This window comes from Cornus florida, unplaced genomic scaffold (genome assembly GCF_030987335.1).
Source record: "Cornus florida cultivar Cherokee Brave unplaced genomic scaffold, ASM3098733v1 CherokeeBrave_3.0.0_Hap2_Chr02, whole genome shotgun sequence".
Classification (NCBI taxonomy): Eukaryota; Viridiplantae; Streptophyta; class Magnoliopsida; order Cornales; family Cornaceae; genus Cornus; species Cornus florida.
In genome coordinates this window covers 111,120,847-111,254,687 of record NW_026775572.1, presented here as the reverse complement: position 1 = coordinate 111,254,687, position 133,841 = coordinate 111,120,847, and the positions used below count along the sequence as shown (strand labels likewise).

The window sequence follows — 133,841 nt, the reverse complement described above, 5'->3', positions numbered from 1 at the left end:
TTATTGGTCCATTACTACTACCCAAATCCATCCTTTTAAACTAAAATAAAATAAATAAAATAAAATACACATTTTATCATTTAACAAATAATTTCATACAAAAATTAATTTAAATAAACCACTTAAGCACACACTTACAATTAAACAATTAATTTATTTAAACATAAAATGAGAAGCCACATAAACACATAGCCACATAATCCATTAAAAATGCATAAGAAATAAAAAATTAAATTCCAATTATATCCTTTTGAAAACTAGGGGTATTATAGAGTTTGAGTGAGCAAAAAGAGTTTGGAGAAAATAGTATTTATTTTCTCATTTATGAGCCTTTTGTAACCCTTTGGGTTTTGATATTAGTACAATGATCTTGAGCTCCCGTGGACGTAGGCACATTACCGAACCACGTAAATCTTTGTCTTCCTTTTGTGTGTGTGTTTTCTCCTATTTATTATTTTGTGAGTGCATTCTTCTTGTATGTGTGATCACAACCACCATTATTTATTTATTAAGCCCACGCTTCCGCACAACAAATTGGTATCAGAGCACCACGGTTCCGTTCTTTTGGGTGATTGTGATCGTTGAAAAAGAAGATGGCAACCGTAAAATTTGATATTGAAAATTTTGATGGGCGCAACAACTTCAGCATGTGGCAATGCAAAGTTATGGATGTTCTGACTCAACAAGAGTTAGACACTACTCTAGGGAAAGAGAAACCAGAAGAAATGAAGGAAGAATATTGAAAAAAGATCAATCGTAAGGCTTGTGGTCAAATTCGGATTTATCTCTGAAAGGATCAGAAATATCCTTTTATGTATGAAGTTTCAGCAAACAAGCTTTGGACGCAACTAGAGGAGAAGTATATGACAAAAAGCATTAAAAATCGGCTCTATTTAAAGAAGAAGCTCTTTTGGTTTGATTATAAAGAAGGTATGTCTATGTCCAAGCATCTGGATAATTTTAACAAAATTCTTACTGATGTGCAAAATTTGGATGTTAAAATTGATGATGAAGATAAAGCATTATTATTGTTGAACTCTCTGTCTGATTCATATGAACATTTGATTACCACACTACTGTTTAGAAAAAAAAGAAAATAAATATGTTGATGTCTCTAATACCTTCATGAATAATAAGCTTCGCAAGAAGGATAAGGAGGTTAATAAAGACTCAACAGCTGAAGCTCTAATAGTACGTGGTAGAACAGATCAGAAAAACTCTGGTAGTTGTGGAAGATCTCAATCTAGATCAAGAGGAGCATCAACTTCGGGCAGGAAAAATCTTGCCAAAGATGAATGTGCCTTTTGTCATAATAAAGGGCATTAGAAGAAGGATTGTCCTAAATTGAAAAATAGGGATGACAAGAAGATTGCCGCCAACATTGTTAGCAGTGACGATGAAGCTACAGAGTTTGTTTTGACTGTATTATTTGGATTCAATTCTCATGATGCATGGATCTTGGATTCGGGTTATTCCTATCACATGTGTCCCAACCGGGAGTGGTTCTCCAGTTTCCAGGAGCTGGACAGTGGAGCAGTTTTCATGGGTAATGATCATTCCTGTCAAACAAGGGGGATAGGAAAGATCCGTTTGAAGTTGCACAATGGAACAATCAGAGTTCTCGAAGATGTCCGGTATATACCGAATTTGAAGAAAAATCTCATCTCACTTGGATCATTGGCAGCAAAAGGCTATGAGATTACGTTGAAAGGCGATGGTTTAAAGGTGACCTATGGAGCTCTAGTTGTGATGAAGGGTACGAAGAAGAGTAGTTTATATTTTCTCCTTGGAAATACAGTTACAGGTGCAGCAGCTGTTGCAGACAGTTCAAAGGGAGATGCATCAGATGCTACCAGATTGTGGCATGTACGCTTGGGACATACAAGTAAGAAGGCTTTGCAGGGACTAGTGAAGTAGGATCTATTGAAAGGTGCCAAGACCTGCAAGCTTGGATTTTGTGAACATTGTGTTCTGGGCAAGCAGACAAGAGTCAAGTTTGGCACAGCAGTACACTACACGAAGGGAATACATGACTATGTTCACACAGATGTTTGGGGACCTACCAGAGTTGTATCTTTGGGAGGTAAGCATTGGTTTGTCTCATTTGTTAATGACTTCTCTAGACGAGTATGGGTGTACACCGTGAAATATAAAGATGAAGTCTTAAAAGTGTTCTTGAAATGGAAGAAGATGATGGAGACCTAGGCTAGCAGAAAAATCAAAAGACTCAGATCCGATAATGGCAGTGAATAGACATCGGACCCATTCTTGCAAGTATGCCAGGACGAGGGTATTATTTGACACTTTACAATCAGAGACACACCACAACAGAATGGGGTGGCAGAACGCATGAATCGAACCTTATTAGAAAAGGTTAGATGTATGTTGTCTAATACTAGATTGGGTAAAGCATTTTGGGCTGAGGCTGTGACATACACATGACATCTCATTAACAGGTTACCTGTAGATGCGAATAAGGGCAAAATACCCATGGAGGTATGGTTTGGGAAACCTGCTACAGATTATAATTTTCTGCGAATATTTAGTTGTACTGCCTACTTTCAGGTTAAAGAGAGTAAGTTAGATCCTAGAGCCAAGAAAGTTATAATATTGGGTTATAATGAAGGCATAAAGGGGTATAGACTTTGGTGCCCTGAGTTGAAGAAAATCGTTAATAGTAGGGATGTTATATTCGATGAGTCTTCTATGTTGAAAAGTTCTTCTACAGAGAACATGACCAAAGAAGTTTCGCAGCAGGTGGAGCTTGAGGCTTCAATTGTTCCAACTAGACCTGTTAGTAACTCAAATGATGAGGAAACAGGTACAAATGAGGAGGAGGCTCCTACCCAAGAGTCTCCACAGCAACCGTATTCTATTGCAATTGGTAAATCAAAAAGAGAAATAAAGAAACCTACACGGTTTATTGATATGGTGGCATACGCACTACCCATAGTTGATGATGACATCCCATCTACCTATAGAGAAGCTGCCAGAAGTTCAGAAAGTGTGGATTGGAAGAAAGTAATGGACGAGGAGATGCAGTCTCTTCATATGAATCAGACTTGGAAGTTAGTACAGCTTCCAAAGAAAAAGAAGGCTATAGGGTGCAAGTGGGTATACACCAAGAAGGAAGGCTCTTCAGGGCAAGACAATGTGAGATTCAAAGCTAGATTGGTGGCGAAAGGCTACGCGCAAAGGGAAGGGATTGATTATAATGAGGTATTTTCACCTGTTGTAAAACACTCTTCTATTTGGATTTTACTAGTTTTGATTGCACAGTTTGACCTCGAGTTAGCTCAACTCAACATCAAAACTGCATTCTTACACGGAGATTTGGAGGAGGAGATCTATATATCTCAACCAGACGGATTCAAGGTTACTGGTAAGGAAAATTGGGTTTGCAAACTGAAGAAGTTGCTATATGGGTTGAAACAAAGTCCAAGGTAGTGGCAACAGTACACAAGAAGCCATTTTGATCATTGTGTGTATTTTCGTAAGCTTTGTGATGGATCATTTGTATATTGCTCTTATATGTTGATTGTATCTAAGAGCAAAGTTGAAATTGATAAGTTAAAGATTCAGTTGAGTACTGAGTTTGAGATAAAGGATCTTGGTGAAGCTAAGAAGATACTTGGAATGGAGATTAGCAGAGATAGAATGAAGGGCACTGTTTATTTGTCTCAGAAGCAATATTTGAAGAAGGTGCTTCATCGGTTTGGTATTGACTCGAATACTAAACCTATAAGTACCCCTTTGGCCCCTTATTTCAATATTAGTGCTTCATTATCTCCACGCACAGATGAAAAGCGTGCGCAAATGGCTCATGTTCCGTATGTAAGCGCAGTTGGAAGTTTGATGTATGCAATGGTGTGTACGAGACCCGATATTTCACATGCCGTTAGTATGGTGAGCAGGTATATGCATAACCCAGGAAAAGGTCATTGGCAAGCAATGATATAGATTCTATGGTACATCCATGGTACTGTGGTGTTGGTTTGAAATTTGAGCGGGATGATAGACTTGGTCAGCATTTGGTTAGATATGTGGATTCGGACTACGCTAGTGATTTGGATAAACGTCGGTCAACTACAAGTTCTGTGTTCACACTTGCTGGAGGACGGGTGAGTTGGAGGTCAATATTACAGCCTACAATTGCTTTGTTTACAACAGAGGCAGAGTACATGGCAGTAACAGAGGCTATTAAGGAAGCCGTATAGCTACATGGGTTGATTGAGGACTTAGGGATTATTCAGGAGCATGTTGATGTCTACTGTGACAGTCAAAGTGCTATCTATTTGGCAAAGAACCAGGTTCATCATTCACATACAAAACACATCAATGTCCATTTCCATTTTGTTCGTGAAATTTTGAATGAAGGCAATAATCTCCTTCAGAAGATTGGGACTGCAGATAATCCTACAGATATGCTGACAAAGGTTGTAACGAAGGTCAAGTTTGAGCATTGCTTACACTTGATTAACATTTTGCAAGTATGAGCGCCTTTAGACGCAATTGGAGGCAGTTCAAGATCATGTTTGAAAAGATGTACAGAAATTTTTTCGCCAAGGTGGAGATTGTTAACAAATTTGGAGTTGCAAAATTGGAATTGAAATTGGCTCAAAATATGTCATCGCTTACATCATTAGGCTTTGTATATGTCATCGCTTACATCATCAGGCTTTACATCTGTCATTGCTTACATCAGTCTTTACTTACATCATCGCTTACATCATCAGGCTTTGCTTACATCATCGCTTACATCTACAAAGAGAGATTTGTTGGCTATAAATAGCCCTTGTATCTCACAGTTTCAAATCATTTGAAAATCATCCAAGAGTATTTAAGTGAGGATCGATTCGGATCAAGAAGAAAGAGTTTGAGTGAGCAAAGAGAGTTTGGAGAAAATAGTATTTATTTTTTCATTTGTGAGCTTTTTGTAACCTTTTGGGTTTTGATATTAGTATATTGATCTTGAGCTCCCGTGGACGTAGGCACATTGCCGAACCACGTAAATCTTCGTCTTCCTTTTGTGTGTGTGTTTTCTACTATTTATTATTTTGTGAGTGCCTTCTTCTTGTGTGTGTGATCACAACTACCATTATTTATTTGTTGGGGCCACGCTTCCGCACAACAGGCATGACTTCTTTGTTCATTACTTTTGATAGTTATCTTATGTAATGTGTCACACTTTGGCTAGCTAGCTTTTATCTTTGTTGAATCTAGTTTTTATAAACTTATTATAAATTTATCCCTCTCCGTCTCTCTTTGCACATGACACACACATACACAAATATGTACACACACAATTTTTTATGCTACATCATAGTGAAATTAAGGCTCTGTTTGTTTCGACGTAAAATATTATTTTTGGAAAATATATTTTTTTTAAGTAAAATATTTTTTTATTTTTACTTTGTCGGTGTTTGGCAAAGGTTTACATCGAGATTGAGGTCGAATCCATCCGGCGAGGCATGTAAAATAACTTGCCAAAAATTGATGGATAAGTTATTTTTGTTAAATTTTAATATTTTTTTTCGTAAATAGTTTACGACAACCAAACATTAAAAAATAAAAAAATATTTCCTGAAAAATATTTTTCGTCCAAACAAATGGGACCTAAGTGTTTCTGCACATGTATAGATATACAAATCATGTAAACATTTGATTGCAAAATAACCAAAACACAATACTCAATTATATTATATTTCTGAAATAATTATAGATACACAATGTACTATTAATTTGAACGATCACACTCGTTAATTAGTCATCAAAAATTGCCATCCCAATCCTATTTTACTGACAGAAAAGAAATTGCCAAAAGTCATGTAACGTAGTTGGATATTAATTGCTTTATGTTGCCTTTTAACCTATTGTAAAATGATGCAAAAACAATGAATTAACTGAGTGGTCCAAATTTTCATCCAGAATGGTAATAGCTGTCATATATTCCCTTATGCTTTTAAAGAAAAATCTAATGTTTTTCAAATCCCAAAATGAAATTTCTTTTGCCAAATAGGCAACCTAAATCAATTAAATTAGTCCAAATCTCACCTGTTATTGAATTAATCCTTTTATTTAAAATGCCATTATAGGTGATTAAAATTAACATGCATCATCTGGTATAAATTAACAAATCAATTTAAAACGGGCATTATTTTCTTTCTACACATCAATCAACTTAAATTTCATAGGTTTGTTTGTTTGCTTCCCTATATATATATATATATATATATATATATAGATGTAGACACATTTTACATATGCATGTATATATGTATCAAAGATTATTAGGGGCTCTTCATTTCTGTTTTGACCAAACATTGTGATCTAAGGATTTGCTACGATGGCTGCTTTTATTCTTCCCCCTCCCCTCTGCCATCCACCCTTAACCATACCAGTTTCCTCACCTTCATCTTCCAAAACCCAGCACAAAGTGCCTCATCTGACCAAAACCAGCTTTGGTTCTCCCCACTCAGCAACGAAGCCACCCATCCATCCATCCACTAAGTTCTCTCGTCTAGCAAAATCGTCTAAAAACCACAATACGCCTCTCAAGCCCAGCAAACCCATCACGCCTGCAAACCTCTCATCCACATCACCTTCCAAGCCGCCTTCTTGCTCGGATAGAAATGACTATGATGGACGTAAGCCCAGACCACCATCTGTCACCCACTATACCATTGACAAGATCAAAAAGGTCCTGCAAAATGATAGGATTCTTAATCCTGGGAACCAAACCATTGATGATATCTGCTACCTTCCAGAAGGAGTTGATGCTGCTATTATGGACGCGTCTAAGGCTGAGCTCATCGACGAAGTGGCAAGATTAAAGAGGCGCTTGAAGGAGGTAGAGGAAGAGCTTGATAGGATGAGAGCTTCATCCGCTTCCACATTGGGATTACAGATAAGGTTCCAGATCTGTCTCAATCTCTTATTAATGACATGGCGGTGCTTCTGGGAAAAGCCAATAGCACGCATGATCATTTGCTTTCCATTATCAATGATTTTCATCATTTGGCTGAACGGAATAGTGGTCGCCGAAAATCTGATCCTCAGCTATAGTCTGTTACAAATTTGAATTCAAATTCAGTGATGGCTGTTGCTGATGTGGGCCACATTTCAAATGAGCCTTTCCCCCCAACTGTTGCATGCTCTGATTCAGCAGTTGTCAACTGTCAGACTAGAGATAGTGACCTTTCACACCCTACTGGTCCTGTCGTACCTCCACAGCCAAGTCAAACTACCTACAGTGTATTTCCCAATGCTAATGTCAGTCACCAACCCAATAGACCTGTTGGGCAAATTTTCACTACCACCGACTCTCCCAACCTACCATCCACATAACAGCAGAAATCTTGGGCTGAGATTGTCTCCCAACCACCAGTAAATACTTTAGTACAGAAAATGGTCCTTGAATACATTGAACCATCCAAGACTGACTCGGGGTTGGTTGTGATTCCACCCTTAGAGATTGAATATGAGGGGAGATCTTCTTGGACAGGCTTACTTATTGGACATTTTGCTTACAAGAAACCATCATTCAGTGTTGTTTGTGAGGCTACAGAGAAGCTGTGGAAGCACAAGGGTTTGCAGCATGTTTATTGTGATGGGAGTGGATGCTTCTACTTCAGATTGGTGGATGAGCATTCTATGAATTCTATTCTTTCTTCAGGCCCCTATTCCCTTGCAGGAAGATCTCTACAACTTCAGAAATAGAATTCTAACTTCTCCTTCGAGAAACAGAATAATCATTTGGTTCAAACCTAGGTGAAGTTCTTCAACATTCCGCTGCAGTATTGGACTGCTAAGGGACTGAGCCATGTTGCCAGTGCTATTGGGCGACCACTGCATGCTGATCAAACCACTGAGGGAAAGGAAAAATTGAAATTTGCCAAAATCTCTATGGAAATTGATTTGAATATGCCTCTGGTACGCTCTTTTCCTTTGATCACCGGTGATGGAAGAACCTATGACATCTCGGTGGAATACCAAAGTCTCCCAAAGTACTGCACGTCTTGCAAGAAGGTTGGACATCCATCTTCCATATGCCCACGCATAAAGACCCCCCTTGCCAAGGTCAGCTCTAAACAACCAGCTACTAAGTGGGCTGTTGTTCCTTCTCGAAGACAAAGATCAAGCTCTCCCCAGCACTCAGGCACCAATCATGATAAGGAGCAAATGTTTGAGATTCCTCATCACAGTGGCATTTTAGAGTAGGCAACCCTCCCAGGCATTCTCCCTGGATCTATAACAGCTGTTACAGCTCCTCAGTCTCCTCTCTTGGATTATCCCTCCTCTTCAAAAAACCTCTCCCTTATCCAAGCTAAGAAGAGGGCAAGAGCCAGCTCTGGACAAAACCTCAACACTGTTGATCCACAAAACTCAAGCAATCTGCTATGCACACCGCCTGTGTCTTTGGTGAACAGATTTCAACCCATTGCTAATGATAAGCCTGTTACTCATGATGGTTCTCCTCAGGATGTGTCTGAGCAAGCTTTGGCCACATCCTCTTCCTCATCTCACAATCAGACCTGCTCTGTCAGCTCAAAAGGGAGAAAACACAATGTCAAAAAGCTGAAGGGGGTAAGTAATTTATCGTTGCATGTCTTTCCTTTCAAATGAATTAGGCATCTGAAGGGTGTTCCTAAATCCCTTCCTCGTGGTTAATCTTGCTGCATGGAACATAAGAGGCTTGAATAGCCTCTCAAAGCTGCTTCAGCTGCATGATATTATTAAATCTCAGAACTTGGATCTTCTTGCTGTAATGGAGACAAGGGTTTCGTTACAAAATTTGAGGTCTATACACAGAAAGATTGCTCCTAAGTGGTCCATAGTACACAACTATGATCACTCTGTCCTTGGAAAAATTTGGGTCCTATGGAATCCTAACAAAGTGACTGTGTCTGTCCTTTTTGCTAATTCACAGATGATTCACTGTTCTATATTACTACCCAACAATTCTCAATTTTTCATCTCCTTTGTGTATGGAGCAAACACTTACACTCTTAGAAGGGAACTATGGTCTGCTATCAAACATCACTCAGGCCTTATTAATGGTGCTCCCTGGCTACTACTTGGTGATTTTAATGTTATCTCTAGCTGTCAGGAGAAATTTGGAGGGGCCAGAGGGTCGATTGCTATTAATGATTTCAATGATTGTTTAATGGACTCTGGTTTAGATGACCTAAGATACTCTGGCATTCAGTTCACTTGGAATAATAAAAGTGGAGGGTGTGCCAATGTTGCTAAGAAACTGGATAGAGCTCTTATTAATGAGGATTGGTCTACTGCATTTCCCATGTCAGATTGCAAGTTTCTCCCTCCTGGCATATCTGATCATAGCCCTATTCTTGTTAGACTTGGGCTCCCTTAACAGAGCTTAAAAATACCTTTTAGGTATTTTAATGCTTGGGCTGATATTCCTCAGTTTCTCCCTATTGTTGAAGAGGTCTGGACCACCCCTATTGAAGGTTCTACCATGTTCCAGATTGTTTAAAAGCTAAAGGCACTTAAGGGGCTTCTTAGGCAAAGGTGCAAAATGGAGATCTCACAAGCTTTTGAATTGGTCAACCAGGCTAAGCTTGCACTTTCTACTTGTCAGGAGCAATTTGATTCTAACCCTATGGATGAGCACTTAAAGTTGGTGGAGAAAGACCTTATGGAAAAGTATTCATCTCTGGCTCTTGCTGAGGAGCACTTTATCAGGCAGAAATCCAGAGTTAGATGGTTGAAGGCAGGGGATAGCAACACTTCTTATTTTTTCAAAATCTTCAATTCATCAATTAACAGGAAAAAGATCACCTGCTTATCTACTGGAGATGGGAATTTCATTAATCAGGGTTCACTTATTAATAAAGAGATTGTCTCTCACTATCATGCACTTTTGGGGTCAAACCCACTCCCTTACCCTGGGATTGCTCACCTTCAACCTCTTTTACTAAATTACTGCCCCAACATTATTTGGAGGATCTTGTCTCTATTCCGTCAAATGCTGAAATCCAAGCTTGCTTTCTTGCTCTCAATAAAGAAAAATCCCCTGGGCCGAATGGTTATAATGCCCATTTTTTCCATAGGGCCTGGCCTATTGTTGGAAATGACATTATTGCAAGCATCAAGTCCTTTTTTCACAATGGGCATCTCCTTAGGGAAGTCAATAATTCTTATATTGCTCTGGTTCCCAAAGTCCCTAACCCTTCCTCACTTAATGATTTTCATCCTATCTCATGTTGCAACACTATCTACAAGTGCATTGCTAGACTTATTGCTAACAGACTCAAGAAAGTCCTACTTTCTATTATTGATCCCTGCCAGAATGCATTTGTGAAGGGTAGACGCATTGGGGATAGCGTGCTCCTTGCCCAGGAATTGTTCCATGGGTATCACAGGCATCTCGTACCTCCAAGATGTGCCATTAAAGTTGATCTAAGGAAGGCATTTGATTCAGTTGGATGGGATTTTATGCTGGACTCCCTCACTTTCTTTGGCTTCCCAAGTATCTTTGTAAAGTGGGCGAAAGCATACATTACCTCACCCTCCTTTACCATCTCCATTAATGGTGAGTTCCATGGCCATTTTCCAGGGGTGAAGGGGCTGAGACAAGGGGACCCAATCTCACCACTTCTTTTTGTTGTTGCCATGGAAGTGTTAACATCTATTACTAATAGGTTTATTGCAGACAGTCCATCCTTTAAGTTTCATTCAAGATGCAGGAATTTGGCTATCTCTCAGCTCATTTTCGTGGATGACTTGCTTCTTTTTTCCTATGGGGACTTGGCATCAATTGGTACACTAAAAAGGGCGCTTGATCACTTTACTATGCTTTCTGGCCTTACTATAAACTTCTCTAAAAGCAACTTCTTTGTGTCTGGTGTCACTCCTGAACTCACTACTGAAATTAAAGCTTTACTTGGAATTTCATGTGGGGAACTGCCTATGAAATATCTTGGGGTACCCCTAATTTCTACATCACTCAAGGCTACTAACTGTTCTCCCTTGGTGGAAAAGGTTACGAGAAGAATCACTCACTGGTCATCAAGTTTTCTCTCATACGCGGGCAGGATTCAACTTATCCATTCTGTGCTTTACAGCATGGTTAATTACTGGCTAAGCATTTTCATCTTGCTTAAGCCAGTTATCTCTAAGATTAATAGTCTGCTAAGGAACTTCTTATGGAAGGGGAATGAATTCTCATTCAGGGGGGCTAAGATTGCATGGCAGGCTGTATGCCAACCTAAGAAATGTGGAGGTTTGGGGTTTCGAAATCTTGAAGTCTCAAATACTGCTGCTTACCTTAAGTTACTATGGAATGTTGTGTCAGAGCGCCGGGACAACCTTTGGGCCCAATGGATTAGGACACAGCTCATCTGTTGAAGATGTCTTTGGACTATGAATATTCCACATTCATGCTCAAACAACTGGAAGAAGCTTATGCAACTTAGAGGTGTGGTGCGCTCTATGATTAGAATGCAAGTGGGTAACGGAAACAGAACCTACTTCTGGGAAGACAATTGGCTCCCTATTGGCCCACTCAACTTCCAAGCTACACCAGATCTAATGTAAAACATGCCTATATTGCCTGGACAACGTCTCTCTTCACTCAGTGGGAATGAGGGCTGGAACTTCCCGCAAATACTTACAGTGCAATTTCAAGATCTCCTTCTGATCAGTCCTCCATCTGCAGCAATGGATACCCCTATATGGATCCCTTCACCCTCAGGCAACGTCTCTATTAGACACACCATAGATTGGCTTGCGCCTCACCATCAACCAAAGCATTGGCAGCACCAAGTCTGGCACTCATTCTCCATTCCTCGCTGCAAATTTACACTGTGGTTGGCTCTACAAAATCGGCTTTCGACGTATGATACCAAATGTATGCAATCTTTCACTGGGTCTAGATGCTGCCTCTTTTGCCACTCGGTTGACGAATCCCACGAGCACATCTTCTTTTCTTGCTCCTTCATCAACCCAATCTGGAGTTTCCTACAATCAAAGTGTAAGTTCCGTGATTCACCCTCTTCTTGGAGCGATTTCATCATTTGGGCTTCGCATAGATGGAGACGCCGGAACCTGCAGAATTCAATCAATAAACTTGTCCTTTCCACGACGATCAACCAGATCTGGATGGAGCGCAATGAAAGGGCCTTCTCAAACAAAAGGAGATCACAAACGAGGGTGTTGAATCGCACCATGGATTTGGTGAAAAACAGGTTATCGTCCTTCACTATAAAGGATTCACACTCTGCAAGGAGGCTTTTACTTGAATGGGATCTGCCTCAATCCTTCATAAGGCCGCCGCCGGAACCGAATTGATCATCAGAGGCTCTGCCTCATCTCACGTCGCTCACCGGATGTATTGTTGTTCTAGACATATCTATTCTAGGGCTCTTAGAATATTAATGTCTTCATCAACTGCTGAATGGGCCACTGTTGGTTCATCTGTTTGTTGGCTGTTTGAGCCTTGTCATTTGGGCTTTATTGTACATTTCTTCTTATTAATATAATCATTTACTTTCCAAAAAAAAAAAAAAGATTATTAGGGAGTATTTATTGCAATAGTAGACAACTTTACTGATCTCACCTGCTTGGCATAAATGCATGCACTTCATTTAGATTCCTTTTTCAACAATCTCACCCCCAAAAGATCAATGGGACATCCTACTTGGACAGTTCTATGTTAAAGTCCACTTTCACATGGCATGGTATAATATAGTCACAAAATGGACCTGATTGGTACTTGTATGATTCATAGTGCATTATGATTTATATTATCATTTCAACCATTTTCTGTGAATTCCAGATTTTAAGTGAATCCTCTTAACTAACTTTTGTTTGATGAAGAAAAGTGAGTGATAGATTTTTAGGGGTTTTTTTTTTATTTTTACAAAAAGTTAATTGGTTACTTTTATTTTTCTTTTAGCTCCTAATTGGTTTCTTTCAATGGCTTAAACCAATAATTCAAGTCGCACTTATATATTTTGATTGATATATTGCCCATTAGGAGGACCCTAACGTACTGCTTATTAGATAATAGAATGTTATCGTTCACTGATGTGTGATATTTCTACCAATAATAAACCATTCGCAATAAAATGAATCATTATATAAAATATGGTTATATATAGGGTGTCGACTTCAAGTACCGTGTTAAAATTGTTAAGTATAAAATAATTTATGAATTTGATTCAAGAGAATATTTGGTTTGTTTGTTTTCTATTTCTATTTGCAACGAATGTAAAAACTGAAATTAAACTAAATTACGAGAGAATATGTATCAAGAGAAGGGGAATTTAGTGCATTATGATTTATATCACCATCTCAACCATATATTTTTCTGTGAATTCCAGATTTCAAATGTAATGTAGATGGCTCATTCGGCTGCTGTCTTTGTTTCTCTTTAATAGCTTTGGTATATGCTTCTTGTTTGAAAAAAAAAAAAAAAAAAAAAAACATGTATATAAATGCATGTTCCATATGTTTTTGATAGTATTATTTTGTTATTTATTTATTTATTTGGGTGTGTGTATGTGTGTGTTTCCAACTCATGTTAGTTGTTAAGAATTCTTTATTTATAAATATAATTGATCCAAAGTTGTATCCCAAGGGTGGTTAAATGAGTTTTTGATTTGAGAATATATTTTGGTCAACAGGATGAAAAATGCTATGTTCAAGTAATGTACTAAAATATGATTGGTGCCTGACATGAATTTAATCCTCATTGAAACCTTGAACACTAGTGCAAGTTTAAATCTTATGTTGATCATTGGGGAAAAAAAACACAATAATAATCTCATCTACATCAAGTCCATAACTATCCAAGCATGTCAACAAATAGTTGCAGTTGTCAACAAATACTTGTAGTTGTTTATTTTTGACTTACAGAAAACACCAAACTAAGTCAATAGTTGAAAAAAAAAAAAAAAAAAAAAAAAAAAAAAAAAAAAAAAAAAACATGGGTGGTTTGTGCACTTTCAGGATGGACCCCTTAGGAGTTGACCTGAAATGGAAGTCACCTATGCCAATGTACTTAGCACTCCAAAAGCAGAAGTTTATCTGATCTTATATCATTTGCTTCCCATTGGAGCTGATCTGAAATGGCCACTAGAGATTCATGGGTGGTGTTCAGTTTTCTAGGTTTCTGCTTTCTTGTACAATTTACAAGTTCTTTCAATCCACCATGCAATTATGATGACTTAAGAGCATTGCGCGGTTTCTTGGATGGCTTGGAATCACAGATTGATGGTTGGGGCAGCAAATCTTCCAACTGTTGCGCTTGGGAAGGAGTCATTTGTGAGTCATTTGATTTGCCTGTGAATGATTCTAATGCGTCGCTGAGGATAGTGACTATCCTCAATCGTGGACCTTCACTTAATCGTGGACCTTCACTTAGATTCCTTGATATATCAAAAAACTCGTTAGTTGGTACAATCAATGAGGATATTTGTAAATCAGCAAAAGGACTGCAAGTTCTTGATCTCTCCTTGAACATCTGTCTTTAAGTTCAAACTGTCTTATAGGAAGCTTGACAGAAGATCTCATGCGTCTACCAAAGTTGAGTTTAATACATCTTCAGGATAACAAGCTTTCTGGAAGTTTGAGTTCTGGTTTTGGAAACCTCTCAAATCTTGTTAAATTGGATATCTCTTCCAATGGGTTTTCAGGAACTATCCCAAATGCTTTCCAGAACCTTGTAAATCTGAAACAATTCTCTGCCATGTCCAATGGATTTATCGGTCATCTACCACCCTCGTTAACCCATTCTCCCAGCATTTCATCACTTAATCTTAACAATAATTCTCTCACTGGTCCAATTGCTCTAAACTGCTCTGCTATGGTTGGTCTGACCTCGCTTGGTCTTAGCGTTAATCAATTCGAGGGCCCTATTCCTGATAATCTCCCTTCCTGTCCACGATTGAGTGTTTTGAATCTTTCCCAAAACAAACTTAAAAGCCAGATACCTGACAGTTTCAAGAACTTCAAGTCCCTCCCTGGCTTATCACTTTTTAAAACTGGCGTTTACAATATATCAGTAGCTCTATCGATTCTACAACATTGCAGAAGCTTGACCACTTTAGTTCTTACCTATAACTTCCATCATGAAGTAATGCCTGCTGATTTTGACCCACGATTCATCAACCTGAAGACTCTTGTTATTGCAAATTGTCAGCTCACTGGCTTGGTTCCAACCTGGTTGAGTGGCTGCACCAAGCTGCGGCTCTTGGATCTGTCGTGGAACAGTTTGAGTGGAAAAATTCCACCTTGGTTCGGAGAGTTGAAATTTCTTTTTTACTTGGATTTGTCAAACAACACACTTTCCGGAGACATCCCAAGAAGCTTGACTAAGCTACAAGGCCTCATCAACTGGAATTTCTTATTAGAAGATCCTTCACAAGAACTCATATTTTTCCTCAAAAAGAACCAAACTCTACATGGGCTGCAGTACAATCAACTTCGGAGCTTCCCACCATCTTTGGACCTCGGCTACAACATGCTTACCGGACCAATCTGGCCAGAGTTGGGGATCTGAAAATAGTCCATGTGTTGGATCTGAAAAACAACAATCTATCAGGACACATTCCCAGTTCTTTATCCGACATGACGAACTTGGAGGCTTTGGATATGTCCTATAACAATCTCTCAGGAACCATACCGTCTTCACTGGTGAATCTCAGCTCTCTTTCAAAATTTAGCGTTGCTTATAATCAACTCACTGGAATAGTCCCTTCTGGAGGTCAATTTGATACATTTCCTGATTCAAGTTTTGAGGGGAATAACGGTCTGTGTAGATCATTCTCTTCTTCTTGTTCCACGGAGAGCCCAAGTGGTCCTGGAAAAACTGCAGTTGAATCATTAAAAGAAGCAAAAGAGTCTATTATAGGACTGCCATTTGGATTTGGACTTGTTGCAGCCTTTGCTATCACCGTCGCCATCTGCTTTATGTCTGGTTGGGTATTTCCCAAGCCAAAGATGAGAAATGGCAGAAGATCTATTAAGCAATGGAGGTAACAAGCAATTGTTTTCTTATTGAAAGTGATGGGAAAGCACATTTGCATCCAAACCTAACTTCACCCGTTAAATATATGTCTTTCTATGTATTTGTAGGAAGCATATTCCTCTTTCTTTATCTTTTTTTCCCCTCTTTTTGTGTACTATATGAAGCATATTCCTCAACATAATTTCTGCTTAATTTTCTTGTCCTGTTTGTATAAAATTTGGTTAGGGTGATAGTCAGAGAATGAAATTTAGACAAGACGAATGCTGCAACTAGGATACAGACACAAGATGTTGTCATAAGATGAGGCAGAGATGATGATGTTAGAACCTCTTTCAAAACGTGACACTGCAAATTGCACAGTTGGTGCCACTCAATGTCAATCTCATCGTTGCACAATGAACATAAGAAGGGCATACTTTAAAATGAAATATAGTATTCATACAACAGTAAAAAAATTAATAATAATAAAATTGTTGATCAATAAAGTTGAGCTTGGACCAAACTGCAAGCCAAATGTAGCACATTAGTATCCAAGCCTAATATCACCCCTTAAATATATGTTACTAGAACTGTACAAATGTTCTTTTATGCATTTTCAAGAAGCATATTCTTCTTTCTTGCTTTCCTCTCTTGCTGTATTATATGAAACATATTCCTAAAGGTAATTTCTTCTCAATTTTCTAGTCCTATTTGCATATAATTTGATCATGATGATAGTCAGAGAATGAATGTTAGACAAGATAAATGCTGCAACTTAGGACACAGCCACACTAACCCTTTTTCGGAAAATAATAATAATAATAATAAATAAATAATAAAAAGATAGGACACAGCCACAAGATGTTGTCATGATAATATATGTTTGCTTAATTACTCAGTGTGTATATAAGATGAGGCGGAGACAATATGGGATCCAGATGGAAAGTGAAAGGGGGGCATAAATGGGTGGGTATGCAGCACTTGTTAGAAATTAAACTTTATTTTATTTTTAAAATGTCTTTGAAGGTCATGCGTGTTTTTTATTTGGTATTTTATGTGAATTTTTTTATTGGAGTTAGTGGGGGACATGAGAGTTATAACTAGTAAATGGTCATGTTCGTGGATTAGTGGGAGTTTTGCCTACTAAATGGTCATGTTAGTGGGTTAGTGGGAGTTTTGCCTACTAAATGAAATGTTAGTGGGGTGTTAATTTTCATTTGCATTTATGTTTTGAAGCCTATATAAACCCATGCATTGTACTCATTTTCAATCAAGTGAAATAAAAAGTGTTTTCCTCCATTTTTATTCTCTTCCAAATAGTATAGTGTTGTGTGTGTAACTAGGCCACTATTTCCAACAAAGTGGTATCAGAGCTAGTTTGTGAGAGAGAGAAGAAATGGCAAACAATTTGGTTCCATTTCAAATTCCTCAATTCACCAAAGATAACTATGAAAATTGGTGTATCCGTATGAAGGCAATTTTGGGAGCACGAGATGTGTGGGTAGTTGTTTCCAAAGGTTATGATGAGCCAGAAGATGAGACAACTTTGTCTCAAGCCGAAAAAGATGTTTTACAAGCCATGAGAAAGAAGGACCAAAAGGCGGTGATGACCATCCATCAATGTTTGGATGATGGAATGCTACAAAGAGTTACTAGTGCAGAAAATGCAAAGCAACTACGGGAGATTCTTCAAAATTTCTTCCAAGGAGTTGATAAAGTGAAGAAGGTTTACCTCCAAACGTTACGGGGTGAATTTGAAACATTGCATATGAAGGAATCTGAATCAATTTCAGATTATTTTTCGAGGGTTCTGGCTATTGTAAATCAATTAAAGAGATATGGCGAAACCACCATGACTGATACAAGGGTCGTTGAAAAGATCCTTCGGTCGTTGGATTCCAAATTCAACTACATTGTTGTAGTCATTGAAGAGTCAAAGGATTTGGATTCCATGACTGTTGATCAACTCATGGGTTCGTTACAAGCTCATGAAGAAAAGGTGGTGAAGAAACAAGAAGCTTTGGAGCAAGTGCTACAAACAAAGTTTTCGTTGAACAAAAAAAACGAAAAACATGGAGGAAATCAAAGGGGCCGAGGATGTGGAAATGCATGTGGCCGAGGAAGAGGAAGAGGCCGTGGAAAAGGAGAAAGAAGCGGTCAACACACAACCAATAATGAAGAAAAAGTCCATGACTCACAACAAATAAGAGGTTGTGGTAGAGGAAATTACTCAAGGTCATATGGAAGGAGGTATGATAAGTCTCAAATTAAATGTTACAATTGTCAAAAGTATGGTCATTATGCTTCGGAATGTAGAAATGTTACTAACGATGTTGAAGAAAAGGCTAATTATGTTGATGAAGAGGTGAAGCCTACTTTGTTGTTGGCATACAAAGGTGAAAGGAGTGATCAAGAAGATGTGTGGTATCTTGACACCGGTGCTAGCAACCATATATGTGATAGCAAAGAGAAGTTCGTTGATATTGATGAATCAATAAATGGCAAGGTGACATTTGGAGACTTATCACAAATTCCGGTAAGAGGGAAAGGTAAAATATTGATTCGTTTGAGGAATGGGCATCATCAATTTATCTCTAATGTTTATTATGTGCCTAATATGAAGAATAATATTTTGAGTTTGGGACAACTCTTAGAAAAGGGCTACAATATTTCCATGAAGGATTGTAGTCTTTCGATAAGAAACCCATTGGATAATTTGATTACCAAGGTTCCAATGACAAAGAACCGGATGTTTATGCTAAATATTCAAGCCGACAAGGCTAAATGTTTGAAGGCTTATGTTAATGATTTAACTTGGCTTTGGCACTTGAGACTTGGACACTTGAATTTTGGAGGATTAAAGTTGTTGGTTAAAAAGAAGATGGTGAAGGGATTGCCTTTCATTAGCAATCCAAATCAATTATGTGAAGGATGTCTCGTTGGAAAGCAATCGAGGAAAAGTTTTCCTAAAGAAGCTACCACAAGAGTTACGGCGCCACTACAACTTATCCATTCGGATGTTTGTGGTCCAATTTCTTCATCATCATTTGCTAAGAATAATTATTTTTTATTATTCATTGATGTTTTTAGCCGAAAAACATAGGTGTATTTTCTTAAACAAAAATCGGAGGTGTATGGAATTTTTAAGAAATTTAAAGCACTTGTTGAAAAATAAAGTGGCTATGATGTAAAGGCTCTTCGATCCGATAAAGTGGTGAATTCACATCAAATAATTTCAAAAAATATTGTGAAGAAAATGGAATTCATCATCCTTTAACGGTTCCAAGATCGCCCCAACAAAATGGAGTTTCAGAAAGGAAGAACAGAACCATTCTCAAAATGGCTCGACGCATGTTGAAAAGCAAGGAAATGCCTAAAGAATTTTGGGCTGAAGCGGTTGATTTTGCAGTGTACTTGTCCAACCGGTGTCCTACTAGAAGTGTGCAAAACAAAACACCACAAGAAACATGGAGTGGAAGAAAGCCAAGTGTCTCTCATTTGCTGGTTTTTGGGAGCATTGCCCATGTGCACGTACCAGATGAAAGGAGGACCAAGTTAGACAACAAAAGTGAAAAAATGGTGTTCATTGGCTATGATGCAAGTTCCAAAGGTTACAAGTTATACAATCCAAGCAATGGGAAAATTGTCATTAGTATAGATGTTGAATTCGAAGAGGAAACTACATGGGATTGGAACACTCCAAATGAAGATTATAATATTTTTCCAATTTCTGATGAAGAGCAAGAAAATGAAGACATGGTGTAGCCCATTTCTCCACCAACATCACCTCCACTACCATCATTTTAAGATCAATCAACTCCATCATCATCAAGTTCAAGTGACACACCACCACTTCGCATAAGGAGTCTTCGTGACATATATGACGAAACAGATGAGGTAACGGAAAGGTTAGGTAATCTAACACTTTTTTGTCTCTTTGCGGATTATGAACCCGTAGGATTTTAAGAGGTGGCACAAGACAAAAAATGGAGAAATGCTATGGATGAAGAAATTAAATCCATAGAGAAGAATGACACATAGGAGCTTGTTACACTTCCAAAAGAGAAAAAGGCAATTGGTGTCAAATGGGTGTATAAAGCAAAGAAGAATGCAAACGGTAAAGTTGAAAAATATAAAGCAAGATTGGTCGCCAAGCGGTACAACCAAAAGCCCGGGATTGACTATGATGAGGTATTTGCACCCGTAGCTCGTTTGGAAACAATTAGATTGTTAATTTCTTTGGCAACCCAAAACAATTAGAGAATCCACCAAATGGATGTGAAATCGGCTTTCTTGAATGGGTTTCTTGAAGAAGAGGTATATATTCAACAACCCATGGGCTATGTTGTAAAGGGGTAAGAAAACAAAGTCTTGAAATTGAAGAAGGCTTTATATGGCTTGAAGCAAGCACCAAGGGCGTGGAATAAGCGGATTGACAAATATTTTCAGGACAATAATTTTTCGAAGTGCCCATATGAACATGCTCTTTACTCCAAAGTAAGTGAGAATGGAGATGTATTTTTTGTTTGCTTGTATGTTGATGATTTAATCTTCACAGGTAGCAATCCAAAAATGTTTGAAGATTTCAAGAAGGTTATGGCTTGAGAGTTCGAGATGACAGATATTGGCATCATGGCTTATTATCTTGGCATTGAGGTCAAGCAAATAAATGATGAAATTTTCATTCACCAAGAAGGCTATGCTAAGGAAATTCTCAAGAAATTCAAGATGGAAGATTGTAAATTGGTGAACACGCCCATGGAAGTTGGAATTAAATTGTCAAGAGATGAAGATGGAGAGACGGTGGATCCAACATTTTTCAAAAGTCTTGTTGGAAGCTTGAGATACTTAACATGCACAAGACCGGACATATTATTTGCAGTTGGGCTTGTTAATCGGTTTATGAAAAGACCCACCATAACTCATTTCAAGGCGGCTAAGAGGATTCTTCGTTACATCAAAGGTACCCTTGATTTTGGGTTATTCTATTCATTTACTAATGATTTCAAGCTTGTGGGTTATTCTGATAGTGATTGGGCCGGAGATTTGGATGATAGAAAAAGTACTTCTGGCTATTGCTTTTTCATGGGAAATGTTGATTTTACATGGTGTTCAAAGAAGTAACCCATTGTCACTCTCTCAACTTGTGAAGCAGAATATGTTGCAGCCACTTCATGTGTTTATGAAGCAATTTGGTTGAGGAATTTGTTGAAGGAATTACACACGCTACAAGAAGAGTCAACGGAGATTTTTGTGGACAACAAATCAACAATTGCTTTGGCTAAGAATCCGGTGTTTTATGAACGAAGCAAGCATATTGATACGAGATTTCATTTCATTAGAGAATGCATAACCAAGAAGGAGGTGGAGCTCAAGTTCATCAAGTCACGAGATCAAGTTGCGGATATTTTCACCAAGCCCCTTAAGTTTGCAGATTTTCACAAGTTAAGGAGTTTGCTTGGAGTTGAGAAAAATCAAGTTTAGGGGGGGGGGGTGTTAGAAATTAAACTTTATTTTATTTTTAAAATGTCTTTGAATGTCATGGATGTTTTTATTTGGTATTTTATATTTATGTGAGTTTTTTTATTGGAGTTAGTGGGGGGCATGAGAGTTACAACTAGTAAATGGTCATGTTAGTGGGTTAGTGGGAGTTTTGCCTACTAAATGATATGTTAGTGGGGTGTTAATTTTCATTTACATTTATGTTTTGAAGCCTATATAAACCCATGCATTGTACTCTCTTTCAATCAAGTGAAATAAAAAGTGTTTTCCTCCATTTTTATTCTCTTCCAAATAAAAAGTGTAACTAGGCCACTATTTCCAACAGTACTGCCCAACAGCTTAAGCTTGGATATATGGGCAAGCGCCCACCCGTTACAACAAACTTCTAGCTAGTTACTACTGTTAACATAATTAGATTATGGCCGTTGTATAGATTGTTACCATAGTTAGATTATACCATAGCCGTTGTATAGATTATTGCCATGATTATTGTATAGTCGTTGGCGATCTCTCACTTATTTATACCTCTCCTTGTACATAATTCATATATACTGGAATATACAAAACATATTTAACATATATCTCTGTATCTCTCTTATATTCAAGATATATATGTCACTTTCTTATATTCAACACAGTATCAGAGCCATGGATTGATGACCTGTACTGAACAGCTTATATGCTTCCTCACCATTCTATCTTTGATCTGTTTTTCACCACAATCTGCACCATTATATATATATATATATATGGGAAAATTACATATAAATGGAGTTAAAGTTCCATATTTACTTAGAGGCTGAGTCAAAATTTCATATTTCTCTAAAATGGATTGCTGAGGTGGCACATGGTTTTTTACTGTTTAGAAATTGTGATGCCTAAAATACCCTTCCGCGAAGGTACTACTTTTTCTTCGAAGGTACTACTTTTTTGAACTAAAGGTACTACTTTTTGGCGTCCAAGTACCATGTTTTTTAAACACTCGCGAAGGTACTACTTTTTCTCCGAAGGTACTACTTTTTTGAACTGAAGATACTACTTTTTTGAACTGAAGGTACTACTTTTTTATTAGGGAAGGGCATTTTAGGCACCACAATTTTTTAAACAGTAAAAAATCATGTGCCACCTCAGCAATCCATTTTAGATAAATATGAAATTTTGACTCAATCTCTAAGTAAATATGAAACTTTGACTCTATTTATATGTAATTTTTCCTATATATATTTTTTTTTCTTATTCTTTTTCTTTTTTTTTCTCTCAATTATTACAGATTATTATTATTATTTTTTTCTTTTTCATCACATATTGCTTTTTGAAGTCAACGTCACTACAGTGGACTCAATACAGATTCCTGTTTTTTTTAAGATACAAATTGCTTTTTTGAAGATAGCTTTTTGAAGTCAACATCAATTCACAGCCATCCACGACACCGACAAAATCAACAGTGACCCATTACCACCATCACTCTCTCTGTTCAATACCAACAGAGCCACCGGCAATTGATTTTTCATCGGGCTCTATCTCTCAATAATCAACGAAGCCATCGGCATTGATTTTGTCGCCGGCCTGGTAAAGTCAGAATTTAGTCTCTGTATTGATCGTCGTTATCAGAATTTCTTCAGTCACTTCCATCCCATCTTAAAACCAATCAACGCTGTCCTCGTTGAATCGCTCCTCTACAACGCCGACACCGACTGCCCTCTGCCACTGCTCTCTCCCGTCCGCCGTAGATCCGTCCACTCGTTTAAATCCCGGCGACCAGTTCGTTCTCTCTGTAGATCTCTGTTCAGTTCTTCTCCGGTGACCTGTCCTTCTCTCTGCCGGATCTTGTCTCAGTTGAGTCTCACACCCTCACCGGAGTTCTGTTCCCCTTGGCCGACAATATCATCTTGGTCTCTGTATTGGGTCTCTACACAATATTTTGTATCTGTCTGGCAGATTATTTTTTGAGAAAGAAAAGATAAGGAGCGTGCTTGATTAATCACAAGGAATGTGGGACCCCACTCTTTTTTCAGGACTAGTTTAGACCTGTTATTTGCATGCCTTGACGTGTGCTCTCTCCAGTTTTTTGTGTGTTGTTTTGCGTGACTTATATAGCTCCTCGTTGTGGATCGATTCGAAATTTCTCATTTATTCTCTGGACCCAATCTATGACCAGCTTTCTCAAAGGTAAGAAACTATGGCACATTGTCGCTGGTGATATCCTTGAGCCCGTGCGAGAAGAAACCGAAACAAAAGAAAAATATGGTGATCGTCTTGAAGAATGGGACAGCAAAAATCATCAGATTATCACTTGGTTTCGCAATTCTTCAAGTTTATCCATTATTATAGAATTTGGTCGTTTTGATTCTGCAAAATCTATCTGGGATTTTTTGAAGCATCGTTACACCACTACTGATCCGCTCATCAATATCAACTTCAGACGAATCTTTATAGCAAAACTCAACAGCCTGGTCAATCTATCAGTACTTTTGTCTCTGAAATGCATGCTTTTTGGAATCAACTATCTCTATCTGAACCTACTTGGTCCCGTGCTTTTAATTCTACAAAATTTACTACCTATCGAGATCGGCAACGTGTCATCATGTTTCTTATGGCTCTTCAGCCCTCCTTTGAACCTATTCGAGCCTCTCTCCTTCATCGGCATCCTCTGCCTACTTTAGAAGAGGCTAACACCAAACTTATTTCAGAAGAAACTCAACTGAGTACATCCCTACCTCAGGCTACAAATGCCGTTCTTGCTACTCATTATCCTAGAAAGAACTTGACGTCATCTTTTTCCTCTCCAAGGGAGTGTAACTACTATCACAAAACAGATCATGTTGTATTAACTTGTCCCATCAGAGTTTGCAAGTTTTGTCACAAGAAAGGCCCGATTACTACCAGAGTAACTGTCCCAAAAGCTGGCAATCTCGCACCAATTCTTCTAAAGGTTCTTCATCTAGACACAATCATCCATCCTCCTCCATCACTGCTGCCACCGCTTAGGGATATTGTCCTCCTACTTCTACAATCGCAACGATGTCCACCAACGATATCGAGGCCCTTCTTAAACAAATTATCTCTAATAATGGTACTCCTCCTTCCACTGCCATGTCAGTTACCTCAGGTAATTCTTGGTTTTTTTATTCTGGCTACTGTAATCACATGACCTCTGATTCTATAATGTTTTTTAAACATCATCCTGCCATCAATGCACCTACAATTCATACAGCTGATGGATCTCATTTACATGTCAATCACATCGGTCAAATTTCCACCCCCAATGTCTCATTCTCAAATAACTTTCATATACCACAACTTACAATCAATCTTATCTCTGTTGGTCAAATATGTGAACTTGGACTTAATGTTATTTTTTCTTCTTCCGGTTATCATATACAGGATCCACAAACGGGGCAGACCTTTGGGATAGGCCGTAAAGTGGGACGTCTCTTTGAGCTCATCCATCTCCGCATTCTTTCTCACCAGTTCTCTACAGCTTCCACTGTTGCTTCAGCAACCTCTACTCCCTCACTTAGCCTTTGGCATTCTCGATTAGGTCATGTGTCTGTTAGGCGTTTACGCTCCTTAATGTCAACTGGTCAATTAGGTTCCGTTAAAAATGATGATGTAACTTGTTTACCTTGTCAAATTGCAAAACAACCTGCTTTACCTTTCAATAAAAGCACATCTATTACTTCTGCTCCTTTTGACCAAGTTCACTCTGATGTATGGGGACCTTCTCCTCACACTACAATGGGAGAATCCAAATACTTTGTTATTTTCATTGATGATTACTCACGACTTAACTACCCCAACTTTACTAATGATTTTGCAAACATAGTCAAAACCTAGTTTTCCCGATCCATCAAGATTTTTCGCACTGATAATGCAATGGAGTATAATAAAACAAATTTTCTAAAATTTCTTTGCCAACATGGCATGATCTCTCATTCTTCTTGTCCTGGCACATCCCAACAAAATGGGCGAGCTGAACGTAAACATAGGCATATCTTAGACACTGTTCGTTCTCTCCTCATATCCAGTTCTTGTCCTGAGCATTTTTGGGGGGAAGCAGCTCTCACTGCTGTATACACCATTAACTGTGTTCCAATGCCTATTATTGGCAATCAATCTCCATATGAACGCTTATATAGGATCCTTCCGGCTTATAATCTACTCAAAGCCTCGAGCTCATAAATATACCAAATTAGAGCCTCGAGCTCGACTATGCTGTTTTTTAGGTTACGGAATTAAACACAAAGGATACAGATGTTGGGATCCCATTTCCAAACATCTTCGTATCTCTCGTCATGTTATCTTTTGGGAACACAAAATGTTCTCTTCTCTATCGAAATTCCATCTATCTTCATCTTCTACTCCCTTTTTCGTTACCGATTCTTCAGTTGAACTCTTCCCAGACGACATAGATACAATATCCTTATCTGAGCTTTCAAACACTATCTCATCTACTCCAGAAATAACATCTCCATTTGAACTCCCGTAAATGGCCTTACCTGATGAATCTGCTTCATCTGATGGTCTTGTCATTGAATCTCCATCTGAGCTCCCATAAATAGCCTTACCTGACGAATCTGCTTCATCTGATGGTCCTACTACTGAATCTACTTCATCAGATATCATTACTACTACTAAACCTCCTCGCATCTGATCAGGTAAGAAAACCTTCTAGTCATTTACACGATTTTCAGTGTTTCTCTACTATCATGTCTCATCATGAGCCTCAATCCTATCGTGAGGCTAGTTCTAACCCCTTTTGGCAGCAAGCTATGGCAGAAGAATTACAGGCTCTCGCACAAGCTCAGACCTGGGACATGGTTGCTCTTCCCTCTGACAAAACTGTTGTTGGTTGTAAATGGGTTTACAAAATCAAAACTCGTTCTGACGGTTCTGTGGAACGATACAAAGCTCGTCTTGTTGCAAAGGGCTTTACCCAAGAATATAGCATTGACTATGAAGAAACATTTGCCCCAGTTGCTCGATTTACTTTTATCCGTGGCCTACTGGCTGTTGCAGTAGCCCGCAAATGGACATTGTTTCAAATGGATGGGAAAAATGTCTTTCTCAATGGCGATCTCAATGAAAAAGTATATATGAAACCCCATCCAGGATATGACCATTCTCTACACCAAGTCTATAAACTCCGTTGAGCACTATATGGCCTTAAACAAGCTCCAATGGCGTGGTTTGCAAAATTCAGTACTACAATTGGAGATTTTGGATTTACTTCAAGCTCATATGATTCCAGTCTTTTTATCCGCAAGACTGACTCTGGTATTACTCTTCTTTTGCTTTATGTTGATGACATGATAATCACTGGAAATGATCTTGCAGGTATCTCTGCACTCAAAAATTTTCTTTGTCATCACTTTGATATGAAGGATCTTGGGCGCCTCAGTTATTACCTAGGCTTAGAGATTCTCTTTGATTCAGATGGCTATTATCTCTCCCAAGCCAAGTATTGCTCAGACATTCTTGCTCGTGCTAGACTTACAGATTGCAAGACAGCTCCCACTCCCATTGAAACCAGTGTCAAGCTCACTCCTCTAGATGGTGCACTCCTCAATGATGCTACATTGTATCGACAGTTGGTTGGCAGTTAGGTATATCTTTCTATTACTCGACCTGACATCACTTATGCCGTGCATCTTGTCAACCAGTTCTTATCTGCACCTCGATTTACCCACTATACTGTTGTACCACGCATCATTCGATACATTAAAAGGACTATGTTTCAGGGCCTTCACTTTTCTTCTCACTCTTCACTTGAGTTACGTGCCTACTCTAATGCTGATTGGGCAGGTGATCTGACTGACCGACGTTCCACTATTGGCTACTGCTTCTTCCTTGGGAACTTTCTCATTTCTTGGTGCAGCAAAAAGCAATCTGTCTTCTCCTGGTCCAGTACAGAGGCTGAATATCGTGCCCTTGCTGATTCCACATAAGAACTTATTTGGCTTCGATGGCTCTTAACAGATATGGGTATTTCTCACTCCACTGGCACAGTTCTCTATTGTGATATTCGGAGTGCTATTTACATTGCTCATAATGATGTCTTCCATGAACGCACCAAATATATTGAAATTGATTGTCATAGTGTGCGTCAACATGTTGCTCGGGGTACTGTACGTCTTTATTCTATAACTTCCGCTGATCAGACCGCTGACATTTTTACCAAAGCTCATCCGCTAAGCAGATTTCGGGAATTAGTTTCCAAACTCAAGTTGGTTTCTACTCTACCACCTTGAGTTTGAGGGGGGATGTTAACATAATTAGATTATAGCCGTTGTATAGATTGTTACCATAGTTAGATTATACTATAGCCGTTGTATAGATTGTTGCCATGATTATTGTATAGCAGTTGGTGATCTCTCACCTATTTGGACCTCTCCTTGTACATGATTCATATACATTGGAATATACAAAACATATTCAACATCTATCTCTGTGTCTCTCTGTATCTCTCTTATATTCAAGATATATATCTGTCACTTTCTTATGTTTAACAACTACTATTACTCTTAAGCACAAATGACAAATTTATTAGCTTCTGTATCTTCGATATCATTCATGAAGATTTGAAAATTTAGTTTTCATGACAACAGTTAAAAAATTTCGTTGAGGAATAAAGTTACTGTACATAAATTTCATGAATTTTCAAAAAATCATTTAAATTCTAGTCAATTATCTAATGCTTATCGACAAACAATAGAAACCAATTAAAATATCCAAACCAAATTTAAATCAATTGAGATATTAAACTCTGAAACTGCAATTAGTTCTCAAATTATTTTCTTGTAGGAGTCCTTTGATCCAGAATTTAAGTTAGCAAAATTTCTTGAGAAATTTTTGTTGGGATTTATATGCCCTGGCATAACAAATTCCTGTTTGGATTAAAGTGACATATGTTCCTGACGTTTCTGAAATATTTATGTTTTATACAATTGGTGAATTTAATGTATTATATTTCGATTCATTATAGAATTGATAGTGTCCATTTGATTACAAGAGATATTTATATATATGTATGTGATGGTAATCAATGCATGATATATAAATAGTAATCATAAATGGTTCATAGTCGGTAATTATGGATGGACTCATAATTAATTAAGATTTGAACTGGATCTGCGTTAGGTTGAGATATATTGCGAGAGCCGTCGTATGCAATTGCTCCCTATCACCGTCATGGCATTTGACTCTTAAGCATGAGAAAATTATAAACTCTTTTATTAATTAATAATTACTTTGATTTGTTCGGCGGATTCTTCGGGATCCTTAAACCGACACTTTGGGTAGTTATGTAATTAATAGTTAGAAGGTTATATTTTCAATATTTGCATCATTGTTACTTGTATTTATTTTGTATTGATTATGATTGATCACAAAGTAAATTCGAAGGCCTTCGTGTGTTTTTAGACAAAATGATTTATTATATATTTATTTATTTAAATTATTATTTTTGTCAAACAAATGTTTTATTGTGATCGAGCCAGAAATAATCAAAGGTATCAAAATAAATATATTAATTAAGTAGTTGGATTGATGGCTTTATTTATCCGATAACTAATTATGCATAGAGGGGTCAAAGTGCAATATTGACTTAGAGGTTATTTATTATTTAATTGGAGTTCAATTAATTTCTTTTAGTGGAGTAGAAATTAATTTATGAATTAATTGAATTGAGTTCATGGACCGGGCCAATTATTAATTCATTGTAGCCAATAAAATAATAGGCCCAATGGATTCTCACTCATAGCCCAACTTGATATTGGAATCATATTAGATTTGAGACATGTGAATTAGAGATTGAGAAGGATTTGTTGTTTCATTTTCTTTATCTTTATGTTGCCTATAAATATACATGGTCTATGTATATTTTTGGGATGATTTTTAGAAGAAGGAAAAAAAAAGGAATAAATTTTCTCTCTCTAGAAAATTAGGGTTAGTGTTCTCATCTAATGGAGGCTCCCACAAGCCTTGTTTTCCAAGGTCATTCATGGAGGCTTATGAGTGATTCCTAAAGACAAAATAATTACCAAGAAGATGGAGATTTAAGGAGAAGGCATCTTGCTAAGGGATCTACAATAAGTGAGAACATTCACTTTAGAGGAAAGTTTTAAAGGTTTACTCAGACCTTTGATGTAAGTATTCAATCTATTAATTGAATGATACATCATATTTTTATTTTTGCATAAAACTTGTCTCTATGTGATGAATCAAGATCTATGAATCAAAATCCCTCGAAAAGTTTTTAAAACTTGCACGTTTCCCAACAGTGGTATCAGAGCATGGTTTGATTCATTACTAGAGATCATGTTTTTATCAAAATTAATCATTCATGGATCCAATTTTGATATGCATATATATTTATTTATTAATGTATGTTAATGTATGAATTAATATATTGATATATAATGATGTATGTATAATTGTGAATGGATGATGATGTGTATTTGGGCCATGGATGAAGCTTATAGAATAATTGAATATAATTTTATCTTTGGATGAATGTAATTAAGGCTTTGATTTAGCCGTTTGAAAATTCAATGATGTAATTTAATTTCTTTCATTGTATTTCAAATTGTAAATATTTTTAAAGTCATGTAATATTCATCAAAGGATGCTATGAAGCTTCAAGAAGATCCAAGAAGGTTAAATTAGGCTTCAGGAATTTTTTGGAATTTTTCCGGAATTTTTCTAGAATATTTTAGGCTTAATTTATATTTTCTAGAATTTTTAAAATATTTTCTGGAATTTTCGTCGATTTTCCGGCGACCGGAGCAATGCCGGCGGCAAGGGACAGCGCTGGAAGATGGACGGATGATCCGGTATGGCGCGGTACACATGCGCGTGGACTAGCTACCGTTGGATCAAAGATCAGAGGGGATTATAATCCAATGTAGCAGCACCCATGGTGCACTGAGGAGGACGCCCGTACAATACTTAGAGTAATTAAATGTTAAAAGTTGAATCCATTGGCCATTTAAATTGCTTCTATCTGTTATTTATTTATTTATCTGATGTATGAAATAATTAATTGTTTATTATTATTATTCATGCATTGGATCCATGATATTTAATTAAATGACTTGATTTATATTAATTAAATTATGAAAATTAATTGGATTTAAATATTAATTAATTTGAGGGCACTTATTGGGAAACGAAAAATCATTTTTGTAAATTATTTTTAAAGTGTGCCTCAAATTAAATAATAGTGAATCATTTAAAGTCCAAATATTTTCTAAATTTAATTGGATTAAAATCAAGACGTTTTGTATGCATCATATCATGTAAATGAATAAATTGAAAAACCCTAATTATAAATGATTAAAAAATTGAGTGGGAGCGTGGATTTTTATACATTGCCCCATGGCCTTCGTTATTAACGCCATTGTAATTAGATCTTCAAAAATAAGGCCCCACGCATAATTTGAAGAGTCTTAATATTACAAGAATGGTTATCTGATGAAAATAATAATATTAAATGTTTATTGTAATTAGATCTTTAAAAATAAGGCCCTACGCATGATTTGAAGAGTCTAGATTATAATGACAAGATATTTAATGTTTTATTTTTCATTAAAGTATTAATAACGTTATACACTCAATCTAAAATCAATAGTGTTAGCTCCCCAACGGAGTGGTCTACACTAGGTGATTTTAGAAAGGTTAAACATAATCGGGAATCATTTCATATATATAGACAAGGCATTATCTTAAGAGATATGGAGATGATGGGATTTGCCCGCCAATAGCAATAATGAACTTCGCCAACCGAATAAGTTATTGGCGTATTGGTTATCCGATTTTTCATGCAGTGGTTAAGGGACCCACATATTATTATTTTAATGGAAGTGCTCGCCTAATAGCAAATGAATCTCAATAATAGTAATAATGAACTCCTCCAACAGGATAAGTTATTGACATATTGATTGGTTGACTTATTATGCTACAGAGTTAAGGGACCCGCATTAATTAAAAGGGATTGTTCACCAATAATGATAATGATCTCTTGTTCGATTGAGATTTATTATATTATGTGGTTAACAAACTCATTTTAATTTTAAATATGCATGGCAGTATTAATAATTCACCTTGCATATTGTATGAATGCATTTATATTCAGATTAATTATGTCTAATCCAGTTTATCTGCTTGCTTACATATTTAATGTAACTGGACCTCATTAATATTGACTGGGAAAGGAACTTAGATATTTTATTTACAACGTAAGGGTACAAATGTATTTACTACTCCTAAACCTAATTCTTTTACTTTAAGATACCCAACAGAACATTAATGCTTTGAATAAGTGAAATAAGGCAAATGAGATGAATTGGTGCAATATTCTAGAGTTTACCTCGAATATGCTCCAAAGCTAACATTTACATTATTTTATTTTCTTCAAGCATCATGTTAAATGTCAATAAGATGTTTTGGTGAGATTAGATAGAGAGTATGTCAAAGTACTATATCAGACTTGAATAGCATTAAGATAGCCTAAGGAACTCCAGTATGAAATCGAATTTTGGAAAATGATTGTTTATTATTTAAAAATTAGCTGGAGATCAATAGGGCTGACTTAAGTGGTAAGTTTCAAGTTGACATGATTATTGTCTTGTTACCAAACTCGTTCGATTCTGTTAGAATGAACTAAATAAGGAATCAATTTGAGTTCACACTCGCTGATATTCTTATAGAATTGGTAACAGATGAAGGGATAATCAAGAGTATGAGCGTTCCTATCAATCTAACCTAGTCTATACCATCTTCTTCTAGGCCCAAGTGGACGAACAAAGCAAAGAAGAAGGATGATAATAGGACTAGGCTAGTACAAAACATAGGTATTCAAAAAGGTTAAAGGGAATAAGGCAGTGTATGTTGAGGGCGAAGGAAATTGTTTCTTTTGCTGCTAACTATGACACTCAAGGACGAACTGTCTAAGCAATGACGTGACATAGGAAAATATATATTTAATCATTGAGCCATGTTATGTGGTTGTATCTATTAATTCCTGATGGATATATTCTGGAGCCACTAAACATGTTTGCAATTCGTTGCAAGGATTTCAGGAATCCAGAAGCCTCGATGATATGGAATATATTTGTACTTGACCCGATGACAAGGTTGTAGCTAAGTCAGTGGGAGTATTACATCTGAAATTAGAGAGTATGAGGATATTAGTATTAGAGAACTATCTTTATGCACAGAAGTTAGACGCTATCTAATTCTTGTTTCACTTGTGGTTTATAAAAACTGTGTTGTTGTTTAGTAAAACTGGTTTTATAAAATTGAATAGATATGCGATTACTTCTGGTGCATTAAAAGATGGTTAATATACTATAATCACAAATGCTTAAAATTTGCAGGATGTAGAAACTAATGCTGCATCTTCTAGATTGAATGTTAAGAGAAAAATTGTTATTCCTGACTCATTGTATTTTTAGCATCTATTTTTGGGTTGTAATCAGTCAAAATGAGATTCAAAGATTGGTCAAAGAAGGTTAATTACCTAGTAAGGCAGAGGAGCCTAAACCAAACTTGTGAACCCTATTTTGAAGGATAGATAACTCTTAGGGCTTAATCAGCCAGATAAAATAGACATAAAGGACAATTGGAGTCGGTACACACTGACACGTGTGGTCTTATGAACATCTAAGCAAGATTACTCACGTTTTGGATAAATTTACCTGTTGCGACACAAGTCTTATACTTTTGGTATATTCCGAGAGGGTCAAGACTGATGTGGAGCACAGATTAGGTAAACTTATCAAGACACTTCGATCTGATCGAGGATATGAGTATTTCTTGGGATAGTGCAAAGACTATATGGTCAATGAGGATGTTGTGTACCAGTTTTCCACAATTGACGCTAAATGCATTTAGGTGTCAAATAGGAATAACAGAATTCCACTTAACATGGTTAGATCTATGATCAGTTATGCCACATTATCTCTTTCATTTAAGAGTTTAGCGTTAATGACATCGATGCGCATTATGAACTGCATTCCATCTTAGTCTGTCTCAAGGATACCGTTGAGCTGTGTTTTTGACTAAATCTTAGTTTGAATCACATGCACATATGGGGTAGTCTTGCACATGTGCGCTTGATATGGACAAGTAAGTTGGAAATAGATCATACGCATGATAGATTTGATAGCTACTCTAAAGGTCACTAGGATGGATTATTTTATGATCTCAATGATAAAAGTTGATTGTTTACACTCACTGTTTATCTATAGGAAAATCATATTATGAATCATATACCTAGTAGCATAGTGTTAGAGAATATGGAATGAGTACCAGATGTAATACCCCTAATTTTCAAAAGGATAGTCTCAGTATTTTGTTTAATTGCTTTCTGTTAATTAATTGTTTTTGGTTCATTAATTGTTTTGAATTCTGTTTTAATATGTTTTAATTGGGTTTTTTTTTAATTATTTGATTTCCTTGCCTTATTTGTGTTATTTGAATTAATTAGTTGGTTTATTTGTTTTCTTTGGGTTTAATTAATTTATTGGATTTATTTACATTAATGATGCGCTTAATTGTAAATGGTGTTATATTTAATTCTTTATTGTAAAGTTAAATGGGTAAGTGTCTTGATTTAATAAGTAGGGTTTTACTTTTAATCAGTTTGTAAGCCTCGTAGGTTTCTCAGTATGTTGGATGGGCCGGTTAGGTTTTCAGTTGGGGCTTAGGGTTTAGTAAAATCCTATATATATATGTTAGATGTTTGGGTAGGGTTTGAGAACCATAACAAAACCTATACGACTGTGGAGACAAAGGAAGAACAGAGAGGGTTCACGTTGGTTTTTCGTCGGACCTTTAGATACGGCGTAGAGATTTTTGGACAAAGATCTCAAAGGCAAGTTCTAACCTTACTCTCTCCCTTATACTCGTGTTCTTTGCATACTCAATGGTTCCAGGATGAATTACATGTTTAAAAATAAAAAAAAAAAAACGCTATCTGTTTCATGTTCAGAGTCTCACTGAAACGGAATTTGTTTTAAAATTGTAAACTGTTTAAACTTTGAACTTTCTTGTTAATTCTTGGTTTAATCCATATTAGTAGCATAATAAGGACTGAGTTAAGGACTGGAATCTTCTAGGATTAAGTGAAACTCTCTGAAAACCTCTACTGTGAAGTGTCGGAGGCGTAAACGGCGACCGGAGAGGAGAACACGAAGAAGAGGAGGGAGAGAGCCGGCTCCTATTGGAATGGAGCCGGCTCCCCTTGGACTGGAGGCGGCTCCAATGGTCTAGGAGCCGGCTCCAGGGCCATTGGAGGCGGCTCCAATATTCTGGAGCCGGCTCCAGGTTGTTTATTCGTGAGTTTTTGATTCTGTTGGTTGTTTTTCCAATTTTTCAGTGATTAGGCTTCCTAGTGATTGTTTTAATGTGTTTTATTGGAGAATGAATACTGTAATGGGTGGTTTAGGAGTGGTCTAGGGTAAACATAAATATGCAGAGACCAGATTAACATAGAATTGGACACAAAGCGTTAATCATTAGGATTACATGGAGTTAATTACGAATGTCTTGTAGACTGTGTGGATTTGGAGTTTCTAATTTCTTAATTATATTAGACATTTCTGTGAGAGCTTGTCCACTCGAATTATATGTTCATGGAAATAGAAATTATGCTAAAAATTTATATTTCACTGAAAATTAGTTGATGATTAAATTTAACGGTTAGTGCGTCAAGTTGTTGGACAGGAAACTATAAGTATAATAGATTACTTATATTTATTTTGCATGCTATAGATTTGAGTGGGAAAATATCTATTTAGGCTCTGTTAATTCTATGGAAATTGGGAATAGGTCATAATTACAAATAAAGCCCTGTATGATCAAATTGTGGATTCTGAATTGGCTTACTTAAGCATGTTGGTTAATCTGTTCTAACATGTTTAGTTTGGAACTGTTGGTATTGACATTTATATGGTCATTACTTTATCAACTGTGAATGTAAATAAGCATGTTGATTATCTATTTCAATATGCATAGTAAGGAGTAGTTGACATTGATATTTATATTTTCAAGGTGAATCAATTATGGGTATTTTTAAGAATGGTTGCTAATGCATTCTATTATGTTTAGTATGGAATTGTTGATATTGTTGTTATAATTATCGATGCTTTATCAACTATTGGACGGATTGGATTGGATTGGATTGTATGTACCGGTATGGGACGGTGACATACTAGGTTTGGATTAGCTCAAATTGCTAAGTCCTACCTATTTTGGAGTAAGGGCACGGGTTATAAAATACAATCCTCCTTATATATATAAGTCGGTACGGTTGAATACGCCGAGTGACTTACTGGATTTCTTGTGGATGGATAGAAACGGAGTTTAGATATATTTTTATGTTACCGTGTCATGAGCTTGAGTCTCAGTGTCGACGGTTAGGGTGCGTATATGCAGTTGGATGTGTAGCTGACTGTGAAGGTTGAGGTATACCCTGTTTAGGTTTAGGTACTCATACCCACTCAGGTGCGTATTGTGTGATGTCTTCTATCCAGGTTGAGACCCCCTTCATGGCCTAGCGAGAGTCCAGTAGTGTGGATATATTTATGTACGGATTATTAGTTATTGTTGAACTATTTAGTATGTGCGTATCGAGTCTCTGCTTGGATTGTAGCTGTGCAGAGACGATCTTCCATTCTACCGACGATGTAGGATTTCTTTCCAGATCTTGGATTTGGGTTTTATCTTTCCTTTTACTTTCATTTAGTGTGAGATTTTTATTAGGGGTCCACTAGAGATGGATTCCCGAGTTGTTCAAATTATGGATATTTGGTTTATCAACTTTAAGTATTTAATTATTTAAGGATTATCTTTTAGTTTCTTTCCAGCTTTCAACTTTCATTTCTTAATTCATTTTGTATTCCATGTTCGCTATAACATATTAATTGTTTGATATTCCCTCGGGTTTGGGCCTGGGCCTGATCAACCCGTGTCTCGGATCCGAGAGGTATCACACCAGATGTACCACATATGAACACACTTATTATAATAGAGATTGAGAATAATAAATGAATTCCCTATTAATGCGTCAGCATCATCAAGTACACAGATTCCTGCATCGGTACATTAATGTAGTGGGAGGATTATTATCCAATCCGACAGAATCATGTTTTTAGGTGAGACCATTATGGACATCCCTGTTAAACATGAGTTAGACCCAGTAAGCTACACAGAAGCGTGAACCGATATGGATACAGATCGTTTTGGCGAGTTACTATGAAATCAGAGTTGGAATCTATGTATTCTAATAAATTCTAGGATCTTGTAGAACTTTCTAGTAGGGTGATACCTATGGAAGGCAAGTTAATCTATAAAAAGATACCAGAAGATTTCTTAGTGAATAAATCATGAGTGTACAAGGGAATGTTATTATTTTTCTTAATTCTATATATTGATGACATCCTACTCATTTATAATGATGTGGAAGTTTTGTCATCAATAAAAAGGTAGTTGTTCAATTACTTTTAAATGAAGGATTTTTAGGATGTAAGCTATATTCCTAAGATCAAGCTTTTGCAAAATCAAGTTAAAAGGAAAATAGGCTTATCTTAATAATTCTACATTGATAAAGTTTTGACCAGGTTTGGTATGCATAACTCAAAGAATGAGTTCTTGCTTTATTGATATGGATTGCTCTCTCTAGTAAGTAGTTTTTCAAGACTATCAAACGAGATTGAGCAAATGAGACTGGAACAATATGCTTCGGCATATGAGAGTCTCATATATGCCATGGTCTATACCAAATAGGACATCCGCTGCATTGTAGGGATAGTCAGATGATATCAGTCCAATCCTGAACTTGATAAATGGTCTGTTGTGAAAAATATCATTAAGTATCTAAGGAGGACCGAGGATATCATACTCATTTATGGATGTGATGATATGGTCCTAGTCAGGTATGCTAGTTTTGATTTTCAATCAGAAGTAGATAGTAAGAGGTTCATGACTTAGTGTATGTTCACTTAATGAAAGGGAAATCAGTTGGTAGATTGTTAAGCAGATTTCAACTGCTGACTCAAACCTGCAGGTGGAATATATTGCAGCCTTAAAGGCGGCAAAGGAAGCCTATTGGTTTGATCTCACTGATTTAGAGGTTGTTGAGTATACTAGCCTGCCTATTGAGCTATGTTGTGACAATAGTGCAAAAGTAGTCCAAACTAATAACCCAAGGTTCTATAGAGGAACAAGATACACTGAGAGGAAGTATCATGTTCTACATGATATTGTCCGGCAAGAAAATATACTTGTAGCTAGAACATTGCATTGAAACATAACTTTGTTGATCCATTATCAAAGGTGTCATTGATTAATAATTTTGATCATCATCTGGATAACATTGGAGTTAAGTGCAATTTGAATTGGCTATGAGGGCAAGTGGGAGCTGTTGGGATTTATATGTCCTGGCATAGCAAATTTCTGTTTGGATTAAAGTAACATATGTTCCTGACGTTTCTGAAATATTTATGTTTTATACAATTGGTGAATTCAATGTATTATATTTCGATTCATTATAGAATTGATAGTGTCCATTTGATTACAAGAGATATTTATATATATGTATGTGATGGCAATCAATGCATGATATATAAATAGTAATCATAAATGGTTCATAATCGGTAATTATGGATGGACTCATAATTAATTAAGATTTGAACTGGATCCGCGTTAGGTTGAGATATATTGCGAGAGCCGTCGTATGCAATTGCTCCCTATCACCGTCATGGCATTTGACTCTTAAGCATGAGAAAATTATGGACTCTTTTATTAATTAATAATTACTTTGATTTGTTCGGCGGATTCTTCGAGATTCTTAGACCGACACTTTGGGTAGTTATGTAATTAATAGTTAGAAGGTTATATTTTCAATATTTGCATCATTGCTACTTGTATTTATTTTGTATTGATTATGGTTGATCACAAAGTAAATTCGAAGGCCTTCGTGTGTTTTTAGACAAAATGATTTATTATATATTTATTTATTTAAATTATTATTTTTGTCAAACAAATGTTTTATTGTGATCGAGTCAGAAATAATCAAAGGTATCAAAATAAATATATTAATTAAGTAGTCGGATTGATGACTTTATTTATCCGATAACTAATTATGCATAGAGGGGTCAAAGTGCAATATTGACTTAGAGGTTATTTATTATTTAATTGGAGTTCAATTAATTTCTTTTAATGGAGTAGAAATTAATTTATGAATTAATTGAATTGAGTCCATGGACCAGACCAATTATTAATTCATTATAGCCAATAAAATAATAGGCCCAATGGATTCTCACTCATAGCCCAACTTGATATTGAAATCATATTAAATTTGAGACATGTGAATTAGAGATTGAGAAGGATTTGTTGTTTCCTTTTCTTTATCTTTATGTTGCCTATAAATATACATGGTCTATGTATATTTTTGGGATGATTTTTAGGAGAAGGAAAAAAAGGAATAAATTTTCTCTCTCTAGAAAATTAGGGTTAGTGTTCTCATCTAATGGAGGCTCCCACAAGCCTTGTTTTCCAAGGTCATTCATGGAGGCTTATGAGTGATTCCTAAAGGCAAAATATTTACCAAGAAGATGGAGATCCAAGGAGAAGGCATCTTGCTAAGGAATCTACAATAAGTGAGAACATTCACTTTAGAGGAAAGTTTTAAAGGTTTACTCAGACCTTTGATGTAAGTATTCAATCTATTAATTGAATGATACATCATATTTTTATTTTTGCATAAAACTTGTCTCTATGTGATGAATCAAGATCTATGAATCAAAATCCCTCGAAAAGTTTTTAAAACTTGCACGTTTCCCAACAATTTTATCATGCCTCTTTAGTTAGCTTCCTAAAAATACAGAAAATTAGATTGATTTCTATTTAGCAAGGAAACTTAAATTCTCACACTATTGTGATCGAACTGTGACGGGACATTATAGTTATAAAAGTAACTTTAGGCTAGTCTCATGAAAAATCCATTAGCATAGTTATTATTGGAGCAATTTCCATTTTGTGCTTGAGCAAACTAACTTGTTCAATATGAAAGCTCTTGAATAGAGAAACTTTCTGTTTAGACCTTATGTAAAATAAAATAGTCTTATAAATGGAAATAACTTCTTCTAGATAATTCAATCGTTTGGATTCATTTTCCTTCTCATTTAATAAAAATAATAATATTAATGAGACTCTCATTTAGAGCTACCTAATCTATTTAAAAGAAGCATAAGTTCATGGATCTTACCCTTATATCCAACTGATTTTAATGTATATGTTCACTTATTTTTAACATTTCTGGAGAAGAAGATGGCCAAAATTAGTTACAGATATATGTATGTGTAGCTTTCTAGTGCATAGTTACAGACTTAACCAAAGAGGAACTAAGGACGAAACGGAATCATTGTAAGGTTAGTTTTTCCTCTCTAACTAACCGCGTTGAAACTCTATAAGAGTCTAAGCACTTGAACAAATCGAGAAAAGATGTATAGTATTGTAATGTTTAAATTATATATATGTGTGTGTGTGTGTGTGTGTGTGTGTGTGTGTGTGTGTGTGTGTGTGTGTATATAGATGTATATTAAAGGATGGTAGAGGGACCCACAGTTTTTTTTAAAGTGGTTATAAGACCACGTTTTTTTTTTTTTTTTCTTTCTTATTCTCTGCTATCTCACTCTCTCCCCGCTGCCTGTCTTCCTCTCTGTATTTCTTTTGCAACTTCCACTCTTGATTTCTTCCTCATTTCTTGGTGTTTTTAAGAGCCGTTTACGGATATTCGAAGCCCATGACGAGATCAACACGTTGATAGGAGCAATTCCTTGATTGGTGCACTATAGGAGATTCGAAATCCTAAGGTTTGAGGCGAAGAAATTGGGGGTTTTGCTTAAAAGTGAGGTAGGGGTCTCTAATTTCTACAATCTTATTCCTTTGTGAATTAATTGTTTTTTATTAGTGTCCTAGCATGCTAAATTATGATGATTGTTCCTTTGTGAATTAATTTTTTCTTGATTAGTATCCTATTAGTATTCTAGCATTTTATGTTGTGATAATTATTCCTTAAAGTGACTTGATTGTATATATGAAACATGTGAGAAGGTGTATTTAATTGAATTATAATATATATTTAATTGAATTGTATGAAAAAAATAATAATAATAATAAAATAAAATAAAAACATGCTTAATGTGTTAGTTTTCTATGCCAATTAATTTGTCAGAAATTTATGTGAAAGCTTGTTAATTGTGTGTTAAAAATTCTCTCCATTTCCATATATGCATACAAGCATTGGGCATGAAAGAAAAGGGAAAGTGTTTTGAAATGAAATTAAAAGGGAATTTTGGGGAGAATTTGATGAAACGGTTTTTGAGAAAAACCCGGTCCGCGGAGTCACCAAAGGGCCAGTGTGTTAATATAGCCTAGAGGGAACTAGGGAGATTGCCCTAGCGTGGTTGAGCTATCTGGGCCCCAAATGACGCTGCGGAGGTACCAAAGGTCAGGGACAGTAGCCAATCCTTCTCTCGTGTCGTTGCGGAGTCACCAAATGGCGGGTTATATTAACAGTTTGTGAAGTGATGATATTTTTTGAAAATGGGGAGTGACATGCATAACATTGCATTCATGGCACGAAATTTATTTGTTTTGAACTTAGAATTGATATTGTGTTTTCCCGGCTTTGCATCACCCCAAATTCCTATTGTCCTATTCCTTGTTTGGATTCACGGGGACACAAGAGGTGTGTCTTAGGCACCACCTACTAAGCAATTTTGCTCACCCCTTTTATAACATTTTTTTCAGAAAACAGGAAAGAAGTGGCAGATGACATTCTACCACCGACTTAGTATGGATTAGGAGCTTCTTTTGTTGTTTTTGTACTTGGGTCTCACTATTTTGTAAGACTAAGCATAATGTACTTTGTACGACGACTCATGGACTTTTAATATTTTAATTATACCTATGGGCTGTAACTTTTGTATAAGCTATCTAAACGTTGTAAAACATGGACATTTGATATAAATTCTGTATTTTGGGACTGTAATTATGATACCTGGATGATGTAGTATGTGGTTGTACCACCATGGAATGTATTAGATGTTTATTGTGTTGAGACAGGTTAAAAATGTTTTTAAACAGGTTGTTGTAGGACGATTTTTAGCGGAGGTCATACCGAATTTTTTTAAAAATTTTGGCATCAGTTAGGGTCATTACAAAATTGGTATCAGAGCCTTGGTTTGAAAACCATTAGGACGACGGGTAAAGGCCTACATAGGGGTTGCATGGGAAGTCATTCGCATAGTTTATGTGATTAATTGTTAAAGTGTTTTGCTATGTGCAAAAGCATGCTTAACTGTTGACTTGTTTAAATGCTTATGTGCTTATATGCTTATATTAATGTGTTCATTGCCTAGTCTTGCATGCTAAGTGTTAGTATAACATCCTTTTATGTTGAGTTGTTCACGGTTAGACCTTAGTGTTATCGTTATTGAATCGTTTTATTTGTTTTATAGAACGATGTCACGGCGTGAGGAACCTAGGGAAGTTGGCCCTAGGCTAACAAGGGGTGATGTTGGCGAGAGCTCGAGCTCCAATTCGGTGGAGCCAGTTGATGAGGACACACTTCTTAGGGACTTGATTCTCCCAAGAGTTGTCCCCACAAGGAGGGATAATGTTAAAGCACCCGTAGAAGTGGGTGAAGGTTCTGTGGCACTGGAGTTGAATCGTTTGTTGCAAAGTGCCGTAAGGGCAACGATTGCGGCTCAGTCGCAGTCGGCACCACAACCTACAGTTCAAGTTGAGGAGACACCGGCTGAAAAGCATCTCGAGATTATTAAAGGGTTTTCTCAGTTGATGCCGGTAATGTTTGAAGGTGGTACAGATCCTATGGTAGCGGATGACTACATGGAGCAGGTTGAAACTCAATTGACTTCTATGGATGTGACGAAGGATCACTTGAAAATTATCCTAGCCACTTACAAGTTCACAAAGGATGCCAAGTTTTGGTGGAAATCAATCACAAATCAATATAAAATTGAAGAGATGAGTTGGGAAAAATTCAAGGAGTTGTTCTATGAGAAGTATTTCCCTGCCTCCAATAAGTGAGAATTAAAGAATCAGTTTATTGGCCTTATCCAAGGCAATATGTCAGTGACAGAATACGAGAACAAGTTCACCTCTCTTTCCCGCTTTGCTCCAGATATGGTAAGTAATGAAGTTGACAAGGTTCGGAAGTTTATCTCCAGACTTGACTACAAGATGAGGCCAGTTAATAGCATAGGGCTTCAAGGTTTATTCTGAGGCAGTGGAAAGGGCATTAATGTTAGAGGTGGAGGCCAAAGATAAAGAAGCAAGAAAGGAACAATGGAGACAAAAGAGAAATGTAGGACCATCTGCAGAGGGACCTTCAGGGAAAAGGAACAGTGGTGGTTCATTTCAGTTTCAGGGGCAGCAGTCTGCACAACCCGCTCCTACCACTCCTATGCCAGCTAGATCTGATAGGAGTGCAGTTATTTGCTTTCAGTGCCAGCAGCCTGGACATTACAAGTCCAATTGTCCCATGAGATCGTCTTCAGTTTCTTCAGCTCCGAGGGTTTGTTATGGGTGTAGCCAGTAGGGCCACTTGATTAGAGACTGTCCGAGTCAGGGAGCAGGCATCACTAGTGGTAGAGGTTCACGGTAAAGGCCGTCACAGTCGGCTACAGTTCAGTCAGGTTTTAGACCACTGCCACCACCACAGCCTACCATGTCTTCTTAGGGTTCACGACCGGCTAAGAGGGATACTCCTACTGTATCGGCACAGTAGTCTGGTGTTCAGATTAGTAGTTCATAGGCACAGGCACCGTAGGGACGTGTCTTTGCACTTGCACCAACTGATGCATCTCTAGGATCTTCAGTTCTCCGAGGTATATTTCTAGTGTTCGGTTCTTAGGCTCGTGTTTTGTTTGATTCTGGTGCATCTCATTCTTTCATTTCATCATCATTTGCACTTGCATCGGGGTTAGAGATCAGTTTCATAGATCGGGTGTTGTGTGTTGATACGCCAGTTGGGGTTTCAGTGTCATTGAACCGAGTTGTGCGGGATTGTTCTATTGTGATAGCCGGGCGGACTTTTATGTTTGACCTTATCTTCCTGGAGATGACTAGCTTTGATGTCATTCTCGGGATGGATTGGTTAGCTTCATTTCATGCTACAATCGACTGTTACAGAGGAAGGGTTACAGTTTGCACTCCCGAGGGAGACTGTTTCTTTTTCGTGGGAGATTAGAGCAATTCCCACATTTCATCATTTTATGGAGTTCGTGGACGGAGTCGTGGTGATTACTTCTTAGCTAGCCTTATAGCCGAAGAACATGATGTTGGGAAAGAAGATTATCCTGCGGTTGTTCGTGATTTTTTGGACATGTTTCCGGAGGATTTGATAGAGTTGCCTCCACACCGAGAAGTGAAGTTTTTTATTGATTTGATGCTAGGTACCGTGCTGATTTCTATGGCACCGTATCATATGGCACCAGTTGAATTAGAAGAATTAAAGAGGCAGATTGATGATTTAAGGATAAAAGGTTTCATCTAACTGAGTGTGTCACCGTAGGGCGCATCGGTCTTGTTTGCTAAGAAAAAAGATGGTTCTTTGAGGTTGTGCATTGATTACCGGAAGTTAAATCATGCCACCATCAAGAATAAGTATCATTTGCCAAGGATAGATGATTTGTTTGATCAGTTGAGAGGAGCCAGTTGTTTTTCAAAGATTGACTTGAGGTCAGGCTACTATCAGTTACGGGTTAGGGATGAGGATATCCCAAAGACAGCGTTTTGTACACGGTATAGACACTATGAGTTCCTTGTTATGCCTTTTAGCTTGACTAATGTGCTAGCGGCATTCATGGACTTGATGAACCGCGCCTTTCACGATTACTTGGACCAGTTTGTGATAGTTTTCGTGGATGACATTCTCGTGTATTCATGATCTCGGGGGAGCACGAGGTCCATTTGAGTATTGTTTTATAGATTTTATGGGAGCACTGATTGTATGCCAAATATGAGAAATGTAAATTTTGGCTACAGGAGCTGAAATTTTTAGGGCATGTTGTTTCAGAAGGTGGAGTGTCAGTAAATCCATCAAAGGTTGAAGCAGTTTTGAATTAGGAGCAACCCAAGAATGTTTTTGAGATCCGGAGTTTCCTTGGCCTAGCGGGTTACTATCGGAGATTTGTGAAGGATTTCTCCAGTTTGGCAGTGCCTATGACCCGTTTGACCCGGAAAGGGATCAAGTTTGTCTGGAATGAAGCCTGTGAGTCATCTTTTCAGGAGTTGAAGACAAGATTGACTACAGCTCCAGTGTTGGTAATACCTGAGCGTGGCTTGGATTATGTAATTTATTGTGATGCTTCACGTGATGGTTTGGGATGTGTGTTGATGCAGGATGGTAGAGTAGTGGCTTATGGGTCTCGACAGTTGAAGACTCACGAGCTTAACTACCCTACTCATGATTTGGAGTTAGCAGCAGTTGTATTTGCCTTAAAATGTTGGAGACATTACTTGTATGGTGAGAGATTCGAGGTGTACTCGGATCATAAAAGTCTCAAATACATTTTCTCCCAAAAGGACTTGAACAATAGACAGAGAAGATGGGTTGAGTTCTTGAGGACTACAATTTTGACTTGCAGTATCATCCGGGCAAGGCAAATGTGGTAGCAGATGCCTTAAGCCGGAAATCTCATAGGACTCTGGCCTATTTAGCTATTCGAAAGTGGAAGATGCTTAAGGATTTAGCAGAGATGGGATTGCATTGTTTTGATGACGATGTTGACAGTGAGTCAGCATTCTTGTTTAGTCTTGTGGCTCAACCTACTCTTGTTGTACGAGTGATTGAGTCACAGAGACAGGACCCAGATTTAGATGTCATTCACGCTTTGATCTCTAGTGGTGAGACAGTGAAAGATTGGGCCTTACATGCAGATGGGGGTCTACGGTTCAGGGGTTTATTGGTGGTTCCCACGGTTTGTCGTGAGGACGTCTTACGGGAGTTTCACACTTCCCGCTTTGCAGTTCATCCAGGTGGTACCAAGATGTATCACAATTTGAGACGTCAGTATTGGTGGAACGGGATGAAGAAAGATGTTGCTCATTTTGTAGCTAAGTGCCTTACCTGTCAGTAGGTGAAGGCTGAGCATCAGAGACCAGCTGGTTTGTTGCAACCATTACCTGTAGCGCAGTGGAAATAAGAACATATTGTTATGGATTTTGTGACAGGTCTTCCAAGGTTACGGAGGGGCAATGAAGTCGTATGGGTCATCATTGATAGGTTGACCAAGACGGCTCACTTTTTGCCTATTAAGGCAACAGACGATGCAGAGAAGCATGGTATACTTTATGTGAAGGAGATTGTAAGGTTGCATGGAGTTCCAGTAACCATTGTCTCAGATAGGGATGCCAAGTTCACTTCGAAGTTCTGGGAAGGACTTCAAGCAGCGTTTGGTTCATCGTTGCATCGTAGTACGGCATTCCATCCACAGACGGATGGCCAGCCGGAGTGTACTATCCAGATCTTGGAGGATATGTTTCGGGCATGTGTGCTTGACTTGGGTGGCAGTTGGGAACATCATCTACTGCTTATTGAGTTTGCCTAGAACAATAGTAATCAAGCGAGTATCCAGATGGCTCCATTTGAGGCATTGTATGGTAAACCTTGTAGGTCTCCTGTTTGTTGGATTGAGGTGGGTGAGACCACCGCCTTAGGACCCAACATAGTACTCAAGACTACCGAGAAGATTAAGCTGATCAGACAATGCGGATAAGCAGAGACGGCCGTTATCTTTTGAGGTGGGAGACCACGTTTTTCTACGGGTTTCTCCACGAAAAGGATTGATGAGATTTGGGAAAAGTGGCAAGTTGTCGCCACGATTCATTAGACCATTTGAGATTTTGGACCGAGTAGGAGAGGTTGCCTACAGACTTGCTTTGCCACCACAGTTGGACAGGGTTCACAATATCTTTCATGTATCGATGTTACAGAAGTACGAGCCGGATCCATCTCACATTTTGAGTTGGGTTGATGTGGACATTGATGAGGATGTTTCCTATGAGGAGGGACCAGTTCAGATCCTTGACACACAGCAGAAGGTGTTGAGGAATAAGATGATACCAATGGTGAAAGTACTTTGGAGACACCACGGAGTCGAAGAGGCTACTTGGGAGCTCGAACAGGAGGTTCGCTCCAAGTATCCAGCATTGTTTTTTTCTTCAGGTATGTTTTGATTTCGAGGACGAAATCTTTTAAAGTTAGGGAGAATGTAATGTTTAAATTATATATATATGTATATTAAAGGATGGTGGAGGGACCCACAATTTTTTTTAAAGTGGTTATAAGACCACGGTTTTTTTTTTCTTTCTTATTCTCTGCTACCTCACTCTCTCCCCGCTGCCTGTCTTCCTCTCTGTTTTTCTTTTTTCTTTTTCTTTTGCAACTTCCACTCTTGATTTCTTCCTCATTTCTTGGTTTTTTAAGAGCCGTTTGCGACTATTCGAAGCAACACGACGAGATCAACACGTTGATAGGAGCAATTCCTTGATTGGTGCACTATAGGAGGTTCGAAATCCTAGGGTTTAGGGTGAAGAAATTGGGGGTTTTGCTTAAAAGTGAGGTAGGGGTTTCTAATTCCTACAATCTTATTCCTTTGTGAATTAATTATTCTTGATTAGTGTCCTAGCATGCTAAATTGTGATGATTGTTCCTTTATGAATTAATTTTTTCTTGATTAGTATCCTATTAGTATTCTAGCATGCTATATTGTGATAATTGTTCCTTAAAGTGACTTGATTGTATATATGAAACATGTGAGAAGGAGTATTTAATTGAATTATAATGTGTATTTAATTGAATTGTATGAAAATAATAATAATAAAAATAAAATAAAATAAAAACATGCTTAATGTGTTAGTTTTCTATGCCAATTAATTTGTCAGAAATTTATGTGAAAGCTTGTTAATTGTGTGTTAAAAATTCTCTCCATTTCCATATATGCACACAAGCGTTGGGCATGAAAGAAAAGGGAAAGTGTTTTGAAATGAAATTAAAAGGGGATTTTGGGGAGAATTTGATGAAATGGTTTTTGAGAAAAACCAGGTCGCCGCGGAGTCACTAAAGGGCCGGTGTGTTAATATAGCCTAGAGGGAACTAGGGAGATTGCCCTAGCGTGGTTGAACTATCTAGGCCCCAAATGACACTGCGGAGGTACCAAAGGTCAGAGACAGTAGCCAATCCTTCTCTCGTGTCGCTGCGGAGTCACCAAAGAGCGGGTTATATTAACAGTTTGTGAAGTGATGATGTTTTCTGAAAATGGGGAGTGACATGCATAACATTGCATTCATGGCACGAAATTTATTTGTTTTGAACATAGAATTGATATTGTGTTTTCCCGGCTTTGCATGATCCCAAATTCCTATTGTCCTATTCCTTGTTTGGATTCATGGGGACACAAGAGGTCTTAGGCACCACCTACTGAGCAATTTTGCTCACCCCTTTTATAACATTTTTTTCAGGAAACAGGAAAGAAGTGGCAGATGACATTCTACCACCGACTTAGTATGGATTAGGAGCTTCTTTTGTTGTTTTTGTACTTGGGTCTTACTATTTTGTAAGACTAAGCATAATGTATTTTGTACGACGACTCATGTACTTTTAATATTTTAATTATACTTATGGGCTGTAACTTTTGTATGAGCTGTCTAAACGTTGTAAAACAAGGACATTTGATATAAATCCTGTATTTTGGGACTGTAATTATGATACCTGGATGATATAGTATGTGATTGTACCACCATAGAATGTATTAGATGTTTATTGTGTTGGGACAGGTTAAAAAATCTTTTAAATAGGTTGTTGTAGGACGATTTTTAACAGAGGTCATGCCGAATTTTTTTTAAAATTTTAGCATCAGTTAGGGTCGTTACAAGTTTTTATTGAGTTTTTTCACATGTTGATTTATTTTCCATTCATCATCTTTTTCGGTTGGTCACTAAATTCAAATTTCATATGCTTTCTCTCTTAATGTTTTGCTTGTTTTTCTCATTTTGGTATAGAATCTGCAAACTGGTTTTTCTATTTCTTTTTTCCATTTTGGTAGCTGTACTTGTCCCCTCTTTTCCAATCAGGGTTATCATTTTCCTTCTTGAATTTCCCTTTCCATGTGTTTCTCTCATCTGGCTGTTGAGATTGAAGCTCTGTTCACACTTTTCTATTTTATTTCCATCTAAGCTCATGTCATTGGCTTCCCTTTGGAGCTGAATAGAAATGGGCACTAGAGACTCATGGGTGGTTTTCAGTTTTCTGAGTTTCTGCTTTCTTGTAAAATTTACAAGTTCTTTCGATCAAACCTGCAATTCTGATAACTCAAGTACATTTCACGGTTTCTTGGATAGCTTGGAATCACAGATTGATGGTTGGAGCAACAATTCTTCCAATTGTTGCAATTAGGAAGGTGTCATTTGTGAGTCCATTGACTTGCCTATGAAGGAATCTAACACGTCATGGAGGATAGTGAGTAAAAAGCGTGAAAGTAAAAGATTGAAAGGTTGGCTTTCCAAAGCCTTTGCTGGTTTAATATATTTAGTTCTTACCTCTAACTTCCATGATGAAGTAATGGCTGCTGATTCTAATCTACAATTCAACAATCTGAAGACTCTTGTAATTGCAAATTGTCAGCTTACTGGAATGGTTCCAACTTGGTTGAGTGGCTGCACCAAGCTGCATCTTTTGGATCTATCATGGAACCATTTGAGTGGAAAAATTCCACCTTAGTTCGAACAGTTGAATTTTTTTTTTTTTTTTTTATTTGGATTTGTCGAACAATACACTTTCTAGAGACATCCCAAGATGCTTGACTAAGCTACAAGGCCTCATCAACTGGAATTTCTCATTAGAAAACCCTTCACAAGAATTCATATTTTCCTCAAAAATGACCAAAATCTACGTAGGCTGTAGTACAATCAAACTCGGAGCTTACCACCATCTTTGGTCCTAAGCTGCAAGCCTACAACATGCTAACTGGACCAATCTTGCCCGAATTTGGGAATTTGAAAGTACTCCTTGTGTTGGATATGAAGAACAACTATTAATCAGGACATATTCCAAGTAGTTTATCAGAGATGACAAACTTGGAGACTTTGGATTTGTCCTATAACAATCTCTTAGGAAGCATACCATCTTCACTAGTGAATCTCAGCTTTTTTTCAAATTCAGCGTTGCTCACAATCAACTCACTGGAATAGTCCTTATGGAGGTCAAAATCTTACATTTCCAGATTTAAGTTTTGAGGGGAATAACGGACTGTGTAGATCATTCTCTTCTTCTTGTTCTGTTGAGAGCCCAAAAGGTCCTGAAAAAATTGCATTTGAATCACCAGTAGAAGCAAAAGAGTCTATTATATGACTGCCATTTGGATTTTGAATTGTTGCAAGCTTTGTCATCACGGTCGCCATCTGCTTTATGTCTTTAAATGGCTGAAGAACTATTAAGCAATGGAGGTAACAAGCACTTGTGTTCTTATTCAAAGTGATAAGAAAGCACATTTGCATCCAAGCATAATTTCACCGGTTAAATATATGTCCTTCTATGTATTTGTAGGAAGCATATTCTTCTTTCTTTCTTCTTTCATTTTTTTGTACTACAAGAAGCATGTTCCTAAAGATAATTTCTGCTTAATCTATTTCCCCCCCCCCCCCCCCTCCTCTTTTTTAACTGTTTGAATTTGGATTTGCATTCTCTTTGTTTTGTTCCCATTCATGATTAAACTCACTTTGAACCGTAAAATGATTACTTTTTTATCATCTTATTATGTTTTTTTGGACTTCAGTGAAATACCTTCTATGTTGACTTTGGTTGATGGTTAATACTAATGGTGTTGTTGGTATAACATGTTCATGCCCATTTCTACTTTGGATCTCTATGTGCACATTTATCTATAAACTACATGTACCAATTCCCTTCTGTCTATGAATTACCTGTAAGTTCAGGATAAAAGTAACTTGGTAAAATTGGCGTACTCAATTTGAGAGCCTGACTATCATTATATACAAGCAGAAAAATACAAATATGGAAAAGAGAATAAAATCAAATCAAAATAAAGAAAATCAAATCAAATCAAATCAAATCAGAATAAAAATAAAATCCCTAAAAATTAGCCTATATTGAAGACCCAATAAATCTGCCATAATCGTTGAGTCAACTTATAGATAAGATTTCCAACATTCCCCCTCAAGCTGGAGCAAATATGTTGACTAAGCCCAGCTTAACGATGGAAGACTGGAGAAGAGAAGGCCCAACAGACTTTATGAACACATTTGCAGTCTGTTCTGAAGAAGGAACAAAAATAGGATTAATGATACCCGATCGAACCTTCTCTCGAATAAAGTGAATGTCTACCTCAATATGTTTCAACCTTTCATGTAAAACAGAATCAGAAGCAAGCATAATGGCTGATTTATTGTCACAAAACAGCCTTGAAGAACCTTTCTATATAAAACCCAACTCTCCCAAAATTGATTGAAGCCAAAGGAGCTCACAAGTACCTTGAGCTATAGCTCGGTATTCAGTTTCAGCAAAGGATCTAGAAACAACAGCCTGCTTTTTACTCTTCTATGATATGAGATGATTACCATAGAAAGTACAGAAGCCAGAGGTAGAACGTCTATCTGTCTTACATCCAGCATAGTCTGCATCAGTAAAGCATGAGAGTCCAGACTAATTTCCTGAGGCATAGAACAGACCAAGACCAGGGCACGACTTAAGGTACCTCAAAATATGGTAGATTGCATCCATATGAGCTGAGCAAGGGGCATGCATGAATTGACTAATCACACTGACAGCAAATGTCAAATCGGGCATTGTGTTAGTCAAGTAGATAAGACGACCTACTAAACGTTGATACACGGATGGATTTGGAAGTAATTCCCCTGACTCAACAGAGAGTTTAAGATTGGGGTCCATAGGAGTGGAAGCGGGTCGACACCCAAGCATGCCAGTATCTTGAAGAAGATCCAAAACATATTTTCTTTGAGATAAAAAAATTCCACGACGGGATCTAGCAACCTTAATTCCAAGAAAATATCGAAGAGGACCTAAGTCCTTCACATCAAAGGACTTTTGAAGATGAAGTTTCGCCTGAGCAATCCCTAAAGCATCATCACCTGTGATAATGATATCATCCACATATACCAATAACATAATGCAACGACCATCAGAGCGACATCGAATAAAACAAGTATGGTCTGAGTGGCAGCGCACAAAGCCCATGGATAAAATAACATTGCTGAAACGACTAAACCAAGCTCTATGAGATTGCTTCAGACCATAAAGAGACTTCCGTAGCCTACAGACTTTCCCAGCATATTCCCCCTCAACCCGAAATCCAAGGGGTGGATCCATATATATAGTCTCAAGTAAGTCTCCATTAAGAAATGCATTCTTGACATCTAACTGATGCAGAGGCCAAGAATGGGCAGCAGACAAGGAGACAAGCAGTCGCACAGATGTTAACTTAGCCACAAGAGCAAAGGTAGCACTAAAGTCTTTGCCCGGAATCTGAGTAAAGCCTTTTGCCACCAACCGAGCCTTATACCGATCAATAGAACCATCGGCTAAGTACTTCACATTAAAGACCCACTTGCAGCCAACCGTTTTCTCCCCAGAAGGTAAAGCAACAAGTTCCCATGTATTATTATGGTGTAAAGCATCCAATTCTGTTGTCATGGAAGACACCCAATTGGGATCCTGGAGGGCTTTTGACACAGATCGAGGAATAGAAACGGTCCCAATCTTGCCCAGGAAGGATTTATATGCACCTGAAAGACCATCATAAGAGACATACTGGGAAATAGGGTGGTTAGTGCTACTAGAAAAACCATATCAATTAGGAGGATGACGATCACGGGTAGGATAACGGGAGGTATGCTCAGGAATTGTAGGAGCAATAGGAGAAGGAGAGTTACCTGGACCTGGTTCTGAAGATGATTCTGGCAAGGGAGGTTGAGTGCGATGGCGACGAGAGTAGACCTGCAAAGGTGGAGGGGAACCCTGCATGGATGGAGAAGGAGATTCGAGGACAATGTGATTTTCAAAGAGAGAAACAGGACGGGCAATAGGAGAAATCTCCTTCTCCAGACCACAAAAGAGAGAATCCTGTACCACAGAATTAGTACTATAAAAAGGAACAGTTTCATGAAATGTCACATCAAGAGAATGATACATATGTTTGGTCACAGGATCATAACAACGATAGCCCTTTGACATAGCAGAATACCCCAAGAAAATACACCTAATAGATTTATCATCAAGTTTATGACGAGAAGGACTACGGTTATAAACAAAACAAGTACAGCCAAAAACACGAGGCAGAAGGTGAAATAATGTATAATCAGGCTGGAGAATCTGAAGTGGTGCCTTACCACCCAAAACTCGACTGGGAGTACAATTAATCAAAAAAGCAGCTGTAAGAACAGCCATATGCCAATAGAATTTAGGCACATGCATACCACTCAGAAGACATCGGACCACAGACATAAGATGACGGTTTTTGCGTTCAGCCACGCCATTTTGCTCAGGAATATAGGGGCAAGTGAGTTGATGTAAAATCCCTTTTTTATTAAGTTCAGACCGGAACTCATTTGAAACATATTCTCGTCCATTATCAGAACGAATATTACGGACAACAATGTTATACTGGGTTTTGATCATTTGAAGAAACTAGGTAAATAAAAGAAACACATCAGATTTCTTTTTCAATAAATAAACCCAAGTACAACGAGAATAATCATCAATAAATGTCACATAATATCGATGTCCAGAGAAAACAGTAACTGGGGAAGGGCCCCAGACATCAGAATGAATAAGATCAAACATACTAGGAGCACGACTCATATGAGAAATATAGCTAGTTCTAGTATGTTTAGAAAGCTCACAAACTTCACATTGAAACTTATGGTCCTTGCATGCTTTATTTAACGAAGGAAACAATAAACATAGATATTGAAAGTTTACATGCCCCAAACGTGCATGCCACAGACTAAAAGTGCGAAAAGAAACATCATAAACACTAGAAGTAGGTAGGACAGAAGCTTGAAGACTCGTTCCTGGTGGTTCCCCAAAGTAGTAAAGCCCATCACGCTGATAACCCCTGCCAAAAATCCTCTTCGAACAAAGGTCCTGCAACAAACAGTGATTTGGTAAGAATATAACTGCACATTGGAGATTTTTTGCAAGCCGGCTAATAGATAAAAGGTTAAAGGAAAATTTAGGTACATGAAGGACAGATGAAAGAATAATATCAGGAGACAGACAAACATCACCCTTACTGTGAATGTAAGATATAAAGCCATCCGCAAGATACACGGATTGGGTAACAAGTATGACATTAGAAGAAAAAACTGATAACTCACCAGTCATGTGATCATTGGCCCCTGAATCCAGAACCCAAGTGGGTTGCTTGGCCTTAACATGAAATGCAGTAGGAGTACCTGTAGCAATAGTTGCAGTGGGAGCAGTTGAAGGAACACTAACTCTAGAAGCAAGGGAGCCAAGCTGGTCTTGGATATGCCCAATCTGAGACTGAAGCTGGCTCAGTCCAGGAAATACAGTAGATCCACCTATAGTAACAGGAGTTTCTGCAACAGCCGCAGTACGAGAAGAACCAGTTCCAGATAAACGATTCCTAGAAAATTTTTGCTTCAGTTCAGGATGAAGTTTGAAGCAACGAGCCTTAACATGTTCAACCCCTCCACAATGGTGACAAATAATCTGACCTCTAGAAGCTTATGATTCAAAGTTGGCTGCAAAAGCCATACTATCCCCAGCAGGCTCAGACACGGTACAGAAACAATTGAGGGCTGAATTAAATGGTGCCTGCGTGCTTCACCATCAACAGTAGCAAAGGCTTCCAACAGCGATGGCATTGGTGATGCATTCAAGATCTGAGACTTTAGTGGTTCAAATTCTGAGCGTAATCCCATAAAAAACTGATAGGTATGCTGACGATCAAGACGTTTGACAAGAAGAGAGACTGCCTCAGAAGGAAATTCACTGAGAGGCTCATGTTGAGCTAGTTCCTCCCAATGAGATCTCAAATACCTAAAATAATCAGTTACAGACAAATTCAGGCCTTCCTGCGAGGCCTTAGCAATATCTTGATATAATTCAAAAATACGAGCATCATTCCTAGAATGAGCATACATTTGATTCAAAGCAGTCCACAAGTCATTAACAGAGTCATAAAACATGAATATATTATAAATGCGTTCCTCCATAGAATTAAACATCCATCCTAAAATGGTGCAATTGTCCATATCCCACTGAGCATATTTAGGATCTTTAATATCTGGCCTATTTTCAGTACCCAAAATCCACCCTGATTTGCCTTTTCCACCAACATTGAGGCGAAGGGAACGAGCCCAGGATGCAAAATTACGGCCATTCAACAGCACACTAGTAATTCGTTGAGCCGGTGTGTGTTGCGCCGAAAAGAGAGTTTCTTTATTATTACTTGATTCAGCCATAATATTAAATTAATCAATTCAATAGATTACCAATAATTTCAAATAAAGGAGGAATAGACCTGATTTTGATCAAACCAAGAAACCGGAGACACGGCGGTCTGATCTGAAAATGCTGCCGAATATCCCGGCAGCCCCAAAAAATTACAAACACGTCTTCTGACCCTTAGTGCATGAAAAAGACTAAGGGAATACCCCTACAGGGGTCGAACCTAGAGGAGATTGACTCCCCCTAGGACTGTCGCAACAGCGACCTGAAAAAGAGAGAAGGTCTGTGAAAAAAAAAAAATTGGGAAGGGGCTGTAACAAGATAGAGAGAGATATTAAAAGAGGCGGTGAAAGAGAGAGAGATGGGGGAGGCGTAGGTTTAAGGCTCTGATACGAAAAAGTAATTTGGTAAAATTGGCGTACTGAATTTGAGAGCCTGACTATACAAGCGAAAAATTACAAATATGGAAAAGAGAATAAAATTAAATCAAAATAAAGAGAATAAAATCAAATCAAATCAAATCAAATCAGAATAAAAATAAAATCCCTAAAAATTAGTCTATATTGAAGACCCAATAAATCTGTTATAATCGTTGAGTCAACTTATAGAAAAGATTTCCAACAAGGATCAAACTCTAAAAATGTCATTTTTATTCCTGTTTCAGTTTCTTCTGTTTTTCATTTGCATCAAGTCACATTACTCTGGTTTTATTATCTATATACGTAGAAGGCTAAAGCAAGGATGATGTGGTTGTTGGCCGTAGCCTGTTTGTCTCTAACAGCCAAAATGGAGGAACGACGTCTAAATTTAGAGGTAAGAGACAAATTTTAGTGTATCATTGTGATAAATAATTCAAGTGTCAAATCATGTCCATACCAACCATTAAAAAAATACAAGCAAGCAAGCAATAACTCAAAGCCAATGAACTTGGGGGTTTCAGTAGTTTAAACGTAATACTATGCCATTTTGCTAAATGGATAAAATGATAATTTTATATTTATACATCATTTTCTATTAATTTTAATAAGTTGAAGCAGGACATTTTTGTCATTTCATTATCCAACTAACGGCTCCGTTAACATTTGGCCTTATATGACACATTGTATTCGTTGAGAGTGGTATTTGATAGTTGAGGAGGTTATATGACCAAAATTGATAGATAAGAAGATTTCGTGAAATTAGGCCTTCAAAAAATAAAGTAAATGAAAAAATTAGACCTGCTTAATCTATTGCAAAATAAACATAAGTTCATAAATCTGACACTAGCTTAAGTTCAATTGATTTGATAATTGATATCCACGACAAACATGAGAAATATATATAATCAAACAAATGGATTGCCAAAAAGAATAATAATAAAGACAAATTTTACATAAAGTTATCATGGGTATAAGACTATTCCTACAGAAAATTAGAGTAGCTTTGACTAATAATTAAAGACAAATTTTACATTAAGTTAATGCACATATTGGTTGGTGTGATATAACCCTTTCTCATGTCATTGGCTTCTTTAATGACAGAAAAGTCATGCTAAATGGGCTTCTAATAATTGCATTATTCCACTCACTAGTGGTAAATTTGCAATTCCAGTGGCAGATGGTCCAGGAATTTCTCAATGAACAGAATGAAATTTAGGTTAACAGAATTTAATTCTCGTAACCTTGATCTCATGCCATTAGCTTCCCTTTGAGTTGATCAGAAATGAACACTAGAGACTGGGCTTATGCTTTCTTGCACAATTTAATAGTTCTCTCAATCAAACCTGCAATTCTGATGACTTAAGAGCGTTGCAAGGTTTCTTGGACGGCTTGGAATCACAGATTGATGGTTGGGGCAGCAACTCTTCCGACTGTTGCACTTGGGAAGGTGTCGTTTGTGAGTCTTTTGACTTGCCTGTGAAGGATTCTAATGCTTCGATGAGGATAGTTAGCATAGAACTTGGAAGTAAGAGATTGAAAGGTAGGCTTTCCAAAGCCTTGGCAGGTTTAATACATTTGAGAAATCTCAATCTTTCTGAGAACTTCTTTAGCGATTCTCTTCCGGTAGAACTGTTCCAACTACAGAACTTAGAGATTCTTGACTTAAGCTCTAATGGGTTCTCTGGATTCTTACCAAGGAATATTAATCTGCCTTCACTTAGATTCCTAGATATATCGAAAAATTCATTAGTTGGTACAATCAATGAGGATATTTGTAAAGCAGCAAAAGGACTGCAAGTTCTTGATCTCTCCTTGAACTATTACTATGGAGAAATTCCAGTGAATTTGGGGAATTGTAGTCACTTAGAGCATCTGTCTTTAAGTTCAAAATTTCTTATAGGAAGCTTGCCAGAAGATCTCATGCGTCTACCAAAGTTGAGTTTAATACATCTTCAGGATAACAAGCTTTCTGGAAGTTTGAGTTCTGGTTTTGGAAACCTCTCAAATCTTTTTAAATTGGATATCTCTTCCAATGGGTTTTCAGGAACTATCCCAAATGCTTTCCAGAACCTTGTAAATCTGAAACAATTCTCTGCCATGTCCAATGGATTTATCGGTCATCTACCACCCTCGTTAACCCATTCTCCCAGCATTTCATCACTTAATCTTAACAATAATTCTCTCACTGGGCCAATTGTTATCAACTGCTCAGCTATGGTTTGTTTAACCTTCCTTGATATGGGCTCTAATCAATTTGATGGACCTATTCCTGATAATCTCCATTCTTGTCAACAGTTGAGTAGTTTGAATCTTGCCCAAAATAATCTTGGCAGCCAGTTACCTGACAGCTTCAAGAAGTTCGAGTCCCTCACTGGCTTGTCACTTTCTAAAACTGGCCTTCACAATTTATCAGCAGCTCTAGCGATTCTACAACATTGCAGAAACTTGACCACTTTAGTTCTTACCTCTAACTTCCATGCCCACAATTCAACAACTTGAGGGCTCTTATAATCGCAAATTGTCAGCTCACTGGATCGGTTCCAACCTGGTTGAGTGGCTGCAACAAGCTGCAGCTCTTGGATCTGTCATGGAACCGTTTGAGTGGAACAATTTCACCTTGGTTCGGAGAGTTGAAATTTCTTTTTTACTTGGATTTGTCGAACACACTTTCCGGAGACATCCCAAGAAGCTTGACTTAGCTACAAGGCCTCATCAACTGGAATTTCTCAGCAGAAGATCCTTCAGAAGAACTCAAAACTTTTCCTCAAAAAGAACCGAACTCTAGATAGGCTGCAGTACAATCAAATTCGGAGCTTCCCACCGTCTTTGGTCCTGAGCGACAACATGTTAGCTGGACCAATCTTGCCTGAGTTTGGAAATTTGAAAGTAGTCCATGTGTTGGATCTGAAAAACAACAGTCTATCAGGACATATTCCAGCTACTTTATCAGAGATGAAAAACTTGGAGACTTTGGATTTATCCTATAACAATCTCTTAGGAAGCATACCATCTTCACTAGTGATTCTCAGCTTTCTTTCAAAATTCAGCATTGCTCACAATCAGCTCACTGGAATAGTCCCTTCTGGAGGTCAATTTCATACATTTCCAGATTCAAGTTTTGAGTCTGTGTAGATCATTCTCTTCTTCTTGTTCCGCTGAGACCCCAAAAGGTCCTCAAAAAGTTGCATCTAAAGCACCAGAAGAATCAAAAGATTCTATTATAGGACTGCCATTTGGATTTGGAATTGTTGCAGGCTTTGTCATCACAGTCGCCATCTGCTTTATGTCGATCTGGTTGGATACTTCCCAAGCAAAAGACAAGAAATGGCAGACGCAGAACTATTAAGCAGCGGAGGTAAGGAACACTTGTGTTCTTGTTTCAAGTGATGAGAAAGCACATTCGCATCCAAGCCTAATTTCACCCGTGAATAGTCATAAGACAGATTTGCTGGTATTCTTCTTACTTTAATATCAAGTTTGTTGCTGAATAAATAAAATCTTGGGTATTTTATGCTCTGTTTTTTTTCATAATTGGTATGTGTTTCTTCAGATGCTATAAAAGCAAAATTTTCTTATCATCCAAAGGTTAACAAGGCTGCTAGAAATTATAGTCTTCAAGAAACATTTCATATTTCATTTCCTCTTAGCAGCTCCTTTAAATTTTTACTAGGGAAATTCTAGTCATAAAGTTAAATTGTGGACGTAACTTAGACCCTAAAACCTCAATAATTGACTTTCTTGGCTCTAATTGTCTTCACCACCATTCTGCTTTATGTTTAGTTCCCAACCATAATAAAGCAAATGGAGGTAACCACCACTTGTATTCAGCAGACTTCTCGGACCACCAATTATTATTATTATTATTTTTTCTTTTGAAATTCTGACTTAACAACCAAAATTCATGAATTTGCTCTGTTTTCCATAATAAAGATAAAATTATGCTAATACAATTGTAATTACACACTGAAAAAAAAAAAAAAAAAAAAAAAAAAAAAAAAAAAAATAGCTGCAAAGAAGAAGAAGCAATGGCAATAAATGTAACGACCCGAACCCGAGGGTCCAAATCGCTAACTAGATCTTTACCCGAATCCGAGATCAACTAAAAACGTTACTGTCCATTCCTATATCAATACATAATATACATGTCATCCCAGGGTTTATAAATATTAATAATAATAAATATTAATAATATTAAATGAGATCATAACTACAGAATATGTCAAACAGTTCACTAACCCATCAAAACCTGTGGAGGAACGTCGTCTCCCACTTACTTCCTGTGACCAGAAAAATGTTAAAATGATGGGGTGAGTTAAACACACCTCTTATGACCCCGTGAATCCACATAAAGAATAGAAAGCAAGAGAACGGGATCATATCTCGGGAGTCAAGTAAAACCACTGTATCATCAACAAACATACATATCTCAACTATTTACCAAATGCACCACGTATGCCAATGATGTGTCATGCCATGCAATGTCATTCCCCGTTTCCAAAACTATACCGTTTCAACTTCCAAACCGTTAGTGTAATCTGACCCAAGACACCTCCAAGGCGTCACGAAAGGGGATTGGCTAACTATCCACGACCACAAGGCACCTCCAAGGCGTCGCATCAGGCCTGGTTAGCTCAACCATACTAGGGTCTCTCCCTAGTCCCCTCTCTAGACCACACTAACACCACGGACTATTAGGCGCCTCCTAGGCGTCCGGGTTTTCACAAACACTTTTCAAAAACTTTTCCCCAAAACAATTTCATTGGTTTTAAAAATATATATTTTTTCCCTTTTTCTTTCCCAATGGATGCATAAATACTTCATGATTCCAAATTCCAAATTCAACAACTATATTCCATACATTTTACCCATATCATAATTACAACTTATAAAAGAATATTTTAAATATTTATTTCTACAATTATGACATCAAATTTTCATGGCAATTGAAATACATAAAGTAAACAACTTGTCATTTCTAAGCATACTTCTTCACTACAAGGATGTAACTAAATTTACAAACTCATTTATCACATAGCATACATCCACCACTTTACATATATTCAACCACAATCACATAGTCAAAATAATTGAAATAAAACATGGTTATAAGAAGGAAAATTCACATAGAACCTAAGAAATTGTGAATTAGAGCACCCCTACCTCAAAAAGAGCCAAAATACATCCCCGGCCGGAAAAGTCAACGCCGGTCAACCCGGTCAATGCCGGTCAACAAAAATCAACACCGGTCAACGGCTGCGGAACAGAAAACTATTTGGTGGGAACGTAGCCGTCGATGAGGAGATTCTACTGTTCGAAAGGCTCAGCTCCAGAATCCGACTCTAAGTGGCCCAAAACCCCCTCTGAAGCCTTAGATTGAAAATTTTCAAAAATTCGTAAAATAATCATCACTACTCCAAAAATTAAATTCTTTCAATATGTGATAGAGAACGACGAGATGAACGTTTTCCGTCAAGGAACCAAGACCGAAAACCCGACCAATTGGCCGAAAAATGGAGGAGAAAAAAAAAATGAAGCTTAAAAACAAAGAAAAAGAAAAGTTTATAGAGAGAGAAACAAATGCTACGTGAGAGAGAGGAGATTCTAGCTGAAAATGGATAAGTGTGGTGATATATAATCACCTTTTATCCAAGCGGGTCCCACGTGTTAAAAAAAAAATCTCCTTTGTGTATTTATATCTATATATACATTATACACACTATAATTGATACAATTATACACACAACCACATAATCATATTCCAAATAATAATATACGAAGTGTAGTAGCCCCATAAAATAATTCCAGTGCACCAACAATACCGGTTATGGGTCCCGCCAGGGACCTCCCGGCCCGAAAAACTGAAAAATCCCAAAATGGCAACCGGTGCATTTCTGTAACGACCTGAACCAGTAGGTCCGAACTGTTAGCCAAGTCCTTAACCAAACCTGAGGTCAACTAGGGACAACACTATTCTTTCCTACGTTAATACATATTATACATGTCATCCCGGGTTTATAAAAAAAATAAGTAATAATAAATACATAATAATAAAATAAGATTATAACTACAAAGTATATCAAAATGGTCTACTAACCCATCAAACCCTGTGAAGGAGCGTCGTCCGCCATTTGCCATCCGTGTCCTGAAAATTGTTAAATGTAATGGGGTAAGCAAATTGCTCAGTACGTGGTGCCTAAGACCCACCTCTCGTAACCCTGTGAATCCAAACAATGAATAGGATAATAGGGAACGGGGTCATACAAAGGCGGGAAAAAATTCAATATACATTTTTAAGTCCAAAACAAAAGAATGTCGTGCCATGAATGCAATGTCATGCATGTCACTCCCCATTTTTCAGAAAACTTCCATCATATCACAAATTGTTAATATAACCCGCCCTTTGGTGACTCCTTAGCGACACGAGAGAAGGATTGGCTACTGTCCCTGACCTTTGGTACCTCCGCAGCGTCATTTGGGGCCCAGATAGCTCAACCACGCTAGGGCAATCTCCTTAGTTCCCTCTAGGCTATATTAACACACTGGCCCTTTGGTGACTCCGCAGCGACCGGGTTTTCTCAAAACCATTTTCTCAAAATTTCTCCCCAAAATTCCCTTTTCAATTTCACTTCAAAACACTTTTCCCTTTTTTTTTTTCATGCCCAATGCTTGTATGCATATCACATGTCTTTTTAATACTATGGAAATGGAGAGAATTATTATCACACAATTAACATGCTTCCATGTAAAATTTTCAACAAATTATTAAGCATCATTGGCATAGAAAATTAACACATCAAGCATACTTTCCAAGTAAATCAACAAATACACATAATTACATGGTTTATATACTCAATTAAATCATCTAAGAAACAATCAATTCAATTTAATCATGCTTGACAACAATTAAAGTAGAAAAACTCACAAAGGAACAAGAATTTGAGTATTAGAGACCCCTACCTCAATTTAAGCCAAAACCCCCAATTTGTGCTCTAGATCCCAACTCTCCTAGAGTGCACCAAACACGAAATTGCTCCAATTAACTTAAAGATCTCGTCGTGGGCTTCAATTTGCCGCAAACAGCTCTTAAAATTACCAAGGATTGAGAGAGAGATCTAGATTCAAAGTTTGGAGCAAAAGAAAAAGAGAAAAGAAAAGTGAGAGAGAGAAGATCCAGCGGGTGAGGAGAGAGAATAGAGACAAGCATGGTCTCTTTGACCCTTTTTAAGGTGGTAATGGGTCCCACTTGATTTTCTTTTATTTTCTCTTTTTCTTTTGTTTTTAATTTACACCACACATATACCTATATACATACATTAAATCATAACTATATGTAACACATTAAATAAAATAAATATGATGCCAACAGACCCAACTAAAATCCCCGGATGCAACAATTCCTGTAGCGGGTCCCACACGGGACCATCCGTCTCAAAAAAAAAATAAAAAATGCCAAAAATTATAAACATCACAATTTTCAAGAGTCTTAAACTCAATAGAATGCCCCCAACCAACTCTCGGACACACCCGGCACACCCTACGGTGTCCGGCACGTAAAACGAGAAAAGACAAAATTGCCCTCGTAAAATCAGAAAATTTTAAGAAATGAAAAATGGTAAAAATTGAAAATATTACAATCTATCCTCCTTAAAGAGATTTCGTCCTCAAAATCTACCCTCCTTAAGAAGGAGACTAACAGCCATTAATCTTCCCGAAAGGACCTCACAAAACCCCAAGATTATGAACTCACCAACCTTATTGCCTTTGACGCCGGACTTCATCAAGCAATCAGACACAACTACCACAAAACTCCAACGATCATCACCCTACGAGGTCACTCATCACTCAAAACATCGTAACGCAAAACCAAGTGGTACGCTCTGCATTATACATGGCTCAAAACGGACATTAGTCTACTCTACACAATCATGAAATGCTCCAAAGCCCGAGAAAAGAACAGTCATCAGACCACCGAAAAAGACAACATCAAAGCTCAACTCATCCTCCAAAGGACACGCAAAATCCTAGACAAGGAACCATATCCATCACACCATCAAGCTCAAACTAAATCTACACATCTCTGTCAAACTAACACTCGTCATCTATCACACAGCTACACCATCACATACTAGTACAAGCGACCACCAACTGCACCATATGACAATCATCATACTAAACAACTTCAAAAAGATAAAACAACATATTTCCCAACGACTACATAATCATGAGTCACCAGAATAATAAAACGTACTATCCTGTATCCTGGACACAAATCCTCAAAACGAGATTTTCAATAATCGATGATTGTACCACAAATCCATTATCAGACACTTAGTCCTACCTAGTATACCTTATCGCCCGAGACAAACCATCTAAATCCACTCTATCACACTAACACATCGCGTAATACTATACTCTCACTATTCCTGATTAATCGAACAATCAGTGACCTTTAACCCGACATCCTGCTAAAGAGAGGCTGATTTAGGAGAAATTGTTGGCCAAGCCATTCTCATCATCGATCCGGTCTCAACACAGATGTCGTTCTTGTCCTCAGGTCCAAACCTCATACACACTCTCACACAGTCCACAAGATAACCATGAGATTCACTCACTATCAATCCATCGTTTTACATAACCACGACCGCTAAACATTCACATACTTACTTTAAAATCCCAATAATGCTTTAATCGTACAACCCTAACAACCTAGTAATAACACAACACCAAACGTCACAATCATCAATCAGCGTAAAAACTCTCTAATGATCTCATAGCACTCATACTAGGTAGACAACTTCATAACATCATTTAATTCAATTCTTACTTCTTCAAAACACGCAATACGACCGTCTCATGCCTGAAACCTTAAAATCAAAATTAGTCATTCCCATTAATCCTCAACAGAATCCCACATTCACTTTCTTTAATCACGTAGTTCTAAGGCGACATCGACACTTGTCCTCAAGATACTGCTCAAATCAAACGCCTATTAAAACATCTGAGTACAGGACTCATATCACGTCACCTAATCATCCTCAAGCTTTCAATTCGCGACACACCCTAGCCATCACCAATAGTACTAGACGCCGGAAACGCAATCCCTATTCAGCAACTCGTGCCGTCAAAACCACTCTCAAAACAAGCACCACCTAAAACTAATGACTTTATCTCCCCCATGGGAGTGAGTCGACTAAATCAACCAACCTTTACCGATAAACTCTAATAACATAACAAACCACACACAGGTCCGTCCACCCACGGATGCGCACAACTCCTAAATGGAGAACAAGATTTACGACAATCGACGTCCTTGCCATGACTAGAACAAACGGAGAGGTAATGAACCCTGCACTCACCAAAGACTGACGACTTTCACCTGAATGCACCCGATGCCCTGTCACACACTGCTCACCAATCGTCCAAACGTAAACACCCAATCTCACATGGGAAGAACTAAACTCCATACACACAACGAGAAGAACCAACTGGAAACACACACGGGACTACGACCTCGATTCCAGGTGACCTCGCCACCAACGGACCGTCACACTCTATCAACACAGAAACCTCGCATACAATACACCATGATAACATTGCTAATCAAAACTAATCAGGTTAAAGCACTGACATTTACGGCACACCAACACTAAAAACAATCATAGCCCTTCGGACACCACGTCCCGTTCTACCTAGAATCAGTCACTCCTAACCGACAACCTCTACGCCATAAAACGACATTTTACTATCCACTTCATCTCTACCTACCCAGGTGACACTACCTCGATCATCGTGCGCACAAGACCTATGACCTCAGTCACAACAACCCACTGACTCATCAAAAGAAAAAGATGCCTACATGTCAACACCTCTCTCTAGTTCTACAGACTGAGTTGTCCACAATCGCCTCAACTGGTGTACAATCCCATCACATAACTGACAACACACAACAAACAACTCATAATCCCTAAACCACATTCGGATTATACCTTAAACCATTCTGCTCATCAGCACTAAACATCACCCTATAACGCCTCAACTACCATCATTCTCGAATGACACTCGAACCTCTCATATTTATCGGACCATCAAGCTACTACCAAACTATTCATCCTCAAACATCCTTAAGGTAACACCATGATCACTATCATAACAAGAGAATAAGCATCACTCTCGATACTCCCCTACAACAGCCATTATTTACCACTAGAAAATAACCTCTATACGGCAATGCCATGCTGATAAATCCTCAAAACAAAAATGAGCATAAAACCCAGAATACTCAACACTCAACTATCTCCTCAAACCTATCTACAATGTAATCAATTACCAACGCTTAATCGGCTACCCTAACCACTCTTTCTAAGACAATATACATGTATTAACAAGAAAGCTTCATACCTTAGGTTCAACGTCACTACTTCCCCTCTTTCCCATTCTTCAGAACCCCATTGGCCCCTACAAAAGTTAAATAGGGCTACCAACTAGACCTATGAGCCCCGTTGGCCCCTACAAAAGTTAAATGGGGCTACCAACTAGACCTATGAGATCACCCTCGTCCCAATCATTCTAATCATCAGTCAACCTTTTTGAATCCTCAAACACCAACATTATCTCCTGATACTTCAGACACAACTTGAATTACAACTCTAGCCCACAACTTTCAACTTCCAATACATAGTCCATTTGGTAGCATAGTACCTACCATCTATCACTTCATCCGCAAACAACCGAGTACTTCAACGGCCCCATACTACCTGTCTTATCGTGCAATCCTGCACAACACCATTAAAAATAACCATTATACTCCACCTCGAGACTCTCTAAACAACCGTGCCAACTAAGAACCCCGCTCATCGACCGAGCCATGCAATCGACCCACCGAGAGTCGATTACCCGTAGCACACTCCCACAACTTTTCGAAATGAAAAAATGACCCCTTAACCAACCATAACCAACACATTTTCTTAGACCGCACCAAAACACCCGCAATACACATCTACAACCCATAAATTACATTCGTGACTTAAACAACTTCTGTCACACCTACCACGACCGGTTCGAAAAGAACCTCCGCACCAAACTGTGACCCAAGTCACAAACGCTAACCTCCTAAGGTCATACCTTTCTCCCTCGAAACCCTCACTGGCACACCTGCCCCCACGGTCACAGGAACCTATTATAAAGTCGTGCCCTAAGCACCGCACAAAATGTAACAAGAAAAATCAGGATGACTACACACTGAATAGCTCAATCCACAAGCTAGAAGTCCATGCCATTTGTTCGATAAGAACTAGCACCCCAAATAACCCTGGAGCAACCGAGCTCCTCACCTACTCAGGTCAAAACCCACACAACCATCCATGTTCAACCACACACTTCTATACATGTATACATATATATATAATAACCATATCCCATACCATGATACAATCACGTACCATCATTTAATTTATTTTTTTTAAACACCTCGTCTTTCATTTTTTTTTTTTTTTTTTTTTTTTTTTAAATACTTACATAACCATGCCTAATAACCATCACAATACCATATGAGACATGCTTGCACCTACCGTGCACACTACTTGCCACATTATCATTTAAAATAAAATTACACACATACACCGTGCCTACCACTTGCCGTTACCACCTAAATCACACTTGTCATCGTATCATAATTAATATGTTTTCAATTATTTATATATTTCATCATCATGGCCATATAACACACATTTTAGCAATTAAACATTTAAGCATGTGAACACTTAGTAAATAAGTATGCCTTCTAAAACCGTAAACACATAAGCAATTAAGCAAGTAAATATGCTTCTCAGGTAACAAACACTTTAACACATAAGCACATAAATAGTGCAATCCACCTTCCACACAACTTTAGGTAGGCCTCTACCCGGCGTCCTATTGGTTTTCGAACCATTGCTCTAATACTAAATTTGTAACGACCCGAACCCGAGGGTCTGAATCTCTAATCGTGTCCTTACCCGAACCCGAGGTCAACTAAAATCATTACCGTCCTTTCCTATATCAATACATAATATACGTGTTATCCCAGGGTTTATAAATAATAATAATAATACTAAAAAAAAATGAGATCATAGTTACAAAATATGTCAAACAGTCCACTAACCCATCAAAACCTGTGGAGGAACGTCATCCGCCACTTCCTTCCCGTGACCTGAAAAATGTTAAAACGATGGAGTGAGCTAAACGCTCAGTAGGAAGTGTCCAAGACACACCTCTTATGACCCCATGAATCCACATAAAGAATAGAAAGTAAGAAAACAGGATCATATCTCGGAAGCCAAGTAAAACCACTGTATCATCAACAAACATACATATCTCAACTAATTACCAAATGCACCACGTATGCCAATGATGTGTCGTGCCATGCAATGTTACTCCCCGTTTCCGAAACTATACCGTTTCAACTTCCAAACCGTTAATGTAATCTGACCCAAGGCACCTCCAATGCGTCACAAAAGGGGGATTGACTAACCATCCACGACTACAAGGCACCTCCAAGGCGTTGCATCCGACCTGGTTAGCTCAACCACACTAGGGTCTCTCCCTAGTCCCCTTTCTAGACCATACTAACACCACGGACCACTAGGCGCCTCCTAGACGTCTGAGTTTTCGCAAACACTTTTCAAAAACTTTTCCCCAAAACAATTTCATTGGTTTTAAAAAAATATACTTTTCCCCTTTTTCTTTCCCAATGGATGCATAAATACTTCATGATTCCAAATTCTAAATTCAATCACTATATTCCATACATTTTACCCATATCATAATTACAACTTGTAAAAGAATATTTTAAATATTTATTTCTACGATTATGACATTAAATTTCCATGACAATTGAAATACATAAAGTAAACAACTTGTCATTTCTAAGCATACTTCTTCACTACAAGGATGTAACTAAATTCATAAACTCATTTATCACATAGCATACATCCACCACTTTACATATAATCAACCACAATCACATAGTCAAAATAATTGAAATAAAACATGCTTATAGTCAATTTAAGAATGAAAATTCATATAGAACCTAAGAAATTGTGAATTAGAGCACCCCTACCTCAAAAATAGCCAAAATACATCCCCGACCGGAAAAGTCAACTCCGGTCGACGCGGTCAATGCCGGTCAACAAAAGGCAACGCCGGTCAACTGCTGCGGAACAGAAAACTGTTTTGTGAGAACGTAGCCGTTGACGAAGAGATTTTACTGTTCCAAAGGCTCAGCTCCAGAATCCGACTCTAAGTGGCCTAAAACCCCCTCCGAAGCCTTAGATCGAAAATTTTGAAAAATTCGTAAAATAATCACCACTCCTCCAAAAATTAAATTCATTCCATATGTGATAGAGAACGATGGAATGAACGTTTTCTATCAAGGAACCAAGATCGAAAACCCAACCAATTGGCCGAAAAATTAAGGAGAAAAAAAAATGAAGCTTAAAAACAAAGAAAAAGAAAATCTTGTAAAGAGATAAATAAATGCTGCGTGAGAGGGAAGAGATTCTAGCTGAAAATGGATAAGTGTGGTGATATATAATCACCTTTTTAAGTGTGGTGATATATAATCACCTTTTATCCAAGTGGGTCCCACGTGCCAAAAAAAATAAAATAAAAATCTCCTTTACCTCCATATAATCTATATATACATTATACACACTATAATTGATACAATTATACACACAACCATATAATCATGTTCCAAATAATAATATATGAAGTGCAATAGCCCCGTAAAATAATTCCCGTGCACCAACAATACCTGTTGCGGGTCCCGCCCGGAACCTCCAGGCCCAAAAAATTGAAAAAAGCCTAAATGGCAACCGATGTATTTTCAAGAGTCCTAAACTCAATGGAATGCCCTAACCAACTCTCAGACACACCCGGCACACCCTACGGTGTCCGGCATGCAAAACAAGAAAAGACAAAATTGCCCTCGCAAAATCAGAAAATTTCAAGAAATGAAAAAGGGTAAAAATTGAAAATATTACAATAAATAAATACATAATCTGACGGCAATAGAAAAATCAAACTCTCACACTCCACTTTAATCAAACAAAAGGGATCAAACACTAAGATCATCTCCCTTAAAATAATTTTAAGTATTTTTCCTTATTATGCTTCACACTCATAATATTAATTTTCTTTGGTTTTAATTGAATCGGTTCGTTCTTACTCAAAATTATTCTTTTCATGCTATTATGTTTACAATATGAGATGTGTAGTTCAATGACCTTGCATTTTTAGTGCAGCATATATACATCTCACATTCACAACTTATTTTTCAATATGAATTTATATATTTCTATTTTGATAACCGAGAAGATGAGTAAAAATTTACAATAAAGGTTCAACTCATCAAATTATTGCCGGAATATGTTTCAAAATATTTTTATAATATTTTTGAAAATATATATGTATATAATTAAAATCGAATCATTTTGATTCATACCTCCCTTGAGTAATAAAATTTTAAATGTATTAGACATGCATCTTTATGCATTTTTACTTTTGATATTCTTAATGAATTGATTCATTCAGGGAATTTATGAAATGCATTTTTATTCATTGTTTTGAAATATAAATCTTCTTATGCTGCTGTTTGGAAGCGCCCAATCGATACTTTAGATTTTGGTTTGGAAGAAATTTAATTCAAATTTTTTTACTAAATTTCTTCTAAATCCAAATCTAAACCATTCAAACATGGGTTAATAATTCATTTATTTTGAGGTTTACATATATTTATGGAGATTTTTTATTTTTTTCCCTGGAAAGGTTGAGCAATTGAATAGATTGATAATTTTACAGGGTCCCAGTAAAGCCCAAGCAGCTGGACCTATATAATACCCAGCACTTAGAGTCCCAATTAAAAAGTAGGCCAGTGTGAAGTCGGCCCAAAGTAGGGTTGAATCTGCAGTTAAGGAACGACGAAACAGGAGCATACTGTACAAATCAGTTCGGGTGGCTAGGATTTGGAGCAATTGATTAATCAACCAATCAAGGGATGAATTGATGATGAAGATGAGTCCGGAGGTCTGGGCAGTGGTCGGCGACGGGGAGAGAGATTCGAATCTGAGAGAAGACCAGTGGAATCAAAAAGTTGCCAATTTTTGATGTGTGTATAGAATCTGCATCTGTTGTGAGCGTTGAGGAACAGAGGAAGGAGGTGGAGCCTTTGTCAAGTGTGGGTAGCTTTAAATGAACTGCCATCAAGAGGGTCAGTGATTGCCTTGGTATAGCTTTGGATTTCCAAATTTGGTGGGGATTGGCCAATGATGTGAGAAATGGTGTGTTTCAGTGAGTAGTTACCAGATGGGGAGGCTATCCACTGGAAGGAATCTCTGTTTTGTGGAAGTGGTGGGTGGGAGGTTGAGCAATTCTGATGCTAGGAGAGTTATGGTGTGTGGAGGCAATTTGTATTCTTCATCAGGTACAAGTGAGACCATTTAACCCATGAATCATTGTGGATGAAATGACTGACCTTGTTGTTCTGAAAGCCTGTGAGTTAATGGACCATTTGCAAGCCAGGAAGCACTCCAAAATCTTGTGGATGATCCATCACCAATAATGTGCTTGATAAAATTCTTTGCAAGTGGCCTGAGTTGCAACATTTTCCTCCTGCTCCAACACCATGACTCAGGAATTTTCAGCTCCCATAAATTGGTATTCTTCATCAGGTACAGGTGAGACCATTTACCCCATATTCTTTGTTGATCTCCACAAAATAATTCCCACATGTGTTTCATATTAATTGCTTTGTTTAAAGCTGCCAAATTTGGAAGCCCAAGCCCCACCTGCTCTTTTAGGCCTACACATCAACCTCCAAGCCACCTTTGCCTCTGATTGTTTTAGGACAGTTCCAGACCAGAAGGACCTTCTTAGGATGGAGTTGGGCTCAACGATGACCTTTTGAGGGAGGATTAAAATGTACTTGACCAATATAGGTGTATGGATATTAGGACAGACGTAATAAGCTGCAACCTGCCATCTAAGTTGGTAAATATTCTGATCGATTTGTGACACAACATTATAGTTATTAGAGTAACTTGAAGCTAGTCTCATGAAAAATCCATTAGCATAGTTATTATGAGAATTTTTCTTCCTGTTGGGAGCCCCACCAAACTTACCGTTGGTAACCCCATTCTCGGCACACAGTGTCCCTCCCAAAAGCCCTCTTTGCTTGCACAGAGAAGGGCTTTTCTATCTCCATTAATATCTTCCAATATCCAAGAACTGAAAAAAATTGTTGGAAAAATCAAAGAAAACCCAGAAATGGGTTCGAACCATAGACGTAAAACCGGGATTAATCTCCCAGCTGCAATGTTCCAGTCCTCATTATGCCTCCACCCTCTTCAGGTCCTTTGATTCAGAGCATATCAAATCTCCAATCACCCAGGACGATATAACCGCTATCTCATGTCATTGGTTTTATTGTGCAAAATTGGACCTCCATGACATTTTTCTTGAACTCTAATGGTAATTTGGGTTGGTAAAATTGAATAAAGATATTCCTAAAATCAGTGTAAATATGTCGTGTAAATAGACCACATACTGGGGTGCATCTTCTTTTGTATTTGGCTTATACAAAAGTTTAACAATGCAAATCTTTAATGACAGAAAAGTCATGCTAAATGGGCTTCTAATAATTGCATCTTTCCACTCACTAGTGAAATTTTTCAATCAATGGAATTAAATTTACAGTCAATAATGCTAAGATAGCCAAACTCCGATAACAGAATTTTGTTCTCATAATCTTGATCTCATGCATTAGCTTCCCTTTGAGTTTACCCGAAATGAACACTAGAGACTCGGTTGTTTTCAGTTTTCTGGGCTTATGCTTTCTGGCACAATTTACAAGTTCTTTCAATCCAACTTGCAATTCTGATGACTTAAGAGCCTTGCATGGTTTCTTGGACTGCTTGGAATCACAGATTGATGGTTGGGGCAGCTATTTTTCCAACTATTGCAATTGGGAAGGTGTCGTTTGTGAGTCTTTTGACTTGCCTGTGAATGATTCTAATGCGTCGCTGAGGATTGTGAGCATAGAACTTGGAAGTAAGAGATTGAAAGGTAGGCTTTCCAAAGCCTTGGCAGTTTTGATACATTTGAGAACTCTCAATCTTTCTGAAAACTTCTTTAGCTATTCTCTTCCAGTAGAATTTTTCCAACTAGAGAATTTGGAGATTCTTGACTTAAGCTGTAAAGGGATCTCTGGATTCATACCAAGGAATATTGATCTACCTTCATTGAGGTTCTTAGACATATCTAAAAATTCATTAGTTGGTACAATAAATGGGGATATCTGTAGAACAGTAAAACTACTGCAAGTTCTAGATCTTTCCCCGAACCATTTCTGCTTCTGTCTCTCAGTTCAAACTTTCTTGTAGGAAGCTTGCCAAAATATCTCATGCGTCTACCAAAATTGAGCCAACTGGATGTTCAGGATAACAAGCTTTCTGGACCTTTGAGTTCTGGTTTCGGAAACCTCTCAAATCTTGTCAAATTGGATATCTCTTTCAATGGGTTTTCAGAAACCATTCCAAATGTTTTCCAGAACCTGGAAATCTGAAACAATTTTCTGCCATGTCCAATGGATTTATCGGTTATTTACCACCCTCATTAACCAATTCACCCACCATCTCATCCCTTAATCTCAACAATAATTCTCTCAATGGAGCAATTGCTCTCAACTGCTCTGCTATGGTTTCTTTGACCTTCCTTGATATTGGCTCTAATCAATTCGATGGACCTATTCCTAATAATCTCTATTCTTGTCAACAGTTGAGTAGTTTGAATCTTGCCAAAAATATTCTTTGTAACCAATTACCTGACAGGTTCAAGAAGTTCAAGACCCTCTCTCACCTATCACTCTCAAATACCTGTCTCTAAAATCTATCTGAAGCTCTAGCTATTCTTCAGCATTGCAGGAACTTGATTACTTTAATTCTTACCTCTAACTTCCATGATGAAGTAATGGGTGCTGATTCTAATCTACAATTCAACAACCTAAAGACACTTGTAGTTGCAAATTGTCAGCTTATTGGCTTGGTTCCAACTTGGTTGAGTGGTTGCACCAACTTGCTCAGATCTATCATGGAACCGTTTGAGTGGAAAAATTCCACCATGGTTCGGAGAGTTGAAATTTCTTTTCTACTTGAATTTGTCGAACACCACACTTTTTGGAGATATCCCAAGAAGCTTGACTAAGCTACAAAACCTCATCAACTGGAATTTCTCATTAGAAGATCCTTCATAAGAACTCAAATTTTTCCTCAAATGGACCAAACTCTACAGAGCTGCAGTACAATCAAATTCGGAGCTTCCCACCATCTTTGGACCTGAGCAACAACATGCTAACTGGACCAATCTTGCCAGAGTTTGGGAATTTGAATATACTCCATGTGTTGGATCTGAGGAACAACAATCTATCAGTACATATTCCTGGTACTTCATCAGAGATGACAAACTTGGAGACTTTGGATTTATTCTATAACAATCTCTTGGGAAGCATACCATCTACACTAGTGAATCTCAGCTTTCTTTCAAAATTCAGTGTTCCTTACATTCAACTCACTGGTATAGTCCCTACTGGAGATCAATTTCATACATTTCCAGATTCATGTTTTGAGGGGAATAACGGTATGTGTAGATCATTCTCTTCTTCTTGTTCCACTGAGAGCCCAAAAGGTCCTGAAAACACTGCAATTGAATCACCAGAAGAAGCAAAAGAGTCTATTATTATAGTACTGCCATTTGGATTTGGAATGGTTGCAGGCTTTGTCATCGCCGTCGCCATCTGCTTTATGTCTGGTTGGTTACTTCCCAAGCAAAAGACAAGAATGGCAGACGCAGAAGAACTATTAAGCAGTGGAGATAAGGAACACTTGTGATGAGAAAGCACATTAGCATCCAAGTCATAACGCCAAATTTGCAACTATTCTTAGTTTAAGAGCTGAAATCTAAATATCAAGTATGTTGCTCAATAAATAAAATCTTGGGTCTTTTATGTTTTTTTTTTTTTTTTTCTTAATTGGTATGTGTTTCTTCAGATGTTATAAAAGGAAAATGTTTTTATCATCCAAAGGTTACTAAGGCTGCCGGAAATTCTAGTCTATGAGGAATGGTATGGTCTTCAAGAAATAGTGTCAATTTCCAATTCCTATTTTCATAGTAATAATGCAGTTGGTGTTTTTTGAAGGGATTTGGAAGGCTGCAAAGGATCAGGCTAGTGATGTTTTTCATTCATAGTTGGGGTTGCAGAAAGCTGAATTGTTTTTTTGCCATATCCACAAGCTAAAACAGTGAGGTGACTAAAAATATGAAATCTTTTCCTCTTACCTGCTCCTTCAATGTAACTACCCGAACCCGTGGGTCCAAACCGTTAACCGGGTCCTTAACCGAACTCGAGATCAACTAAGGACGACAACCGTCTTTTCCTATGTCAATACATGACACATGAATCAGTCCAGGGCCAAGGGTACTCTAAAGACACAGCTTTACAAAGTGGTCAAGTGTGCAGGTCAAAAGGGAAGGGTTAGCCGGATGATAACCCTTGGTCGGCCTACTGACAGGGCAGGTTCGGTCAGCTGACCTACATGGTCGGCCGGCTGAAATGATTGCCAAAATGACATGCTCTCGGGACTTTGCTACAGTGGCTTATCGGTCGGCTGATGGTAAGGTTCGGTCGGCCGAACCTGGGGTTTCGGTCGGCCGATGGTGAGATTCGGCCGACTAAAACAATGCTTCTTACAACTCAACTCTCTGGAATGGTCTCGAATGGCTCTGTCGGTTGGCTGATCGCCGGTCGACAGGCCCTGAATAGCTACTATCTGTAGCTTGAAAACTCCTCAAACTAGGCTCGTTGTGAGCCAAACCTATACTAAACCTGTTGTGCAAACAAATCCCGAATTCACTGCAATAGAACATGACATAATATAGTTGAAAGGCATCTATAATTGGTCAAAATATAACTTCATTTTCCATTCATCATGAAATACTTACATAGTCTCACTTTACTTCAAAATACTATCAAGTGTCATAGTTACAATACGTGACCATGATTTACAAAATGAATACATTTTCTATGGATTAAGACTTTACAAAAGAATGGATCAAAATATACAAAAAGGGTGGCAAAAAATGGATTTTTCCAGTCCTCTTTAAGCTTGTGGTGGGTTGGCATCCACTACTTCCTTCCCGAGCCCTGAAAAATGTTAAATATAAGGGGTGAGCAAATTGTTCAGTAGGTGGTGCCTAAGACACACCTTTTGTGACCTCGTGAATTCAAACAATGAATAGAACAATAGGAGACGGGATCATGCTATGCCGGGAAAAAATACAACAAATTACAAGACCAAAATGGACAATGTGTTGCTATGAAATGCTATGCCATGCTATGTCGCTCCCCGTTTTGAAAATCACTTCGATTCTCCACTTTTCAAACCGTTAACATAACTTGTCTCTCGGTGACTCCTTGACGACACGAGAGAAGGATTGGCTACTGTCCCTGACCCTTGGTAACCCCGCGGCATCATTTGGGGCCCAGATAGCTCAACCACGCTAGGGTGATTTCCCTAGTTCCCTTTAGGTTACATTAACACCACGGACCCTCGGTACCTCCTCGGCGTTCGGGTTTTTCACAAAAACCCTTTGTCAAATCTTTTCCTAAAAACCCCCTTTTTCATTTCTTCCAAAACATCATTCTCATTTCCTCCCAATGAAGTGCATGAATGCATCATGCCATATCAATAATCATCATTCTACAACTAATTCAAACTTAAACTACATAGCATGCTTTACAAGAAATTCCAAGGAAATTACAACATGTTTTCATTCAATTATAATCTAGCATGGTAGGCATATAAAACATGAATTTAACTCATACAAGTATGCGATTTCAAGTAGCATCAAATAGAACACATAATCACACATTTTATTTACAACAATTTAAACACTTAAAGGAAAAATCAACACAAGTAGCATGCTAGACAACAAATTATAGGAATTAATTCACAAAGGTGCAAGATAACATGAATTAGAAACCCCTACCTCAGAAGATGAGAAAATTCCCAGTTTTATGCCCTAATTTCGAAATTTCAAAGTTGGCCAAACAAGGATTTGCTTAGATCAAAACGTAGATCTTGACGAGCTCTTCAATTTGCCGCAAACGGCACCCAAAAATTCCCAACGGTTGGAGAGAAATCAAAGATTGAAGATTGAAGGAGAAAAAAGAAAAAGAAAGGAGAAAAGAGAGGGAGAGAGCCGTGAGATTAGAGAGAGAATTTAAGGCCCCAAAATGGCCTCTTGGCCTTTAAAAGATGATAATGGTGGGCACTACCAAAATTAAAATATTTTCCCTTTTTATTTTATTTCCACAACAAATATATATATTCACATAACTATATTATAACCAAATAAAACACATTAAAAAAAATGCATGAGATTCAAACGGACCCAAACAAAACACACGTATGTGACAATTCCAGTAGCGTGTCCCACACGGGACCGTCCGGCCCGAAAAACGAAAAAATGTTAAAATGGCAACCCTTGCATTTCAAAAAATCCTGAACTTAATGAAATGCCCCAACCAACTCTCAAACACACCCGGCACACCCCACGGTGTCTGGTACGCAAAACGAGAAAAGACAAAAATGTCCTTGCAAAAACAGAAAATTTTCAAAAAATGGAAAATGGTGAAAAGCAGAAATATTACATTTAATTTCTTATTGGGATGCTATTAGTCATGGGATGTTGAATCACATATTCTGGATGTAAATTAAAGCTCTATGTTGTGGAGTCACTGTGGACTATGTAACTTGTTTTATAATTAGTCAAAACAGAAAATTAATCTATATCAAGTCGAGAGAGAAACTTAGAGGCTAAAACCTCAATAATTGACTTTCTTGCTTCTTCTGTTCCATTTTTTTTTTTTTTTGTCATTGTCATTCTTGACTTTAGCTGGCTCCATCTCTCCACATGTCCAAAATCATATAATTAAATTATACTAGGGAATTTGTGTTATTAATGTATATTATTCATATTATACATGTGATGTATTTAGCTATACACACAATAGGACTAGATACATACCTTGTACTGAACTCACCTACTGCCTTCCTACCCTATATAAGGGACCTTATGTGCTATTCAGTTATTAATTCAAATCAATACATTTGTAATGCCCTAGGAAGCACGGACACTCCAAAATGGGCGAAGAATCCGTGTCCGACACGTGTCGGACACGGACACGCGTCGGACACGCCCCGACACATGTCGGACACGCAAAAAAACGTGTCTGGAATTTTTTTATTTTTTTTTATTTTCGGACACGGCTCGGACACGGCACGGACACGGCTCGGACAGCTCGGACACGGCTCAGACACGGCTTGGACACACTTTTCTGGAATTTTTTTTTTTTTTTTTAAATTTTTAATGCTGATATGTTAATTTTTTTTTTTTTTTAAAAAATTTTTTAATGCTGATATGTTCTATTTTTTGTTTTGTACTACCCTAAAGATGCTGATATATATATATACTAAACTAAAGATGCCATAATTCGCCGTGTCCGTGTCCGTGTCCTAAAGATGCTGATATATATATATACTAGCATATCAGTGATATATATATATATTCCAACCTAAACATATCAGTGTTTTTTTTTTTTAAATTATTAATGCTGATATATATATATATATATATATATATATATATATATATATATACTATTCGCCGTGTCCGTGTCCTAATTTTTTTGGATTTGCCGTGTCGCCGTGTCCGTGTCGTGTCGTATCCGTGTCCCGTATCCGTGTCCGTGCTTCTTAGGTAATGCCTTGTACCCAAAAACTAGATTGATTTCTATTTAGTAACAAAAATTAAATTCTCTTGATTTAAAACATACAAGCCATCTAGGCTGGTCTATTGTGATAAATTTGTGACAGGAAATCCATTCAATTCATTCTTGGCTAGGCTCATGAAAAATCCATTAGCATGGTTATTATAGGAGTAATTTCTATTTTGTATGTGAGCAAATTCACTCATTCAATATGAAAGCTGTTGAATAGAGGAAGTTTCTGTTTGCACCTTATGTAAAGTAAATTAGTCTTACAGCTGGAAATAACTTTTTCTAGATTTTATCTTTTGATAATTCAATCGTTTGGATCGTTTTTGTACACCTCATGTAAATCATGTGTTCAAAAAAATATAAGTAGAGACAATTAGGCCATGTTTGGTGTGGTTGAATGAAATAAAGTGGGAATGGAATGAATCATAGAATGGAATGGGAATGGAATGAAAATGAAATGACCATTCCATTCTCATGTTTGGCTGCACAGAAAAGCTTCTCTCTTGCCTTTTTTTTTTTTTTTTTTCATATATATATATATATATATATATATATATATGTATGTATGTATATAGCCAGCCACCACAACCACAACTCTCGCAGCAAAAGCTTCACCGGACAGAAGAGAAAAACAAAAAGAGGAGCAACCACCTCTGTCGCGGACTAGCGGGTCACGAAGCCACACAAATCAATCCAAATTCGTTCACAAAATTGCACAAACCCTAGGGCTTGAAATCAATGTATCATCTGGTGCCTGGATTTGCATTAGATAAGAGCCATTTTCTGAAAGCAATCTGGTTTAATGATTAGTAAGGCTGAGAAGGAGAAATCCTCAAACCCAGCTGAAAAGCTTCCAAATCTGAAACAGAAAGGATTAGATTATTGTTATTGACACCCCCTTATTGCCATGAGGCGTACCCACACTAATCTGGATTATTGTTATTGTTATTGCTTTCACCTCCTTCAAAAGAGGAAATCTCTGGTTTCTTTCTGTGCAGTGCTAGGGTAGAGTGGTTTCTCATCTTTAATTTGAGATGGCGAAACTTCGCCGCTGTGAGACCAAAAACCAGTCATGGTTCTCCAATGAAGAGAGAGATGATGACGCCAGCGGTGGGTTTGATGGAGGAGATGATGATGTTGGCGGTGGGTTTGACAGAGGAGGTGATGATGCCGGTGGTGGGTTTGATAGAGGAGATGATGATGCGTGGGTTTGTAATTTGTTAGGTTTTATTTTTTAATGGTCATTCCTTTTGTGAAAAGGTAGAATGATTTTGATGGAATGACCATACGATTCGAAGTTTAAAATTGGACACCAAACGCAAGAATGGAATAAAAACCATTCCATTCCACTTTCTTTGTATTCCATTCCACGGCACCAAACTAGGCCTTAGATTATTCAATCATTCCATGACATTATTGTTGAACTCTAATGATATTCTGGTTAGGTAAAATTGAATTAATATATTGCTACAGTCAGCGTAAACCAAATGGGCTTTTAATAATCGTACTTTTAAATTCAATAGTGGCAGATTTGCAATCTCCATGACCTGGTTTCCGCACATCCAAATGGCTTAAAAATATAATTTATTTTCATAACCTTGATCTCATGTCGTTGGCTTCCCTTTGTTGCTGACCGGAAATGGGCACTAGAGGCTCATGGGTGGTGTTCATTTTTCTTGGTTTCTGCTTTCTTGTACAGTTTACAAGTTCTTTCAATCCAACCTGCAATTATGATGACTTAAGAGCATTGCACCGTTTCTTGGATGGCTTGGAATTACAGATTGATGGTTGGAGCAGCAACTCTTCCACCTGTTGCACTTGGGAAGGTGTCATTTGTGAGTTAGTATAGAGCTTGGAAGTAAAAGATTGACAGGTATGCTTTCCAAAGCTTTGGCTGGTTTAATACATTTGAGAACTCTCAATCTTTCTGACAACTTTTTTAGCCATTAGAACTGTTCCAATTAGAGAATTTAGAGATTCTTGACTTAAGCTCTAATGGGTTCTTTGGATTCTTACCAAAGAATATTAATCTACCTTCACTTAGGTTCCTAGATATATCTAAAAATTCATTAGTTGGTACAATTAATGTGGGCTTTCTTTGCATCAATGTGGGCTTACTTTACCAAAGACTGCCATTTGGATTTTGGAATTGTTGCAGGCTTTGTCATCACCGTCGCCATCTGCTTTATGTCTTGTCAGGTACTTCCCAAGCGAAAGACAAGAAATGGCAGTAGGACAATTAAGCAATGGAGGTAACCAGCATTTGTGTTCCTGCTGAAAGTGATGGGAAAGCTTATTACCATCCCAATTGATCAACTGACCCAATTCAATTGTAACTAGAACAGGCCTAGTGCCATTTTATTTGTATGTTTCTATGAATCATATCCCTTTTCTTTTCTTTTTTTCTTTCCTCCCCTTTTGGCGCCATATGAAGCACATTCCCCATTATATGGTGTTTTTTACAGTAATTTGTGATCTTTATGCAGAACAACTTGAAGCGGCTATGTTCATAGCATGGAATTGGAATTGGTGTCAATACAGCTTAATATAATTTTTCGTAAGTTTGAAACATTGTTCCCATACTTCCATCTTTGATAGTAGTGTGTGTGCATCTGTTGTTTTTATTTATTTATTTATTTTTAAACTACAGGTTTTAGTAGTGTGTGTTTGTGTGTGTATGGTGCTTTTTGACTGTAAATCATTGTTGTTGCCAGTGTGATCAAACAAACACCAGATGGGCCATGGGAGATCCACATCTTTCTGGTTCGAGAACTGGATGAACCTTAGCCCACTTGCTGATAGATTACTTGTACCGGGTCAATTCCTTGTGCCTTTGGGTTTTTTGGTTGCTGCTTGGGCAGCTCTCTCTCTTGGGCCTATTCTCTTAGGCCCAAAAGCTTGTTTATTCTGTAATTTCCCATCTTCTTAATAATATTTGATTTACGGTTTAAAAATTAAAAAAAAAAATGTGAATAAGAAAAGGTCAAAATTCACAAATATTGTGTATATTATGATTTTGATTATACGAATAAATAATTTAGTTTTAAATCAATGAAGGGCTAAGTATATATTATTATTATATTAAATTCTAACTTGCTATGCATATTGGGGTGTATGGGGTTTTAAATCAATGAAACCCTGATGGGCCTGGGCTTGGGATGGGTTAGCCTGCAACACACTCAGGCTGGGCCGAACCCCAATGAGTGAAATGAATCTCTGTCTCCTACTACCTCCATCCCTTAATAATAGTCCAATTTCCCATTTTACACTTTTTAAGGCAACAACTTTTATTATATTTTATTGGGTTGACAAAAAATGCATTTCCAAGTTTACCCTTCCCTAAAAAGTAGAATATTAATTTTTAATGAGGTCCACTTATTTTTTATTTCTTTTAGGGGTAAATTAGGAATATAATAAAAAGTAGTGTATTGATTTTTGAAATGTGACAACTAAAATGGGACAGCAAAAAATGAGATAATGGACTATTAATATGGGACGGAGGAAGTATTTTCTTTCAAAAAAAAAAAAATTTGAAGATGTGAATCAGACATAATTCATTTCAAAAGATGGATGATTCAACCACAAAAGAAGGCTGCAATTGTCAAGATCACCCAATGTGCTCCAAAGGTACGTAATGTAGATGCCTCATTCGGCTGTTGTATTTATTTTAATTCTGTTTAATCGCCTTCATATATGTGTATATATATAAATTCTCTTCTTTAAGTGCCTTCATAATTTCATATATATATATATATATATATATATATATGCATATAAATTCTCCTCTTTAATTGCCTTCCATATGTTTGTGATAACAAATGGTGTGGTGTGATAGCCCAGTTGGTAATTGCTTTAACCTTCAAAAAAAAAAAAAAAAATGGGTGATATAGATCAAGAGGAGCTAACTAAGGTCCTGTTATGAGGATACAATGATGTTGACCAGAGTGAGGAAAGTTCATAAATTGTCTTAATCCTTGAATTCTTAATACACACAACTGACATGAATTTATTCCTTGTTGAAACCTCGAAACACTTGTTGATCAAGTCCGTAAATATCCAAGCATGTCAACAAATACTTGCAGCAGTCTAGTTCCTCCCCATTACGTGTTTTCTATATCATTTTTCAAGAATATACATAGATAGAACTCAAAATATTAACAAAAGCAATACTGTAGAGAATTATTTCAGCATTTAGTTATCGGCGGTTGTTGGGTCACAATTTCTTTTACTAATACTAAAATGGCAATATCAGAAGATGATTTGAGATAACAAATGGGAGATATATATATATATATATATATATCAAGGGGAGCTAGCTAAGGTCCTGTTCTGATGATAAGATGATGTTGACTAGAGTAGGAAAGTTCACTCAAGTGGAAATGAGAGAGAATCAGACCGAGTCAAGAAATCAAATCAGCTATAAATCTCCCCTTTCATATATTTGTTTATTACTTATAGAAGAAAGCAAACTAAGTCAATAGTTGACAGAAAATAAAAAAATTGAGAAAATGGGCATGACTTGTTTGTATTCAGATGGACCTTCTTGGAGATTAAATAGAATAAAAACAGACAGCCAACGTACTCAGCACTCCAAAAGCATAAGTTTATTGACATAACCTTGATCTCGTATCATTGGCTTCCTTTTGGAGTTGACCTGAAATGGGCACTAGAGACTCATGGGTGGTGCTCAGTTTTCTGAGTTTTTGCTTTCTTGTACAATTTACAAGTTCTTTGGATCAAACCTGCAATTCTGATGACTTAAGAGCGTTGCAAGGTTTCTTGGACGGCTTGGAATCACAGATTGATGGTTGGGGCAGCAACTCTTCCGACTGTTGCACTTGGGAAGGTGTCGTTTGTGAGTCTTTTGACTTGCCTGTGAAGGATTCTAATGCTTCGTTGAGGATAGTTAGCATAGAACTTGGAAGTAAGAGATTGAAAGGTAGGCTTTCCAAAGCCTTGGCAGGTTTAATACATTTGAGAAATCTCAATCTTTCTGAGAACTTCTTTAGCGATTCTCTTCCGGTAGAACTGTTCCAACTACAGAACTTAGAGATTCTTGACTTAAGCTCTAATGGGTTCTCTGGATTCTTACCAAGGAATATTAATCTGCCTTCACTTAGATTCCTAGATATATCGAAAAATTCATTAGTTGGTACAATCAATGAGGATATTTGCAAAGCAGCAAAAGGTCTGCAAGTTCTTGATCTCTCCTTGAACTATTACTATGGAGAAATTCCAGTGAATTTGGGGAATTGTAGTCACTTAGAGCATCTGTCTTTAAGTTCAAACTTTCTTATAGGAAGCTTGCCAGAAGATCTCATGCGTCTACCAAAGTTGAGTTTAATACATCTTCAGGATAACAAGCTTTCTGGAAGTTTGAGTTCTGGTTTTGGAAACCTCTCAAATCTTTTTAAATTGGATATCTCTTCCAATGGGTTTTCAGGAACTATCCCAAATGCTTTCCAGAACCTTGTAAATCTGAAACAATTCTCTGCCATGTCCAATGGATTTATCGGTCATCTACCGCCCTCGTTAACCCATTCTCCCAGCATTTCATCACTTAATCTTAGCAATAATTCTCTCACTGGTCCAATTGCTCTAAACTGCTCTGCTATGGTTGGTCTGACCTCGCTTGGTCTTAGCGTTAATCAATTCAAGGGCCCTATTCCTGATAATCTCCCTTCCTGTCCACGATTGAGTGTTTTGAATCTTTCCCAAAACAAACTTAAAAGCCAGATGCCTGACAGTTTCAAGAACTTCAAGTCCCTCTCCGTCTTATCACTTTTTAAAACTGGTGTTTACAATATATCACCAGCTCTATCGATTCTACAACATTGCAGGAACTTGACCACTTTAGTTCTTACCTCTAACTTCCATCATGACGTAATGCCTGCTGATTTTGACCCACGATTCATCAACCTGAAGACTCTTGTTATTGCAAATTGTCAGCTCACTGGCTTGGTTCCAACCTGGTTGAGTGGCTGAACCAAGCTGCGGCTCTTGGATCTGTCGTGGAACCATTTGAGTGGAAAAATTCCACCTTGGTTCGGAGAGTTGAAATTTCTTTTTTACTTGGACTTGTCAAACAACACACTTTCCGGAGACATCCCAAGAAGCTTGACTAAGCTACAAGGCCTCATCAACTGGAATTTCTCAGCAGAAGATCCTTCACAAGAACTCATATTTTTCCTCAAAAAGAACCAAACTCTACATGGGCTGCAGTACAATCAAATTCAGAGCTTCCCACCATCTTTGGACCTCAGCTACAACATGCTTACCGGACCAATCTGGCCAGAGTTTGGGGATCTGAAAATAGTCCATGTGTTGGATCTGAAGAACAACAATCTATCAGGACACATTCCCAGTTCTTTATCCGACATGACGAACTTGGAGGCTTTGGATATGTCCTATAACAATCTCTCAGGAACCATACCGTCTTCACTGGTGAATCTCAGCTTTCTTTCAAAATTTAGCGTTGCTTATAATCAACTCACTGGAATAGTCCCTTCTGGAGGTCAATTTGATACATTTCCTGATTCAAGTTTTGAGGGGAATAACGGTCTGTGTAGATCATTCTCTTCTTCTTGTTCCACGGAGAGCCCAAGTGGTCCGGGAAAAACTGCAGTTGAATCATCAAAAGAAGCAAAAGAGTCTATTATAGGACTGCCATTTGGATTTGGACTTGTTGCAGCCTTTGCTATCACCGTCGCCATCTGCTTTATGTCTGGTTGGGTATTTCCCAAGCCAAAGATGAGAAATGGCAGAAGATCTATTAAGCAATGGAGGTAACAAGCAATTGTGTTGTTATTGAAAGTGATGGGAAAGCACATTTGCATCCAAACCTAATTTCATCCGTTAAATATTTGTCCTTTATGTATTTGTAGGAAGCATATTCCTCTTTCTTTGTCATTTTTTCCCCTCTTTTTGTGTACTATATGAAGCATATTCCTCAACATAATTTCTGCTTAATTTTCTTGTCCTGTTTGTATAATCTTTGGTTAGGATGATAGTCAGAGAATGAAATTTAGACAAGACGAATGCTGTAACTTAGGACACAGACACAAGATGTTGTCATAAGATGAGGCAGAGACGATATCATAAAGACAAGCTACTAGCTAGCTAGTTACTACTCTTAGGCACCAATGACATATTAGTTTCTGTAAATTCAATGAAATTCATGAAGATGACACTGCAAATTGCACAGTTGGTGCCACTCAATGTCAATCTCATCGTTGCACAATGAACATAAGAAGGGCATAATTTAAAATGAAATATAGTATCCATGACAAGAGTAAAAAAATTAGTAATAATAAAATTGTTGATTAATAGAGTTGAGTTTGGACCAATCTGCAGGCCAAATGTAGCCGGAAATACTATTCTACGAGGAATGACGCCACTCAAAAGATTTCATATTTCATTTCCTCTTAGCAGCTCCTTTAAATTCTTACTAGGAATGCTACTTGTCATGGGATGTAAAGTGAAGTCTATGCTATGGAGTCACTGTGGTCTATGTAACTTGTTCTATAATTAGTCAAAACAGAGAAATAATCTATATAAGAGAAACTTAGACCCTAAAACCACAATAATTGACTTTCTGGCCTCTAATTGTCTTGACCACAATTCTCCTCCTTGAGCTCTCCTGCTTCGTTCTGTTCCATGTTTTTTCTTCTGGTTTTCATTCTTGACTGAAGTCAAGAATGGCAGCTGAAGTGAAGAAGGAAAGCTGTTGAATAGAGGAAGTTTCTGCTTACGCCTTATGTAGAGCGAATTAGTCTTAAACCTGGAAATAACTTTTTCTAGATATTATCTTTTGATAATTCAATCGTTTGGATCAATTTTTTACACTACATGTTATTATGTTAATCATGAATTTTAAAAGAAATACAAGTAAAGACATGCCATTATTAATGTTTGAATTTTAAATTGGATTTGTCAAACAATTTACTTTCTGGAGATATCCCAAGAAGCTTGACTAAGCTACAAAGCCTCATCTTCCGGAATTTCTCATTAAAAGATCCTTCACAAGAAGTCAAATTATCCCTCAAACGGGACCAAAGTGAACGTGGGTTGCAGTACAATCAGATGTGGAGCTTCCCACCATCTTTGGACCTGAGCTACAATATGATTACTGGACCAATTTGGGAATCTAAAAGCTCTTTTATGTGTTGGATCTCAAGCACAACACATAAAGAGCGTTGCTTACCGTCTCTCAGGAACCATACCGTCTTTGCTTGGTGAATCTCAGCTTTCTTTCAAAATTCAGAGTTGCTTACAATCAACTCACTGGTATACTCCCTTCTGGAGGTCAGTTTCATACATTTCCGGATTCATGCTTTGAGGGGAATAAGGGTCTCTGTAGCTTATTCTCTTCTTCTTCTTGTTCCAACCATCACGAGAGCCCAAAAGGTCCTCAAAAAAAGTTGCATTTGAATCACCACCAGAAGCAGCAAAAGAACCTATTAAAGAAAATAATTTATTCCATAATTTTTTTTTTTTTTTGTTTTTTAAAAGGATATTACTCAACAAAGTTGACTTTTTTTTGGGTCAAAGAGGTAACTTTTTTTTTTTTTTTTTTTTATAATGCGTACTATCAAAAGAAACAATTTATTACATGAAAATAATTTTTTTTATTATTTTTTATGGGTACTGTCAAAAGCAATAATTTATTACATGAAAATAATTTTTTATTTTTTATTTATTTATTTTTTATCACATGTAATATTCATATTAATTTCATCCATCATTGCTACCTATAAAGTATAAATTTGGGCTTTAAAATAATAGGGAGCAATGAATCCTCAAAATAATAGTATTGGGCAACACATTAAATTGAGGTTTAGGAGACCGAAAGCATTGAAATAACGTGGACATTTCAAAATCAATTATTGTCAACGCTATGTTATCGTATATTGTAGACACTTGATGTCTATCATATATAAATGATGATATTAGAGTCACAGTGAGTAGCAAAATTGATTTTTCAAAATATTTCTATATTTTGGCTGGCTGAAACAATTACATTCTATTGAAATTGAGTTTGAGGTAAGGGTAGGGGTTATCACGGATACCATCCCATTAGGTATTAAACCTAATTCAAACTGATCTGTGTGAATAAATGAAAATTGAATCTAATCTGATTTGTTATTTTATGAATTGGATTGAATTAGACTAAGTAATTTCATGGATCCAATCGAACTAATTCTACGAATTACATTTTTTTAGACAACAATATTTTTATTTTTTAACCATGACCAATTTTTTAAGGGAAGTAATTAATTGGCTATTGGTTGGGAAAATAGAAAAAGCCATCATTGAATCGAAGGTGACTGCATGGCCCTTAATCCTCGGGATGGTCTGGCTTTTGGTGTCACTGAAGACATTAAAGAAATCGAGCGACCCTAAGTGGGATGTATATCCTAAATAGCTTTACTGATTATGTATCTATAAATTCTCACTACTTCCAACAATTAAACGAAATAAATAAATACGGAGTATATAAAATAGTGTAATTATCTGTGCTACGTGTGATTGAAAGAGTAAAGAAATTAGAAATAATATATAGGGAAATGATATTCTCACTTTATTTTTTTCTAATTGTACTATATTTATTTTTTTTTAAAAAATAATAAGAAGGTCCTTAAATTCATAAATTTATTATCCTTTAATTTATAATGTCATAACTACCATTTATACAATTTTAATATATATATATTTTTTTACCTTCTTTACTTTATTTACTATTTTTTTTTTCCTTTCTATTTGTTTTTTTTAGAGCTTCTCTCAAAGAAAATAATTTATTTCATACTAATAATTTAATTTTTGACGGTAAAAGGAAATAATTTATTTCATAATATTTTTTTATTTTTTATTTTTTATTTTTGACAATTGAAAGGGATATTACTCAACAAAGTTAACTTTTTTTCCGTCAAAAGAAGTAACTTTTTTTTTTTGATAATTTTTTATGGGTACTGTCAAAAGAAAATAATTTTTTACATAAAAATAACTTCTTCTTTTTTTTGTCTTATCAAAAGAGATAATTTATTCAATTTAGATTAAAATATATATATATAATCCTATTCTTTTCTTTTAGGGATGTTGACAAAAAATATAATTTCTTCAATAAATAATTTTTTTCGAGGTTTTTTTTCCATGTCAAAAGAGTTAATTTTTCCAATAGTTCCTTTTTTTTTTTTTTTTTTGTCCGATCGAAAGAGTTAATTTATTCAACATAAATTTTTATTTTTTGGTCCAGTAAAAAAGAAAATTATTCATTATTCAATTAATTTTTTATGTTATCTAAAGATACGTAAAATAATAAAGAATAAAGATAAGAAGAAGAAATCTTAAAAAACAGTTTTGTTATTTAAAAAGTAACAATTATTTACTTGTAAAGTTAGAGTTAGAATTGACAAACGTTATAGTTAGAATTGACAAACGTTAAAAAATTAAAATACAAATATCGCCTCCCGTATATATTAGTGTCTCTGTTCCAACTATTTTGGAATGAAAACACTATAAACTACGAATTCTTTATTTATCTTGTGGAATCTAAAAATTCAAAAATCAATCTAATTATTTGATAATTATTTATTAACGAAAGTAAAGTGGAATCTCATTTATTTATTACACTATATGTATATATAGAGAGAGAGAGAGCGAGAGAGAGGTTATACTAATTGTTCGCGCGGTTTTTGTTCCCTACGCCGGTCGATGGACTCTTCGCGGGCGTGTCAGAATATTTGTACAAAATACCCAAAATATGTAATTGAACACCAGCCTATCCCTTTTTCCGATGGCTGACTCTCAGGCGATTGTGTGGGAGAGAGACTAGTAAGAACTCCCAGCAAAGTTCTTTTATGCCTTGTTTGTAGCAAGGACTTTTTAGAGTGTCTAAAGAAATGCAACGGCTGATGAATGTTTGAATGGATGGAATGGCCGAGTGAAGACAGGCGGCAAGAACTTAATCGATCGCCGGCCGAACGTGATGGCGAGAACTTAATCAATCGCCATCAGCCAAACACAATGGCAAGAATTTAATCGATCGCCACTGAAACGTGATAGCAAGAATTTAATCAATTGCCATCAGCCAAGTAATGACAAGAATTCAATCAATTGTCACTACGATTCAATGGCAAGAATTTAATCAATTGCCATTGAATTGAAAGCCTAACTAAAATTGCGTAATTAAAATTGGCATAATTGAAATTGAAAGAAAGTAAATGGCTGAATCGAAATAGTTGACAATGATCTAATCAATTGCCATTAAATTGAAATAAAGAAATTGATAGGAAAATGACGTAGAGTCAATTGAAAACATTTTTAGTTGAAATGCATGTTTTGTGGTGGTGCTGGACAAATTGGAAATGGAGTACAATACTTCTATTTATAGAAGTTCTATCTCAACTTATTTTCCTAATTAATTGCTAGAAAATCTCTTTTGCTTCAATCATTTTCTTTTGAAATTCAAACTGAGCTACGGCCCAACATTCCTCGCCTTCAATATCGATGCTCCAGTTTCAATGGGAAAGTCTTTACTGAAATCTCTCTTTTCCTTGATTTGCTTTACTTTGTTGCTGAAAATAGGTCGTATTCCAGTAGTCTTTCACGTCTCTTCTCCTCTTGTTTCATCTTGCTTCAAATAGAATACCTTTGTTGAAGAAAATATTGATTGCTAAGAAGTCGGTAGAAAGCTGCTGGAAGATTGCTAGTAAGTTGCTGATTTTTAGCAACTTCTTTCTTCAAGCTTGACTGAAATATTTCTCTTAAATGGCTGGAAGACCATTTATAGCCTTGACCCATACACTCACGTGGCTGCCCCTTCTTTTTGAATTTCATTTCCATAAGGATTCAATTTCCTTTCTCATAACTAAATCCCTATTTTTTAGGAACTTAATTATGTCACCTTAGCCAACCTCTCCCAATGTTCTATTTCTAATGAAATTTCCTTTTGAAATTAACACAAGTCTCGGTTGTTTAGTAACAACCCTTTTGGTGAGGTGGCTGAATATATAGATATCCTCCTAAATCTTCTCCTACTATTTCTCCATTGGCCGACCATTCTTGGACATGCTCAACACTTATCGGCTTCCCATTGGTCCACGTCGCTACTGAAGTGGCTGCCAAGTTTTGGTGCCAACAAATGCCCCCTGAATTTCAAATGCTTTTATCACTTATGATACGAAGCGTTTGGAATTTGAATCGGCCTAAAATTGTAATTCAAATTTTGGTAATAAATCCTTTTTCCAACCACCTGCTTTAATGGTTATCTTTCCCAATTAAAACGGTAACTACACTAATCCGCTATTACATCCAGCAAGTATTTAGCTTGATGCCCTCTAATCCCTAAAATCATTCTTCTTCCCTTAAACTTTTTATCTCTGAAATTCTTTCTCGGCAAAATCGTTCCTGACTTCCTCTATGGCTCCTAAGAAAACTAAATCAACTGATTCCACCTCTATCCCTCAACCTTCCGATCCTTCAACTCATGGCAACATCATAGAAAAATCCCTAAAAACTCTATCTCCTTACAAATACTGTCTCAATACCCTTATCGATCTTCGTACTGACTTCAAAGGCTTAGGTCCTGCTTTCCTTGACGAAGCTCCTTCATCAATCTCACCTTTCTATCCTTCGGCCGACGTTCTTCCATTCCTTCAAACCTTCCCTCCTAATGAAAATGGCAGTTTGCCACACTTTCATTTTAGAACATGGCATAGCCCAAATGATGCTTGGATCAATTGGGTCGACCGGGTTGGAGCTGTGAAGGGAGAAATATGGAAGGATTGTGGCATATATGATGCCATTCAGCTAAGTAAAACTAACATCGCCCAAGACAGAGCCTTGATGATAGCAGCCATGTTTAATTGGTCGACCACCACCAACTCCTTACACTTGAAGTGTGGCATGATGGCTCCAACCATTCAAGACGTGTGCTATCTAACCGGCCTCAAACCCTTTGGGATTGATGTAAGTACCTTATTAGTAGAAGAGGATTCTCCTTTCATCTTCCCTTCAAAGCAAACTGGAACCAAGTCATCTGAATCCTCTTATGGCAAATACTTAACTTCCACCATGGATCCTCGCGTCCCTGTGAATGATGCTGAACATATTGCCTTCTTGTTGGCCTGGCTGAACAAGTTTCTTTTATGCGTACTGGCCTTTCAAGTCACAAAGGATTTCATTCATGTGGCCGTTGCCCTTTCAAGAGGTAAACACCTTGCTCTTGCCCCCTTGGTGCTTTCTCATTTATATAGAGGGATTTATGACTTGCTTACCTCCAACTTCGAACACTATGGTGGTCCCCTCTGGTTATTTCAAATTTGGCTTCAAGTGTACTTTCCTGAGCTCGGACCTGTGGTGAGGCCTTCGGCCAATGACCCATTACTTTCTGTAAGTTACGCATCGGCCGTACCTAAATCCCATTCGTTTGGAGATTGCTTCAATTTCTTTTACTCCGGTTGTGAACAGAGGACTATCAGCCAATTCCTTCCATTTTCTCATTGCTCACAAGCACCTCGATGGCTGACTCCTCCTCAAGGAGTGTCTACCAAAAAATCAGCTGATAAGCGTTCGGCCATGTGGGCTAGTTTCTTACTTTCAAGAGACCTTCACTTCAACACTGGCCTTCTAGGCACAGTAAACTCAAAAGTTGGAGTTGAGTTCTACAATCCAAATCAACTTGCTAGGCAATTTGGTCTGACTCAAATGATCCCCATGCCCCCTTATTTCTCTTTCAACAAAAACTTCCATAGGCGTGTGATATTTCCAGATGACTCCTATGTAAAGAACGTGTCCTCCCGGTTCTCAAATCTGCAAGCTGGATTCCAATTCCAACCCTTCATCAAAAACCCAGCCTCAGATTCTAGTTTTGATCAATGGTGGTCTTCTTACATTACTTCTACAAGGACGGCTGATAGCCAGTCACTTGTTGTTAAAATATTGGAATCTTTTAAGTTCATATCTGTGGCCTTTGAAGGGGCATTCGTAATTTCCCGGGCCGTTACCCCAAAGAAGATGCCTCAAAAAGATCCTCCCAAAGATAAAAAACAAACGGCCAAGAAACTCCCTTTCTCTCAGCCAGCAGATGCTCCAACAAGGACCAATAAAGAGAGAAAAGCTAAGGCCAAAGCCACTGCCAACCTTCTCAAAGGTACGATTTTCCTTTACTTGTATATATATATAAAAAAAAAAAAAAACTTTTAATTGAATTTCTCTTACCCCCCCCTTTTTTTTTCGCAGATTCAGACAGTGGAACTTTATCAGCCTCGCCTAATCCAGAAGACGTTGAGCCCCAAGATGATGAAATTTCCTCCAGCCAACCTCCTCAGCCTTCAATAACTGAATCAGCAATCATCCCTGATGTTCCTCCAATTCCTCCGAAGGTAAAGGTTTTTATCTATTGACATACAAAGATAATCATATCGGCCCAATTGTTAAAATACTTAGCCAATATTGATTTCTAATTCTCGGCCACAACTATTATTGGCCGAGACAAACGTTAATAAAGCTTCCATCTCCAGGGAAAAAGAAAGAAATCAACTGCTCATGGCACTTTTAAAAAAATAAGATTGAGCAAACGTAAGAAACATGAAGTGGAAGAAAATCTAGAAAGCCCTCATCCTACAGAAGACGTGGCCGATGATCCCGTAATTAATGTGGCTGACACTCCTTCTGATCATTCCTCAGATGAAAAAGAGGTAAAGATAACTGTACTTGAAATTTCCAAACTTTTCAATCAATATGGTCCTTAATTTCTTCTCTTTTGCAGCAATCTCCTCTTCTTGACTTGGTCTATAGCCCAGTTAGAAATTTCAGCCCTCTGAAGGATTTTCATGATCCCATTGAGGTGCCCTTCAATGTTCAAGTCACTCCTGCTAAAACTTCATCCCAAGGAGATAGCACAGCGGTTCAGCCAGAATTTCCTCCTCCAGAAACTAGTCATCAGCCACTCTTAGTGACAGACATAGCCGAATCATCTAAGGTATTGACTATCTCATATCCCAAAAAAAAAAAAAAAAAAAAAAAATTTAAGATCTAATCTTTCCTCATTTTGTCAGGTTGTGTATGAGAAAACTCAAATTGTTCCTTTATTTCCTCCACAAAAAGTTCCTGCTTCATCTCTACTGGCCTTGAGCAATTTCTTTAAGGATGTGGTGGCTTCAGTGACCGAAGAGAAAGAAAGTGAATCTTCTGGAGCCACCCCAGTCACTTCAGCCAATATCCCTATACAATCCTTAGAAGAGACCAAAAAATCTTTACTTGAGATCTTGGAAAGAGATGCTGCTGATCTTCCTAATTTTGAAAGTGAGCTCACAGCAGTGCTTTCTACACTCATCCAGTACCCAGACTTTCCGGTTGATCTTCAAGCCACTATTGCTACCTTTAAAGGCCAACTACCAACTCTGACCGATGATATTTTCCAAGCCAATGAAGCAATCAACCAATTCAACAAGAGTAAAAACAAGAATGATACCCTTGCTAACCAATTGTTAATTCAAACTTCCTCCTTTGAAAGAGTGAATACAGAGTTCATCGGCCTTGAGGAAAGAGAACATGTCCTTCAGAAAGAGATCGACCAGATCCATGCTCGTAAGGCCATCTTGTCTGCTGAAGCTGCCACATTGCAGTTTGAAGCTCAAGACCTTGCTCACGAGCATGCAAATCTTCGTGGAGAATTACCTCAATTGGAAGAGTCAAAGAGGCAGGCCATGGTGGCCTTCAATCGATCCTTAGTTATTTGGGCCGATTTCAAGGAAAAATTTGCAAGCATATGAATTTTTTTTTATATTAGCTTCCTTTTGTGGCCATCTTAGTGTATGATCTTTAAATGATGTAATCTTTTACACTTCAATGAATAAATGGCCTCTTTTGTTACTCCAAACAAGTATCAACATTTTAGCGAGAAAAAATTTATTAAAATAGCCAAATCAGCCTAGAAAAATAGGCCGATTTTTATTACATAAAGGTACACATGGTCAGCCATAAGTACTGGCTAACACTAATTTTCCCTTTCAAAGATTGCCGGTACGTACCTCTTGAGGTACTTGCCATTAATGGGATAGTCATGTAATCGGCCACTGAAATACTTCAGCCTATATGCTCCTCCACTTAAGACTTGATGGACTAAGTATGGCCCTTCCCATTTTTGGGACCACTTCCCATATTTCCTATCCACTTTACCCACTGGCAAAACAACTTTCCAAACCAAATCTTCTTCAGCAAAAGACTTAGGTTTTACCCTCTTGTTGTAGATCCTCATCACCTTCTTCTTGTGAGCTATGATATAATCCAAGGCATCCCTTCTAACTTCATGCAAATCTTCCAATTCTACCAACATTGCTTGAGTATAATCAACTGGAGTTAGATTATTTTGAAAAGCAACTCTGGCTGATTTAACCTTCATCTCTATAGGCAGAACAGCATCATGACCATAAGTTAACATGTATGGTGTAACTCCTGTGCCTGTTCTTTTTGAGTTCCTATAGGCCCATAAAGCTTCATACAAAGTCTCATGCCACCTTCTTGGCTTATCTTTGATCATTTTTTCAATGATCTCTATTAAAATTTTGTTTGAAGATTCGGCCTGGCCATTTGCTTGAGCATAGTATGGCGTAGAGGCTGACATATGAATATTCATGTTGTGGCCAAATTGTAGTACATCAGTTGCCCTAAATACTGTTGCATTGTCTGAAACAAGTGTTTCTGGAATCCCAAATCTGTGAATGATGTTTTGTTCCATGAAATTAATCACTGTTTGCTGATCAACCGCTTTGCAAGCCTTGGCCTCAACCCATTTAGTAAAATAATCTGTGGCAACAATCACCCAGTGATGGCCTTCGCTTGATGGTGGATTAATTTTACCAATAAGGTCAAGGCCCCAACCTCTGAATGGCCAAAGTTTGATTATTGGCTGTAATTCTTTTGCTAGTACATTTTGAATCGGCCCGTGTCTTTGACAAGCTTGACAACCTTTTGAGTAATCTATGCAATCTTTCCTCATTGTCGGCCAATAATATCCATACCTGCGAATCAGCCATCTCATTTTAATCCCAGCTTGGTGAGCCCCACAGCTGCCCTCATGTACCTCGGCCATAACTTGAAGTGATTCCTCCTTGCTTATGCATTGTAGTAGGAGCCCATCTTCTAGCCCTTTTCTGTATAGATCCCCATCTAGAAGCACAAAATTGATCGCTTTTCTTTTAATACTTCTATCAGCCTTGATGTTTGGATTTCGAAGAAACATTATAAATGGTAACCTCCAGTCATCGTCGGCCAAATCTTCTACATCAATTGTCCAAGTATCAAACAACATAGTATTTCTCAATTCGGCCGATGGCAGAGATCTTCGTGTTATCTTTATTAACTGATCTTCTATTCCGGCTGATACTTTTATTCCAGAGGCTGCTTGGGCCATGCTGTTGGCCTCCTTATTCTGCCCTCTCGGCCAGAACTTAAGTTGAACATTATCAAATTGATTAATTAATGAAGTGGCCAGAGAATGAAACGGCCTTAATTGCCAACTTAGGCACTTAAAATCTTCAGAAATTTGGCTAAGGATTAAGTTTGAATCTCCCAAAATCTTTACATCTCTAACAGCCATTTCAATTAAAATCTCCAGGCCGATTATAAGCGCTTCATATTCGGCCTGATTATTTGAACATTTAAAATCTAAAAAGAAAGAGAATGAAGCCTTTCTGCCAGCTGGCGAAATAATAACAATACCTGCTCCTGCTCCATCAGCCGTGCTTGATCCACCAAACATCAACATCCAAGGAGTTAAGAATATAGCTGATGACTCCAATTCATCATAAACCCATGGATCAATATCAGTTGAAGGATGATCGGCCAAAAAATCAGCCAGAACCCTTCCTTTTACTGATTTTTGTGGGACGTAGATAAAATTGAATTCCATCAAAGCCAAAGCCCACTTACCTATTCGGCCAGTGATCAATGGCCTTGATAGCATATACTTGATCACGTTAGTCTGACAAAGAATATAAACATCAACAGGCCGCATGTACACTCTCAACTTCATGGCCGAATAGTACAAAGATAAACAAAGCTTCTCAATTGAGGAATATCTGCATTCTACATCAGTTAGTACTCTACTCAGGTAGTAGACAACCTGCTCCTTTCCATGTTCATTGTCTTGTGCGAGCATACTACCAATTGATTCTTCTGCGGCTGATAAATAAAGCTTTAACGGCCATTTCTTTCTTGGAGGCATTACAACCGGGGGGTTTGCCAAATACTCTTTTATTTTGTCAAAGGCCTTCTGATGGGATTCGTCCCAATGAAATTTCTCATGTGACTTTAATTTCACTAAAGTCGAAAAGACATGCACTCGGCCAGCATGGTTAGAAATAAATCTTCTAAGAAAACCTACCTGGCCGAGGAACCTTTGCACATGTTTTTTGTTAGCTGGGGCCCTAGCATTTATAATAGCTTTGACCTTGTTCTGATCAACTTCAATACCTCGTTTGTGTACCAAGAACCCCAAGAAATTCCCGGCTGAAACTCCAAATGCACACTTCAATGGGTTCATTTTCAATTTGTGGACCCTCATCCTTTCAAAGGCCCTTTTCAAGTGTTCCAAATGCTGTCTCTTGGCCGATGATTTCACAACTACATCATCTATATAAATTTCCATGAATCGGCCAATCATATCATGAAAGATAGAGTTCATTGCCCTTTGATAAGTAGCCCCAGCATTTTTTAGGCCAAATGGCATCACAATCCACTCAAAAGTACCAATTGACCCAGGACATCTAAAAGCCGTTTTATGAACATCTTCCTCGGCTAAATAGATTTGATTATAACCTGAATGGCCGTCCATAAAAGACAATATTTCATGCTTAGCGGCCGAATCAATAAGTTGATCGGCCACAGGCATTGGATATTCATCTTTTGGAGTGGCATTATTTAAATTGCGAAAATCCACACAAACTCTAAGTTTGCCATTCTTCTTCATTACCGGAACAACATTAGAGAGCCATTCAATATACCTAACTGTTCGAATAAATCCTGCCTTAAGAAGTCTCTCAATTTCTTCTTTAATTTTGAGCATTACTTCCGAAGACATCCTTCTTGGTGGTTGTTTATATGGCTGAAAATCTTTCTTGATCGGTAATCTATGTTCTACCAATTTTCTAGACAGGCCAGGCATCTCTTCATAACTCCAAGCAAAGCAATCCTTATATTCATTTAATAATTTAATCAAATCGGCCTGGAATTTAGGCTCAAGCAAAGCACTAACAAATAATGGCCGATTATCTTTTTTAGTACCAACATTTATTTCCAATAAAGGATCTTGCACCTCTGCTTTATTATCTTCCATCCTGGAAGGGGCTGACTACAAATCTTCAAGTTGGATTGCATCCAGCTTTTCGAAACCTTCTTCAATTATATCGGCCGTGCTGGCCGATACCTCTTCATATAGCTGTTCTTCTCTGGCCAGTCTCTTCTCTGCCAGATATGCTTTCAGTCTTATGCAAGCGGCCCTGAAAGCTTGCCGCTTCTTTTCTTCATTGGTTTTGTGATCCATCAGTAACATCTTCAATGTCCTTGATGGTCGACCTGAAAATATCAATTTTCGGCCGAGCTGTTTCTGACAATAATTCTTTAATTTCAGCATTAATTAAATTCTTCTTCATTGTTGCCGCTGCTGGTCGTCCCATCCTGTTAATGCCAACAAATTTGATAGGTACAACAGTTTCATCATAAAGTGCAGCCTCAGCCGAATACACCCTAGCTATAAAGGGTTTGTTATCGGCCTCAACAATTTTTACCTCATTTCCATCCCAAAAAATCAACATTTGATGCAAGGTTGATGGGATGCACATGTTAGGATGAATCCAATCTCAGCCTAAAAGGAGATTATAGGCCGCAGTTGAATCAATGATAAAGAAAGCCGTAAATGATGTCTTACCGCCAATAGTAATTTCCAAAGGTAGAATACCTTTGGTGTTACTAGATCCTCCATTAAAACCACTGATGGCCACGTCGGTTGGAACTACATCGTCCATGGTTTTACCCAATTTCTTCAAAGTAGTTGCTGGAATGACATTCACCACCGAACCATTGTCAACCAAAACCCTATTGATTGGCTGACCCTCAACCCATACTTTAACATACAACGGCCTCAACTGCTGTGTCATGGACAAAGGTGGTTTTTCAAAAATGATTTTATCGGCCTTAGATAGCTGATCCTGAGAGATCAATCCTATCCCGGCCGATGAACTTGTCGAATCGTTCTTAATTTCTGAAGATTCAGCCTTTTCTTCCTGCTTGGCTGACTCAACATCCCTGTTCATCGTTGGTTCTATCCTTGCTTCAAACACAGAAGGCAAAACAAATACCATGTTACAATTTACCTTATCCGGGAGAGAACCAAAACGAATTCTATACTTGGCCGCATGCTTTGGATCCTGGTCGGGCTGATCATCTTTTTCTTCATAAAAGCATGCCTTATTCTCAAATGATGTAGCGACCTCCATGTCCTCAGCCACCACTGGTTCAATTTTCCTTTCTAGTTGATCATGGTCGATCTTGTCTTCTTTCCTTTTGAGTTCTGCATTTTTCCTTTGCATCCTCCTTTTTTGGGTACGTGTAGGAGGCTGCTTAGGAAACTTTGGGTGACTTACTCGAGTCCATCTGCCATGGTCAACCAAAGGAGGTCTAACCGTTCTTACACGGCTAGATTCTTCTCCTTTTTGAACCTATATTTCTGACTGAATTGTTGGTTTCCTTTTGAAACTAGGATAAAAATGTTGTTCTGGCAGGACTCTATCGGCCACCGATGACCGAATGATTCTCACTGCCCTCGGCCCATTTTCTCTAAATATTGATCGATTGATTTCTTTGTGATTCTGTCTAGGCTGATGGCCTAACCTTTCATGGACACTGCGCTTTCTGGTTGATTGGAAATAGCCCCTCTTGTCTGAGTCATTCCTTTGGCCTTTGCAATTTGGACAACAACCATGGTTGATGAGGGCAATTTGAGCTTCTCTTAACTGAATTTCCAAGTCCTTAACTTTCTGCTCATCATTACTGGCCGATGAACTACCAAGAACTTTTGGTAATCTTTCCTGTCTACCATTATCAGCGACTTTTTCAGTTGCCAGGCTGATTACATTGGTACTGACAATATTAGGAAATGGATCGCCATCGACCCCCATTACATCTGGCTTCTTTTCAGGGAATTTCAATACACCTTCATCAATAGATTTCTGCAATACATTTCTAAATACATAACAATTGTTAGTAGTATGATTCCATGAATTATGAAATTTGCAGAACTCTCTTCCTTTTAAATCATTGGTCGATGGTATATTGTGTCCTTTTGGCAAAACGATTTGTTTGTCGGCCAACAAATGATCAAAAATTTGTTCTGTTTTGGCCAGATCAAACGTATAAACCTTACCAGTATCAGCCGTACCATTCCTTGCCGATGAAGTCGACGGCTGAGTACCACTGGTGGATACATTTGGTTTTGTTAAAGTGTCACATACATAAGGTTTCTTTAGAATGACTTCGGCTAAATTAGCTTCAAAATCTTCCTCTTCAACCACATCAGTTGAATAAACTTCATAGTTGGGGTCCCTATAGTACGTACCTTTAGAGGAATTTTTTCGTTCTTTCTCCTCTTTGAGAACCAACTCATACCTGGTAGCTTTCTCGGCCAGGTCATACATGTCACGAAATGGAACTCCTTCAAACCTCTTCCGAAGTTCAAAATCAAGGCCGTTCAAAGCCAAACGAATGTACTCCTGTTCTGGAAGAGGTACACGACATCTTAATCTTGCTCTCCTGAATCTTGCAATGAATGTCTCGACCGATTCACTAGGCAATTGACTTAGCCTGGATAAATCGGCCAGAGTAGGTTCTGTCTCCGTACGGTAGAACTGATTGTGGAATAATTCCTCCATCTGTGGCCAATTAAAAACAGAGTTAGGAGGTAGACGAATATACCATGAAAAAGCTGCCCCTGTCAAAGAGTTAGGAAAAAGTCTCAATTTCAACCACGGGCTAACACTGGCCTCTCCACATTGAACCGTGAATCGGCCAATGTGTTCCACGGTTGATTGATTCCCCTCTCCATTAAAGGTTACAAAGTCAGGGACTTTATATCCTCTAGGGAACTCAACTTGGTCTACCACTTCTGGATAAGGAGTTCTATAAATTGGTCGGCCGACACCTCTAAGTTCCAGGCCATATTCTTCTGTGAGTAAATCAGCTAATTGTCTTCTATCTAACATGACTTGATGTGGCTGATTTAATATTGGTGGTACCTGATTAAAAACTAGCGGCTGATTAGCCGCTGGTTGATAGCAATTCGGCCAATCATGTGGCTGATTAGCCATATTTTGCCCCCCGAGCCCTACCTGTGGCGGCACATGAGTATACAGTGGTTTCGGTGGCCTCCACCTGATCTGATTGCCCCCCGAGTTCAAAGGCATCCGAGAAGGGTTTGGTAGAATTACCTGTGGCTGCGAACCTACTACTGGTGGCTGATTAGAACCTGCCAACGTAGGCTGAGGATAGCTTTCTGCCCAGGTGAGTAGCGTATGAACCGGCTGACTTGATGTTGCAACTGGTTAAAGTGTCACTACTGGCGGCCATGGCTGTGATGTTTCAATGGCCCTCTCTGGCCGAGCAGCTTATGACAGATTCGGCTGAGAAACCGATTCCTGATTGTTGGAGCTGCTAGCTTGAGTCGGCTTGTTCAAAATAAAGGCTGAGAGTTGGGACATATTTTCATGCAAGTCGTTGTAGCGTGCTCCCATCCTTCCCATTGCATCTACCAAGGAGCTAACCTGTGCTTGAAGTACGGCTAACTCATCAGTAGGACCTGCTGCAGAGTTCTCAGCCTGTACTAGCTGATCGCCTTCCTCTAAATCTTCATCAGTAGCCACGGCCATAGAATTTTTTGTGGGCCGCGGCATATTTGCCTCTTTTATAACACTCTAGTAGTGTTCCCACCGGACGTGCCAAAACGTGTTCGCGCGATTTTTGTTCCCTACGCCGGTCGATGGACTCTTCGCGAGCGTGCCAGAATATTTGTACAAAATACCCAAAATATGTAATTGAACACCAGCCTATCCCTTTTTCCGATGGTTGGCTCTCAGGCGATTGTGTGGGAGAGAGACTAGTAAGAACTCCCAGTAAGGTTCTTTTATGCCTTGTTTGTAGCAAGGACTTTTTAGAGTGTCTAAAGAAATGCAACGGCTGATGAATGTTTGAATGGATGGAATGGCCGAGTGAAGACAGGCGGCAAGAACTTAATCGATCGCCGGCCGAACGTGATGGCGAGAACTTAATCAATCGCCATCAGCCAAACACAATGGCAAGAATTTAATCGATCGCCACTGAAACGTGATAGCAAGAATTTAATCAATTGCCATCAGCCAAGTAATGACAAGAATTCAATCAATTGTCACTACGATTCAATGGCAAGAATTTAATCAATTGCCATTGAATTGAAAGCCTAACTAAAATTGCGTAATTAAAATTGGCATAATTGAAATTGAAAGAAAGTAAATGGCTGAATAGAAATAGTTGACAATGATCTAATCAATTGCCATTAAATTGAAATAAAGAAATTTATAGGAAAATGACGTAGAGTCAATTGAAAACATTTTTAGTTGAAATGCATGTTTTGTGGTGGTGCTGGACAAATTGGAAATGGAGTACAATACTTCTATTTATAGAAGTTCTATCTCAACTTATTTTCCTAATTAATTGCTAGAAAATCTCTTTTGCTTCAATCATTTTCTTTTGAAATTCAAACTGAGCTACGGCCCAACATTCCTCGCCTTCAATATCGATGCTCCAGTTTCAATGGGAAAGTCTTTACTGAAATCTCTCTTTTCCTTGATTTGCTTTACTTTGTTGCTGAAAATAGGTCGTATTCCAGTAGTCTTTCACATCTCTTCTCCTCTTGTTTCGTCTTGCTTCAAATAGAATACCTTTGTTGAAGAAAATATTGATTGCTAAGAAGTCGGTAGAAAGCTGCTGGAAGATTGCTAGTAAGTTGCTGATTTTTAGCAATTTCTTTCTTCAAGCTTGACTGAAATATTTCTCTTAAATGGCTGGAAGACCATTTATAGCCTTGACCCATACACTCACGTGGCTACCCCTTCTTTTTGAATTTCATTTTCATAAGGATTCAATTTCCTTTCTCATAACTAAATCCCTATTTTTTAGGAACTTAATTATGTCACCTTAGCCAACCTCTCCCAATGTTCTATTTCTAATGAAATTTTCTTTTGAAATTAACACAAGTTTCGGTTGTTTAGTAACAACCCTTTTGGTGAGGTGGCTGAATATATAGATATCCTCCTAAATCTTCTCCTACTATTTCTCCATTGGCCGACCATTCTTGGACCTGCTCAACACTTATCGGTTTTCTATTGGTCCATGTCGCTGCTGAAGTGGCTGCCAAGTTTTGGTGCCAACACTAATCATGAAATAAAGATGAGCGCATGTGAGTTGGCCTTTTGGGCGTCATTAGATTTAAACTAATGATTATTCACCAGTTTCAACTTTGAACAAATACCACTTTCAACGGTCAAACAGTGGTGCTATCATGTTAATAACGTCGCTTCTTCTACCGTCACACGCAATGTCACCTTCGCAAAGTGTTGTCCCCGATCAATCCATCCATCATATAGACCAATCACATCAAAATGGTTGACTCTTAAATTTTCCAACAAAATCCTAATTTTCATTGGACAGTGATTTCATTAAATCAAAGTCCCCTGTCACTTATCACTTGTCTCACTTCCCAATCTAATAAAGTACTAATCAAACACTTTCTCATCTATTTATGTAATCAGCTTCATTCACTCATAGTATTCCACGTCGTCATACAAGATACTCCTGCGAGGAATTAGATGACGTGGCACGCTGTTATTGGATTAGCATTGTAGGTTTCAAATAGACATGAAGCACAACCGATCAACACCATAATTCCCCAGTCAATAAGTAGTCCAAAGGTAGGGCATAGCAGTTCCGTGCTATATTTGTCTGCAGAGAATCGTCTGATTTAATAAGATACAACCAATTCAGTTCACTGTGAGAGTCTGCGAGAGAGTAGAGAGAGAAACAAACCAATATAGAGAGAGAAACAAGGGAGACATACATATATATATATATATACACACACAATGTTGTACCAGTACAATATACTGTGATTGCTTGTATTGAACGAAAGAGGGCCACTCTTCAAAAATGGATTACGAGAGGATCGAAAAGAGGACTCAACAGGTAGCGCCTTACCAATTTACCATAAGTCTTGCATTCTCTTCCTTCATTTTGCTTTCTCTTGTCCCAATGTGTTTCATACAGAGACGTTTCGTTTTCATTTCACGCATTAGTTTTGTAATTTTCTCGCTTTGAGTATCAACAAATCATCGACTTTTTTTTGATCTGGCAAATCTATGCTATAGGAAACTCCCAATTTGAGCTGTGAAATGAATGATTCCATATACGTCACTTTTCTCTCATTCTTTAGAGTCTCGCAGCTTCAGAAACCCTAAAATTGGGATTTGATTTGAGAGTGATTGTATACAGAAAATTGGAGGGTTGTCTCCTGGGAAATTGAGGACTATGCTATTGGGAGTAGAGAAGAGGAGGAAAGAAGAAGAAGAAGAAGAGCAGCTGGATTCCACTTTCTCATTGAGATCTCAAGTTTCTGAGACCGATCACTCTGGTATTTATACACGCAGTACAGATTTATGTAGTAATCTATGCACACACTTCATTTCATTGCCTGTTTTTTATTTTATTATATGTTGTTCTTAACGTATATCGGAAAATGGAAACGAAACTGGAAATTTGACCATTGGATTTTTTGTTATGTGGGACCCGGGAAAGTACTCATTTGACCCAGTTGAGATGAGTTTTATTGTTTGGAAAACAAATTAACCTGAGATGAATTGCCTTTTTCCTTTTTATTTTTCTCAATTTTCTTAAGGACCAAACAGAGGAGTTGGATATGTTTGTTTTAGCGGAAAATATGGCCACGAATCTTGGGAAATTTTATTTAAATTTTAAATTAATGGCTTAAATTTATCCTTCCAACTTGGTCTACATCTGTATAAATTACATAGTTAAAACATTAAGAAAGAGTGAATATTGGATGTAATCAGGTGCTAGCTATCCTGAGAATTGCAAAGATGTAGATGTTGTGAGTGTACTCCGGGAATGCTCCACTTCTGCAACAATTGATTCGTGTACGGAGATGGTTACCGACCGTAGACTGAAAGATCAGTCTTTCATCAATTCAAGAATTAGGTCTCAAGATGAAAGTTCTTTAGATTATGATAGTGGGCATGATGGCACGAGTGTATCGTCGTCGTTATTCGAGTTTCAGAAAGCAGAACGAGGCCCGCAAAGAGTGCCACTTGCACCTTTCTCGAAGCCAGCACCATCGAAATGGGACGATGCCCAAAAGTGGATAGCAAGCCCAACATCTAACCGGCCAAAAGCTGGGCAGTCTCAGGGCCAGGGTGGGCAAGGGGTTGGATCGCGGAAAATTAGTAATTTTGGTTTTGGAAACAGACAACCGTCAACAAAGGTTCTTGTTGAAGTTCCAGATCAAAGATTGGTTGCTTTTGAAGAGCCAGATACTAAGACAATTGATTTAAGCCAAGCTAAGGAGAAAAATGGGGGTAAGAAGTTTGTTAGTTGGAAGACTGATCCGTGCCCGGTTGCTGATCTGTGTGGAAACGAGGAACTCATAATTGAGAAGTGTGTTGGAGAATCAGCAAGTAAGACTTTATCTGTGCTATTTCAATACTTTACTCTCCTTTTTTTGCAAACTAGTTTTCAACTTTTCAGCACTTCAACCACGTTCCTACTTGGCTTGAGCCATATATGTGTTTTCATAGATGTTAGTATATATAGCATCTTCCACTTTTGGTGTTACTATTGCTTGTGTATTACTTTGAGTGAGTGAGATTTTAGTTTGATAACTTGTGTTTTCGAAAAACTTTAATTAAACATGTGCCATGCTCCCTGGGAACTTAATAGAAATTTACGAATCGCCCAAGGCAAATTTCTTGGGCAATAATGAGTTAATGACATAGCCCTGGTACGTATTGTTGCTGTACTGCAAAACTTCCATCATTTTGGTGTGACGAACTACTCGATGAGGGAATCATTTGGAAGAAACTAAACCCTCCAAAGGTATGATCTAGAAAGGTGTTCACAAATCTAGGTCCACCAACTAGGTTCCGAAATGATAAAGTTTGGCTTTGGTAATATCGAATTTAAACAGAATTTGTTGTACTTACTATGAATGGAATCCAATTGGAAGCACAAGAACGGTCTGGGAAGAGATGACCCGACACCATTTACCTTAGGGTTATGGTTTTGAGAAACAGAGATAAATCAAAGCCATAAAATTTTCCTCTTTTTCTTTTTTCTTTTTGGGTATCTATCCTATTTTATTGTAATATATTAAGCTATATAAATCAAGAAGGGCTTCGATGTATTGCTCCACAGACAAATAGCAATTACTCGGTTTATTCTTCATGGTTTCACTTTAAAGAACTAATTCTTTTTCTCCTTCACAACCACCTCCTCCGTCAATCAATGGATAGGTGGGTGCCTTTGTTCACTAGCGTACTGATATGAATCTACTTTTGTTTGTGATTTATATATCTTAGCTATCCCACACACACACACACACACACACATATAGAGAGAGAGAGAGAGGAAAGAGAGAGCTTCTGAACACACACACATATATATATATAGAGAAAGAGAGGAAAGAGAGAGCTTCTGATTCTAACACGCAATATTGACAACCATGATAAATGAGTATTTTGGTTTTCAAGAATTTACACCCCACTTTTGATCAGTTTTTGGTTGCACTACTATTAAAAACCAGGGTTCCTTCAGCTCAAACCTCTAGTGGGAAATCCTGTACCGCCCCTCAACAATCGTCAAATTTTGTAATATACTTCTCAGTCCCATGTTTAATATAAGAATATTATATTACAAGACCAGCTGAGCTGTGAAGTTCTTTATTGTGGTGCCATTAAATAGGGTTGAATCCTTGTGAGTAGGTTCTTTGTTTTTTGCCAGATGGCCCAGATTTCAACAGAAATGAACAGAAGATCCAAGAATATATTTTCCTAGAACGGAAACTCTTAGTAATAGATATGCTAATAGTGATTTTTATAATGGTTTGCATTTAACAAAATATATCAAGTATAGCACCATCATCATGAGCCTAAGCAGCGTGGTTCATTGTATTTTTTATTATTGTAAACTTCATGCAAATTTATCTGTACCTGCTGAACTATGATATTTGGAACTCAAATGCTGCATACAACAATTTGCAGTTAACCTGAGCTGCCATGATTCATCTGTATCTATCCATAGCGCAACAACATTCATTCCACCACCTTCAACAGCTAGGTCAGTATCAATGAGAGATATGGGTACTGAAATGACTCCTATTGCTAGCCAAGAACCTTCCAGGACCGGAACTCCAGTGAGGTCAACCACGCCAATGCGCAGTCCAACTTCTTCTAGACCATCAACTCCTGGAAGAGCTGCACCAGATTCATATCCCACTGGTCCTTCAAATGACCATTTGGATTTGAACAAAAATGATTTGTCTGAAAAGGAATTGCAGATAAAAACTAGGAGAGAGATAATGGTTCTTGGAACTCAGCTGGGTAAGATGAATATTGCTGCCTGGGCTAGCAAAGAAGATGAGGACAAGGATGCATCAACTTCGCTGAAAACTGTAAGAGTGGAACCAACTAAAAGTGTAACTGAGAAGCGTGCGGCAGCTTGGGAGCAGACAGAGAAAGACAAGTATATGGCCCGGTAATTTAACTCCAAGCTATAATTTTTTATATTAATTCAATTTGACTCTACAGAAACTTATTCCATCCTACTTGGGTTCAGCTATACAATCATTTTTCGCCACTCAACTCTATTTAGAGCCATATCCTCTATTAGATAGGTTATTGTATCTACTTTTTGCCACCTGAACTAGTCATCTCTTTGACCTTCATGTCCTGTACAACTGATGTCCACACTTTATCATATTTTCTCTTGGTCATGGTCACTTGTGTCTAAATCTGTCACAGTTATGTAGTGTAAAATTTGTGAACTTCCAAAAGTAGAAATTTTCGTAGAGTATTTTTGTATGATTTGGAGCATTTTTTCTTCTTTGTTTTTTTGGGTCAGAAGTCAGGCATCAAACTGCATGTGATCATTTATGAACAAAACTTGGCTATAAACAATGGACTAAGTGATGTATTAGTTTAGTGTTGAACATTTTGATCTCCACGGTTGTGGAGTCGTATTAATGCAGATTTTAACATTTGTAATTATGAAATACAGTTTGAGGGTTAGTCGAAAATTTCTATCATAATGTGGTGCAGTGTCAGAATGTGAATTTTTTTGACAAGGGTAATTAACTGACGTAGAGTTTCCATGCAGTAGCTAGACTTGGCTATTTGACATTGCTACTTCCAAATGTTTGGCCAAAGATAAGGACTAACGGTTACATATTTCTCAGGTTCAAATGTGAGGAGATCAAGATAGAGGCATGGGAAAATCATCAAAAAGCAAAGACAGAAGCTGAGATGAGGAAAATTGAGGTAAGGTGAATATTTATCTATTAAGTTTTGGTTTTCATGTCCATGTTGTTTTTCTCTTTCATATGACAATACACCACAGGAAGGAGGAGGCTAGTCGTTACACCTACCACTCCCCCTTTAGCCCTACTCCCCCAACACCCAAAAAGAAAAGGAAAAAAAAAAAAAAATTGTCCCATCACAGTGATTTGCACCCTTTTGTTCCTCTAATGGAGGAGCAGAATTACCAACTGAGCTAGACAGCTGGTGGTAGCCATGCGACTGTTGCGTGTGCACCTCTACTCAATACCTTGTCATCCCTAATTAGGAATAAGATGGTTGTATTTAATCTCCTGCTGAAAGGCATCTCCCTAGAATTGCTTATGGTTTCTGATATCACTTATCAGCAAATACTCTTTGTATGTATTATGGTTGCATATGAAGCATCCTCTGATGCATACGTTTTTACTGACTCGGGTTGAAAATATGTGTTATAGGGCAGTTATAGTGTGGAGACTAGAGATTTTAAGCTATTGCAATGGGCATGAAGATCTAAGGCAATGAAATAGATTGACAAAAAATGAGTCATGAGATGTGAGGTCACTTCAGAGGTAGTGAAAGTGAAAGTGTGAAACAATATAAGATGAAAATAAGTGGCAGATAAATATAGTATTAACTCTATGAAAAGTGACTTTTTTTTTTTGTTGTTTGTTGTAATATCCTTTTGCTTTCAATAGGGTCCTAAAATGACAGAAGGGACTTCTTGCCTAAATATGTTAGCATTCCACTTTCTAATCGGGTGGTATCACATTCGTGGTTCTTTAATAATAAAGAGGAATTCAATAAATTCATTACACACTGACTTCTGATTGAACTTCCAAGTTTATTTGAGACAAAATTTAGATAGAATTATTTGGCTGGCCATAAATTTGAAAATGTTGCCTAGGATTTGAAACGCTTCTATTAGAACTCTAAAAGTCACCAATTTATATTTTTGTCAATTTGGTTATAAATTTTTAAGAATTATTGTAAGTTTTTGATGAAAAATTCAGGTGACTGAAAAAAAAAATAAGAAGAGAAGAAGTAGAGAAGAAATAAAGAAAGAAACTGTCAGAATGGTAAAATTTGGATTTTTATCTTTGACTATGAACTTAGATAATTTCGTGCCCTATAAATTATTATCATGCTGGTAGTGACTTATGGTGTATCGGAAGACATTAAGGTTAGACTTATGGTGTATCAGAAGACATTAAGGTTAGGATTAAGGAGTTCTAGCTATTTATTTGGTGAATAATATGAGATTCGTTAGTGATGTCCTGAATCAATTGATGATCTTTGTAGCGATATTAATGTGTAGATGCTCTAAGTATTATTTTGCAATAAATCATATAATTAGTAAAAATGATGATACAAATGTGTACATAAATGTCATATATATATGGTCTGAAAACTCTCCTGCTCTCAAATTTTTTTGCCTTTGATGCTTTTGTGCTCCCGCTCTTGCTTGTGCGTTTGCTCTCGCTCCCGCTCTATCTGGCTTAGGCTAAACTCCCCTCCATCAATTTCAGTATGTATATGTTGTGTCATAATTATTTGTAGGCTCTGAGCTTCGAACCTAAGACCTGGCTACTGTGATAACTTTTTTTTTTCTCTTTCTCCTGTGATACCTCTATTACAACTAACTATTCAAAAATCCTTAGTCTGTTTGAGAGTAGTAGCATTAATTGAGCCAACCAGGAATGTACGTAGTGAAGGAACTTCTATACTAAAATATGAGATTTCAAGTGTCAGAGGAATATGTTATTGGTAGATTATGCATGCTTTAATGGTAGGCATTGACTATTTCATCCCGTGCTTTAATATCAATATCCTCATATCTCTTGATCCGTAAGTTGTTTTCGGACCCCCAACCTCCATCAGTTAAGATCTGTCGAAGTCCCTCTACAAATGAACCAACGCGTAACTGATGATGCAATAAAATATTTTGCAATTGTGTCAATAAGGTAATTCAATTTGAATGTCTAAGATGATAAACCACTTATGTCTAGTTTGTTATGGTTTATGAGAATCAACCTTGCAATATCCTCTTGGGTTTAACTGGAAATACATTTGAGCATTACTGCTGGTGGAATGTAAATAAGTCATCATTAGCATTTAGCACTCTTCAATGTTGTAGGTATAACAAGACCTTTTAAGCCTCCAAAACCCAGAAGTCCATTGCTGCTTGGATATGAGTGGTCTTTGGGGATGGAGTTGTTAGATTTGGTATAGAGGCTACATCCAAGTCCTTGTAGAGTTAAAGAAATTTCATTGCTGTGTGTATAGCAACTGGTCTTTAACTATATCATGCTCACAATTATTTGATGGACGTAACTCTGTGTTTTTAACATGTGGGTCTTTAGCATTTATGGTTTCTGACCTAATGCTTTGCTAAATATACTTGAAAGTGATTGGAACTGTGTTGAGGTTCTTGTCCAAACGACATTTGGTTTTTTTATTTATTTATTTTGAGATGATAAAAAAGATTTGTTTCGGTGTTTGTGATATTTATTATGAATATTATTGACTGTAAGATCAAGTGCAACGGTCAGCCCTTTGAGCTACATAACTAACCTGGATTAATTGTTTTGTTAACTACATAGGGATCCTATGAATCATATCTTCATATACTGACGATTGTAGAATTTTGCAGGAGTCTGATATGCAATGGAAATCATCTAATTAGATATTATAAACATGAATTTAAAAAGAGAATCAATAATATGTGTGTGTGTTCCCACTGAATGGCATGCTGCATTGGCTTTTGATTGAAATAGAAGTGCAATAGAGTAAGTTGGCAGTCAAATGATATAGGATTTAGTGTTTGATTGGAAAATGCAATATAGAGTAAGAGAAGAGCATAAATGAACCTGGGATTGTAGGATCAAGGAAACTGATGTATTACTGGAATCCTATCTTCAAATATTATCAACATGAAATTTAGAATGTTTATCAAATGTTAGGGTATTCCTTGCAAACAAAATTCTGATTGCAAGAAGAATGCATGGGTAAGCCAGAATATTGCCTATACGTGAGTATCGAGGGGGTGCCTGGTTACAGCGAAGAGAGAGGCCAGAGTTCTATTGTGGGCTAATTTGGAGTTATTAGATTAGGGATGAAGTTGATATGGGCAACTTTTAAGAGAGAAATTGATATGGTTCACTATAAGAAACTATATGTGTGGGAAAAGAACTAAGGAATGTTTCACATATGGGTTAAGAAATATTTCGATGCTAAAACATTAAATCCTGAAATCAGTTGCATTTAGTTTTTAATTAAGTAACTGACGAATTTTGCAACACTCTTATTTTGTATTAAACTATGTTCTGTAAAATTCAATTTCAAATTGACATGTTCTTGCAAACCAACGTATATGGCTTCCAGGTAGAGGTGGAGAGGATTAGGGGGCGAGCGCATGATAGGCTGATGAACAAACTAGCAGCTGTAAGGCACAAGGCTGAAGAGAAGCGAGTGGCAGCGGAGGCCAAAAGAAACCAGCAAGCCGCAAAAACAGAGCAGCAGGCAGAGTATATTCGCCGAACCGGGCGTATACCTTCCTTATTTTCATGTTGTGGTTGGCGGCGCTCTTGAAACTTGAATCACTTTTTGGCAGAGCTTTGTATGCTGGTCAAGCCTCCTGTAATGTGTCATATAGATCATTTTTAGTATTTGTTTCATCTTGTATTCTCTATTCTTAATTGTTTGAAAACTTAAGTGGTCACCATGCGATGGGCACACCTACCCAACTTATCCTTCTATGATTGTAATCGAGAGTTGGAAAGCTGTTATTGTAGAAGTGGAGCAACAAGGTGACCAAAAGCTCTTATACATATAGTTTTTGCATGGAATGAACTTTTAGTGCAATATTACAATTTAGTTTTTGAATATTGAATCATGAAAATAACCATCTGAGGAATATAGTAGGAGCTATTCAACAGGCAACAGTTTCTCCGTTTGACAACATTTTTTAGAGTCACCTTCAATGATGGTATTCTCATAACCCCATTGACAGTGAAGCTTTATCCTTTCTCCGTTTCTGTAATGTACTAAACTACTAATCATAAAATCTCTGCAATATTAGCATCTCAGACATGAGGAGAAAAAATATAAGCTATGCGAATGGCCATTCTTTGATGTAGGACAGATTTTATTTTTGGTCTTAGTTTTAGAATCCACCCACCCTCCCCCAAACTGTAATTCCTGGCTCCGTCCCTGTGCGTCACGTGAAACAGCGAGATCCACTCCGCCAACCCCCTCGCTTGCCTCCACGAGCGCTTCCTGGTGGTTCCCTTCTACGACTCCACCTCCACCATTAAGTCCTTAACCGGCAACAACTAGTTCTTTTCCGACCTTGACACCTCCGGCGGTGAGGCCAAGGAGGTTGAAGTGGCGTCTTGGCTCCTCCCAAACCCTAAAGGTGTGTTTACTGTGGTGGGTGGGAGAGAGAGAGAGAGAAGGGGTGAGACAGTGTCTCCAAAAATGAATAAATGTGGTAATATATTACTGAGAAATGAATAAATGTGGTAGTATATTACTGAGAGTAGTTTGATCATTTTAGGAAAAGATAAAAATAAAATATTTTATCGTGGGGCATATTAGAAGTGTTTGAATCTCATTTATAAAATAGAGTATTATTTTCCAAGATGTGACTAGGTTATAAATGACCGTCTTTAACCTAATCAGAAGTTTATATCATTTAGCCCCCTTTTTATTTTTTTTGAATAACGTATTAACCTTGGTCATTTTATAAGCCCTTGTGCAATCACAAGTGCATGCCAGTGGGCCAGACCGGACCTTTCTTTAAACGGATGGGTTCGATTATATCAGCTCACTTTGCAATCCATTCTTGTCTCATAGGCTGAGATTTTAAGGGATCACAGTATCTGGGAGGCACAAGAGTCATAGGTTGAAATGATCGTAGGGTTGTAAATATGCCACGTGTCAAGTTAGCATCACATCCATCATCCACTGCTTAGACTCTCAAGTCTAATAACAAGTCATACACAAAAGACATATACAGGGTTAAGTAAACAGCCCTCATATATACGGTTTGTACAAAAATAATTCTTACTTTTTAAAAATGTGTATTTTAATTTATAAAATCAAAATAAAAATTACAAATAAGCCCTCCTGACCACTTTTTAATCACCTAACATAAATTCAAAAATCCGATTTTACCCTTGGGTTAAGTGCAAAAAAACCCTCTACTGTTGATATAGCGCAAAATAGTCCATGTGTGATATAAAACTCCCTATACTATCAATTTGGTGCAATTACTCCCGGTTCGGACAAAAATACATTAATACCATCTCTAATATAAATAAAATAATATTAAAAAAATTGGGCAATGTAAAAAATTCATGCTAAATAAATATAGAATATAACCACTACTAATTTTCATATAACCAGACTTAGCCTAAAAATTTCAAAAATTTCGATTAATTTAAAACCATTAACTTTTATTTTTGAATTTATTTTTCACATAAATTTTATACTAATAATTACAAAATTCAATATTATCCAATTAAGATCATTAACCTTAAAATAAATATATGTAAGATATTCAATAAGTGATGACGAAGCTGTAAAAAAATTAATTACTAATGAATTATGAACTAAATTAAAGATATATTAAAAAATAGAACTTTATTCCTCTTGATTATTACAGTAAAGTAGAATTTTTTTTTTTTTTTTACCAGCCACTGTAAAGTTAAACTAACCAATAATTTTTCAACAAATAATGCATTTGGTTTATAAAGTAATTATGATAAATTTCAAGGATGATCACTATTTTTTATTTTTGGAAATTACAATCATTGTAATTTTAAAATTGCATGCATTTGCTCACTTTATGTTTCCAGAGGACCCAAAAGGATGTTGTGGGTCCTACTTTCTTCAACTTAGGATAGTGAAATTACTTTTTCCGTAGACACTCATGTCTAATATGGATTCTTTTAAAAGGAAATTATGCTATTATATATATATATAGAGAGAGTATATGTTTTTTCAAATAAGGATAAAATATCATGTCTTTTTTAAAAAATTTATTTTATGTCAATTTTAATTAAAAAGTGGTCAGAGGGTTTATTAGCATTTTTTTTGAATTTTATAAACTAAAATGCACATTTTCAAAAAGTATGGACTATTTCTGCACAAACCCTATGTATCGATTATTTTTTGTACTTAACCCAAAAATTTATATTAGAGAATGTATTAATGTCTTTTTATATTTATATTAGAGAATGTATTAATGTCTTTTTATATATACAGAAGACTGTTTTGCACTATGTCAGTAGTAAATGGATTTTTTTTTTGCACTTAACCCATCTATATATATATATATATATATATATATATCACACCAGACGAGAGAGAGTTCAGACCGACCTTAAAAAAAAACAAGGTACTCGGCTTAGGCTAAAGGCCACATAGATACATGCGCTCCGTTTCTGTTTCTGCCCAATCTCTATCTCTCTCTATCTGGCGGCTCACTTTCTCTCTCTAGAAAGTTTTCTCGCCTTTTCTCTCTCTCAAGATCTGATCGGTTCTTGCCGTAGCTACTATACCATGCGGTGAATCGACTCTGAGCCGCCTCGTAACCCTAGATCCTTCGGTGATTTCTATCTCAAGATACAGAACTCCCTCTCTCTCTTAGGGCTAGCATACCCAAATCGCCATGGTCGGGGGTGCACAACAACCTCAACTTCAATCTCAATCTCAACCCACAACGACAATCCCAGCAACAACAACGACAACAACCTCGGCCGAAGAAGCCGCCTTGAAAAGGAACACCGATTGCATTTACTTTCTGGCTTCACCCTTAACCTGCAAGAAGGTTAGATTTTCATCTCTTACGTACGTACATATATATATATATATATATACACACACACACACGTATGTTTATATATGTTTTTATGTGTATATATGTTTGTGCTTTCGTGTTTTATGTGTTCTTTGGATAATAGTGTTAAGGATTCATTCTGTTGACGGAGATCTTTGCATGTATAGAAATCTTGACGGGTTTAACTTTGGGGATCTATAGCTTGGTATTCAAATACGGCTTTGTAACGTTGATTTAGTTGCTAATTAGGTTTTGGGTTGTTTTAGAATTGGGGAAGTAATTAAGGGAAAGCCATATATATGAATAAATTGTAATGATATTATTTGTTCAATTGGCTGGGTGTACTTATGAATATATAGTTATACTCATTTATACACACACCCCATTAAAGACTGGTTTGCAATCATGCAGATCTTATTTAGGGTTCAATTTATTTCAACTCTATTAGTGCTTGTTAGTGATAATTGATAGCTCAACACTGGTTTGTGGGTCATGCATTGGAGAGAGAAAGCAGAGAATCTCTTGAATTTGGAATACGTTCGTGAGAGAGATCTTTCGGATCGGAACCTACAAACATTTGGTTCCTTTTCTGAAAACAGCTGGCGTTGAACGTTTCCAAATGTTTTCTTTAGAATATTAGCATATTTATCGAACCGTTTAAGCAATCAATGCTAAAAATTGCAATTCAAGAGGTAAACGACAAGTAGCTTTGTTACTGGACCCTGTAATCTCTAAATATTAATGCATTCTTTTCATGAACACCTGCCATAACATGCACTACGTTCATCAATTTGTCGTGGCAATTGATCATGCCACTATACTTTTCACTTCAGTACTTTATTCTTTCTACTATTTTTTTCCCCTCTTCTTTACCGGTCTTGAAACCTTGACCTAGGACTTAGAAGTTAAGATCCAAAGCCACTAGGACAAAGATAGACTATTCTTTCTATATTCTCTGGGTGTGGATATACCCTCTTAACATCAATGTGATCTTATCAATGTCCTTGCATTGAGATTCAACAATTTTAAAATAGGGTTGAATAATGCAGTACACCTTCCCATTCTTTTCTTATTCTCTTCCTACTCAAGCAAACACCTTTCTTTCTCTAAGGAGTCTGATTGTGCATCCTTTCTGTCAAAACAGAGCATATTAATGAAGAATAAATAACAAATGAAAAGGCATGTTTACTAATTAAATGATTATGTAATGATGACATTAATTTTTTATTTATTGCATTATTATTTTTGTTTGATGGCCTTAATTTTTTTCCCACCTTTTCTGTCAACAGGGAAGTGAGTGTGAGTATCGCCATAGCGACATTGCCCGGGTTAACCCCAGGGATTGCTGGTATTGGTTGAATGGTAATTGCTTAAATCCGAAGTGTGCATTCCGGCATCCAGTAAGTCTCTTTACTTATCTTGGTCCAACTATATTTATATTAGACAATTTGATAATTCTAGAATTGACAAAAAAACTTCTGACATATGAAATAGCAGTTTCTTTATATTATATTCACTGTTTATAATATGAAAGATTAACTTCTTCTTGTTATTTTTTTAGCCTCTTGATGGATTGTTAGGAGCCCAGACACCAACTCCTGCAAGATCTTCTATGGCTCAGTCTCAGACTGCAGCAGCACCTGCGACGCATGCTCAATACAGCTCAAGTAAACAAGCAGTGCCCTGCATCTTCTTCCAAAAAGGTCTTTGCTTAAAAGGTGACAAATGCTCCTTCTTGCATGCACCAAACACTACCAACAATAAAGTCCCACAGGTAGCTGCAGCTGCACCTTTTACCGAGCCTCCCACTCCTGTGAAGACCTTTGGTGGCCTTGAAAGGTGTACTCATGAGAAAAAGATTTCACAAACAACTGTTCCGATGCCCATTGAATTGCGCCCCAAGGCAAAACCAGTGGCAAAAGTTGAAATTACTCTTCCAAAAAATGTAGCTGCTGTTCATAAGAACATGCCACCACCTTCAGGTTTGGATGATGAGTTTTTAAGGTACAGACCAACTGATGTTCCTCCTGCAAACAATGGAGACTCGATCAGCAGGTCTGCCCATGTATCAGATAGTCACAATATCTTGAATGGTAGGGATGCGTATCAGTTATCAAGGGAACCCTCCCCTGGTTTTGATGTTCTTGTCGATGATGAACTCGGAGATTCTGATTATTATCATAATGAGGATCAATTTGGGAGAACACAAACTCATGAGGGAAGGAATTCATACCCCATGAACGAATATGATGGTGCTGATTATAATGATGTTGACCAAAATATTTATCGTGATTCACGTGGCTATGACCCATACGAGCGCATGCAAGGGCAGTTTGGTTGGGAGCAGCAGCGCAGGGCTTCATCCGAGAGGATGGTGGGGGGTTTAGCTAATCTGGAAAGGAGGCAATATCCTAGAGGTGATAGTCCTGATCAAATTGATGGGTCAGATTTGCGACATCGTTTATCAAAGCAAAGGAGGGTTAATGGTTTGAGATCAGTTATTAGTCAGGAGTATGCAAATGATGACCGTGACGAAGATCGCAGTTACCGGGGTTCTCGCAGGGAGGCCCGTCATGTAACCTCGCGTGAGGGTTCCTTAAGCAGTCGCCTCCGGGGAAGAATAAAAATTCCAGAAAGATCATCTTCTCCTGTGAATAGATTTGATCTGCGTGCAGAAAGGGAAATGGATGGGGGAAGGATTGGTGGCAGATTGTCACCGGGAAGGCCACAGATTTCCTCTCACCAGGGAAGGCTTCGAGACAGAATAAAAGGGAGACTGCAAGAGGATTTCAATGATGAAGGGAGAAATTTTAGAGGTCTGCGCAATAAAAGAGACATAATAAATGACAATGATGCTGATTTTGCTGCTCCAAAGCGTCTGTCAGAGCTGAAAGTTGGGAAGAACAGTGACAGCGACGAGCAACAAATCTACAATCAACAATCACTTTCCCTTGGGAGACGGAAATACCCCACCAAGTTAGAAGGACGTCAACAGACTGAAGGCGATCTCTCATTTGAAGGGCCAAAGCCTCTAAGTGAGATTCTGAAGAGAAAGAGAGTATCTGATGACTACGATCAGAAGGAAAGTGTATTGGAGGAAGCCAACCTTGTGCATGGCAGTGAGGGAGAATCCAAGTTCGCAGCAGATGACAACGGTGGATCTGCAGAAGAAGGTTTAATTCCTACAAAAAGAATAAAATCAACTGATGGCGAGTCTTCTCCACAATGTGAAGTGAGCCAGCTTGAGATGGAAGATGGTATGATAATAGGTGATGAAGCTGTGGAATATCATGGCACTGAAGCTTATGATCAGAGGGATGGGGACTCTGATTACGAGCAGGTTGATGGGGAAGATTTCAACCTAGAGGAAGGTGAACATGCAGACCAGGAAGACGAATATGTGGACGATGACGATGGGGATGATTTTGCAAAGAAGATAGGTGTCATGTTCTCATAAAAAGAAGAGGGTGGTTTGCTCAAACTATGATTATTAGTATTTGCAGAGGACCTGAACTTCTTTATAGTAGCATTCGGCTCTGAATAAGTAAAAAATTCAGCTGCTGTGGGTTCTTGTGCCTAGATGTTGGATCATTAAGAGTCAGTCTTGTTTTTGTTTTATTTACCTTTGTATTATTAGAATCATCTATTTTAGCTGTATCTAAAGTCTTGAATTGATTGAATGAGAAATTTGCTTCAGAGGCATGACTGCAAAATTTAGAAAGTTAACAACAAAAACGACTCTCTTTTATTCTTCCATTTCACTTCTTGGTTGCGGCTGTAAATTACCATCCTCTCCAATAGCCTTCCTTTAGGTGAATGTGTACAGGAGGAGGAATATGTGGATTAGCTCTTATACTGTTGCCCAGGATGAAGAAGTACATAATCAGTCCACGCCTTTCTTGTCAACCAAACAACTAAGCCATTCCTATTTATGTTCTTTTTCTTGTCAACCAAACAACAAAGCCATTCCTATTTATGTTCTTTTTCTTGTCAACCAAACAACAAAGCCATTCCTAATTATGATTTTGTTTGATGCAGGAGAGGGGGGAAAGGATGAGGAAAAAATATTTATTGGATAAAATTGAAATGATATAATTATCAATGAAGGATATAATTTGAAAAAAATACTATTAAAAACATCCTCTCCTCTCTCTTTTATTATTATTTTTTTATAAATAAATTAATGGAGGTAGTCAATTCTTTTTTCCCATTTCTGGAATCAAATAAAAGAAGGAAAGATATTAGTTTCAATTAAGTGCATTTGACAAGATAGATGGAATCTCATTTAAATTGAGATAAAATTAAAGTTAATGAGACTTAACTTATAACTCAACACAAAATATCTAATATATACTCCCTCCGTCCCTTATTAATAGTACATTTTTTTTTTCTTTTTATATGTCCCATATTAGTTGTCTTCTTTGAAAAGTCAAAGCAATTTTTTTTTATATTTTCATCATTGTCCTTTATCTTTTTAAAAAATTTCAAACTATGTAACTATATATATTTAAATTAAAAAGGACAATTTGATAATTTTAAAAAGAAACAATGCATTAATTGTATGTCTTTAGTGTATATATATATATATATATATTATAGAATTTCTTAATTTATAGTTTAGTACATCAATTTCACAACTTTTAAAATATTCAAATGCTCCATTTTCAATAACATACGGATGATGATGCATGGAGACAGATGGAATAGCTCATAACAAATACTGTGAGGACGCACCCACGTTATGAAAACTCCTTCACTATTTAACTTCACTTCACCACCCGGCTTGGGATCTGGTGCTTAGATCGGAGGTAGGCTTGGACACTGCTTTTGCTAGACGAAAGCTCAGGTCTGGTCAGAGGTCTGGATGCTCTCTCTCTCTCTTTTACAATCTCTCTCTCTCTTAAAACTCTTCTCTCTAGCTCTGTATATCCTAGCTCTGTATATCCTAGGGTTTTTCTATCTCTCAAAGTCTAAACACCTCCAATGTCTTCTAAATTATATCTATGCTTTGTAGAAAAAAGGTTCTCGAAGAAGAAGAAGAAAAAGAAGAAGAAGAAAATGAAGTTGTGAGATAGGGATTGAAGATGGTGATTGGATGATTAGGTTTTTCTTTGTTGGGGCTGAATTGAATTTGGTTTGGATAGATGGGGGCTAGGGTTCCAGTTCAGCACTACAATTTGCGATCAGCGAATTCATACATTGGAGGCTCTTTGCATGATCTCAACACTGTCGATGGTCGGCCTGGAGATATGGAGGGCATTGGTGACGTTGATCGCGATGCAGTCACCGAAGATAGCTTGGAAAATGGTGAAGAATCGACTGCAGTTGTGAGTGTTGCTTATGGCATTGTTGTAATTTAGTGTCTTTTTGAATCTCACAAACTAATGTTTTATGTATCTTATATCTTATACTATATAAAAGAATAGAATTTGATGGTTAAACCAATGTTATCTCTGTACATATTATTCCGTTTTATTCAATACTAACCCAAAAACTAAGAAGAGGAGAAGGGAACATGGTAATATTGAGATTATTGTAGTCAAAATGAATACCTGAAGCCATCAATCTTCTCCAAAATCAAAATCTGCTGAATTTTCTCTGTTTTCCAGAAGTAAAGATAACAAAAGTTGTAATTGATATGTTTATACATGTGGATTTGAGGAGCAAAAGTTGCCATGTAAGTTTTATTTATTCAAAAAGATTTTCTTAGTAAATCTTAAATCTATTAAATGCTCCATACTCATAATGCTAATGAGTTTGGAATAATGTGGTTACTAATTCTAATTTAAGCTTCCCTGTTCACCTAACCATATAGAGGAAATATATAGGAGGCTATAGTGTAAGCAAGATTTATGCAATTTTTATTTTTAATCTTTTTCTTCTTGTTTTCTGAAAGTACGTACTTATTAGTGCAGTATGTCAGTTACCAACTAGTATTTAATGTTTGATGTTTTGATATGTAAAATATTGTTATTGATATGTAAAATAATGTTCACGGGATCGGGACGTATTAAAATCTTTATTAACCTATACAAATAATCCATACTTCCTATAAAAGCAAAGAATTTTTGTATCAAGGGGTTAACTTCACTGTTACCCTGCTATGCAAAACAGTCAAAATACTTTTCATCCCATTTGTCAGTTCTTCCACTCCATCAAAATGATGCCAATATTCCGCCCTTCATGTGCGACAAAAAGAGATCAGTTCCCAAGTCTTCCTTCTACTCTACTTCTCAATCCCTTCTCTGACTTTGAAACAAATTCAATACTGTCGTAGAAAACACCAAGAACCAAACCTTCCTAGCCATTCAACAATGCAAAGGTAATGCTCCAACGAATCTTATTTTCCTTAGACATGCAACATGAACTGTGGATCCCTTAAATTTTCAACTGTTAGAAATTTTTATATTCTGTTGTCCATGCTTTAGAGAAAAAAATGGCCATTCTTGAGGGAGGGTTGACTTCTAAAATAGCTCTCAAAGGGAATTTCTCCTAGGAGGACTCACCAACTGGTTATGAAAAGATATCATCTCTACTTCTTTTTTCCCCGATTCAAGGCCTTCATTTGAATCTAATCATGTTCCCCTTAGGTCCACTCTGTATAAATCTAAGGAATCCTCCACTACTTCATCCTGCAAATCATTCATGGATCTACGAAACCGCTCTATCAAAGCACTTTTGTCCCATTAATTCTGCAAACATCGACAACTAAAGCTTCGTTTCCCACAGAAATTTGTAACAACCGAGGAAAAGTCTGCTTCGTTCCTTGATACATAGTGCTATTTGTGATCCACTCTATTTCTTTGAATATTGTAAAGAAGACAATTTGGGTTTTTAGATCTAAGTCAATAATGTGCATCTTGTCTGGTCATAGAGAGAGTGGGTTCAAGTTTCCTTCCAGCTGAATTCCTTGTACCTCACACCTTTCTTCTTGTATTACCTCCTTAGCTAAGAACTAACCTACCATCTGTTTTTGGATGTTTTGTTGTCACTAAAAAATAGAATGTGTTGCATACTTTCATACTCGTAAAACATTTAGGGCTTCAATTTATTTACTCACTTCTAATTGAATTGTAGATTCCTAATCTTTCATTATATTGCTGGGAAGCTGTGGAAAATGAAAGAAAACGAAATTTGGAATTTCATATTTAAAATTGTTTTGTTCTCATGAAAATGAAAACCCCTGTTTTACTTATCAGGCAAACAGTTATAGAAGGCCTTGATTTTTGCACTAAAGGAATAAAAAATCTAATATCTAAGATTCTAAATATTATTTTGTCCTGTTTCCTAAACATTCTCAGCAATCAATTGAAGGCCATGCATTATTTCTTTTTTTCCTCTCCCTACAATTTTGCCTAATGTAGTTTTGTTCTTTCAGGACTGCATTCATGAATCTTACAGGAATTCTTTACCTCTTCATAGTGTAGGAGTGGAGGAAGATCGCTCTAGCCTTGAGAATAATGGGTCTTCAAGGGGTCCTTACGACTGCTTGACTACTGAAGGTGACTTATCCTTTTTGGTCCACATAATGAATCATCATTGAAGTTTTATGAATTATTTTTGTTTGACCGACTCATCTGAATTTGACTATGAACTAGATATTTTGCCAGTTGAAGCAGCGAGGGCAAGATTTTTGGACATTATTGTAGATCACTTTATTATCTCGCATATAATTGAGATGGCAGATTCTGAGGCTGACTATACAGCTCAGTCTGCTCAAGATAAGTTAAACAAGAGGAAGTCAAGAGAAATCTATTATGAAGGCGATGCGAGGTATGTCTTGCCTTTGATGTATGTGGCAAATATGTATGAAACTTTGGTTAATGAAGCAAACATCAGAATATCTTCCTTAAATGGCATTCGTGAAAAGTCCATTGGCGTGGCCCTTGAAGCTGCTGGTGGCTTATACAGAAAGCTCGCGAAGAAATTCCCTAGGAAAGGTATTGAGTTCTTCTTTTGAGGTTATTAGATTAGATAAAGTCTTGATATGGCCTTTCTTGAATTTGATTTACAGAATGTTGGAATTAATCTAGTGAATTTCTAAGAGCATATGAGCAGTTCTATTTAATGCTATTTAAGCTTTATTCTTTTACATGGTTATCATCCCCTTTCTAAGTTATACTCTCTCTCTCTCTCTCTACCTACTTTTTTACCCCAGCAAATTCATTTGGTACAAGAGACGGGCCTTTTCCTTACTTATTTATTTAATAATTTTTTTTCCCAATGATTTGACATGCAGGGTCTTATGTATATAAAAGAAGAGAATTGGCGACTTCTCTTGAAACAAGGACGAGATTTCCAGAATTAGTGATACAAGAGGAGAAGCGGGTTCGTTTTGTGGTAGTTAATGGTCTGGATATTGTTGAAAGACCAACAAATATGTGTGTTGATGATGCCGAGTGGTCAGTCTGAGCCTTGAATTTTTTTTGTTTACTGTTATTCTTTGTGCTTAGTTTTCAAAGGCATGGCTTTTTAACCACACATATTTGCAATCCACTGGTTGATTTGGATTAGCGACAATATATGAAGGTTAAAAATAAAAGATCTTAGATAGGATCATACGAAGTTGTGATACTAGGTTGATATAAGGTCTCCTCTTGCACCTTAAACTTCCCAGATGGGCCTATTTTGGGGCAATATTTCAGTACTTTCTTCTACATATGAAACCAAATTTCTCTCCACTGTACCTCCTGAAGGTGGTTTTAGATTGTTTCACTTGTGTGGGCTTAAGTTGGATATATTTCTTTTCCCTATTTTTTATCTCAGTTTGTTGGTAACATATTTTGCAGAATAAATGAAAAATCATATCTAGGATTGAATTTGATATCGTTTTCAAATAATATTGTTGAGGATCTAGACAAAAATAGTGGGGTCCAAAGACTTTAGACAAAAATATTGTGCAGTTAATTTTGTACAGTAACTTACTACTTGAGGTCCAACACTATGTAGTTCATGTAAGTTTGTATATTCACTTTGGCAATGATAAATTGGGCTGAAAATGTGCAGTAATTTACTGAATTTCGCCTAGTTTATATGATTTTTTTCAGAAATTAAAATATTTTCAGCCTTCTATAGCATTTCCTTTTGTGAATATTTGTTCTTGAGCTGCTGGCTTACTCTGCGCACAATCTGTCTGCTAGGCTTCATTTATAGAATTGTTACCACATTCTGGTTTGTTGATTCTCATTCTCTAAGTTGCAGCTTTGTCCCTATATTTTCTTTTGAGCACTACATTGATACCATGAGTGCATGCATGATAGCCCTCCCATCCCAAGCCACTCATAGGGACTGGTGTAGAAGAGAAGTGAACCGCAAGCCCTTGGTTGGGTTCCCACTTTCTCTGGTTGTTTCAATAAATATATCATCGAAAAAGTTAACTTACTGTTGCTAATGGACCATGTTGTTTGATATTGTTAATAGTGACAATCTTGTAATTAATTTTTTAAAGGTGAGATGCTAATTTTGTTAAGAGAATCTCTTGAATATCTCCATTCTATTTTTAAGATCATTATCTTTAGTCTTTAGGATGAAAATTAATCAGGTGACCAAATCTCAACTTTTCTTGAATCTAGAAAAAAAATTATGGTCTTATATCTCATGTGTTATATAGTTTGTGCTCTACCATCATATCAGCTGTTTATATGGACAGTTGTCAGGCCCTGATTACTTTATACAACTTGATGGACAACCAGCTCTTGGAAATACTTCATGTCTTTGATTTGTATGGCTTCTAGTAGTTACACTCTGCTTGATGACTTGAGCTGGCACATGGTTTTTTAATTTATTCAGCATACATAAGCCTTCTCCCCCCCACCAACATACCCCCACACCCCGAAAGAGAGAGTCAAGTGATTGGATTTGGTATACTGAGTTGAAGTTTTCTTGTATCTGACTTGCATGCTGACTCGTATAGGTTCAAAAGATTGACTGGTAGGAATGAAGTTGCTATCTCTGCTAGAGATTATAAATTTTATTCTCCAAGACGCAAGTATAGGCGTGTTGCATCGAACTCTGTGCCCAACATCCCTGGTTTGCCTGTAAGCCTGACGTGCCTTTATACTAACACATCGATTGCTTAGACTTGCTACAGTTGAGGTAAAGCTAATATGTCAATTTTGATATATTTCTTCAGACATTCTCTGCTGCTGATAGTTCTCCTCCTATGGCTACTGCTTCAGGTTTCCGCTCTATAAATGAAGTAAGAATTTCTTTATTTTTCTGATGGGAATTTCTGCATTTGTATATATTTTTTACTTCGATAGTTTTATATTATTATAATTTCTTTACTGCCGAGCATTAAGGTTTGTTTGAGTAGTGTTTATGTCATCTAATTTAAATACTAACTCCACTAAAAACACCTTATTGGGAATGCATATGGTTGTAGGTTGCATAGATTAACAGGATTTTTTTATCAGTAGCTTATGATATGCATAGTTGGTCCATGTTTTAGCAAAAGTGAAGACGATGATACTTACCAAAGAAAAAAAAAAACCAAAGAAGTGAAGACGATTATGACTTTCTTATCATAGTAGTATTTTTATTATAAAATATTATAAGTATGCTAAACAAATTTGGGTTATTAGGAGAAACTTGTGTGATTCATTATAATCTTTTTGTAGGTTGTCTTGTAAGATATAATTAAACTTACTAAATCAGCAAATTTGGGGTTACTGTATGTCAATTGGGAGGATTTCTTTTAAAATTTATTTTGGAGGTTTTGGATACATAGTTCGTTGCAACCTTTGGTTAGGCGCCATTTCTGAAATTTTGGATTGCTTGCCTAGTCCAATTAGGCAGTCTTATCTGCCTAATTGAGCTGAGGTTTTGGGTTGCTGGTCATAGTGTTCTGTAGACATTAGATGGTGAGAAATGTTGTCCTCCGTAATACTATTCCAGTTTCTCCATGAAAGACTATCACGGAACACCATGACTTTTTGTGCAACGAAAATAGCCTTATTTATTTTATATTTTCTGAGTAAGTCAATAGTATAAATTAACATTTTATATTCATTGTTATAAAGGTTCTTGTGAACAAGTTAGTGCATTAGGTCTAATATTTCTGTGCTTTATCTGGAATTGTACACCATTTTGTTTTGCCATATTCTCACTGATATGGAATATTTAACTAATGTGTCATCTTTCGGATTTGACATCTTTTACTGCTCAAGCTCTCAAATGCACAATCAGCCAGCCATCTTTTGTATGGCTGATGATACAAAGATTGCAGAATGCAACTATTTTGACATGAGATTAACTTTCCTTGTGCACACGACAAGTGCCTGTATCCGTGAAGATTTTTTAGCCTAGGATCTTAAAATAAGCAGAAAAAGAGGGTGGGCATAGTTGCACATGGGATTAACTTTCCTTGTGCACATGACAAGCACCTGTACCCGTCAGGACAAGGGCTTTTTAGCCGTAGGATCTTAAAATAAGCATGAGGGAGGGGGGCGGGGAATGATAGAAGGCTTTACTCTGCTGTTTGAGGTTTACTGGCAACAATACCTACGAGGCAAGGCGTGAAGATGGATGAGGCCAGTTGCCCCATATATGTCTGACATAACTGAGGAAAACCTTTGATGGGAGTATGAAATGAAATAGTTACTTAGGGGAATGGAGAATAAAAGTGCAAAATGACACAAATCTAGAAACCATACTTTTCTCAGAATCCCACTCTGCTGAGATGCCTACTTTGGTCTATATGTGAGGCGAAATCAAGGCTTTACATTCCCCTTGAGGAGAACTGCATTTATAGTAATCGCCAAAGAGGAAGTATGATTATATTGGTTTCCATGAAATATGCAAATTTTAACCGATATCTTCTTAGTTGCATGAGATGCAATCATACCTCAGGCAGGGGTCAGTGAGTGGTGTTGACTTCATCTGTGCCTCACAATTGAATTTGTTAACCTGTTTGATAAATATTTGCACTTTGAAAAAACGCCTAGGGATTCAACTTTTTTGTTATCTGGTTATGTTATAATGTTTCTAGAGTACTTAAGGCAGATGGTTATGTTTAGCAGGTACCTTTACATCAATTGCTAGAACAAGGAAATTTATATGCATTTTATTTGTTTTGCAGCCACAAAATCAGCAGCAGACTCCATCCAAACACCATATGCAACCACTGTCATATCAGCCTCAGTTTCATCCTCTGCACCATAACCATCATCTCCCCATTCACCAAACTCAACATGCAGCCCAATTTTCTCACAACCATCAGTGTGGGCCACCTTCACACTTGCCTGAAATTGCTCATTCGCAGCAGTCTCCAACCATTTCCCAACATATGGCTTGCTTACAACCCCTCTCGGGCAATCATGTTGCAGGGCGCTTGCATGTAATGGTGAGACTTTTTTTTTTGGCCTCTGTAAATAACTTGGTCTCATGTTTATTTTGTTTTATATTTTATCTATTTTATGTGGAAAATTTGACGCCATTGATTATAGTTATTGTTGAAAGAAAAAAAAAAGAGTTGAAGAGAGAAATTAAAACATGAAGAACACAAGAACATAACGTGGTTCAGCCACTAGGGCTTACATCCATGACACACAAAGCCCAAAGGGCTACGTATCTTTTATTACATTCTCCGTTAATTTTGTTTACAATAACAACCACCTCTATTTATAGGTGAATTAGGGAAGACTTGTAGCTAGAGAATAGAAATTTCTTGCTCTACAAATATTTTATAATAAAGGAATTACACAGAAAGTCAAACACAAATATGACAACAACTTGTTGCCCAAGTATAGCAACGTTAACATTCCGTCAAGGAGTGATTTAAATCACTCCTATAATTATTCTCCAACAGTTATGAATCCCCAACACTGTCAACATGGCAGACATACTTGGTCTGTTGGTCAAATCGATAATAGTTTGAATTTAAATGTCATAACCTCTAATTCCGTGATAACTTCATAAGAAGTAAGCAATGATAAAAGAAAGCACTGGGAGAGAGAGAAAACATGAGTTAATGCCATTTGAGAAGACATTATATTATATTTGTCAATTTGTGAAGCTGGTTCAAAATAGTTAGTAGATATGATTGCATGTGGTTTGATTGAGAATATAGCCTTAAATAGAGCAGAATGAACAAACCTGATTTATGTAGCTGTCTTAAAAGTTGGGAAGGCTTCGTTTTGTTGAGTTGAGTTCAAAATAGTTGGGACAATGCCTTGTTGGTTTGGTGTTGATTATAGTTACATCTCTCACTCTCAAGAACTAATTCACAAGGGGCCCTCTTCTGGTCACGTGCATATGTGCTTGGATTAGCTTTCCCCTTTTTCTGTAAGTTTTGTCATGAATTTGCACACACCAATTGATACGAAGGTGCTGAAGATTGGGTCTTATTTACTAGATAGTGAGATAAAAATTGCTATTTCATTTGACTACACGTGTAATCCGAAATAAAAGATGCTAGGTTGGCCCATGAAAAGAGGGAAAGCTAAAAATTTCATTCAGAGGTCAAACTATGCATATGAGATCCACCTGTGGACCCTTGTTAGTAGGGTGTCCATCTTTGTGGTTGAGTTCTGAATATGCAGAATAGAGGAAAAATTTAACAATGTGGAACAGTGCTTCATGGTGTGATAATTTTTTGCTGTATTTGTGTTATTATTAAGTTAATGTTTAGGGCTTGAGGCTGATGAATATTCTCACCTATAGTGTAGCAGACCTTACTGCATCACAACACTGCTTTTAGTTTTCTTGCATATCATTAGTTGTGATTTTTGTAGTCTGTTCATAACAAAATTGGACCATCATCTGCACTAATATGTTCAGATATCCTGCTTGTTTTGCCATTTGAGGTGGCCTTTTCTTGCTTATACTGTTAAGGTTAATAGGCGGAACAGATTTTCTGGTTTTTGGGGCATTTTGACTTGTTCTTGCTTGTTCATATTCCTTGAACTTGTACATATTTTATATTAGTTTTATTTTTGGGTCATGCCTCTAGTCTTCTACATTGCTTCACTTTTGATATGTATTGTCTTCACTTTAAAGAAAGGAATTCTGCCTTTAAATGCTTTGGACATGTAATTATTACCTGTCATGTTGAAATTTTATAGTCCCTTTGGACATATAATTACCTGTCATGTTGAGATTTTACTGTGCCCTTTATGTTTTCACTAATATGTTATCATTTGTCTAAATTCCAGCCAAATAACCCGGCAAAGTTTTGTGATGAATGCGGCGCTCCATATTTGAGAGAGACCTCCAAATTCTGCTCTGAATGTGGTGTTAAGAGGTTAGGAACTTGACATGATGTGTATGTATTTCCTCCGGTCGCAATGATACAAACCTTTGCCACCATTCATGTAAAGATTTGAAGGTTAGATCGTTGTATGGCTAATTGTTTTTTCTCCTTGTAAATACCATCATTTCATATAGCTTTGTGATTTTGTAGCATTTGACCTTTCGTATTTATCAATCAAAGATGCCTTGATTCCTATTCGAAATAATTTCTGCGAGATTATTTAATATCTTCCCTTTAATATCCCGGTCACTTGTATAGAGTACCATTTCTTCTCTCTCCTTTCTTGTGAGCTTGCAGTTGCCATGCTTGAGCCACCACGACGATCAACATGGCCCCAAATCTTTATGCAGATTTGACCACCATATTGCTCTTGAAGTGCACAAGCTACATGCGCAATGAAAGAAGCTTCTTTATTGCAATGGTCGATTAAATGTAATGTTTGACGACGTCTTTCATAACGCTTGCTACCAGAAAAGCAGCAAAACAGCCATAGACGCCGCTGTGAATGTGAAGCAGTTCCATTGATCTTTATTGTTACACCTATATATTCCTCCATTCTGATCTTGTTTTATCATGGCATCGACTTTTTGTGATCTAGGGTTTAACCTTCTTACCACTCATGGAGTTGTTTTAACTAGCAGACTTAAGTTTGCAACCTATAAAAATGACAGACGCTTAGCTGTGGTGGTTTAAATATTTGATTTCTATGGCACATTCCACTCAAGAACACCAACAACAGCCCGTCAATCAATCGCACTTAAACAGTTACCTAATTGTGTAATTAAGTACTACTTATTTATTAAGTGAGGACCAATTAGTTTGAACAGTCAAAGATGGATATAAAACTGTATGGAACCAATCTTAACTAATAAAAGATGAAAGTGAGGAGAAATATATATGTATGGAAAACTAAAAGTTTGTTATATATGGTGTCCACTAATTGTATAGTGTTGAATTAATGGTGCAATAAATAAAGTTAAATGCAGTGCAATAAATAAGAGGTAAATGTACTTGCTTAACGGTGTATTAAGGATGCTGACTAGAGTTTGGCTATAAATATAAATTGTTGATTGTTATATCGATGTACTTGCATTTAAGAAAATATAATAAGATCTCTCTCCCTCTCTCTACATTCTTCTCTCTATATTAAAGATATAATTTTATGTTATATATTTTCTTTTACATTCACAAAACGTTATCAGCATGAGCCTCTAACCAACTGAGACTTGAACGAGAAGCTCTCGCTCCCTCTCTTTATCTTAACTCATATATCTCATTTGTGATATTAATTTTGATAAATTTTTTTGTTCCTAAATAATTTTGATAAATTATTGGGTTTGTTTGCTTCTCTAAACACAATAAAGAAAATTTTATTTTCTTCCTTACCTCAAAGAATAGCCAATAGAGTAGAGATGAGAGAGGTCAACAAAGATCGGAAGTAGAGTAAAGATAAGAGAGGTCAAAGGTACTTAGTGCCATGGTTGATCATGAAACTTCTTCAATATGGACTACCATTACTCCATCAGGTATTAATTACTTCTCATTAATGACGGCAATTGATAGTATATATTTAGATAAAATATATCAATAATTGTGCTTTTATCTTTACATGGATATTGGATTCACCAAATTTTCATAATTTAAAGGATTTGTTGATATTGAATCAATTCTTATTCTCGCACAGACAGATACACGTATATATTATTATATTGTTATGAGGGGATGTATATGTATAGTTGAGAGAGAGACAGAAATTGAGTGATTGGTCAAGAAGAGTTAAAAGGCAACTGGAATGTTCATGAATTTAGTAGCCTTGTTTGATTGGTAATGGTGACAAAAGTAATATGTCATTAATGACCCAAGCCATTGCAGTCCTCTCTCCCAGAATGGACAAATTAAACCTTTGAATTTAAATCCCATTTTTCTCTCCCACGAAAATAAATTAAATCCAACTTTATGTTATAGTTGTTTTAGATACATATGGGATTCACTCTCTATTTATATGTTTAGCGTATTGTCCATCTAAGTATATGAAGCATGTATAAGTAGAATTATTATTACTGGGCATGAATTATAATATATAAAGTAATCTAAGTGGCTAACATAAAGACTCACCTTATCATATATATTTATATATATAGATCAATATGCGTATATTGCAAGTGGTGTTTACTCAGACAATTCGTTTATAGATTGATCTTTAATGCATAATATTTTAATTATCCCTAATAAATCATATATTGTTTGATCAATTATAACGTTTTTATTATTAACGGATTATTTATATAATATAGTAATCAACTAAGTATATATATATATATATATATATATATACACACACACTATATGTGTACGTAATCAATAAGGTTGGTTTTTACTGTCATTACTATTTCATTAATTCATGTAAGGTCTTACCACATTTTGTTTAGTAATTTATTTGAGTGTTTTTTATGATTCATTCAAATTTATGAAATGTTTTGTCAGATGATAAATGCTTGATACTATTATGGGCATAATTATTTTTGATGACATCCATTTTATGATATTGAGATTACAAAAAAATTGAGAAATCAAGAGTCCTTGCAGGACTGCACAAAAGTAATGATACATGATAACTTGAAAATTGAATATCTCACGGTATAAGACTCACTTATCTTATGGTAAAAATCACATAGTATTGTGATCTTTCTAAAAAGCTCAGTATGAATGGATACAACTGTGGTTGTAGAATTATGAAATTATTCGTGAATATAATTCAGCCTTTTTGCTAATCAGCTATATTGAGATAATGTGGAGAAATAATTACTCATGAGTATATGTTGAAAAGAATATATCATCCACTTATCACGCCAATGGCGTAGATTTATAAAATACTTGATGTGGAGTAAATATTACTGAAAGTCATATATTTACAAAGAGATACTCCACTGATCACGTTGAATGCATGGATTTATGTAAAGCTGATACCATTGTGATAGAGTAAAATAATTAGCTTTTATTGAGATATTGACAGTACCATTAGATCGAAAACGATTTCTAAAGTGAAATTTGCTCATTTCACGATGTCCATGGTCGTGGGTATAGTCATGGTAGAATTAACTTGTAATGATCCGGTCACTTTCCTTCCTTTCTTTCTTTTTTGGTAATTCTTTTTCTTTTTCTTTTTCTTTTTCTTTTTTTTTTTTGTCTTTTGTCTTTTCCTCTATTTCGTCCTTTTCTCATTTTTCATTTTTACTTGTATAACCTCACTTTTCGTGTTCGGATTTGATTTCGCCCTTACATACATCCATGATATTAAATTTTCATGATATTTACATTTTTACTTTTGTAGAAAAGTATGTTAAATGTTTACTTTTCTTGTAAAGGGTATGGGTGCATGACTTTTGGTAATTATTCATAACTTGAGGGGTTTTGTGTAATTAAATAAAATAATTATTTTTCGTCTTAGGGACCATCTTGCAACTTAATTTGGAAGATATTTTCAACAAGGACCTTTTTGTAATTTTTGAAAAATGTGACAAGTGTCATATTCTCATGGTACCACTTGTTGGCATTAGGGTGGAGTAACTTGTAAGCTTAATCTCTTGACACATGGAGGGTGGAGATTCACCCATTTGTTGGCCTAGGATTGGACCACATGTTGGCTTGGATGGTTGACAAGTATAGGCTAGGGATTTAGTGTAGGAAGTAACCTTAGATTCACGACAAGTGTAAGTCTCACCTTTAGTCTTGCAAGTGTGTGTGTGAGGTAGTGCAAGAACACCTAATGAGTGGAGAATCCCACCACTTTTAACTTAGGGTTTTCACATTTTAATTCATTCATCTCTTTCCTCTCAAGAACCCTAACTTAGCCACCATTGAAGTAAAGCTTGGTTTGAAGCTTTAAGCATCATTTTTGCCTCATTCCACTCACCTTAGACTTAAAACCTTGGAATACTTTTGCTTCCTCTCACTCTCCTCTACATAACCCTAGAAGGAAAACTTGAAATTCCCTTACTTTCCTTGGATTCAAGAGGAACAATCCTCTTGTGAGGTAGGGGGTGTTCTAAACTATGCTTTTGATATTTTATATGTGTTATAACTTGGTACAAATGAACTACATGTCTTTAATCTAAATCTTTAAATTAGTAGTCAATGATACCTTGTATGAAATTAAGCTAAGACATGATTTTTGGAAAGGCCACGACTTCATTCATAACTTATGTTAATTTGAAGTCATTTAGGGTTGTTTTGAAATCTGGAGGAATTAGTTAATTAATTTAATTAATTTTCATTATTATGTTCTTATGATTTAAATCAGGTTTTGAAGTGATTTTGTAATGACCATGATAGATACTACAACATATATTAAATTGAGCATGTTTGGATAAGAAATGAAATCTAGAGAAATTAGTTGTTTTATTAAATTAATTTCTATCCTTGTTGTGTTATTGAATGAGTATGTATCCCATGTTGATTGCATGTTTAAATTATGATTTTTAAACTTATATCATACTTGTGAGACTATGTTCTTGTTGTTGAATGATATGGTTATAAAGAGTAACAAATTGTATAATGATTATTCAACATTCTTCATGCCATTGTAGTTGAGAACTTAGGGCATGTATTGCGTTTCCAAAATTGGTTTGTGCATGGTAGATAGCGTTACATTATATATATATATATATATATATATATATATATATATATATATATATATATATATATGTTATGCTAATACATATATGTCGTTGCACAAATTGTCGATTTTGGAAACTTGTGATATCGTTGTTATGACTAAGGCTAGGGCA

At 37.1% G+C, this 133,841-nt stretch overlaps 7 protein-coding genes and 2 pseudogenes across 11 annotated transcripts; 8 read left to right on the top strand and 1 right to left on the bottom strand.

Moving 5' to 3' along the window:
* Positions 1-16,032, top strand: part of LOC132296611 (phytosulfokine receptor 1-like) — a 48,931-nt pseudogene extending 32,899 nt beyond the window's left edge.
* A 10,626-nt stretch (positions 16,033-26,658) lies between these two features.
* On the top strand, positions 26,659-27,426 carry LOC132296610 (uncharacterized mitochondrial protein AtMg00810-like). The gene is made up of 2 exons (XM_059794796.1): positions 26,659-27,072; positions 27,142-27,426. Exons 1-2 carry the CDS (start codon positions 26,659-26,661, stop codon positions 27,424-27,426), a joined length of 699 nt encoding a protein of 232 aa, XP_059650779.1.
* A 29,515-nt stretch (positions 27,427-56,941) lies between these two features.
* LOC132296609 (phytosulfokine receptor 1-like) lies at positions 56,942-57,943 on the top strand. The gene has a single exon (XM_059794795.1). It carries the CDS (start codon positions 56,942-56,944, stop codon positions 57,941-57,943), a length of 1,002 nt encoding a protein of 333 aa, XP_059650778.1.
* A 12,217-nt stretch (positions 57,944-70,160) lies between these two features.
* LOC132295558 (phytosulfokine receptor 1-like) lies at positions 70,161-87,192 on the top strand (annotated as a pseudogene).
* Positions 73,058-74,364, top strand: LOC132296608 (phytosulfokine receptor 1-like). The gene is made up of 3 exons (XM_059794793.1): positions 73,058-73,308; positions 73,402-73,600; positions 73,717-74,364. The coding sequence occupies exons 1-3, from the start codon at positions 73,058-73,060 to the stop codon at positions 74,362-74,364; spliced, it is 1,098 nt and encodes a 365-aa protein (XP_059650776.1).
* A 7,119-nt stretch (positions 87,193-94,311) lies between the features above and the next one.
* On the bottom strand, positions 94,312-97,479 carry LOC132296607 (uncharacterized). Its single transcript, XM_059794792.1, has 2 exons — positions 95,908-97,479; positions 94,312-95,763 (listed from the first exon to the last, which is right to left on the bottom strand). Exons 1-2 carry the CDS (start codon positions 97,477-97,479, stop codon positions 94,312-94,314), a joined length of 3,024 nt encoding a protein of 1,007 aa, XP_059650775.1.
* Positions 97,480-103,367: 5,888 nt separating this feature from the next.
* On the top strand, positions 103,368-111,860 carry LOC132295557 (uncharacterized). 2 transcript variants are annotated; one of them, XM_059793853.1, is made up of 6 exons: positions 103,368-103,580; positions 103,887-104,025; positions 104,465-105,085; positions 106,667-107,159; positions 107,860-107,946; positions 111,341-111,477. In XM_059793853.1, exons 1-6 carry the CDS (start codon positions 103,545-103,547, stop codon positions 111,342-111,344), a joined length of 1,380 nt encoding a protein of 459 aa, XP_059649836.1. In that variant the 5' UTR covers positions 103,368-103,544; the 3' UTR covers positions 111,345-111,477. The 2 variants fall into 2 exon arrangements, with proteins under 2 accessions (XP_059649836.1, XP_059649835.1); XM_059793852.1 differs by having other exon boundaries at positions 103,369-103,580; positions 107,860-107,941; positions 111,341-111,860.
* A 2,481-nt stretch (positions 111,861-114,341) lies between these two features.
* Positions 114,342-118,513, top strand: LOC132295556 (zinc finger CCCH domain-containing protein 17). The gene is made up of 3 exons (XM_059793851.1): positions 114,342-114,791; positions 116,090-116,200; positions 116,362-118,513. The coding sequence occupies exons 1-3, from the start codon at positions 114,633-114,635 to the stop codon at positions 118,255-118,257; spliced, it is 2,166 nt and encodes a 721-aa protein (XP_059649834.1). The 5' UTR covers positions 114,342-114,632; the 3' UTR covers positions 118,258-118,513.
* A 1,064-nt stretch (positions 118,514-119,577) lies between these two features.
* On the top strand, positions 119,578-129,256 carry LOC132295555 (uncharacterized protein At2g02148). 4 transcript variants are annotated; one of them, XM_059793849.1, is made up of 9 exons: positions 119,578-119,658; positions 119,815-120,127; positions 122,179-122,302; positions 122,411-122,740; positions 123,040-123,202; positions 124,714-124,837; positions 124,933-124,998; positions 126,880-127,143; positions 128,954-129,256. In XM_059793849.1, the coding sequence occupies exons 2-9, from the start codon at positions 119,945-119,947 to the stop codon at positions 129,053-129,055; spliced, it is 1,356 nt and encodes a 451-aa protein (XP_059649832.1). In that variant the 5' UTR covers positions 119,578-119,658; positions 119,815-119,944; the 3' UTR covers positions 129,056-129,256. The 4 variants fall into 4 exon arrangements, with proteins under 4 accessions (XP_059649832.1, XP_059649830.1, XP_059649831.1 ...); XM_059793847.1 differs by having other exon boundaries at positions 122,399-122,740; XM_059793848.1 differs by lacking the exon at positions 119,578-119,658 and having other exon boundaries at positions 119,669-120,127; positions 122,399-122,740.
* The last annotated feature ends 4,585 nt before the right edge of the window (positions 129,257-133,841 follow it).

Excerpts from the sequence above, each read along its gene's own strand:
- LOC132296610 (XM_059794796.1), top strand. The coding sequence starts at position 26,659 with ATGGCGTGGTTTGCAAAATTCAGTACTACAATTGGAGATTTTGGATTT. Across the intron at positions 27,073-27,141 it reads CTACATTGTATCGACAGTTG|TTCTTATCTGCACCTCGATT; the intron begins GTTGGCAGTTAG and ends CTTGTCAACCAG.
- LOC132296609 (XM_059794795.1), top strand. The coding sequence starts at position 56,942 with ATGAGGATAGTTAGCATAGAACTTGGAAGTAAGAGATTGAAAGGTAGG.
- LOC132296608 (XM_059794793.1), top strand. The coding sequence starts at position 73,058 with ATGTCCAATGGATTTATCGGTTATTTACCACCCTCATTAACCAATTCA. Across the intron at positions 73,309-73,401 it reads TGTAACCAATTACCTGACAG|GAACTTGATTACTTTAATTC; the intron begins GTTCAAGAAGTT and ends TCAGCATTGCAG. Across the intron at positions 73,601-73,716 it reads AGTGGAAAAATTCCACCATG|AAGATCCTTCATAAGAACTC; the intron begins GTTCGGAGAGTT and ends ATTTCTCATTAG.
- LOC132296607 (XM_059794792.1), bottom strand. The coding sequence starts at position 97,479 with ATGCCTGGCCTGTCTAGAAAATTGGTAGAACATAGATTACCGATCAAG. Across the intron at positions 95,764-95,907 it reads AGATTTTAATTGAAATGGCT|TTCTGGCCGAGAGGGCAGAA; the intron begins GTTAGAGATGTA and ends GTTCAACTTAAG.
- LOC132295557 (XM_059793852.1), top strand. The coding sequence starts at position 103,545 with ATGGATTACGAGAGGATCGAAAAGAGGACTCAACAG. Across the intron at positions 103,581-103,886 it reads TCGAAAAGAGGACTCAACAG|AAAATTGGAGGGTTGTCTCC; the intron begins GTAGCGCCTTAC and ends GATTGTATACAG. Across the intron at positions 105,086-106,666 it reads GTGTGTTGGAGAATCAGCAA|TTAACCTGAGCTGCCATGAT; the intron begins GTAAGACTTTAT and ends AACAATTTGCAG.
- LOC132295556 (XM_059793851.1), top strand. The coding sequence starts at position 114,633 with ATGGTCGGGGGTGCACAACAACCTCAACTTCAATCTCAATCTCAACCC. Across the intron at positions 114,792-116,089 it reads CACCCTTAACCTGCAAGAAG|GGAAGTGAGTGTGAGTATCG; the intron begins GTTAGATTTTCA and ends TTCTGTCAACAG. Across the intron at positions 116,201-116,361 it reads AGTGTGCATTCCGGCATCCA|CCTCTTGATGGATTGTTAGG; the intron begins GTAAGTCTCTTT and ends TTATTTTTTTAG.
- LOC132295555 (XM_059793847.1), top strand. The coding sequence starts at position 119,945 with ATGGGGGCTAGGGTTCCAGTTCAGCACTACAATTTGCGATCAGCGAAT. Across the intron at positions 123,203-124,713 it reads TGTGTTGATGATGCCGAGTG|GTTCAAAAGATTGACTGGTA; the intron begins GTCAGTCTGAGC and ends TGACTCGTATAG. Across the intron at positions 124,999-126,879 it reads GTTTCCGCTCTATAAATGAA|CCACAAAATCAGCAGCAGAC; the intron begins GTAAGAATTTCT and ends TTTGTTTTGCAG.